The sequence below is a fragment of the Lichenostomus cassidix genome, chromosome Z (genome assembly GCF_008360975.1).
Source record: "Lichenostomus cassidix isolate B80296 chromosome Z, HeHo_3.0, whole genome shotgun sequence".
In the NCBI taxonomy this organism is placed as follows: domain Eukaryota; kingdom Metazoa; phylum Chordata; class Aves; order Passeriformes; family Meliphagidae; genus Lichenostomus; species Lichenostomus cassidix.
In genome coordinates this window covers 1449297-1580253 of record NC_139511.1, presented here as the reverse complement: position 1 = coordinate 1580253, position 130957 = coordinate 1449297, and the positions used below count along the sequence as shown (strand labels likewise).

At 41.0% G+C, this 130957-nt stretch overlaps 2 protein-coding genes and 1 long non-coding RNA gene across 8 annotated transcripts in view; 2 read left to right on the top strand and 1 right to left on the bottom strand.

Moving 5' to 3' along the window:
- Positions 1–17664: 17664 nt before the first annotated feature.
- XRCC4 (X-ray repair cross complementing 4) lies at positions 17665–81650 on the bottom strand. 5 transcript variants are annotated; one of them, XM_085042818.1, is made up of 8 exons: positions 79762–80316; positions 79614–79677; positions 66351–66500; positions 63652–63839; positions 24413–24579; positions 19883–20035; positions 19377–19480; positions 17665–18569 (listed from the first exon to the last, which is right to left on the bottom strand). In XM_085042818.1, the coding sequence occupies exons 3-8, from the start codon at positions 66487–66489 to the stop codon at positions 18535–18537; spliced, it is 786 nt and encodes a 261-aa protein (XP_084898944.1). In that variant the 5' UTR covers positions 66490–66500; positions 79614–79677; positions 79762–80316; the 3' UTR covers positions 17665–18534. The 5 variants fall into 5 exon arrangements, with proteins under 5 accessions (XP_084898944.1, XP_084898946.1, XP_084898945.1 ...); XM_085042820.1 differs by lacking the exons at positions 79614–79677; positions 79762–80316 and adding an exon at positions 81469–81650; XM_085042819.1 differs by lacking the exon at positions 79614–79677.
- On the top strand, positions 81252–100687 carry TMEM167A (transmembrane protein 167A). Its single transcript, XM_085042822.1, has 4 exons — positions 81252–81371; positions 91309–91418; positions 96225–96259; positions 99478–100687. The coding sequence occupies exons 1-4, from the start codon at positions 81276–81278 to the stop codon at positions 99546–99548; spliced, it is 312 nt and encodes a 103-aa protein (XP_084898948.1). The 5' UTR covers positions 81252–81275; the 3' UTR covers positions 99549–100687.
- Positions 100688–126369: 25682 nt separating this feature from the next.
- LOC146424213 (uncharacterized) overlaps positions 126370–130957 on the top strand; it is a 156429-nt gene continuing 151841 nt past the window's right edge. For both annotated transcript variants that reach the window (XR_014847107.1, XR_014847108.1), the window contains exon 1: positions 126370–126424. This is a non-coding gene — a long non-coding RNA (uncharacterized LOC146424213). The remainder of the gene's footprint in view (positions 126425–130957) is intronic.

Sequence of the window (130957 nt, the reverse complement as noted above, 5' to 3'; positions counted from 1 at the left end):
CCAGGGAAGGGAACAGAGCTGGGAAGGGTCTGGAGCACCTGGAGCAGCTGAGGGAGCTGGAAAGGAGCTGAGCCTGGAGCAAAGGAGGCTCAGGGGGACCTTGTGGCTCTGCACAGCTGCTGCCAGGAGGGGACAGCCGGGGGGTCAGGCTGTGCTCCAGGGAACAGGGACAGGAGGAGAGGGAACAGCCTCAGGCTGGGCCAGGGGAGGCTCAGCTTGGCCAGCAGCAGGAATTTCTCCATGGAAAGGGTGCTCAGGCCTTGGCAGGAGCTGCCCAGGGAGGTTTGCAGTCCCCATCCCTGCAGGTGTCCCAGAAATTGCTGGCTGTGGCACTCAGTGCTCTGGGCTGGGGACAAGGTGGGCACTGGGCACAGCTTGGCCTCGACGACCTTGGGGGTCATTTCCAACTGAAATAAATGATTCTGTGATTCTGTTACTTGTTAAATTTATTTTCTTATTTCTTCGGCTAAAGCCATGGCTGGCCCTGGTGCTGGAGCAGCCTTTGCCTTAGCTGATCTGTGTCCCCTGCAGAGGCACACAAAAGCTGGTTTGGGGGATCACATCCTGACACACAGCCCATTCCCTGAGAATCCCATGGGAACCACGAGGCCAGGGAGATTTCCCCCTGTGTGCCAAAGGCAGCCTTAAAAAACAAGTGTGAGCTGCACTCAGGATATCCCCCCAGTGCCCTGCAGCTCACACTCCTCTGCCACAAGATTGATTTCTTTCCCCATTAAACAACCTTGCAGGAAATCAATACAACTCAAGGGAGGCTATAACTCTGGAAAATGTATGTTTTCATAAAGATGGCATTTTATGGTAGATAAATTAGTAACCCCTATCAATAACTATATAATGCTGTAATTATAAACCTAAGATTTCTTTCTCAATTGCATTACACATTCCAATTTTTATATTATAGATATTTCTACTTTAGGCTGAGACAACATTTCAGGTGGGAAAATCTGAAATATAAACCTATTTAAACAGCAGCTTTGAATGCCTGCATTTCACTGTACACATGTAAGGAAGCACAAAAACTTTTAAACATGTACTACATTCAGATCAGGAGGTATTTTGCTTCTTATTTATACAGCAGCATAAATATGTGGTGCTATTTTAGAGATATAAAGTGTGGATTATAAAGTGTGTCCATAATCCCTCAATGCTGATGGAAAACAGCTGAGAGTGAAAAGCCTAATTAATGCCATCAAACAGTGCTACTGATGGGACCAAAGGCCACCTCAACATTATGAACTAATTAAGAAAACAAATGCAGACATTAAATATGTTTTGGGCTTTTAAAATTTTTTTATTTAAAGTGTTTTAAAGATTAAGGCAGTGCCCAAAGTATTCAATGTCTTGAATAATGAAATTAAAAACTGCGAAGTTAGACATGATAACTTCAGGAAAGCCAAGCTCTTCTCCAGCATCCTCCAGGCTTCAGTGATCATCAAAAATTTGGGGTGAAGCCTGTGAGATTTTGTACTGCTTCTTTTGCACCCATTCTCCTCTCCTTTCCCTGCCTTTGGCAAACTTTGAGACAAACTGAGGAGACTGTGGTGAAAGCAGATCATTGCCCAGAAAGTGACTGTAGAAGGTCCTTGACAGAATTATAGCAAACCCCTTCCTTCTCAAGCACTGTTCCATGGGAAGCTCACACCCTTTCCATATGGGTTTTTGGGAATATTTATATTGTGCTTTTCATATGTATAGACCTTATTTTTTTCCCCGAATTTAACAAGCTTTAGATCTTTGATTTCTATTGTATATTTTTAAATTTTCTATAACCAGCTGATACAGCTCCAAACACTGTCATGCATTTTCCTGTATTTGCTGTGAAAAGAGCAAGCTGAACTGAAGCCTCACATGTCATTCACTAGGAACAAAGTTCTATTTACACTATTAGCTTTCTGGACCCATTTATTTCTCTTGAAATCAATATAAAACCTCCACTAAATAAAAGACATACCATGAGTATTATCTGCAAATTGCTGTCAGCTATCTGCTTTTTTTTTTTTTTCTTCATACAGTATTCCTAAAAGGCTTTTCATGCTGTGAATTTAAAGACAGCATTTAAGATGTCATTATGGCATGTCTTTATATACAGCTGCCATTAAGGGCTTTGTAATGGATTCAGAAATGATGAACATGGAAGGAGCCTCAGTCAGACATGACATTAATGTTTTCATGGCAGATGCACTGGCACAATCTCAATCAACATCACGGGATAATTCTGCTTTGGAGAAGGCTACAGGTAATTCTGGTTGCTCTAAGAGGCTCTGAGGGTGTATTTAAAGAACTTTAAAGATCTCAGTAAGTACTTTGAGAGCAGCAACACATTAATATTAATTACAACACTTAACAATGAACGTGAAACCTGGTCATGTGCAAGACGTTGATACATGATGAACAAAAAATTATCAATCAGCAGGTCTCAATCAGAATCAAGAAGTTGGTTTAATCTGCAACAACTTCTATTTAGATGCTCCTAAACCCTCACAGAGACACACACACCATGAAAACATCTGTGGTGTACCCAGATGTGGACAGCTGGGAGACACTCAGGGATTTTTTGGAGGGCAGTGGTGAGGATGAATGGCAGGAGAGCATGGCAAACAGGACTCCACCAGCCAGCAGAGATGCAGAGCCAGGCTGCAGGGTGAAGTAATGGCGTGGTGTGAGACTTGTTGCACAGGACTGGCCCTGATCCCCTGGGATCCACTAACTCTGGGATAGTCTTTCCATATGGCAAAAGCTGCAGCCCTCTGTGAGAAAAAACAGGATCACGCCCTGAGCTGTGCTCATGTTGCACAGATCCTCCCCAGCCAACATCCCTGTGAGCCACCAGGAAAATTCTGTATTGAAATGGGAATGACAGGGGTTTGACCATCCAAACCCCCAAACACGCTTGGAAACACAAACCCCAAATGCTCAATATGGTATTTTCTTCTGACAAAGAGCCTCTCACTACTAAGTTTTGCTGATATTCAGAGTATCAGCTGGCTGAGGAATTACTGAAGGGTGAAACACAGCCTGGGCTGGCAGAGCTTGATGCAATTCCTCTACCCCTCCATCAGTGTGCGGTGATTCTAAAAAAACAAAAAGGATGTCTATATATAGGGATAATTTATGGTTGCTTAATATTTCATGAAAGCTCAAAATATCTATATGCAAGAGGAAAATGCTTTTCTATATTTAATGTATTTTTGTAATTTCATTACACTGGGCAATTCTCATGCCCCTTTACCACCAAAAATTCATTTAAATTATTAAGGCCCTGTGGAAATTTTAAACACTTCCTGACATTTCTCCAAAACAACAGTTACTGTAATGGTAAGGTTTGATTACAAGAAAGTAATACAGTCTCCCTCTAACTAAATAAAGCTTAGAGAAAATGGGATTTAAATACAAAGGGTGTGTAAACACACACTCCTTTTCCCACCACAACACAGCAGACTGGTTTAGACTGAAAAGAGTTTTTCCTCTGGCACCTTGCTTCGGGAAAAATATCAAGGGATGATCACTGTGATATAAACCACATACTAAACTCTAGTGATGAAATACTATAAAAACACGATGTCGTCAAAGAAAGAATGTCAGTGGGTTATTTCCAGAGAAATTTGCTGAAGATGTCGGAAAGTATGAATGGTTTTATGACTTTTTTTAGAGAACCAAGAGAAAAAAAGTGTTTCAGGCTACAAAGACCTGAAGAATTAAGAACCACTAACAGTAGAAGCAGAATAAAGTCACTAGGTTAAGCAGGTGATGTGTGGGATGACAGAAGGACATAACAAGGTCCTATTAGCAGAAAATATTGTATAATTTGATATTTTTACTCTTTCCAGGAAAAAAAAGAAATGTAAAACAGAGAATCTTGGTATCACATTTTCTCAAATTAAAGGTTTAGAAGTATTCCAGCTATCCTAAGCAGTGCTACAGTTGACAGCTTGATCCCTATTAAAAACCAGTGTTGATATTACTTAAAGCTAGCATTTTTGCCTTTAACTAACACTGCATCTAACCATCATAATACTTGTCTAAAAAGACGTTTGAGAACCTGCAATTTTCTTTTATTGGAGTGGATTAATCATTATTATACCTGTATACAAAAATTTAAAAAAAAAAAAAAAAATCACAGAATCAGACATTTAACAAAATATTTTCCTTCCTTGTGAGCTCCAGTTGGAGCAGGGGAGGCTCCACAGTGCAAAACGTCAGAACAGAGGTCAAAAGCAGAGAAAGATACGTCTAATCTTTGCCCATGCACTCCCTGCAGGGCACAACACCCTCTTTGTTGGCCAACAAAACACACATTAAAACCCCCAGGACTGGGCACAAAGTGCTGATGTGAATAACGGCTGCTCAGATGAGTAACACTTTTATTACATATTCAGGGCTGAGCGCTTCGGCCAGCGACTTGGCCAGAATGAACCAGAGCAGCCTCTCTGGAAGTTAATGGGACCATAATGAATTACACCAATTGAGAATTCAGAGGATTATTCTGGGAGGGAGCTTGCTGGTGAAATGCACAAAACAAAGCAAAAGGCTAATTGCATGCTGGGCATGAACGCAGTCACTTTAAATTGTATTTCCTGAAAAGGCAGCTGAGTAATACCATTACCTGAGAAACACCTAGAATCCCTCTTGACCATTCCCTCTCTTGTAAAACATGCACATAGCAGCTTTGTATCTTTTGGTTAAATTATGTAAGAGAGCTTAAAGTCCATTGCTGTTTTCTTTCCCCTGAACAAGCAGGAAAAAAAGCATTACTGTGACAAAAACATCCATTTTTAAACTGCTAATACACCAAACCAATCCTGGGATATGAAATTCTATTTGAGACAATAAATCTTCCCCAGCCTTGGGAAAGCTGAAGGGAGCTGTGTGACCAGGGCTGTTTTGGCAGGACATTCCCAGATGGCACAACAGGCTCCCAGGACTGTCAGTAGGTAGCCTGCATGGTCACACATCAGAGCCTCTGGTTTTGGTGCTATGAAAAATGAAAATACTATGTGCCTTCCCCATTCACCCTCGGGAACCCTCACCACAAAAATACCTGTTATTTCCCCTAACACTGTTTTCACTAATAACAACTACCCCAGCTGATAACAAGAACTGTGTTGATCTAGTTATCCAGCGATATCTAAGGAAAATAAAGCCACCTCCTGTCTCCCAGACAGGGACTTTAAAGCTCCTCAGGCCCACGAGCAACAGGGGAGGATTTGTTCTGAGAAGGAGCCAAGAATTAAAAATGTTGTCCTGAATGGGACAGCAGCAGCCTGGGCAAGAGGGAGAAGCTCAGCTCTGAGATTCCAGGCTGCTGAAAAGGAAGGGTTTGGGGTTTGTTTTCCATTCTGTTTCTGTTTCCCTTCTAGTTTCCTACCCCAGACAAAGGACAGGAATACACAGCTCAGAGCAGGGTTAATATGCTGCTGCTGGGATAAGGGACATGACTGACTGAGCCACTGGCTGCTGTTAATAAATGGAATGTCACTTCCCTCCTGGAGTAATTTTAACAAGCCACAGTAAGGAGAATGAAGTGGGAAATAGCTTAGTATCTTCTTCCTGTCTGATCCTGTTTGCATGTTACTCCCATTTTGGCTGTTTGTCCATTTTGCAAAACAAAACAAAACAACAAAAGAAAAAGAAAAAGAAAGAAAAAAAAAGAAAAAGCAAAAGAAAAAAATGAAAATGAAAATGAAAAAGAAAAAGAAAATGAAAACAAAAATGAAAAGAAAGAAAAAGAAAAAGGAAAAGGGAAAGGAAAAGGAAAAGGAAAAGGAAAAGGAAAAGGAAAAGGAAAAGGAAAAGGAAAAGGAAAAGGAAAAGGAAAAGGAAAAGGAAAAGGAAAAAAGGAAAAGGAAAAGGCATTTGATCTGTCCTTTATTGCTAATACTCATTCCTCCAGAAGGATGGAGCAGCACAGAGTGAAACAGACAGGGTTCTCACCTTCAGGTTCAAGAAAGAGCAGCAAAATCCCCAATCTGTACCACTAGTTTAACATCTTGTCTCCCACCAGAAGACAGGAACTATGGATTATCCCACTGCCCCACTAAGGCTCATCTCCTGTGCCAATTTCTTTCCCTTCAGCTGGGCAGAGCTGACTGACAAACATTCTCCTGCCCAGGGGAATTCACCACTGACCTCCTTTAAGAGAACTGTGCATTGTTCACCCAGTGAAAATTCTCCTCAGAAGGCTATAGACACATCCTTACTGGGGCTGGGGCTTTAGGAAACTATTAAATGTCTTTCAGCCATGAAATACAAACATCTCCTGACAGTGCTGGCTTGTCTGGATGCTCAGTGCAGCTCTGCAGTGTCCACCACACTTCAGTGGCACAGCTGGCCTTTCTCTGCACATAAGATACCTCCAGGGTACAGACAAGTGCCTACAATGGGATGGCTGTATTTCTTCCAACCTTTGTTATCCTGTCTTGGGGGACAGGCAGGGAAACAACAAACCATCTCCTCTCCATGACTCTCCAAAACTGAGTGACCATCTCCCCCAGGTCCAGCATGGGGGCTGATCCCTTCTGCCACCTCACAAGAGACAGGACAAGAGGAAATGGCCTCAGGTTTGGGTATTAGGAATAATTTCTTCACACAGAGGGCTGCCAAGCCCTGGAAGGGCTGCCCAGGGCAGGGGTGGAATCACTGTCCTGAAAATTGTTCCAAAAAAGTGTTGATGTGGTGTTTAGGGTCATGGCAGTATTCAATGATCTTTGAGGTTTTTTCCAATCTTAGTGATTCTGTGAATCTGTAATTCCATGTTTCAATGAGGTGGACAAGACCCTCCTTCTCTCAGGATGCAGAGGGATGGATGCCTGTTTCCAGGGAAACATGATTTTCCACCTATTATTTTCTCAGATTATCAGAATTTAACTATGCTGCAAAGCTAACCAGGAGGTTCTCAGACACTGAAGCAGCTTTTTGATGTTCATATGCCTGGAAAGAAAGTAGATTTTTTCATTTAGCAGCTCCTGAACCAAGCCTTGCAACTGAGTAAAGAACAAAACATCAGGAAGCAGCTCAGCAGCCTATAAGGGACATAATTCACTCACTCAGGCACACAAACCAAGGGCAAATCACAGTTTTGACCTTGCTGATGCTCTGTGCAAATGACTGACATAAATTTCATGATTCAAAAATCTTAAGGAGAGCTTTAAAGCACTCATAGCCCTCAAAAATCCTCCGGTGGCAATCTTCTAGTCCCTGCCCTGCTTCCCAGGTGTGGCTCCTGAAATGTCAGGAGTCATAGCAGGGATCTGATTTCACCCTTGGTGTGATGTGGCCAATGTCACCAGCCTGCAATAATTGAGGTCAGCTGCTCAGTGTGATGGCTACCTCTGCAACAACTTTCATCTCTCTCTCTCTCTCTCTCTCTCTCTCTCTCTCTCTCTCTCTCACATAAAATTTTTAAAAAACAGTTTAGATAGGGGGAGGTGGGAAATCAAAATCCCACTTCCATCATTTACAACCCACCTCCATTTCTGATCACAGGGAAAAGGCAGATGCATTCATGTCACAAGTGCCAAAAATCTTTATCAAGTCCTTGGTGGGCAGAAGCACTTTTTACATTTCCCTAAAAGCTATAAGACTCAATCATTTCTTGGAAGTTTAAACTAGAAGTTCCAGGAAGAAAATAGTTATCTGTTCTCCACTTTGATGAAAAGTTAAGCTAAGAGCACAATAGGAGCTTATCCCTCCTGGGCACACAAAGAGGAGATGTATTTAAATTTCCTCTGTACTTGATGGTATTTTGTGCTTGGTTAGTGATTTGCTAATGTCCTCAGAAGTTACAGAAACTTGGCAGAACATGTTCCTAAATTTCACTGGTTAATGAAATAGTTTTAAATATGGGAGGGACAGAAAAAACAGCAGGGGAGATCATATGAAAAATGAATGACAGTATATTGAAATGACTGAAAATCCATTTAATCTAAAAGTCCATCTGCATTTCACATCAATCCAAAATTTTTCTTTTCCTTTAAAAATCAAGGCAGGTGATGATATTTGAATCGACCTTTTTGCTCAACAGAACTGAAATCAAATCAGGTGCAATTTACAAGCAGCTTCCACTGAGGCATCAACATGTTTTTAACGTGGTGCATAAAGGCTCCTTTTGCAGGCAGCAGAAACACAAACAGGCAGCAGTGTTCTGTGAGGAGGTTCATCCAGCACACCTTCAACGTGGCTTGAAAGAAGCCAGGGCTGGGAATTGTGACTCAGATTTGTTGGTGACAAGTGGGGAATCAGGGAACTCTGTCTTCAGGCAGCCTGCAAGCTGTCCTGAGAAAGGGACAGCCTTTGTGAAGGACAGGTAATGAACCAGGTAATTAACTGGTCTGAGTACTAATTAGACTGAGAAGCAGCACTGGGATGGTGAGAGGCTGAGGATTCATCTCTGGACACAGATGGAAGCTGAAGGCAAGCAGTCAGAGTCAGCGATGGCTCACAGCAAATGGAGAGGAGGTGATTCTGCTCAGAGGAAAGCCCTTGGTCATCAGCTGTGTTTAGCACAAGGACTGCACAAAAAATTAACTGTTTATTATGTGCTGTGAAGCAACTACACACCAATTACAGCCAGTGGAAAACTAGGGGAACTGTGAGGGTGGGCAGGCCCTGGCACAGGGTGACAGAGAAGCTGTGGCTGCCCCTGGATCCCTGCAAGTGTTCCAGGCCAGGCTGGACACTGGGGCTTGGAGCAGCCTGGGACAGTGGGAGGTGTCTCTGCCCACCCCCTGGGTGATCTTCAAGGTCCATTCCAAGGTGATCTACACACACCCTGGTCTCATGGATTTTGTGGGACTTTTACAAGCTGGCCAAGAGAATTATTTACTACCAAATATCCTTGTCATATTGCACATCCTAGATTTCTTTTCCTTCCCACACCAAGGTGGTGTTCCTGCAAATCCCAACAGAAAACACTGCAAGTCTCTCAGGTATGGAAAACAGGAGTCACTGGAAGCCAAGAACAAACTGTTCTGGCTAATAAGGGAAATTCAGGGACTCACAACACACAACTGCTTTGGAAAAACAGCATTTCCACCAGATTTTCCCAGGGTTGCCTGTGGAGCTCTTACTGCACCCCATGTAGCTGTTAGGGGCTCTGTCAGGTAAAGATGTCTCCAACACAAAGACACACATTTTGATTTTATTCTCATTCCCCTCACTCACACACTGATCAATGATGCAAGAAGGCACTGTCTCACTTCTCACAGATGTGTCCCAAATCTTGTCACATATTCCTTCCCTGTCCCCTGAGCCACAGGGCAATTTCATGGAAGTGACTGTTCTTTGCTTTCTTCTCCTCACCTCTTGAACAAAGCAAACAAAACCAAACCCAAAACCTACAAAACAAGAACATTTCACCTTCATCAAAATGCTCAAAGTCTTGCTAGAATTCAAAGATTGCACCCAAAACATTGTGATGCTCCTGCAGGAGCAATGAGCTACCAGTGAGCCATTTAGTTAATGATACTGTTCCTAAAGCAGACCAGATTTCATGCCTAACCAGGGAAGTTAATATTTGTTGAGGTGTTAATGAAGTAAACAATCAAGCAGGGGGTACACAACAGGTCCATTTTGTATTTAAATTTTTTGTTAGTTTTTTCTTTTTTAAAATTTTGTTGTAGTTTTTTTAATTTTTTTTTTTCAGCAGGTGAGCTGGAGATTCCCATCCCGTGGAGATGGTGGGATGAAATTCAAATGCCAGAATGCCAACATCAGCCCCTGAAAGAACCCCTGGGGATTACAGACAGGTTAACCAGGGAAGGTCTTGAGGAAATTGCTGGCAATCAGATACTCCTGACCTGACCCTCCTCTCCCAGGAGCCCAGGTAATGAGTATCCTTGTGAGAATCCAACACCTGGCTATAGATTAAAGAGCTGTTTTTTTCCCGACTGGGACAACAGCTCACAGTATGGCTAATCCCAAACAAGCCCTGCTTTTCCTGTGTGGAATTGGAGACAGTTGCAGGATCAGCAGAGGGAAATCCAGGGGCTGTGTAAGCAGGAACAATATTGCAGCCAGGTAAGCACACCTGCAAGATCCAAATATCAGGTGCTGGAGCAGAGCTGAGCCACAGCTCTGCTCAAAGGTGTTCTACAATTGCATTTATTTCTCCAATTGAAACAAATAGGTTCATTACGGAGACAAAAATAAAGACTTTTGGTCTTGCTTGAACTCATTACATCCAATAATCTTCCAAGCTATTGATGGATTAGTCATTTAAATCATGGAATTGCTTTGGTCACTATTGAAAGCTGAGATTTTTAGCTATCAGCACAGTTACCAAAGAGGTAAGCAGCTCAGCTTATTCCCTTTTGTGCCAAGGAAGTTTAATGTCTTTATAAATAAAAAACAAACTCTCAAACTAAACAAAGGAATGGCCTGGCAGTGAAATGAGAGTCATTTGAAACAAGCATAGTAAACTGATCTTTTGCCATGGACATCAACACTGAAGACTAATTTATATTGATTGTGGATTTCAAATGATTGAGACAGTTACTTGGCAAAGAGAGGCTAAGAAAAAGTATTATGGAATAAATGCCAATTTTGTTTTTTTATTATATTTTTAATCTATTCCAAAATACTGATACATACAAATGAATGTTAATGTATTTTTTTAATTTTAATTATGCTGAGATTGGACATAATTGGTATCTACACAACAAAGTCTATATTTTACTCCACATTCCTTAAAAAAAAGACAATTAAAAATAGTCACCCATTTTAAATTATATTTAGATATCCAAATTTCTAGAACAGTAAGTTCTGAGTAGTTCACAGAGCATCCAAATTTCTGTTTTCATGGAGAGTGATATTGTGTCTTTTTACACACTGACAGAATTGGTAATGAGCTATAAATGAGATATTAATGACATTTTCATAAGCTATAAGGAAAGAAAAGGTTTGCAGCTTGACTACAGGGACACCTTCTCAGGAAAAGTGAATTACTGGGTTTAAATTTGGGGAGAATATAAAAGAGGCCCCAGTGATTCCAGTGTGATTGGTCCCAGGTGATCACAATCACACCTATTAACTCACAGGAACAGGAGCAAAGCTGTCACTATGCAAAGACTTGTGAAATGGAGATGAAAACTGCAGGAAGATTAATCCATCTGTGAGCATATTTTTATTTCAATCTACCTTTTTTAAACAAAAGCTAGATCTTCCATTTCTAAGAGAGGAGGGTCCTACTCAGGATGCCCACAGTGGATTTTGCACTTGTTTTCCTAAATATGAATGTAAAGCTTTGAACCTCATGAATTTTGGTTTCTCCAGAGGGTTAATGAGGTCTCATGTTGTGTGTGTCCTAACACAATAAAATTAATCAGGTATCAAAAGATGTAAATAAATGAAGTATTTGCATGTATGAGGAAATACACACTCTCTGTTTCAGGTATGTTGAGTTTTGGTCTCCACCCAAGTAAAAAAAGCAGAAGTCAGAGTTTATGACACTTTTGATTTGGCATTTTATCTTTAGTTACTTTTGATTTATACAGTAAGTAATAAACAAACTAATAAAATGCTGCTGACAGCTCCAGTTTTGAAAACATCTCCCCTCTATCAGATCACACAGGGGAAAGCTGTCCTTCAGAGTGTGTAACTTCATGATTGATCTGCCTGAGCAGAGGGTGTGTAACTGAGAGCTCCTTTATGAGATCACCTGGCCTGCTGCACATAAATCAGCAAGCTCAGCTTAACCTTCACCACCAAGCAGAACACAGCAAAATGCACGACAAAATCTGGAGTAAGAACTACAGATGTCATTTGCCTACTGTCTCTGGATTATTTTAAAGCCATTTCTTCCCTTCTAAGTTTCACTGATTTCTAATACTGTGCATGAAACTCATGTCTCTGACGTATGCAGCCTTATGGATATTGAGGAAAAGAGTTCTTGAGAAGAGCCTTTCATCCTAAAGATGAAAAAGAACTTCTCAGCTTTCCAGTACAACGACTGACAAAAAAACCTCCTGCTTTCCAGGAAGTCTGGCAATGTACCAAGTTATTTATGTGGAATTTGTGTATCACTTAGTGCTATCATTTAGGGGAGCAAGTTTTCCTAGTACAGTTTTATCACCTCACCCTCAAGTGTCTTTTAGATTGATCTATGAGCCACTTAGAGAATAAATGCTAAAGGAAACATTGGAAGGTGACTTTATGACTGTACCTTTTACTTGGGATGGACATAAATAACAAAAAGAAAGAGGGAAGAGGGAAGAGAAGGAAAAGAAAAAAAAAGTTTGTTGGGAGTATTACATTCATGACTTTTAGATGGAGCAAAGAGATTTCCTTCTTAATCAAAGGTGTTTTAAAGGATTAAAAAGAAACCGTTTTTCTCTTCTTACTTTAGATAGAGTGATGATTTTGACATTTCCTGAGGTATAAAAATCTGTTTGCCATCAAGAATTCACTGGGCTTGAAGACACAAAAAAAGGGCCACAGGAAGCAAAGCCAAACAGAAAAACCAACTCTGAAATCCAGCAAAGACCACCAGACCCACAGGGCGAGGCTTGTCTGAGAAAACTCAGTCAAAAACAAGGATGCATGCTTTAACCTGGAAAAGTAATAAATCAAGGGAACAACCACAGGGCTCAGTGTAATCTTAGCAACCCAGCTTTAAATCAAGATAGGCTGTTTGCTGGGATGAGACACTGTAATACAGCTGGGAAGTAATTAAGATAATTACCGCAGCCAGTGTTGCACAGGTGGCCACAGCAAATGCCCTTGCAGGGAGAGCCACTCTAAAATAAATAATAAACTGGAGTGTGGAGCAGCACTGGGAATTGCCTGACAGCCCATCAGCCTGCACAAAACATGCAGGAAATGTGGAGTTTAGCAAGGCAGCCTACAAAATACTCCACTCAGCATCACAAGAGCTGTTATAAAACGTGGAACTGCCACAGGTTTCGGCAAACTTTGCTTGATTGTGCTGCTCCCTGGTCTGCCAGAAGCTCAGGATTGTGGCTTTGAGGGTTGGCACTGATAGGCAGCCCTTTCCTCAGCTGAAAATAAGGGCTTTTACCCCTCTGTTCAGGATCACTACCCTTCTAGGAACCTTTCTTCCCCCAGAACCAATACTTCTCTTTAATGAAAGGCTCCTTCTCCAAAAGCCAACAGTGCCAAACCAAATGTCAACTCTTCTGAAGTACAGACATATTTTCAAGAGGGAAGGGAATGCAAATACACTGTGTTATTTGCATGTGGATGATCTTGTTTTCAGTATACCATGAAATATACCTAAACATCTTTTATGTTATTTCTTCCCCTCTGAAGTACAACTGCCAGAGAGCAGGAATATATGGAATATTGGGAGGGAATTGTTCCCTGTGAGGGTGGGCAGGCCCTGGCACAGGGTGACAGAGAAGCTGTGGCTGCCCCTGGATCCCTGCAAGTGTTCCAGGCCAGGTTGGACACTGGGGCTTGGAGCAGCCTGGGACAGTGGGAGGATAAAGTCCAAAATGAAATGGTGTGACAATTGTGAGACTTGCATTTCATTGTGCTTCGAATTCAGTCATTCCTACGGTCCATAACACAAGTACTGAAGAATTGATGTAAGAAAAATAATCCCTGCCAGGTCTCTTAATTGCAACAGATCCCAAAAGGATGATTATCCTGGGTGCTAAACAAACACTGGAATGTGGATTAAATGCCCAAGGACAAACACAAGCTCTGGAATGGGAATTGCCCCTGGCAGGAGTTTCCTGCTCACCTGATAAGCAGTGACTTTTCAGCCTGGATGGGAGGAGAACGCAGAGCAGGGCTGCTGAGGCACAGCTCCAGCACCACTGATGTTGCACTTTCACAACTGGGGAGTTAAATTCCCTCAAATAGGGTCAAAATAGGGTTGGGAAACCTGTTTATTCATGGAGGGAGATAATATTTATGAAGGTATTGCTTTATTAATGGATTTAATCTTAATTTATTTATTTAAGAACTGGAAATTGATGTTATTTTTTCTCGTTCCCATGAATAGATTAAGAAGCCTCCACCCTCCAAAAATGAAAGAATTGCACCTCTGTTCAGAATGCACATTGCTGAACTGTTTAAATTACCTCTGCTTCTCAGTGGAGGAACAAAACCCAGCACAGCATTCATGGGTGTGCATCAAGCTTGCAATTACCAGCTTGGTCTGAAAATGATTCTAAAGGAAGGGTCTTATGATTTACCTTAAATATGATCAAGATAGTTAATCTGGTGATTTATGTAGAAATTAAATTACACTTGAAAAGATTTACAACTCACCAGAAAATATAGTTTTTTCATGTGTAACATTTAGTAGTATGTGGACAATATAACAACAAACATTTTTAAATTTTATATTACTTAATGTTGTTGCACCTAACCCTGCAGTGTGATCATGAGCTACTCTAATTTTTTGATCAATCATCGAATTTTCAACAGTCTTAGCAAAGCATAAATCTGACTCTCACTTATATAATTTCACTGAATAATGACTCATTTAGAGGTAACCACATGCAACTGCATCACTTTATATGCTGAAGTACAAACAATAAGAAGGTGTATGCAGAGGTATAAGCAGTTTTGATGATTTTTGTAGTAAAAAGTCAAAGTAATACCTTTTAAATCCCTCTTTGTGCAATGCTCACAACAGGATTTTTAAAGGGGCATGGAACATATTGATACTTTACTTTTACATACTGTAAATGTATTTTCACCATGGCACCTGGTATTACACAGAGGGAAACCAGTTTGGCAACCACAAGTATTTTAGAGGCATAAAACTATCAGGTTGTGGGGAGAAAAAAATCAGTATCAAGTTTCAGGAGGAAGAAAAGAACTGTATTTACAGCTTTAAGGGAAAGGGAGATGAGATTATTCCTTGGGATGAACCATTTTCAATTACAGATTGACCAAAAAAAAAAAATTAAGCCTGAGGTGAATTAAAACGGTTAAGTACTAAAACTCCTTAAAAACAGACTTTTAAAGAGAAGCCTTCACAGATGGAACTTTAACTGCGCAGCAGAGCCGGGTGCTGTTACAACAGGCTTTTTTTATTATTATTAACTTTGATCAAAGCTTATTAACCAGCAGCATCAAGCCATTGGTGGATTGGACTACACAGGAGAGCTAATTAAATTTAAAGGGCCACAGGCTCCTGAGGGCACAACATGCAATCCCCAAGGCAGGAGCTGGAATGGAGGGGGTGAGAACATTTGCATCCTGAGGCAGTGGGAGATGGCAAAGTGCTTGCTCTTATTTACTGTGGGCTCTGCAGAGAGTTTATTACAACCAGTTCTGAACCTGTCCTCGTCATCAAACATGCAGAAAAGTGTGAGCACTGAATGTCTTGGGAAATATGGAATATTTCCACACACCTCGGCAAGAAACGCAGATGATAAAATTTTATTTGATCCAGCAGGGCAGATCACAACATCCTTCCTCACCCTAAGGAGAGGCAACTTCTACCAATTATAATGTGAAATACAACTAAAGAATTTAGGGATGATAGAAAATAAAATAGAGAGGATGCAAGCTGACTGTAAATTGGTGCACAGCAGCCTTGTTTTGTCCAGAGGCAGACACATGTAATAGCATTTATAACTGAAAATAACAATAATAAATCATGCAGTAATTTCTTCCATTGCTTACATCCCACCTGCTATGTTATCCTTCACATCTACTACAGATTGCAGTAATTAAATCCTTCCCTGCAGCTTTGTCATATACCTGGGAGGAGGAATAACATTCCCTTTCCTGGTCACTTTCCAAGCACTGTGAAAAGCAGACTATTACTCTCCATCTACCTTTGCAGCTCCTGGGAAGGCAGCAGAGACAGGGAACATTTATCCCATCCTCACTCGTGGTTTAAAAGCCTCCTGACATGTGGACCACTAAAGCACTTTTCAGTTAACAGAAGGTCTGATTTGCAGGACAAAGACATGATTGCCAACCATGATGTTTTATTGGTCTGATATTGTCAGGATCCCTGATATTCAGGATCCCTAGGAGGAAGGGCTCAGTCTGGAGTAAACAAAACCAGCAAAATTCAGCACAGAGGAATCAGTAACAGCTGGGCTGTCCTTAACCAAAGTGTTTCTGCATCCTAAAATGACAGAAACACCTTGAATCCACGTGGTGGCATCATGCTGAGTCACCCAGTGGCTCTGGTGGGCTAAGAGAAACTGAGTCTGGCAGTTTCTGGGGTTTGTGGTTTGTTTTTTTCCCTTTAAAGAAAAACTGGGTCCAGTTGGCAGCAGCACATGAAGAGCCCTATCACACTCCACACCTCTCTGTGACATTTCCATGTCTGCTCCAGATGGTGAAACTCTGTTGAAGCACCAGGAGAGAAAACAACAACTACACCTGGCTTTGGTGACTCAGACAGAATCTCACCACGCTGGAGCAAAACCTCAAGACAAACCAAAACCAACCTCGTCCTGCTCCCAGGAAACATTCCTGACACCCATCCATGAAGAGCTGCTTAACAGGAGGAGGATTTCCTTCATCTCCTCCTTCCTCTCTCAAGGAGGAGCTCACAGGCATTTCAAGGACCTGACACGTCATCTGCAGCAGCTGCTTCAGAATTTATTAATCTGCAGTGAAAGCTTGAGCTCTCAAACTCACACTCACAGTCCTAAACAACATTTCAAATAAATTTTCCCCATGCTCATGGCATGATGGGCAAACCTCTTGTATACACATACAGTATTATTTATCATTTTATTGTTATTTCTAAATGTTGCACTATTTCTAAAAGGTGGAGTTCTCGTCAGCTGTTTTTCTGGCTGCTTTAAAATATTAACTAATTCAATTTTAATTTGTTCTTTTACAATATGAAGCATTAACTAGAGCAGTGTGTAGGCAAGACAAAAACTACCCCATTTCAGTTGATCTTGGATTTAAACTGTGATGCAGAAACTGCTGTCAAAAAGCAAACCATAAATCATACCTACAAATAGTACTGGAAATGCAAAAAAAAAAAAAAAAAAGAAAGAAATTCCAGGTAAACTTTTAGGTTCCAGTTTCTGCCCCTTTAAAAAGATTGCACTCAATCATTCTTACTCATTTTATTAATATTTTTCTTCTTTGGGTCTTGTTACAATATTTGCATGGCATCAACACCAAACTGATAACCAAATGTGTCTCTCAATTTTCTTTTAATAAACATCAGCAGGTTTTTATTCCAAATCCACTGGAATACCCTCAGTGCCCCAAAAATTCAGGGAGAGGAACAATTATTGGTGGCTAAAAAAACCTTTGGACAAACTTTTAACTTCTGAAGTTCACAAATCCTGATTTTTTTGCTAACTTTGCAATGTCTGGATCTCCCAGCTTTCCTGTCATATCCCCATGAGTTTCTATAACACAATTATGTTGTGATGGAATCACCCCAAATTTCCCCCTCCCAACACAAACCAAATCACCTGCTGAGCACTGCTGCTCTTTCAATTAATAGTGAATTATTTGGACATGCACATGTGCAAATATGTTTTGTGTGCATACACACACCTGCCTTCACTTTCCTTCAAAGAAGCTTTTCAATTATGATCTTTTCTCTTGAGTGTGGGTTTCACCAGTATCTACTAAAATGACCTCAATGATCTAATTCTCACTGACTCCTGCAATGACATTTCAAGTCCGAAAGGAAAAGTAATATAATGATGGACTAAGAGACAGAAAAACTAAGACAGATAGAAAAAAACCCAAAACATTATCTGTATTATCTTTTATGTCTTACAGTCCTTGAGCTTCATTATCCACTCATTCCATTCATCCCTGAATCACTATTTTCTCCACAAAGACGTGGTCAGCCTCTTCTCGAGAGTGAAAATTCCAGGCTTCAGATATTCAGCACCTACCTGTGCTTTCCTATTGTTCATTGAAAGAGAAATCTGTGCACACAGGAAGAGAACCAACTGACCTAAGGCATACTTATTGCAAGGGCTCAGCAGTGCCACTGCCTTGAAATTAATAAAAAAATGAAAAAAATTCTGAAAACTCAAAGGATTGAGTTAACAGTGTTCATTTATCTGCAAATTTTGCAGCTGAACTCTTCAGTCACAACCAAAACCCTGAGGACTGCGTCCCTCAAAGGCAAAAGAAAGTGTACTTTTTTTGTTTGCAACTCAAATAAAAACAGAGTGGCTGTATTTTCCTGTAGCACTGATCAGTCCAGTCATGATCCTCATGATTGCCTGAGCAGGGCAGTGGGTGTTATTTGCATTATTAAATACACTGATCTAGTTAAGCCCCACTGAATTTAAAAGAAGACTCCACACCTTCCACTGTTCCTTGCCTTTTCACAAAATGAAGTATTTCTCATTGTGTTATCTGAACTGACCAGTTGCCACCTGAAAGCAAAGATTTCTGGAGAGCACAGGGCAACATTAAATTATTTCTTTCCATGACCACAATTTCCTCCACTCATCTGAAGCTCTGCCTACTTCATATAAGGCCAGAAATTTCTCAGCAAATAGGTCCACATGAGTGACAAAGCTCTTTGCCACTTGCAACAGAGTCCTGAACACTTCTGGTTCCCAGTTTGCACAGAAAATTGCTGTTTTACAGGAGCACAGTGTTGTCTGGATTACTTTTACCTATGGTGGAAATAAAAAGCTACAGTGAGAGAGGCCACAGCAAACTCTGCAGACCTGAAGGAATGTTTATACATATGTATATATATTTATTTTCATATATACATATCCACATATGTAACCATATAATAATTATCAATGCAGTTTTGAAACTTCGATAGCATTTGCCCTGTGTATTCCCACCAGTTTATCACAAATATGCCAAAATTCTGAATCACAGTTAAGTATCTTGTACCGTATCATGGCACATCACTGCATCCCACACACTTTACAAGGCTCTAGTCCTGGAAAAATTTGTCAGATTAAGTTTCAGGAACATCTTCACAAGGCCAAAAACTCTCTGACAAATTAAAGTGGATTCTGCTATAAATACATTTTCATTCCATTTATGCACACAGCTCTTTTTATAGCTGTTAAACCTCCTCTCTTTCCCCTTTTTAAACACCATTGAAACTGTCAGGAGCTACCTTTTACACTTTATCAATCAAGGCACACACATCATGATTCCTAGAATTTAAAATGGAATTGTTGACGGTTCAGATACTGTTAGACTGTCATTAGTTCTGCAAAGTGTGCAATTTGTCACTTTGCCAGAAATGACAGTGCCTTCACTCGTGCAACGTGCTTTTAAACCTCCCCTCTCTAATTTGAAAATGCCAGTATTGTACTCTGCTTCAGGAGAGGTATTTTTGAGGCCTGCTGGTTGGCTTGTCACAGAGCAATCTGTCAGGTAGTATTTTGCCTTCCTTAAGGTTTATTCACATAAAGCCTGTCTGTGATATCACACAAAGACAATGCTTTCTGTCTTACCTGATGGCAACGAGGCCCGTGTTAGATTTTCACTTTCCTCATCAGTGCTGGCATCATAGTCGTTTTCTCTCTTTATAACCATCTGAGTAGTAGCTATACTATCCCTGGAAAAACATTAAAAAAGGGGGAAAGTTAGGTATTTTTGTTTCCCAAAGGAATTAGATAATTCAGGGAGAATGTGCATGAAATTACCACCTATGGAAAGGGCAGGGACATTCTCTGACTGGAAAATCAACTGCAGCCCAGCAGAAAACAGGACAAACACAGAAAGCAGATCTATCAAACACTCATTTCTTGGCTGCAGCAGCCACAGCAATATGCTGCTGCTTGCAGGGATGGCAGAAAGAATCCTCCTCTTCCATGATTTTCAGGACTGGTTTGGATTACCCAGTGCTCAGCCAGAGCTGTCACTCACTGTCAGGGCCAAGGGAATGGAAACTGAGCTAAACTAAACTCCAACGTGCAGCAGGTACCACACCAAGAAACCCAGGGAAACTGAGAAATACCTTGCAGGTTTGGCATCCACTGCAGATTCTTTAGCTTCACTCAACAACTTCTGCAAGTTTCTTATCTTTGCCTTCTTTTCATTCAGCACCAAAACAAACCGGCTGTAAAGGTCTGCCTCCAGCTCCTCTTTAGCTTCCACACATTTTTCCAGCCTGCAGTACAAAATTAACTGTTACACCAATTCTTCTGTTTCCTGGAAGAAAATCCTGTCATGAGTCCAACCTTCCTCTTACAGGAATCCCCATTCCAAACCATGCAAAACTGGTCCAGCACCTTGTGTCTGAAACAGGCCAGAAAAACCTTTTTTTTCATTTTTTTCCACAGAAAAGTGCAATGAACTTTGCTACCAAAAGGAAGAAGTTCCAAATGTGAACCTTTCTCTTCAGGCCTTTTTGGTTTTTGGGGTTTTTTTTTTGGTAGGTTCTTACACAGCTCCATCTGAGACAACTAAAATTTAAATAGGTGAGTATTCTTTATTTCCAATACTGAATCACCACAGTGAGCATACCTTAGCAGGATACACATAATGAGATTATAAACAGATATGATTCAGCTTGACAGGTCTCAAATCTGGACCACACACTGATGTGAAGTATATTTGAAGAAGAAGAAAAAAATTCCAAAATATAAAAATGTTTAAAAGCTCTTAATATCCTCAGTAAAATATTATTTTTGTTTACAAAAAAATTAATATGCACCTGTGGGTATGGGCATGTCAATAACAGGAAGCACAATGGAAGTATTAAATTAAGAATATGGGTGTATAAAGTCTCATAAGCAAAACTGGAATACAAGCAAACATGAGCACAACAAATTTGTGGCAAATGTAATTCTCTATTTACTTCTTATATTTCATAATCTTTCAGTCCTTGAGTTGAGCCACAAACATTTTATTACTTGTGTACACAAGAAGCAAATAAACATCTTGATAATCTTACTGATCATGGTAAACATAGTGAATAGTCATAATTCATAAACATTATTTCCACGAGTCTGTGCAAAGCTGTAAAAAAGTTTAGAAGGCTTATTATGCTATTAAATCCAGATATGTAACAGATTTTAAAAATATTAATTTAAAAGGTAAGAGATTTCAACAGACTTCCTACATAAATACTAATTATTTTGTTCAGAGATCAAAACCATATATGATGTAAGAAGCAAGACAATAGCAAAAAAAAAAATCTCATGAAGTATTAAGTCTACTGTGCTTTAGGGATATGCTTGATAGTTGATAAATAATTCATCTAATTTAAATGCAAATAGCAGAACATCATTACCATATAGATCAGTTCAATAATTCCTAAATGAAAGATCATAGGTACTAATCAACTACCAGGAGACTTTCCACCTACAAAACAGAAGTTAACTGTTTAGTGGGGAACAAATAGACAATTCACAAAGAAACATAAACCCTAATGCAGGGCCCAGAAGAGCCTGGACATGCTTGATACTAATTATGTCTGTATACATAAAAATGGGGGGAAAAAAGGATTTTGTCTAAAATATGCTAATCTTGCCTGTATCAAATCCTGCAGAATAATCCCTTCTCCCACACATAAACCAGGAAAAGTGGTTACTCTCTGCCTTTCCTTTGCCAAGGCTCTGGTTTGTGTTGGAGCAGTTGAGGCTGGCTCAGATATTGAGAAATGTGGCTGACTTGGCCAAAAAAGTGCCATTTAAGATAACTTCAGTGAGGCCCTTGAGTGCTGCAAAGACATCCCCTGATGAAAACCCACGTAAATGGAAACTTCCAGTGAAGTAAAGCTGATGCTGCATGGACTGTGAGTAGTACAGCAGAGAAACCTACTGCAAGACTGGCCAATTTCTTCAGTCTCTGGAGAAAAAAATTAGCATCTTGAAGAACAGAATTAGAATATTAGCTCTTCCCTCTGGGCAAAACCAATTAGTAGCATGCCATCAGTTAATCTCATATGATTGTTTTCATTTACGTGAACACCTTTTTTTGACTCTTTTTTCCCCCAGTCATTCAAAGTTGTCTATATCCAAATATATTCTCCAGACATCGAAATGGCATTAATTTGGCAAAACACTCAATGTAAAAGCATTGACCATCACAAAAGTATCACAATAATGCTGCATTTGCAAGTTAAGAGCCTTCAAAAAAACCTGAGAAATTAATAATAAAAACCAAGACTTCAAGAGCTGCCTCAACACAGAGCAATCCCAAGTGCTCCACAGAGGTGAACATGAGCTGTGAAACATAATGGCATTTATTTAATTATTAGTGGCATCCTTCACACTCCAGCACCATGAAAGAAAGAATTCAGCATCTCTGGTATTCATCCCTGTTCCGTGTGCTCCAAAATAATTCCTGGATCTTATGGCACTGCTCCCCTGCATTTCAGATTCACCCTTCCCCCAGCACTGGCAGTGGTATGGAATGTTGATGAGCTAATGCTGAAGACTCAGTTTCAAGCCCAAAGTACCTAGCTTGCATTTTTATAATCTGCTTGTGGTTTAAATATACTGTGACTGCAGTTGACCACCGCATAAATTAGCAGCTATTTTGAATTTGGCTTGTCTACACAAATTTCAGACACCCGATAACAAAATACACGTCCATGCCCAAACCAAAAATTTGATTTCTTTTGTTCAAGGGATTATTTTGCTAAAGGTTATTATTACCTAAAATTTACTGCCTCCATTATCATGGAATCACAGATTGGAATTTGGAACTGGAATTTGGATTGGAAGCCCAAAGCCCATCCAGTGCCACCCCAGCCATGGCAGGGACACCTTCCACTGTCCCAGGCTGCTCCAAGCCCTGTCCAACCTGGTCCTGAAGTAATTGGCCTTAAATTTTCTGTGTGAAATGAAGAGAGCAGCAGTTATTCTGATATTTTAACTCATCTGTCCCTAAGGTGTGCACACACACACTCTCTCACACTAACTCACCCCCAGGCACCCTCTTGCTCACCAAAACCCGTGTGATGGTCAAGGAAATGAGAACAGGGAGATGGCACTGGGATGATGGAATTATTCCACCCTGTGCCCCATGATTAATGGCACAAAAGCAGCTCTCAGAAGCCTGCTGGCTCTGTATTAATTGTCATGAAGTCCTGAGGAGAGAGGCTGTGAGCAGAGGGAGCTGCTGTGTCCTGGCTGTGGGTGAGGAGGGAGCGAAATTCTCCACACCACGTGCTCCAAATTTGGTGTTTCACCACTCGGCACCGTGAGTGATGCAGGATGTAAATCCTGAAATCCTGCCTCCTGAACAAAGACAGGCACAGCTTTGTTCAGCTGGGGGCAACTCGCAGTGTTTGGAGCCAAAACAGCAAAGGGAGGCAGCAGGGCAGACTGGGCTGTGGCAAAGAGAATTAAAAAAAACACCTATCCAAACCAAATTTTGAAAAAACAAGCAAAAACCCTCCCCCAAAATCCCCAAAAAGCCAAACCAAAAAGCTTAATGCTTCTTGAATGAATTTTTTTTTAGATTTTTTTCAGTCTGCACTTAACAGACATGGCCAAAGACTGGTGACCATAAAACCTTCAGTGTTTATTTTGAAAAACCATGTTTCATCTACTCAAACTATAAACACAGCTTAAGAAACCCGCCAGCCTGCACTGCTCTTGAGAGCAAAGTCTGTCAAGCAACTGTGATTTGGTTTTTCTTCTTTTTTTTTTTTTTTTGTTTTTCCTCCTTTTCTTTGGGGTTACTCTGCAAAAGTGCCACCCCACCATGGAAATTGATACAAGCACTAATGCCTCTTACACATCAGCGTGTAATGCAGTACAGAGCAGGGGTTATACAATAAACTATTGTTCAATTACACTGTTAAGCAGTAAAACACTACTTAGGGAGGCCCTTGGCTTGTCAGGGAGACTGTCAGGAGAAACTGTTACTCATTTTAATGAGAGGGAAACAAAACTAATCCCTCCCAAAAGTTGGCTCTCTTTTTCAAGGTAAATTAACACAAATTAGCTGGATTCTTTCATCAATCTCCCTAGATTGTGTGTTTTTTCAGGTAAAGCTACAGAAAAGCGAGATAAATCTCTGGCTATTCTATGCTAAGAGTTTTATGCTCACTGACACAAACACAGATTATTTCACTACAGAATGACAGAAAATTCAGATCATAAATGCAAAAGCAAGCACAAAAATCTCTTCCAAAATAATGGTACTTTTTCCTATAATATTGGACTCATTTTTCAATTCTGGCTGCTTCAACAAGGGAAACAGATGAAAGGAACAGCAACTTATTCCCCACTCAGAAATGCAAATAATTTACACTGCCAGTCTTAAGAATTATAGCAAATAATAAAAAAGCTTCCTAAAGAAAGTGAATTCTACAGCTAAGAGGTGTTTGGGGTTTTTTTTCCTAAGTCATAAGCTATAATCAGCTTTAACTGCAAATTATTAGTATCTGTTGCACCTTTGCCAAGGGAGGAGATCCACAATGATGTGGGCTGTGGTTAACAGAGCTCAAAACACCTCTAGTGCATAAAAATTTCTGTCCACAGCTGCTGAGTTTCTCAGGTGTCACCAGTGAATCCACCTGGGAACTCACCTCTTCTCCACGTCGCTCCAGTTGCTGAAAAGCCTTTCATTTTCTCTCTGCAGATGCTCAGTTTTGGCCTGCAGCTTTCCCAGGCTGTCCAGGCAGTAACCAATGAGCTCCTTGACCACCTCTGCTGGGCTTGGGACTTCCTGCAGCTTCAGAGATCCAAGTCTGAACTGGGACACAAGGAGAGAATACTCGAGTCATTTAACTGCACAAGAAACTTCACTAAGGCCTTGCTCCAGTAAACTTGAATATGAATTTAATTAGCATAAGAAATACCTTACAGTGCAAAGGGAGATAATAAATTTGTCACACAGAGAATCGAGGAATATGTGGAATAATCTACATGCTAATTATTTCCAGAGGGCCACAACGCTGAGGAGGAGTCTGGAGCATGTGTGTGCTGAGCACAGAGCTGGGCTGGGCAGGCTGGAGAAGGGAAGGCTGAGGGGATCCATCCATCCATACCAACATCTCCAAGGGTGCAGAGCATGGGGCAGACTGTTCAGAGGTGCCAGGGACAGCATGAGCAGCCATGGCCAGAAAATAAAGCACAGCAATTCCAGCCCAGCAGCAGGAAGAGCTTTCCATGGAGGGGCAGAGCCCTGGAACAGCTGCCCAGGGAGGGCTGGAGTGTCCCTGTCTGGAGACATGCCAACCCAGCTGGACACCTTGCTGGGTCACTGCTCCAGGGACCCTTGGGCTGGGGGAGCTCCAGAGGTCCCTCCAATCCCAAATATCCTGGGATTCTGGGATTCTGTGATTTATGCAGCTAATATGTGAAATCTAGCCAGCAAGCTGTCACCCCCAGGGTTCAGACAGCAAGTTCCTTAATCATAAAAGGAGACCTTCAATTAAACAGGCAGCCTCCTCCATTCAGTGAGATTAAAGCATCTCTAATGAGCTGCTGTATTTTCTGCAGCAATGGAGATGTTGTACAGGATATGCAAGAGGTCTGAGCAGATTTGTTTTGCCTGGCCTGGGAGAAACAACATAAAACTGTTGTTTTTATAATGATAAAGGAAGAATAGCTCAGCCATACATACCAACCAGTGCCAGCTGAGCTCTAACCACACAAAGCTGGGTGGAGACACATAAATATCCAACACCACGGTTTGAGGCAGTGGAAGAAGGATTTTGAGGCTGCTGGACGAGGGTCATGTGTTATCTTGAAAAAGGCAAATCAGGAATGAAGGGCCTGGAGTGGGCAGAGGATGGGGAATCTGAGTCTCCTCAAGGTACACTCCTGCAGCACAGAGAACCTACAGTAACCCAGGGGGTTTTCTGAGCCGCTCCAATCCAGAGGCAACACCACTTGCCTGATTAGACAGAAAAAGACTTGAGGGAACAGGTTTTGAGAAAAGCACAGTGGGTTGGAAGACACAATTGTGACTTTGGACAGCTTAAGCTGCAGCAGAAGCAGATCTTTCAGGAGAAAGGAGTTACTGAAATTAGTCCTATTTGGTTGAAAATTGCTGCAGAAACATCGAGTTGGTGCATTGAAGGAGAAGGGGTCCTCTCTTGCATCTTGCAATTATCAAAAAGACTGACATAAATTTTGAGGCATTTCCCTATGAACAGAAGTATTACCTATCTTTTCAACTTGAATACATAGCTATAACATCTTAAAAATACATAAATGTAAGTGGTACATATGCTAGGGAAGAGTTTACTCTGTGTTGTGGCACCTCACCTATTAAAATCAGAAATGCAGTTTGATTCATTTTCCCCCCATTTTACTTGGGAGGGCATGGAAAACTACATAAAAGACATAAATGAAAAAAAAAAAAAATCTGTTGTTTGTTGACACCTCTTTAAAAGCAAGTTTCACAAATACCATGCATAAAGTTTGGCTAAAAAAGGCCTGGTAAAAACTGCTCACAAAGCTTTCAAAGGCATTGTTTGAAACAAGCAACAGTCCTTTGAGTTGGACCTTTTATCTGTCTCTGCCACAACACATGATACCATCCTGACCTTCTCTTCAGCAAGGTCAGTCTATCAGAAAATGTGGAAAACCCAAAGGTTTAATTTCCAATTAGCCACCAGATTCACATGTGCTGCCCCTAATGTGTTGCTGTCTTTAGCTGACGTACATCTGATGGCTACAGATGCAAAGATACTTCTAATTTATTTTTGGAAATTAGATTACACTATCAGTAGCCCACAGATTGGCGCACACCCCCTGAATATCACACTTGTCTGACAGCATTAACAAGGATGGACTTTTGTGTAAAGGAAACTGTTTTTCATCACTTGCAAGCCACCACCACACTATTTGGATAAAGAATTCACAGAGATAGAGAGGCACAGTAGCACAGATAAATAGGATCACAATCTTTTACCGTGAAGGAAATAGCAAGGAGAGCACATCACATCATTTTTGTCTTATGCCTTAATATATTCAACTGAGATAAGGTACAGGCAAGTATGTTTAATCAGGACAAACAAATTAGTTTTCACTGCACAAAAAAAAAAGAAAAAAATATGCGTAATCCTAAAACAGGTTGAAGTGAGTAGCAATAGATTTATTCTGCAAGCCTGGTACCACTGCACAACCAAAATCATGCCACACAGCAGACACTCCAAAGGCAGTTACAATTACAAAAAAAACCAAAAAACAACACTGCTACAGACAATGTTCCCATCCTTGCAGGTGTTGAAGACTATCACTGACAGTTAATCTTTAGTGTAGTCTTTAATTCAGTCTTTATGTAAAGCAATTGACTGTTATTTACTTTCTTACTCTAAACTTCCTTGTCCTGCTTTCTCTGTCTTGGACACAAACCTGTGGAGCATTTCTAGGAGGGGAGCAAAGGAAGCCCAACACCAGGAGGCTTACATTTATTAGCAGCTGCTGACAATTCAACTAAAAAAGAACTAAAAACAGTAAGGTTTCTGCAAAACAAGTTTTCTTCTCTATCTTCCATCCTCCCCTGGTCACCTAATCTTAATGTAGGGTAGTTGTGGGGAGCACATTGTCCAGCTACCTCCAGGAAAACTCAGAATGTTTGGTTACAGCCCTAATTAAAACAAGAGTGATGTGACAATCAGGAACAGTGGGAGGTCTCCCACCCCCTGGAAGGGAGGGGAACGAGATGGGTTTAAGGTCCCTTCCACCCCAAGCCCTCCTGTGGCTCCATGGCACTGGATGTGGGGTTTTGCCCTGCTTCCTTCACATAGCACATTGCACACCACAAACCCTTCTCCCAGGCTGTTCCTCCAGCGTGGAATTGTTTTTCTGCACCTATTTAACACACAGAGACATCAGCACTAACAATAGCAGCGCCGCTATCTTGGCAAATTACATCTGAGTGGCGTTTGCCCCACCAAGAGCCTGGTGCTGAGAGGCTGATAAGCCAAAAAGGCAGCCAGGTTCACTGAATTCCCAAAGCAGGAGCAGAACAACACAAAGGGAAAAGAAACCTCAGGGTAGTTTTGCTCCCTGGCATCCCAAACTGGAAAGCAAACTGGTAGAGGAGATGGCAAAACAACACAATTTTACATCCCAGGACTCTGAATTTGGGACAGATGTGTAAATTGCAGGCAGAATTCTATAAAAATAAATGTTGTGGGGGGGAAAATATATGGTTAAAAAGGAGGCATTAGTTTTCCCCACACACTGCTAAGCTTTTCCTTGCAACTAAACCGAGGAACAGTGCAGTAATTCGTCCTTCATCGCCAAAACCACAGTAGTGACACTGGGAAAACTGGAAACAAGGAGATTCAGTGGAAGTGGTTAAAGATCAGGGTATCATAACAAACAGTTAACTGGGTGGGATATCAAGATAAACAGCTCTTGCTTACTGCAGGAGTGAAAGAAAACATCATTAACACCTCACTGAGCTAATTTGACAAGCAACATGTCTGGTTTGGATCACGTTTCCAAGGTGACTTTGTAAATTTGTAACGGTGAATTTTAATTTTTTTGTCAGCTTTGTAAATTCCTGCACATTGCTGCTCCCCAGATGAATTTAAATTTCTCACCGTTCTTACAGCTGCTGTAGCTCTCTGGCTCTGCATCATCTGCAGATGTAACTAATGTGCTTTCTACTTCCCTTTTCAGATCATTCAAGAAAACATTATGTAAAACACTGAAGCACTAAACACTTCATTTATACAGAGAAGGAGCAGATCTGGTAGAGGTCCCAGGGGACAACAGACTGACTGTGACTGATATACTGCTGCCCTTCAATATCCGTTTTAATGTTTGTTGGGATTTTTTTTCAAATTGTTATTTTTTTAAAGGCACAGGAAGATCATCACAGAACCATTTAGAAAGTTGTGCTCCCTTAATCAGAAATCACAGTCGCCATGTATCAACCAGGCCTGTATTTTGAGCTTAAGAAATAAAAATAAGAACTAGAAGCTTATGACAAAAATGTCATTTTTCCCCTGACCTCTCACCCTGCCCAATGTTTGTCTTCTCCAGATGAAGAAAGAAGGGATCTCAACCATAAGACACAAAATATTTCAGAAATAACTGAAAAGTTTCTCATATAATTATTCTTCTAGATGCTTATACTTACAGGAAGATGTACTTTACATAAGAGAATAGCAGTTATTAAAAAATGAGACAACACATTTTTCACAGAAGATTCAAAAAATGAAAGTTATTGTGTAGAGACAGTGAATTTTATTTTTGCATTAAATAATACATTCCTCCTATATAATCTTTGCATTACTACACTCCACAGAAAATGAGAGTTATTATATCTAAGGCAATAATTATCAGAGGTTGTGCACTGAAAGGAGAAGCCATTCACACAATGCCTCTCTTCTGAGACAGGATCTGAGGCTAAACACTAAAAGTGAGCTAATTTCCAATAACAACAATTTGTCATTATGTCTGTAAGAAAAAAAAAATTCATGCCATAAACTCTCCTTACATCTACTTTGCTGGTCATGATTTCTGTCTTTATTAGTAAAATATTCTAACAATCTTTTCTATCTGTATTTTTTACCCACACTATATTTAAGGAATTCTATACTTCCACAAGGTGGCAAAAAAAAATTAGATAGATTCTGTCCTTTGTTGTCCTGGCACTGTATAGCATATATAGATATAGATGATATAGATGATACAGATATAGATATAGATATAGATATATAGATAGATATAGATATAGATGATATAGATATAGATGATATAGATATAGATATAGAGAGGTACACATGGAGAGATATATACATAGATATATATATATAGGTATATATTTATATCAATATATATTTATAGATACAGATTTTAATATATTTCTGGATATATATGGGAGGGTGTTTGTGAGTCTCTCTCTCTCCTACTAAATCTTAACCCACTGTGTTTCACTTTTTCCTGCTCTGTTTTGAAAACTAATTAACAATTTTTAGAGAGAGCACACTTACAGATACTTAAGTCTGATTTTGAAATGAAAATATTCCCAGCATGTGAACTAAATGATAGAGCTTTAATTGAACAAGTCAACCTTGTACAACCTGTTACAGGCTATAACTCTCCCCACTCAGCTTCCACTCTTCCTGTCCCTGAGTGAGACACAGAGACCACTGTGCTCTGCTCCCAAAACAGCATTCCAGACTGTGCTAGCCCTCTTAGGAACACCTACATCCTCGCAGACACATGCTGCCTCCTGCAAGGTATTGCCTAAGCAACATCCTTTCACCAGGGAAATATTAAAGAAGAACTCGAGGAGGAAAAATAAATTCCAGAGCAGCCCACCAGCACGGAGCAGCTGTGCAGTGCCTGTCTGGCTTTTTGGAGACCTGCAGTGTGTGGAAGCAGCTGTGACCCCTGGGCTGGAGCAGGAAAGCTCTGCAGATCCACACAACAAATCCTTTTGTCACTGCCCTGTTTGAGCACAGAATCGCAGAATGTTAAGGGTTGGAAGGGACCTTAAAGGTGACACAGTGCCACCCCTGCCCTGGCAGGGACACCTCCCACTGTCCCAGGCTGCTCCAAGCCCCAGTGTCCAACCTGGCCTGGAACACTTGCAGGGATCCAGGGGCAGCCACAGCTTCTCTGTCACCCTGTGCCAGGGCCTGCCCACACTCACAGCAACAATATCTCACTGAAATTTCCCGTGGTTCAGTTCCTACCCATTCCCCTTGTCCTGTCACTCCAGTTTCCAACACAAAGTCCCTTCCCTGCAGCCCCTTCATCTCCTGGAAGGTGCTCTGAGGTCTCCACACAACCTGCTGCTTTTCAGGGTGAACACCCCAATTTTCTCAGGCTGTTCTCATAGGAGGGATGCTCCAATCCTCTTTTCCAGCTCTGAGGCCACCTAGAAAAATCCTGCTTGGAGAAGGTGTTAAAAGCTGGACAGGTGGACTGAAGTCACCCACCAAGGCCATTCTCTTCTGCTGGTACTGAAAGTAAATTCTTTACTGCAGAGTCAGAGATAAGCCATAGCATTTAGGACAGAACTGCTCAATGTCTTAATTAAAACTAATTAAACTTGAATTAATTTCATTCCAAAGGAATTAGCACAAAAGGAAGATGTGCCTTACAATACAGCAACTTTCTTTTCTGAGTTGAGAGCTGGAGCTCTTGCAAGACAGACAGGCAGTGGTCCCCTGTTAAATATCAGCCACCTCTCCTACTCCACATGCACACGGGCTCTGAAATAAGGCAGAATCAACAGTTGGATAAAAATAAGCTTTCACTATGAAAATACCTAAGAATTTAAAAGAGAAAAATGTTAATGAAAATTCATGTACAGGGTTAAAGAATATGACCTACAAATGAATGATGCTGACACTTACACAAAGAAAGTATTGTTACAAGCTTGGATCTGGAAAGCATTATACCATTTTTATTTCTTAAGTCAATCAGTGAGTGGTCTTGATTTTTTAAAGCTGTGCCACTATTATCTCCAGGGAAATCATTCAGCAGTAACTATGACATCCCTGGGTGTGGTAATAAAACGAGTACACTAGACTTGCACAATACAGTGATGACAACATGAAAGCAGAAGTTGCTTTTGTAACAGCAAACTCTAGGAAGCTAGAAAAAATTACACAGCACCATGGAAGCCAAGAAATCTGGCAGGTTACATCAGATGGTGTAAAAATATGATCACCAACTCCAAAAAACAAGTTTAACACAGAAATCCTGCCTGCAACAAACTTCCCCCCTGACGAAGGCATTACATCTATTCTAGAGCAAAGCAGCTGATGTAAGGGATTGATACTTCTCTCAGGTTTTCACCACACGCTGCAGAAACCTTCAAAATTGCCATCCGATTAGCTCCACATCCACTGGAAATTAAATTCCTTCTGGCTTCACTATTTTGTATGAGAGCAGTTCCCAAATGTTTTTGGAGAGTGCTCCACTGTTTCTCACACCCCTAACCCCACACATTCTGTGGGGATTGTGCTGCAAGGAGGCTACATCTCTAGAGGACACCAAGGGGAAACTGGGATCATCATCACCTACCAGAACACATTAATACCCATCCCCATCCCTCACCAAGCACACCAGAACACCACAGGAGCTGGAATATCCTAGGGACCACTTCCAAGAGTCCCTGTGAAAGCAGCCACTCTCTTACAGAGGCTAGAGAGAGCTCAAGGGCATGGAGATGGAGTGTTCCCCATCTGCTGGCCGCTGTGCCTGGGGACATCCCCAGAAAATTTTAATTTATTTACTTTGATTTAATTCAGGTGTGAAGGCAACCACAGCATGCAGTATTCCATACCCCTGGAATACTGCTCCATCAGGTCTGCAGCAGAAGCTACTGTATTTTCTTAGATTAAGAAGGGACTGCAGAAGGTCTCAGGTTTCCCTTTTGCTGGAATACCTGGATGATGGGAAAACAGGTAGAAATGAGGACAGAGAAGGCTCTGCATTTGCAAGTTACTCCTTCCACCCCTCACCAACTTTTGGAAAAGAGGCAGAACTGGAAGCAGACTTTGATCCTGAATGTTCTTCATGGAGTCAGGGACTGGGAAGGAGCTCTGGAGGTCTCCAGCCCAACCCCTTTTCCATTCCTGGTCAGGCCAGGCTGCTCAGGGCTTTTTCCCCTTGGGAACTGGAATGCTCCAAGCACTGAGAGAGCATACAGCCTCTCCAGACAACCTGACCCAACACTTGCCTGGCCTCTACATCCCACTGGAAACTGTGGGTTTATGTCTCCTGTCCCTGTTTCTCCTGCCATGCACCACTGCCTGCCTCTGGGAAAGAGGGGAATGATGATTTCTTCGAGGGATTTGGTATTTTATCCAAATCTGATCATTTCCCTGGGCCCTGCACCTTGGTGCAATCACAGGAAACACTGTCACACAAACCCTCTGACAGAGGAATTTAACTTTCCAAAAGAGTTTCTTCATCAGTTAGTCTAGTTGGGTTATTTTTTATTTGTCTGCTAAACACACACACACACACACACACACCCCAACTTGTATCCATTTGTTCTAGGTCATATTCTATTCCCTAGCTTACAAGTGTTTTTCTCCTTGATCATGTTCAGACTCTGTAGTTCATAGATAAATCTCTCAGACACTATTTTTTCTGTTTGACTAAAGTTCCTTGTAGCTTTGTCTACATAAATATTAGTTTCTATGCTCCTCATATCACACAACCTTCCTCCCAGTTTCAACTTGAATTTCTTGACTGCGAATGACCAGGACTGTGCATTTAATTTCAAATACATACCATGTGAAAGTAGACAGTGAAAATGCACAGAAAACAGACAGAGACTTTAATATTGATAATCTTCAAGTGCCACATATATCTATTTGCATGTTTCATTTCTTTCCTTTAACCCTGTGTAACAATCACCAGGATATAGGGATTACCTACATTTCAGGAGACCTGGTTCTTCAGATAGCTTTAGAATAAAAAATGGTAAATGAAAATAGTAAGAACATCAGATAATTCTTAAATATCCCCCCCACCCCAAAAGTAAAGCCAAGTAAATAGGTTAGAGTACCAAAGACCTACTGAGCCAGAAAAAATGGATTTCTTTCATGAATGGCATTATATCTACATGTCTTTCCTTAAAGCCTTTGGAAAACTTCCTTGTTTAATCTCTACACCCCTCAGAAACATCGTATTTCACATATCTATACAATCAGCTACTTCTGTGAAGCTTAATCCCACCCATGCTGAAAGGGTCTTTAGCTACTGAATTTTGACAGCTGTGGCATGGTCTGGTCAGGATCTACCCAGGCTGTGATTCCACTGCCTCAGAGTGCTCTGGAACCATTTTCCCAGGCTGACTCTAAAAAATGCTGCTCATGAGAGCACTTCCTCCTCTAACCTTAAACATATATATACATATATATATATATATATATGGAACATCCAAACCATATCTTTGTAAAAAGTGAGATATAATTCCAAAAAAAGGCATGAACTGAGTAAAGTTTCAGAGCACTTGCACTACAGAAATGCTCATCTCTCAAGGTGCTAAGCCACAGAAAGCTGCCACTAATTTCCTCCCCACACCATTTTTTTTTTGGCCACTGTGCAAATGAATCCCTTAAAATTAGAAATATACTTAGTATTTTAGAATACTGGAATGAGCCGCAGCAGTAATACTCAGTACCTGTATGGTCTAGCCTTTCTTCCACTTTTTTTTTTTCTCCCAATGGCAATCAGATAAATTGTTTCACTTCAACCACCCCAAAAAAATCAAAACAATTGGAGTAAAAAAGCCAAAGGCAAAAAATATATAAAAATCAGGTACACTAGTTACTTTTTAGAACAGAAATATGGAACAGGCAACCTTATAGTTTCACAAATAGTGATGAGTATGTGAAAAACAAACCATTCAAGCATTTTGTTGAATTTGGGATGAAATGACTATTTCACCACACAAAACCTGTCAGGTTTGCATTTTATGCATGCACCCCAATGCTTTCTCCTGTTCCCTGTGCTTCTCCCTCTTTTATCATTCCCTTCTACACTTCAGGCAACACTGCCCATTCAGCTCCCTGCTACCCCTCTGCCTCTGAAGTGAGCTCACAAAGAGGAGTGAAGCAGGACACCCTGAAAGGACCTTTATTTTTTTCATCTTTTCCCTCATTAATTCCGTGGCTCCAGGCAGGATCAGATGCGTTCCCAGCTCGCTGAGCAGGCAGCAGGTCTGTGAGCAATGGAACTACTGAAGGCTGGTTTCCTATGGCTATGACTCTTGTGCTGGATCCCCTAATGTCTAAAAAGGTGAGAAATCCAGTCAAAGCCTTTCCCTTATTTAATGCATTCATAACTCCTCTCTCCCGTGAGGATTTGCTAGTGTCTAATAATACAGTTGATCTCATTCCACAGCTTTTTCCAAAGCAGGCACATGAATAGGGTCTCTTTTTCTCCATCCAGGCACCTATTTCCATGAAACTAGTAGGAACCTGATATCTTTGAGACCTTTACTCCTGTCAAATCTGTTTGAAATTGTCCAGGAGTTTCAGAAGTTATTGGGGGGAAAGGGGAGGAGGTAAGAGGCTGGCAGTCAGCAGAGGCACACAGCATGACCACGTACGCTTTGTTTCCTTAGGAAGCAGGGTAAAACACTTGCACTTTTTATTATTTCTAAAACCTGCCCTAAATGAATTAGGAAATGAGCTTTACTTGGAGATCTAAACTTGTTTTCTTCCTTGTTTTTCATGTAATTTATAGTGTGGCAGTAATACAATAGGCTCTAGACATAACATCTGGATTCAGGTCTCAGGGCTTAAATGCATGAACAGTTCACAACTGTGTTAATTTAGATTTCAGAGGGAAAGCCTTATGAGATAGCTTAAATCATAACTTATTTCTTAGAGGCTAAGAACAGAACATGGGCCATTACCATAAAACAACTGGCACACAAACTATCACACAGCAACCTCCTTGAGTCTGAGGCTTGAGTCTCCCAAAAGTATGAAAGGATACCTGCCAAGGATTTAATTTAATCTGCCTGGGTTTTTTTTTTTTTTTTTCTTCAAATAGTCTTCATTTATGTTCAGGTTTCCAACTCAAAAATTATTCTAGAAAAATCTTACTTAAGTAAAAATGTTTGAAGAAGCAGACTCTTCTTCTGAACAGACACAACGTATATGCAACATGAACATGAAACACTTAAAAAAGCCCCATGCAAGCCTTTAGAAACCTCCAGAGAAGTTTCTACAAACATTATGAAAGGTGGACCCATATAAATGTGCTTTCAGCCAAAAATCTCCAAAATAAAAGCAAGACTTGCAGGAGTGCTGGTGATATTACTGTCAATGAAGGTTCCAAGGTAACAAAATATAAATTATGAATACTTCCAAGATTAAAAAAAGCCCACCACATTATGTGCTGCATAATGGGACTATTTTAATACTACCTGTCACCTGATCCTATTGCTACATGTGAAGCCCAGACTGCAGCTTTCCTTTAAAAACTGCAATAAAGCACAACTGAAATGTCTGGAGTAATAACTGTCAGATATGAAGACAACTCGTCTTGGGAGCTACTTCCCTTCAAACACTGACCTTTAGGCTTGGGAAGTAATGGAAACTATAAAGTGCTTGATGAATACACCCTTGGAGCTGACATGCCAACGTTTTGCAGTAATCTGGGTCTGATTCCCCCTGAATATTCTGGCAGTAAACAGCTCCAGGATTGCACACTTCTCTTTTTTTCTTTTTTTTCTCTCTTTGGAAAGTAAATGTATAACCACGTGAATAAGCATGAGATAATGCCTAGACCGAGGCAAAATATAAAAGTGTTCCCAGCTAAGCACTACAAACAATTTTCCAGTGTGAGTAATAACACTGCACTCATTTAGAACAACCATTGACTGTTTTCAGGATGGTATTTTACCCTTTGTTTGAAAAACAATCCCTTCAGGATGTTGACAGCCATGTGCTGAAGGCTTCAAGATCCAAACACCCAGCTGCTTAATAAAAACTTGATTGAATGGAGTTATTCTATCCCATTAAAAAAAGGAACAGTTTGAAGATTGTGCACCTAATCTGAGCAATCTGAACATCTGTGCTTGCTGTGCCCCACCCACAAACATGGAAATACTCAATGCATCACGAGATGTATGTACTGAACATGACAAAATTCCAGTGAAGCCAAAATTCCAAGCAGTGGTGAGTTCATAGAAGGACATAAACACTTCTATAAATTATCAAGACATGAATAGCACGTTTTTTCCATCCAGGAGTCTAAAGAAACACACTAAAAAAAGCCAAATTCTTATTTTCACATAGAAAGAAATCAGCACCAGTTCAGATTCAGGAATGAGATGCAGGTGAAAAATTTACTGATTTCTCTCTGCCTAGTTATGTCCCTATTCTTATTGTTCAAATTCTTCAGCAGGCAAAGACTTCCCCCATCCCTTAAGATACTATTCATTTTAAGTAAGCTTTAAGAAAAATAAGAATGAAAGGAGTATTTTAAAAAATCAAGGAGAACTTGCCTGAATTTCCTGGTAGAACTCTGTCAGAGAGGTAGAAATTTGACAACCAACACTTGTTCTAGAGTACATACTTCAGTAATAGGAGGAGAGAAATTTTTACAGCTAAGAGAGATTCTCACTTGGTTGGAGGTGGGTTGAGGGGTGCATTCCCCCCTTCTTTTGTCACAAGAATAATCCCTTCACCAACAGTGGTCCCAAAGGACCCACGAGGCAAACCCAACTCTCACAGGAAGGATGGACAGGAAGGCAGCTCAAGCTTGAACCAATTCCAGGTTCAGCAGGAGCAGCAGCACATCTTGAACCACAGACTGATGTTCATTCTCCCCAAAAACCCTTGTGTGACTCCATTCAGAACTTAGATGTTCTATCATGTAAGGGTATTAAAAATATGACGTTTTTATTCCATGGGTAAAGATCATTTCAGAGCATTGACTGATCACGGGTCATTCCTGAGTGATCAAATATCACTTTATCCTGACTGATGCGAGGTGATTATCAAGTTCTATGTCAGATCCATTCATGGGCACTACAAATTCAACTCCAGCAAATAATTTTTATATGGGTTATTATAATGATGAAAGGCAGCAAAAGCTTTGCATTCAAGAAACCTGCATTAAGTTCTAATAATAGCTGAAATAAAAACAGGTTTTCTGGAAATTCAAATCACCTGAATCTGTCAAAAGACAAAAAAAAAAAAAAAATCCCTTATCTGAAATCCCTTAACTAATGCTTAAAATGAATGCAATTATAATACATCTTTTCACAATGGAAGTTTTTACTCAGATCAAAAGCTGGAATGGATTCAATTAGAAAACATTTTTCCCTGAAATCTTATAAATTCTCATCTGCAAAAGAAATATAGTTCACAGATAAAAAAGTTAGACTAAACTGGTTGCTAGCAACACAAACAAAACATTTACTTTTTTTTCCGCATCATACCATTTTCAAAAGTTTTCCCCACGAAGTATTTAGAGAATTAATGTTTTCTTAAGCCAAGCCAACCCTGGATGAAGGAAAGCATTTCTTTCTCACAATCAGGATCCTATAGAGCACAACGGGAGACTTGATGGGATGATGTTTTACAACATGAGGTGCTCAGACGAGGCATCGAAAAGCCACCTCGGGGCATTTTATTTGCAAATAAAAGGCCAAGAGGCAAAAATTTCCAGGGAATCCAGTCAGAAGAGTAGAATGTCCTTTATTTTGCAGTCTCCCAACCCTGAGACAGGGACAGGCTCCCTCTGGATGGCTCCAGCTGTTTGTCAGAGGCCAACAGCAGAACACTTCACTTATCACAGAAATGGGGGAAAGAACCTCAGAATTTAATTTCATTTTTGCAGTAATTTCAATGGAGGAAAAACATCATCGCTCAGGTCTGTTGTATTTTATTTTCTTCATTTTTTCCTGCCAGCAAGGCAGAGCAAAAGGGACAATCTCTAGTAGTAGAACAACAGTTTTCTTATGAAACAGAAAATGCTGAGATTTTGTGGGTTTGCTTGGCTTTGGTTTCTGCTTTGTGCTTGTTTGATTTCTAAGCACCCATTTTGTTTTATTAGGATACTAAGGTAATACCTTATTAGGACAGTAACAACACTATATGATAATAATATTGTTATCTTATTTACTACAGAATAATAAAATACTAGCAGTGGGTACCTTGAAGAACATCTGGTTGAGCTAGTGCTGTTTAATGTGATCAATAAAAAAACACAACCAACTAAAAAACCCCAAGAACAACAACAAAAACAAACAAAAACCAATCCAAACAAAAACCAAAAAAACCCTACAAAACAAAACAAACCCAACGAAAGAAAACAAACGAACAACATAACAACAAAAAACAATCCCCAACCACCAGAAAATAATACATACACTGAGGTGATAAAACAGGCAAAACTCAGTAGACACGTATTTCCATCAGCAACAAGTTGGAAAAGAAGATACGCAGCAGAAAACACAAGCAATAGCTGAAGATGGAAAGGTAATTTTTACTTTAAAGCACAAAATGTCTCAGTGTCACATATCAACCACCACTTACCAGCATTAAAAAAAAATCACTATTCTAAAACACAGACAAAGTGAGATCCAAAGGGATGTATCTGTGAAGAAGAACCACTGAGAATTGAACCATTTTCAAAGGTGGCTCCTGGTTTTGGTGATGTGGGGAAGCCCTGCCCAGGAAGCTGTGATGGAATACCTGACTGAAAGACTACTCTACAAAGAGCCCTGAGCACAGAGAGAGTAGTAAAGATCCTAATTTTAGGATTTTTCTTTCGTTTATATCGATATTTCACTGTCAAAGACACATTGGTCAGTGAGACAATGGCATGTCCTGAGTTAAACAGGCCTGACATGTCCATGTAGGTTCTTTTTTTGACTGGGATAGATCAAGTACTTACATGGTCTGAGCTCTCCTCAGGCAAGCAGTTATCTCCACACTGCTAAATATAACCTCACTGAGGTTCTCTGTGGCCTCCTGCACTGCATGCTCAGCCACAGACCTGCACAAACCTGGCCACAAATAACACCTAAAACCATCCCTGGCTGGGGAAGTGGAAAAGACCCAAACTGTTTCTGAAACTACAAAACTGATCACTCAACTTGCTTCCCACCAGAGCTACATGGGGATTTTTTGGGGATGTGCAAGTAAAGTGCTCCCGTGAGCAAATCCCACCTTGTGCTCACAAAACATGTGGATATATATGAGGAGACTTTTGAAAAGAAGCCATTCCACACTCTGGGACAGCTGTTTTAAACACAGGAGATGTGATTATTTATCCTGGGATGTAAGCTGGAGGAAGTGGTGCTTTCAAGCCCCACGGAGCTGAACTGGAATGACACTGGTAGCATAAAACAGCCCAGGCTGGGAGGCAAAATCGTGTGAGTGACTCCACCAGCCCACACAAACACAACCAGAGATGAACCAGAGCAGCAGCACAGCTCACTGCAATAGCTCTTTGCTGCCAAAACCCCAAAGTACAAGAATTCTTCTTCTTTTTTTTTTCTTTCTAAAAAGGAGGGGAGATATCCTTACCCTGCGCTTGACTTGCAAACTGAAGAATATTATTTCATGTTTTGCAAGACTAGCACCCTGTAGCTGGTAGCCAACAGCACTCCTACCAAGCTCAGAGCTCGCTGGATTTTTTTGGCTGGCTAACATTTAAGCAATCACTAAAATAAATAACAGTTAAGTGAGGATGCTCAACACTGCTAAATAATTTCATTCCCCTTATTCTGAGCCATTGGAAAGTGATGATGGTAATTACAGCAAATGTTGCTTGAAAATAGTACCAAGGAACAAAAAAAATAGGTAACTGCTGTCCAAATTTCTGTTAACATTAATTATCTCAGAGCACATTAAACTTGCAAAAGCAGCATGTTTATTGTCTTTATATTTTGCTTTCATCCACTGGAGTGTAACAATTCAAATATGCTGGAAATGAAAACAAAAGTGATGCCATGCTCACTGATTGTGGAGATGAAATTCCCAAGAAGCAAAAGAGATCTGATAAAAATTTCATCACCTTTGTGTGTTGAAATCTACCTGAAACACAGCCTTCCATAGCAAATGAAGGAGCTGCAAAGCTTTTAAAAATATATTGCAAATACTTAGGTCTTCACAATCCAGAAGTATAACTTTGAAAATAAATGTAATTTGTGCACCATCTGCCCATCCCAACTTCCAGCAAGCTCAGGCTCCTCAGAGACAGTGAGTGAACTAACCCAAAATACCAAATGCCAGCATGAAGAACTACAAATGAGCTACTTCCAAAACACATGGAACAGAGAAAGGATGTTACAAAAGTTACCAGAAACTGCACAGAAGTGCAAAGTGGACAGTGCCTCTCCAAGTTTTCACTCTTACCACAGATACAAGGTTGTGTCTCACAGATCTGAGCACTTTATTTGGAAGACCAAGGGGCCAAGAGAAACAACAGCAAATGAAACTATTTCAGCTTTCTCTAAATAAATCTGAGCAGAATCTTATAAGTGATACCTTACCAGATATCTCAAGAACCACATTCCTGTATATAGAATCATCTACTGTGTACAGAAATAAGCAGCTACAGCTCACAGCAATCACAATTTCACTTTCTTAAACCTGAAGGTAGAGGTAATTGCCCCAAAGATGACAGTCATGAGCTCCTGTGTCACATCTGAACCAAATTCACTGAGCCCCTTCCAGGAAAGAAGACACAGCACCAACTGAATAAACCCTCTGTGGCTTTAGAGGTTACAGAGTATAACAAATATCTCCAGGAAATCAGGCTTCTGCTGTCACCTAAATAAAGTCTGAGGAATTAACTGGTATCTTACCTTCATATCAGTTTCATGGATTAATAATTTAGGGCAGTATTCTACAAAAACAATTAACTGATACCTTACCATCACACAAATATCACAGATTAATAATTTAGGGCAGCATTTGATAAAAATAACAGGACCGCACCTAAAGCTGTGCAATTGCAAAACAGTTTTTAGGGACATTATTCTCTTTTCTCCCCCCACATAGGGAGGCAGCTCTCGTCAATGGAGAACAAAACACTTTTGTCATACTCCTCCCCAGAGGAAAGATAGCTCTCTGCAGAGCTGCAAGATAATTCACGTCAAAACGAGGAGCAATCCTAACTACTATGAAAACAAATACTGTATTTCAAAACCCACTGGGAGGAGCCCGTTGTGCAAGAGGTCAGGATAGTTAGTGCTCCTCTACTTCAGTTCATTAATTGTAGCTAAGGATGGCTTTATTTATAAGAATGAGATAAGTTCTCTATCATACCATGATTATTGCCTCTCTTTTCTAAACCAGTAACATAAGTCTTATACACAAGCTTCCTTTTCCTTTCCACTGGTTCTCAAGTTAAAAAATAGCAACTGAAAGGTGAAATCCAAACAGGATGACTCCTCTCACTTTTCTCCTTGAAAAATTGGGAGCTACATTTAAATATAACATTATATTTAAATAAGCCCTAAGTAAAACAAACAATAACACAAATCAACTGTGATGGCTGACTTGTCCAGAAAGCAGCCACTTTCTGGCACAGACATGGGAAGCTGCAGTGTTGGAGAAGTACATGAAACAATCCCTCCTAGCATGAGAGATTTGGCTCTACATTTGCAATTTCACTGAAAGAGAAAACACTTCTCAGTTCAAAGGAAGACTTTCTATCTCTGTAATTCTAAATTGCATTTGTTCTATTTCAGATTTTCTAAATGACGCTTGGACATGGTGATGGCTGGAGAGATTCCATAACTTTAAAGTGAGTCAATCAATAGTGAAAAGCAATTTCATCCCCTAGAGTTTTGAAACAAGATATTTTGGCACTGCTCAACTTATAAGAATGTAAGGGTATTACTGTTTTCTAGCATTAATTGTTTCAGTCATGGCAACACCGTGATTTCAGGAAAGTTAGCTTGTAAGTTCTGTGGAATTATTACATTATTATAGCAATGTCCACTGCCACTCTCCCATCTTGTAGAATAGAAGACAACAACACCTCCCATCCCAAAACAAACAAACAAACAAAAAACAAAACAAAAACAAAAAAAAACCCCAACCCCCACCAAAAAACTCCCACAACACCCCCAAAAAGGCAAAAAAAAAAAAATTAAAAACTAAAAAAAACAAAAAACTCAAAAAACTCTAAAACAACAACAACAAACAACAAAAAAACCCACAGTACAAACAAAAAAAGAGGAAGAAATCCCCCACAACACAAAACAAACAAACAAAAAAAAAAACTACCAAGCAAACAAAACAAAACCACAAAAAAACCCCAAACAAAAAAAAAACGCAACCGAACACACAAATGCAAGTTTGTTTAGAATTAATCATATTCCAGAGCATAATGGGTTTAGAGTTCCATTTTCCACTGTATCGGTTTGTAGTTTTGATAGAATCAGCCCTCTTTCAGAACAAACCCATGTTTACAAAGACTTACAATAATATGCCAGTCATGGAAGAGTTTTTGATGTCAAGGACTCCATTATGTGTTTGGGTGCAAGTTCAACAACAGCTGCTCCAGATTTAATGAAGGTAGTACTCAAGGGACCAACATTTCCTGGATTTATTTATGGGAGCTTACAGAAAATGTTCAATATGTACCAAAATATACATTGTTCAGAGACGTTCATGCCTGAGAGTGAAACTCTCAATGTTTGATTCATAATGGCTATTTCACAAGGGCTTACAGGAAATAAAACTGTTTATTTTAATTGCATACAGCAAAAATGTTAGAAAAGAAAGATTTATGTTCTCTAGTGACAGTGAATGTTTGGGGCTAATTTGTCATGGTTACCATGGACAGAAAATAAAGGAATACTATTCAAGCACTACTCCAATGCACAGACAACTTAAACTATCATCAAATACTCACAGTTCTGCAGGCTCTCTTTTTAATCTTTCATGTAACCTCACAGCACCTTTTAAATACAGCATAAACTACCCCTGCAAACTCAGCATCTTTCCTTTGTTTTTCTTTTCCATTAACAAAGCTATTTGTTAATATTTTCTATTACTGGCAGAATTTTAGGGAATTCTAACAGCAATAATACTGTACTTAAAAGACTAGATAGTGGTGATCTCTAATTGTGTCATGGTGGTTTTCCATTCCAGCTTGGGATTTCTATTCTTGTTTGGCCATAACATGACAGTTTCTTTTAAAACAAACAATCAGTTTTCCCTTTTTTACTTACGTATTGTCCAACAAAAGAGTTAGACTGTGAACAGATGGAAAACAATGTATCTGCCTATATTTGTTAAAAGATCAGGGAAATTAGTAGTATGAGGAGAATTTTGAGAAAGACAGACACTGGAAATTCGATTACAGTGTGTCCTGTGAAATACAAAATTAAAATGCAAATTTAATAAATACTGTACATTTTACCTTTTGCTGTCCTTGAATATTCCAATGTTGGCATTGGCCAATGCTTTGAAAAGCAGAGCCACTGCCTACAGATTCACACCTAGCCTGTGGAAATTGTAGCTTTTCACTGTTTGCCTTTCCTTTCCTGAATTTGTGATCACAGTGGTGTCTGGTCACACACTGCCAGTTGTTACTGTGTTTTCTTACACGTTGTTTCAGCTATCATGTATATCATCATATTATGATTTAACTGGTAAGATGACTGTGAAGAAATAAATGTCAGAGCATTACGAATGCATTTTGTCTGGCTGCTGAAATACTTCATTTTCAGCATCATAGCACCTATTCCAAAACTTTTTCCTCTTGTATTCTGAGCTGCCAACTCTGTCTTCAGCAAAAAGAAAACAGAAGACAGCAAAGGACAAATTTCAGCATAATTCCAGTGTGTTTAATTATCTTGTGACAGATAAAACTCTGAGGAACTTACCATCTTTCAGCCATTTCTCAGGCCTCACAAAGCATTAGAAAACTTAAATATCCTTCTGCAAGTGTGAGCTTCATTGTGCCTTTTTTGGTACAAATCACCTTCCCTGTGAACTACGAGACACAAAAATGAGACGTTTGTCTTCCGTTTTTCTTTCCACTATTCCACTGATTTCCTCCTTTCCTTCAAAACTTAACTGCTTTTGCCACAGACTATTTCCCACTTTTTCACACACTTTTATCAGTACAGATGAGGGCTTTCAGAGTTGAAAGAAGTTCTTTTAACTCAGATTACTCGTTTGAAGCATTGTTCAAATTGAATTGTTGCCACTTCACTGTTTTCAAAAAAAATGAGCAGAGAAACGGAATTTAAGCAAAAACCAAGTGTTGTTTTCAACTTCTGTTTGTTCTTTTCTAACATTTGCATTAAAAAAGTGACAATACACAAGAGCAATTCCTTTTCAACCTGAACAGTTTTTGCAGTTTACAGTTAACTTACAAATCCCTGATTTGTGCCATTTCCTTTCCAGAGGTACAGAAATCATGATTATTTAGCTTAAAAGTTAGCTGAACAAATACCTCCTGAGAGCAGATGGCCCAGGATCCACACGCCTTCAAATTTCCCTCCAAAACCACAAAATTGGATTAGACAATCTCAGCCTTTGCTGGAAAAGGATATTAACAAAGCACAGCATCCACTTTTTCTTGCCTCTGGCAGTGCTAATGAGCACTTCTCCAGCTTTTACTCACATTCTCCACAGTTTGGACTCTGAAGTCCTCTTTTCTTAGGGATTTGTCCCTTCTCATTTGAACATTTCACATCGTTGTCATTCATAGAGAAATGTGAAGGAAGGGGTCAATAATGGCACTGGAAGAACAAATACTTGTTTACTTTTTCACATTAAACTCCAACACTAATGACCCATTAAAAAAAAAAAATCAAACAAACGATTTTTCATTATCCCAAAATCATAGTATCAGGTTAAAACTAAAACTTTTTGAAAATAAGCGTTAACTTTAATTAACTCCTATCTTTTTCCTACATTTTTTCAGTATTTTTGAGTTTTTAAAAAAGTGTGTTTTTAAGCTTTTTTCCCTAACGGTCATAATGGGAACTAGCAAAGCCTATGTAAAAGCAAAAATTCTTACTCAGCTAGGCAGCTGTGGTAGGTAGGCTTCAAATAAACAAATAATAATAATTAAAATAAGAAGAAAAATCAGTAAAAATATATCCACTTCCCCTTCAAATCTTGTCTATTATTGTTTAGTTAGGTTGTTTCCCATACCAATACTTCTTTTTCTTTAAGACATGACCTAAAGGGGTCTAGATGCCACAGTTAGACACAGAAACTCAACATAAAAAACGTGAACCATAATAAAAAATTATACTTTGGTCAACAAATACAGGAAGTAGACTACAACCTCAAGGAAACTAAACCCTACAATTGGCATTGGTTTTTACAGTTTTCTTCTTCTCTGTAGCATTTAATTCCATAATGATTTTCTACAACAAAAATCCTATGCTAGCCCAGCAAAGGTAAAATCATCCCCCAAGTCCTTAGAATAGCCTGAAACCTATTTTTCATCTATAATAATCCAGTTACCAAAATCAGAAAGCTTGTCCTAAATCCATTAATTGCCTTTCCATCACAACATGGTGGCACTCCGCAGCTTTAATCCAATTTGTAAATAACATCGGTAAAAAGAATTTTAATTAATTTTTCCTTATTATTACTGCTCAGCTTGCATTATTCTCTGCATTTAGTAAGGCCGACTGAAAAGTGAGAGCTATTAACAGCTTTCTTTTTAGCAGCAATTAGCTAATTAATGGGCTTTCATGGTGACTCAGGGCACCAGGCAGCAACACTGAATCACTGGATTTGTAAAAGCAGAACTTTTATGATGCAGCTGAGACTTTCCCCTCAGCTTTTTCTGCCCCTCCCAGTGGGTCAGCTCCTCCCTGACCAGGCAGAATCACTCTTCTGAGAAATTATCTCCTGCCCAGTAGGGCTGTGGAAGAAGCCTCAGCCTATTTGAGTCCAGACTCATAATTTTTCATAGGCTATCTGTTATTTTTCTCTGCAGAGCTCATCTTTCCATTTCCCTACAGCTGCTGAGATTGTTGTCCTTGCAGAGCTGAGCTGTAAAACAATTGCTGACCTAAAATTCCAGGTACCTGTAGACAAAACATCGGATTTTCAATCTTAACCAGCACACTTGAGATTAGTTAAGAGGATGTGCATTTCTGCTATCAAGCCATATACAACCATTATTTTGATGACTCTCCTCACAAAAACGGTGCTCTGTATATGTTTTTTTTCCTTGTTGTTGATTTAAAATTGATGTCAATACACAATACTTCCATTATTCACTGAGAACTAGCAATTGGTTCATATTGGATCTTTTATTCACAGCAGTCAGGTTTCAGCAGTCACACCCCATTTCAGCCCCACTGAGGCTCAGAGCACAGTCTTCTCTCTGTTGTTCTTCAGTCGAGCCAAGGAAATAAAATGTAAGTTTATATGAGCCTTAGTACCAGAGTTGAAAGAAACTTCTTTCAAGGGATGACTGGAACTTTTACTCAATCAGACTGCTAACCTGCAACTGAAATTAGCTGGAGGAGAAGGCCTTAAAGCAATTCAAATCTGGATCACCTCTGTAGAGATATTTAATATTTAAAACCTCCTTCCCAAAGGTCAAAAGATTGTGCACTTGTCATACAAGTCAGGAGAGAGAAAACCATCTGGGTATGGAGTTGAGACTACTTTTTAACTAATTCAGCAGCCAAATACTCCTAAATTAACTGCATATTTGCAGCGAGGGGCTCAAGAGGACTACCACATCTAGCACTTCATTAGGATCATGGAATATCCTGAGTTTGATGATCCTGATGGGTCCCTTCAAGTCCAGGACAGCCCCAAAAATCCCACCCTGTGCATGAGGGTGCTGAGGAAACACCACATCTGACACCTACAGCACAGGGCTGTCACAGGTGTCGCTGGGTTTTTATTTCTAAATAAATAAATGTGCTGCAGCTATGACCCAAGAAGCACTCAACGTTTTCCTCTTCATTACCCAGGTCAGCAGGAACAGACCTATGCAGGTTAATGAAAATATCCTGGATATAGCAAATTTGTAACCAGTTTTGAAAAGTTATATTGAACCTCTTACTCAATGTTTATGGCTTTTTTGAAGGAACAAAAAGAGAAGTGAATACATGTTCACTTCTCCTTTTGAGTAGTGAACGTAATTTTTACTTTATAAAACAAGGTGCCAACAAAATTATAATGGAATTATATTGATCTAATAGTCTTGATTCCATTATAAAATTCAACAAATTACAAACTGAACTGTGCTCATCTATGTAATATCTTCCTTAGTAACTAATGGATTGTCTTCATGGCACACAAATATTTTTGCTTCTCAGATTCAGAAGAGGAGATGGATCAGTCTCAGCTGTCCAAAGATTTGCTAGAAGACTGATAAATACCAAGGAAATTATTTTAAAGATTGGCGCAGAGTATTTCCAAAGCAGTCTGCATTAGACCACTACAGTAACTCCAAGGCAAGTTTGAAAGGCGCTTCCAAAAACAAGTGAGATGCAGTATAAAAGTGATGGCCTGCAACCAGAGCTGAACAGAAGCCCTTCATAACTCAGGGACTTGGTGAAAAGAGCAGTGCTGCAAGCTTTTCCAGCATATTGTCCAGTGGGTGAGTAACCAGCAGGAACCACCCTGTCCTGGACCGGCGCTGCCTCCCCGCCTGCCAGCTCGGGCTTCACACCAGCTCCAAAATCCACTGCTAAGGTACATAGGCAGAGCTTAAACACTGAGCTTAACTCCTTTTGTTTGCTTGTCTGTGAACCTGGAGTGGCGTCTGCAGGGAAAAAATTAACAAAAATGAAACAAGACACCATTCTCTGCTTGGTTTCTAAGACCATCGGAGCCAATCTCGTGCTCTGTTTTTCTTTAATTATGCAATGAGCCTAAATATTCACACAGTATTTCTTAGCTTTATTGAAATATAAACTTGTATGGATAAAAAGCAGGCTGAGAAACATCAGACATGTACAAATACTCTGTTGCTACAATGCAGTGATCACACACTACAGAAGATAATCTTGTAAAATGAACTAACGGCTCGCACACTGTGAATTTAAGGGAGATTGTATTTTTTTTTTCCCACTTGTTTATTGTCTGGTTGCCACAGCAATACACTGCCTGTTTGTTTTGAACATGACATGGAGAGCACATTTGTTCAAGGCACTATTTTCTCAGCTTTATACTGTACATGCACTAATGGTCTGGGGCCAAAGGAGACGCAGGACTAAGAACGCACAAACCCGAAAGGATCCAAAATGAACTTTGGCCAATCCCAGTTTCAGAACATCAAAATGTCAAGCTGCAGCTGTTCTGCCTTCATTAAGGCATGTGCTGCCCAGCTTAACCCAGTCCTTCTCCTCATATTCCCTGGAGGGAGGCTGATGTCCCCACATCACTGATCTCACCAAATGTATCTCACTCAGAAGTTTCCTGCTTTGTGTCCTCCTCTTCTCACTTCCATCTCTGACTTCCATGCAGGCACAAACCACTTCAGAAAAAACAATGTTTCACACAACTTGACAACCACACAACTACTCTTGTTCATTCTCAGTACTGCCACCACCAACACTTTACTGGGAGAAAACAATTTTGCTTTTCTGAGTCTCAAAAAGCATCCACTAAATTTAAGTATCCAGACACAAAACATAACCATTTTGCTTCCAATGCCTGAAGTTCTGACCTTTGCTCAAATCTCTCCAAGGTGGAAAATTGCTGGCAAAACCTAGAAGCCCAAACTACCCTCACAGGCTTTCAACAGGGATCCTCTAAAGAAACTTTAAAATATTTCTCCAATTTTAGACAACTCCTTCTGCTAATTTCTAAGGTTCTAAGATTGCTCACATGTTTTCTGGTTTGAAGCGATCACATCTTTCAACTCTCTTTTATTATAAAAATCAAGAAACTGCCTGGTTTGCTCACAATAACCATTTCCACCACTGGGAAAATGCACTCACATACTTTTTTTGCTCTCCATCTCAAAGTGATACCACATTTCTTCACTATGCAGATGATAAGCCTAAAAACAGATCTATGAGTCAAGAGCCACGCCACTGCCTGGCCCTTTTTGAAAACCTTGGGTTTCTGATACAGCTTTCACTCCTGGATTTCATTCTGCATTACCAATTCACCAAAAAGGAGGGATGAAACTAAACTCTCATGGCAGATTCCTGTAAGTCTCAAAGCAATGTGGGATAAAGACAAAGAGTAATACAAGATATAAAGAAATACTGCGGGAATTGACTGACATTTTGTTCTCTGAACTCATGAAAACACAGCAGTGATACCTCACGGACACAGCCTGCAGGGATGTCCTCAGATTTCATGGGCAATTGTACCTGGAGACTTTCTATCTACAGCAGACATGAAATATGTACCACATTTATTGCAGGCTTGAACAACAGTGCAAATGTAAGAACCACAGCCATTACTTATTTCACTGAGTCTCAAATCCTCAGACGTTTCATGGGAAATAATTAAATCCAGCTTTCATGTAGAATATGGAAACCTCTGAAACGCTACCTCAAAAACATCTACTGTGATATTCTTCATCCATAGATTTCCTTAACAATCTTTTTTTTTGTTTTTTTTAAATTTTAAGTGATCTTGACATTCTCTTCTTCAGACATTAACAACTATAGGGATGTAAACCTTGATCCTGTCCTGCAGAGGGATTTTTTTGTAAAGGAAATTTACCAGCCAGAATTACATTTTCATTCTGTAATCCCTTTAGTATTTTAGCAGACTTGCCTATTAGTTTAATTCCAGACTGACTACAGCACAGGCAGCTTCAGATTTCAACACCAACAAGTGGGACAGGATACCCACTGCATGCTGACAGAACAGTAGCACATTTTCAAGTCTTCCATAACTTCCCATGGATTTAGCATTAAAACCAGACTTGAGCAAGCCAGAAATCAGTTCAGCCAATTCTTTTTGCTCTCTTGGACACCATTTATTTGAGGAGAATGGTAATTTAAATGTGTTCATCTATGTAATATCTTCCCTAGTAACTAATGGATTGTCTTTGTGACACACAAATATTTTTGCTTCTCAGATTCAGAGGAGAAATACTAATGGAACATCTTGGTCTGAAGTGATGGCAACCTTTTTCAGCATTATTCAGAAACACAACAAGCCTAACAAGAATATAAGCCTAGCACAAATCACATTTTTTTTTTAAAAAAAGCATTTCTGCTCATAATTCTATCAGTTGCAGGGTTTTTTTATTATATTAATCTTATCCTGATTATCTTTTGTAAACTCAATTTTTCTATCTAGTCTTTTGTACTTTTACACTCCCACTTAAGGAGGAAAAGCCTTATTTAAATGTGCTTTCTTAAGTAAGAAACAGTGAGACTTTTGATCCTGTAAATGTTTTAAATCTTGCCGATACAGATCTGTGTAGTTGATTTAACCATCTGTATGGTCTTTATTACCTTTTCTAAAGGCAAGGCAGCGTAAATCAAATTAATCAAACAAGAATCAATCATTCTTTATATCTGTGTATAGGAAATCCACCATAATCTGCACACACAGAACACACAGCTAAAGAAAAGAAATCAAAGATACTTGCTTTGTTATATAAAAAAAAAACAAAAACAAACCAAACCTACATTCCCAATATTAACTCGCAAAATTACTAATTCAACCTCTTGCTTCTGTAATATTTTAATAGCTCACTTCAGGGGCAGCCATGAAAAATTTTCATAACTTCCAGAGTGATGGGAAGACAGACATGAGGTTAGCTCTGAACTCCAAAAACTCCCATGCAGCAGCCCAGGCTGCTGCCAAAACACCACAGATGGATGCCATATGAGCAGCTGAGTCTGAGATGCTGAAGGGGAGCCATGGAAATTCTCTGCTTGCAATGTACTCGTGCAGTTCCAAGGTGAAACACACATCAAACTCGGTGTTTTAGCAGTTTTAATCTTCAGCTTGATGGTTGTAATGCTGTGCTGAGCAGTAAGCTTCAAGGAGGGACTTGAAAAAGCAAGGTGACAGAAAATTAAAGTGAAAACAATGCAAAAGAAATGAATGCTATAAACAGATCATGAGAGACAGAATCAGTTTTGAGATTTATTTTTAGCTGATTTTTTGTGCTAACAGAAGTTAGTGTAAAAATGTAATTACGTGTTGTTTTACAAATCCAGACACTAATTTTATCACAGTGACTTTAAAAAAAAAAACGAAAGAAACAGACTTTTTATTCTGTTCAGAATGAAGTCTCCAAGTTAAAAGCTATCTGTGAATTAAGTCCTTTTGTTTTCTGATAATCAAAACTATCTGCAGAGAGAGCCCAGAAACAGCTCCTCTAAAACTGCTAAATTGCATATGACTAATCCAGGGGAGTGGGGTGGAAAAGGGGGATGGAAATCTGCCTGGGCTGAGTCACTGTGAAGGCACAGTAAAGAATGACTGCTGTGCAAGTCCAAAGCTATTGAGACATAAATTGGCTGACCTAGTAGCCAGTTTTTAAGGCTTAGCACACATATGAGAACCGAGCCCTCCCTTGACATCTTACACTTCCCCTTTCAACAAATGAAACCTCTGAGTTGCACTGAGACATAATTTTCAACTTACAAGGACGCCACATAGCTGAAATGATCAAAATTTAGAAGCTTCAAACTGAAAAGCTGCTGCTTCAGCTGCATTTGATTGTTTGCTCCAGCAGGATCCAGCTAATGGACTGAACAATAAATAGTATTTCTGAAACCCAAACTCACTTGTAATTGTGTTTGACAAACAAGTTAAAAGTTCCAGGTTCTTTTTCTTGGCGATCTGTTCTACTGCTGGCTTAAGTACTGCACACCACTCTCTCACCAGTGTGAACTTGCTCATGTAACACTTGGAACAGGTAAAACATAAAAGACAGGCTGAAATTTTTCACAGAATGTGTACACAAAACCTCCCGGAGAAGGCCAACAGGCAGATGGATCAGTTTTTAAAGTCACCATGCAGAAAGGACTATAAAAACTGATTTCAGGAAAAAACCCAGCATTCTCAGAGTGTTATTCCCAGGGGAACTTTCAGCAAAAAGATATTTTATTTGGACAGAAGTGTCCAAATTGAAACACCTACAACAGCACTACTACAGAACTATCTATTGCCCATGCCATTGCCTGCAACTGCTGCCACCTCTACCAGTTACAATATGGCACAAACTAAAATAAAAGAATTCTGTGACCTAAAATGCCTTGAAACAACCATTTGAAGGGTTTATCTACACAATGTTCTAAAATTAGCTTCCATGACCATGGGAAAGACCTGGTGGAAACTCAAGATCTTGCCTATCTTCCACAGGTGTCAAGTTGATAATGAATGGAAAATTTAGGACCTGCGAAACAGCTGGGCATCTACTGCAACCAGAAGATAATCCTGGAAAACAAACACTGAAGGAAACCAGATCCTATCTCTCACACAACCCTCCTTAGCCCATGGCTATGAGTACTCACTTTTCTTCACTGAGGAGAGCAGCTGTGACCTGTAACAGGATGATCTCCCAACTTAAATGCCCAACTCCAGGACAAACCAAAAAAAACCCCAAAAAAAAACCCACTGAAAAAAACCATGCTATGGGCTCGAACGTGTTTTAGCTGCAACTTCATCTTTTATTGGCAATTTTTTTCTAAAGTATAAATACGTGTTCACTTCTCAAAATGTATGTTCCTTCAAAAAAGCCAGCCAATGTGAATCAATTAACAGGTTAAATGTATCTTTTTGAAACTTGTGTAAGTTTCCAGTGGAGTTTCTGCAGAAATACCAGAACATTTCAACTAACAAGGTCATTGCACAATCCAAGCTGTGCTAATGTAAGAGGCAGGGTTAGTTCCTAAACTACCACAAGTCTATAGCTTGGGTTTTAGCAGCAGCCCATCTATGCTGTTTGTCAGCAATAATCTGGTTTTGAGCACTACCCAAAAGCTTTAAGAACAAATACAATCCCCAGCTTCTCGCACAATGCTCTGAAAACAATAATTACACAACAACCATGATGGATTCAAGCATCCATCACAGACTGACACCACATAATGTTACCTCTGCACTATAAATTTACTTCTCTGAATTCTAAGAAACAGAAAAAAAAATAAGCTTTCCCACAGTTTCTCCTGCACTTCCCACAAGGTATCTCAATCTTCAAAAAACAATTTCAGAATAATTTTTCCTTAGCTGCTTCTTTAGACTTAGAGCAAAATACACATTTCCCTCTCAAAATCAATGCATGTTGCAACCATCCTGATCTAAGGATCTAAGTCTACACAAAGCTCAATATAGCCTGGTAAACCTGGGGTTTCCATCAGGTACTAACAAGTTGTACCATTTTATCTCTTTTTAAAAAGAGTGGCTATGATAAAGACCACTTTCTCTTGATGGCCATTTTCTCTTCAAAGGTACTAAAACAATAAGGCATGGAGGGTTTATGTCACCCACCAGACTACTGAAGCATTAACAGCTTTATGGAGAAACCCACATGAATTTTTCGACAAATATGACTACATTCCTTTTGCCATATGGAGACGTACTTCTTTCCAATGTCATGGTCTGGATTAGGTTTAAAGCTGCAGCTGAAAGGAAAACACTCCTGTGTCATGGAATCGATGTTATTTTCCTAAAGCATGTGACCTGACATCTAGGGACTTTATTTAATTTCTTTTTTAATTAAAGTAGCTGCCATTTGTTGAATGACATCATTTTCCATGCTCAGGTACATAAAATACCCAGATTTGTAACTGTCACTGAGCACAACCTACAGAGTCACTCACACACCATGAAATCCCAGTTTCTTCAGGTAAAAGTAACAGACAACTAAAAACTAATTTACTAAAATCTGAGACTGGCAGATAACTGATAAACATTTGATTGCAGTTTGGATCAATCTAAACCAAGTATGTCAGACATGGTGAATTTAAAAGAAAGCAATAACAGAATTAGCTGTGCAAACACAGAGAGAACCTCCTCCACAAAATGATCGTGTCATGAAATTTTAACCTATGAAAGACAGACAGACACATCACTGAGTCACTTTCAAGCTTCTCTTTTTTAGGAAACCCTAACACCCCTGGAGGAGCACTCCAAAGCCTTAAAATTGCAATCAAAAAAAGCAATTTAAAGATTAAGTTTTTTATATATATATAACATATATACATATAATTTAAAATATAAAATAATTGTCTAAGAAAAAATTGTTTTGAAAAGAGAGAAATGTCCAGGATGGTTGTTTCAGCCAGCTATAGGGATACTGGGATTAACCATCTCAGCTTTATGAGCACTACAGCACTACCAGAAAAGAGACATTCCCTCCTGCCCTACTACTGACTTTCACAAGAAAAAGAAATCACAAGCAAACCCACCAAAAATAAAAAAAAAGGTCAAGTTTTCAAGAGAAGACAAGTTATTGTTAAAACAAAACGCCTTTAATAACTGCCACAAAAAATTTACAAGAAATTAACAGAAAATGTCTTTAAGGTCCCTACTGGTCCTAATCACTCTATTATTCCATGAGAAATGGAAAAAGTAACACTGAGAGTATATTTATGAATATATATAATAACACACATCTATATCATAACACAATATATAAGCAAATCATTCCAATACCATGACCACCGTCTCTGAACACACACATCCTCAGAACACTGACTGGCACACTTCACCTCCTGGCTCTTACCAAGGGAATTAACACCATCTCAAACACATTTGCATTCTCTCAGTGCTCCTTTAGTACCCAGCAAAAAGCACCAGGAGAAAGTTAGGGGAGCTTTAACACAACGAAGAAATTGTTCAGAAAATAATACGTGGAACAAAAAGCTAACACTTTTGTAATACAAGGAAAGGAGTACAACAGATGTGAAACGGCTTAGTGGATGTTTCTGTTTAGACAGACCTGGAAAAATGGAGACTCCTAACAAATAAAAGACAGCAGGCAATTCCTACAGGCTCAACAATCCTCCACGACGACTCTTGATTTGTTATTATTACCACGGAGCTCTCTAAACAGGCTGGACTCCAAATAATATACACAGAAGTAGGAGAGATTATGGATAAAGGTACTAATTCCTGAGATGTGGCACCCTCTGGAAGCTCCTAACCCCGAGAGCGACACAGTGGGGTCAGGAAAAATGCACGTGTAACTCTAATTTTGGCGTCCTGATGATTATGTACACTGCTCCTGCTAGCATCTCCACAATAGTGGTCTTGATTAAAGAGCATTGTTGAGGAAGGGGAGCACATGCATCTGCAGATGGCATAAACATGCTGCAGGGACTGAACAGCATTTGAGGAGCACATGCAGCCCTGGCAGAGCCCCAGGGAGGAACTGCTGCACTCGTGTTCTGCAAGCCCTGCCTGAAAATGTGAGATAAAACACACAGCTCGGCCAGGAGGGAAAAAGCAACAGCTCCTGACTCCAAGGCTTGGAAACACCTGGTAATAAAGGTGCATAAATACATGTCACACTCAGTTTTAGGTATTAGCCTGTCCCACAGACCTGAAACCCAAAATGACTTAAGTACGTGACACCTTCCCTCTTGTGTTTGTGTTTTTGCTCACTTTTTGCTAGAACCTGATAAAAAAAAAATACTTATTTCCTCGACGTTTTATCTGCCCCAATTATTTTCCACAAATCAAAATCCTTAGTGATAGTGGATAAGCTCAGTCTTTACCTGTGGCAAATACTGTGTAACTTTACATCTTGGCGTTTAACAAAGACAACACTTGCTTTAGAAAAGCTGATTAAAAGAACGCTTGAGGACCACATTCAAAAAGAAAAGGACTGGCACCTGAACATTATCTTCCAGAGAAAGAATGCCCTTTTTGCAGTCAGGCTGGTTTTATCCCCAGATTACACCACTGAAATAAGAACTTTTAAATTACAGTTATGTCAGGGATAACACTGCCCCTTCCACTGGTTACCACAGCACTCCTCTTACCACGTGTCCCTATTAAAATATCCCTTTCACAAGTATCTTCAGCAATTCACCCATGGCCTGCAAGGATTTTTGGAAGCAAAACATCTTAGTTATGCAGTTTACAGAATTTTCAAACTAGCACACACACATCAGAGCAGGCCGATTGTTTCTCTGATCTCCTGAACAAGGGACAACTCATATTTAGTTATTTACAGTCAAGCAAAACATGTTTTTTTGCCCTCCATCACAGCTAACAAAACCTTCAGGTGGTCTCAGAAACACAACTGTTTTCTTGCATACAAATCAGTGAATATAAAACCAAAATACTATATATCTTCTTAATGCAATTCTTATTTGAATTCCTCAGTTATGACCTATGTCCTAGACAATGTCTCAGTTCTCAATGAGATGAAAACTACATTGCTCAAGGTATTTCAGTACACAAAGTTAGTAACATTGGCAAAACCAAAACTGCAGTGCTGAATGGCTGATTTAGAAAATCACTTCAAAGCAAGTCACAAGACTACACAGTTTTAAATCCTTTGTGAGCCCAGTGAAGTAAAAGATGACAGTAAATTCTTGTATTTTTAATTATTAGGAAAAACCAAACCAAACCAAAAGGAAAAAAACCCCAAAATTCAAAAAACCAATTATCAGCTGTCTCTGCGTTATTTAAAAGACACACTCTCATGACAGTTATGGCTGTTCAACAGCACTTTTGTTTAGCTGAAACAGTATTTTAATTTGCAAATAAAACAGTGCTTGTGAAGGCCAGGCAAGCTCACAATTTTCCTTGAACTATACATGTTCACCATATCACCTCACGCTTAGACCTCTCACCTAGACCAGAACTTTTACTTGCTAATCAATAGCTCAGGTTAGACTCTAAAAGCAGTATAAAATTAATCATTTTCTTTTTATTTTTCCTAAGGGTGATTCAGCTCAGAGGAAATAAATATGGATTCAGGATAGACTGAAAGAGTAGAGTCAGGTTTATTCCAAATAAGTAGCAAAATTCATCCCTATAATTTTCCTAGGATGGATTAGCTATCTAGAACAAGGAGTTCTCATTCCAGCTGAAACTGAACAGGTACAAAAACCAAAATTTGTTGTATGGCAACAAATTCAGTGTGAATTAATGGAAATAAATCTCCCATTGTTTTGCAAGATGTACAGCCATCAATTAAATGAGCAGTGAACTAGTATTAAAAAAACCTGAGTGTTTTGAAATTCCACTTCTTGATACCTCTGCAGCCCCTCAGAGTATTGGCAATGTTCTGTTAGGAATTTTTGTTAGGCTGATAACCTACAGGTATTATTCACACACTGAAAAGACAACGTACTTGTATGAATAGAACAAAAACCTCAAACTCAGAAAAACCCAAAACCTAAGACTTGTCAGAGAAAAACACATGCAGAATGACAAGGACTTGGGTTCCAAAAATGAGAAAAAGAACAGCTACACTTTGTACCCAACAGAGCAATTGAGATCTAATTTGAAATGAAATGTCAGGCATTATTTGCAGAGGTACCTGAGAGGAACAAGAAGAAAAGATAATGAAACAAATAATCTTCTATGGAAGAGCTTTTTCCTGGAATGGTACTACTCAGAAACTTACTCTTGAAATTGTGTACTGTACCTACCTTTCTGAGAAACACATTTTTGCAAGAGAACCACATTCAAGAGTTGGATGAAGAAAACCTACTGCCAAAGAATCTTCTAGCAATACTAATACATCTTAGAACAATTCAAAATTAGTATTTTACTCACCAATTCCAAATATATGGGTGATTTGGCTTCAGATTTTAAATATCAGATCAAAGACCCTTAGACTTTGTCGTTGTGATGAAAAACACCCATTCCACATACTAACAGGTAACAGACAGTAATGAGAATTCTGTCAAATCCTATGGACAGACACAACAGTTCACAGGGTTTCAGGGAACCAGCAAACTTAAAGTAGTGCTGTTCCACCAGGAAAAGGGTTGACCTTGCTCTGCTCATTGGACACAGAAATTAGGGACTTGTCTTCACTGTTCAGAGAAAAGTTCATTTTTATATGTGGACTGCTAATACAGAGTTGAGTTACAACCAAAGATACATGCATTTCAAATCACTGCAACTTAAGGAAATAAATCAACAGAGGTGTTAACACCTTCCTCACTGCACACTCTGCAACTGTCTTATTTCTGCACCACATCACCCAGCAATATTTCCATATTTGTCACTTTTTAAAAAATACAGGACGTTTCAAATTTGCCCTTTTCTTACATTTGAAGACAGTTTCAGTAACTGTAGCAGAAGTAATAGTGGTGTTAAAGTTGCTTTAAGAGTTTAAACGTATTCATTCAATATTTTACACTGGAACAGGTCCCATTTTAGTGAACCTAAGAGTTAACAAAACATCATTATCCTAAGCTTGAGAGCTCTCCTGTGCCTTTGCAGGTAGAAAGATGGATGCTTCCTCTGGAGCTGTCAGAGAGTTTCTGAGGAGAAACCACCGGTGAGATTCTTGTTGGTTTTCAGGCTCTGGCTGCTGTTCATCCTCACAGAAAATACAGGACTAGGGTCTTGCAGGGAAGGTTTAAAGCCCACACACAGTAATCTCTTTTCCAAAGCTTTTACTGTCCGCTGTAATTTGTGTTTGGGAAGCCAAGGCTTGTCAATATGCCATGATTTAAAGATTTTTTCCTCCTAAAAGGAAAGCATTTGTACTCCATTGTGCAGATGAAAGCAAGCCTTGATGTCTACACAGGGATTTGAAATGCACAGCAGGTATTCCAAAAAAGAGGAAAGGAGGGGAGACAACACAATAACACCAGGAGGGAGAAAGGATAACTGACAAATTTTTCTGCACAAATCAAAATCTGTCATTTTATGAACACTTTACATGTACTTTAAATATATTTAGACTCTCACTCCACTCAGGAAATAAGAAATGGTCTTCATAGCATAATTTACAGTAGGCCTTAAAGCAAATAAAATACCATTTTTGTTCAACCTGATAGGTCCAGTGAAATACACTGATCTAACAGGTTGAAAGAAACTGAAGAGAATTTATTCCTCTCAGTGTTTGAGTCTTCCTTTTTTGATAATACCACAGTTTTAACAGTATAAATTACCAGTATTTAATTTTTTTTTCCAGAGCAATGCTTATCAGAAGCAGCAATCAGATATATAATCTAATAGCGAAGCAAGGAAAATGGTAGCTTTTAAATGGCAGCTTTAAAATAAAAGCTTAATTATTTAATTCACCCGGACTTCTGTCAAATGTTGTGCACCTACTAATATACAATAATTCTTTCAGAAATGGGTTTTTTTACTTCAAGGCTACAGAAGTGATCCACTGCATTTCCAGAGTACCTGAAAGACCTGAAGGTACACTCGAGGTAAGATGGGGGAAAATCATGTAGCACTCAGAAATCTGAGATTACTCACAAGATAACACTTAATGTTTTTATTAAATAAGGCACATTAGAAGCCAGCTATTTCTAAAATGGGTTTCCAAGAAACCCATTCAAGTGTCCACTCTCAAGTGCTGAAGTACATAGACATTAAGTGATATAAGTGATACAAGAGTCATTACTTTCACACTGACCTAAGGATTAATCATTTCATCTTCCTCTCAGCTGGTGGAATTGCCTGGGAAACAACCTGAACTCTCAGTGACCTTTGCTAACCAAACAACACATCCTCAGTGGTTTGGAGGAAAGTAACTATTCAGACCTTGAACCAAGACAGTTAGGACAGGACAAAGAGCTCTACCAATTCCATGTCTCTCATTCAGTCGGCTGTGAAAAGTTTGGGTTAGGCTCTCCAGCTTTTTTTCAACTTTTAGTAAACTTATAATGAACTCACAGGGCCGACCAGGGAAAAGCAGCCCCAGGAAATGGGGGAGACAAATAACAGCATCTCTTCCATCATCCTAATTAGCAACAGTACTGCATCTAAGGTGCAATTTGTTAAGCTCTCTCCCTCCCCGTTAACAAACTTAAGCAAAAGGCAAGAAAAGAAAATCCCAGAGCCTGTCAAGTCACTGTAAAAAAAGAGACTGCTAGCACTCAAATAATTGTTTATCAAAGGCTATTTAGTCTATTTAATTGCCAGCCCCCCCAGAAAAAGAGCTTGCCGGATTTCCATTATTTATTGCATGTGGAGTGACTCGCCGAAGCACTTGGAAAGATTTACTTCCCAGTGGTCACCTACTTAGATCAAGCGCTAAATCAGTGCCTCTGTGGCTGGTGTTTGTTTAGGTGGCAGCAGTTGAGCCGGACCAGCCTCCCCGGCCCCTCTCTGGGGTCTCCGTGTGTGTGGCCCGGCCGGGGCTGCAGCTGGAGCCGCACACAATTCCCACTGTACTCCTCAGACATTGTTATTCCAGGTCCCTGCGAGCAGCCCCGGCTCCCCAAGGCAGAGCCACCTGTCCTGGGGGAGATAAATCACAGCCGTGCTGGGATTGTCACCCAAGGCGTCGGGGTTCTCACCAAACACTCCGGGATTTTCGCCCGGCGCGGTGGGATTTACGCCAAGCCCATCGGGATTTTTAAAGGCAAGAATTCTCAGGCTCAGCAGCACCAGCCTGAACCAGTGTTTCTGCATCATCTTATCTCTCCTGACCAACATTTCAAAAAGATAAACACAAAGTACTAAAACCCTTACGGACGCCCCTTAAGTTAGATTATTTTTCTTATGCTGATAGCCATAAACATTATAGGCAATCTGGACACTACAAAATAAACACGTTACACTGTACTTCCTCTAAAGCAGACAGGAATCCTTCGTGACTTGGGGAAGTTTTCCATCCACCCAAAAAAACAAACCCCAAAAACCAACCCACCATCATCACTCATTCACTACATAAACCTCACACACACACACCACTATTATTATAACATACTACTCATTATAAACACTTCCTAAATTATTTGAAGGTTCAGGTTCGGTTTCATGCCACTGAAACAGTGCAGGAGTAGGTGTAAGCATGTACCTTAGAGCACATAGACATCAGTTCATGGAAGGAGCCTATCTGCTCATTAAATAAACAACAGGTGAATCAAACACCTCATTAAGTCATCAAATGTATCCACTGCAGGACAATTACAATTCATTTCCCATTCCTCTATCCAGTCCCTTTTAAAGTGAGGGGCACGAAGGGGCTGCCACCACTCCCTCCAGAAAACACCTGGGCAGTAAAACAGATTTCCATATCAGAAAATATTTCCCAATAATATGCCTATGTTTTCCTTTGCTTAACATCACCCCGCTATTTTTATTTGCAAGCCTGCAGACCACCCAACAGAGTTTTGGGACATAATTATATTTTATAGAAGCAGAGCTTTAGCAAGATGGTGCAAAGAAGGTAAAAATTATCTCAAATATCACCGTTTGGTACAGCCACAGAAACAACAAATCTGTATCTAGCTCATTTTATCATCATCAAGGGACTCTTACCAGTCCCTAGTCCCACATGGGATGGAGAACTATGACAGACCTCAGCCCTGGAAATTACTGCTTGGGATGGGCATAGGTGACTGCTGGTGATCAGCATCATGTTCTAGGCAGGTTCCATCAAAAATAATTAAAATAACCAACTTTGTGTACATAACCATGCATATATTTCTAAAGAAAAAGCCAAGGCATATTGATTTTCTAAGACTACAAAATTTACTCTTAGGCACCCATGTACTAATTTAGTGAAAAGATTTTCCAATAATAGTTACCTATGTGAATTGATAAGCATTTTACAGCTCAAAGTGTAACAATGCATTTCAAAAGCTTTTGCATTTTTTTACTAAAAACTGTTAATTATTAAACACTGAGCTGAACATTCAGCATGCAAACACAGCCAAGTACATCCTCATGCATGCTTTCCTCTAATCTTTCCTATCAAGTGACAAAATCATTAGTTTAAGAACTGTAATCTCCTATTCATTCCTGGTAGTTTCAAAGAATTTGCCCACTCTGGCCCTGCAACCTCTTACCAAGACTGGGAAGTTATTATTTCTTTATCTAAACACTTGCTGAAATATGAAAGGAGAAAGAGAAAATTATCATAACTACTAAATAAAAGATGTACAGACAAACACCCATTAAGAAATACAGGCACTGATAAGAGGTAAACACTGAATTTAAGTTGTGTTTAAGCTGCAGAGTAGTTTCTCTAGGCTTCCTCTGTGGTAAATTTACATTTAGCTGAATATGAGCCCTTTGGATGTACTGAGCCCGCGAAGATTAATTTCCTAATGTGATGCTGAAGGAGATAGATCACGAATACTTCCAAAGAGAGTTTGCACAATGCTTGGAATGTATTCTATTACACACCTGAAAGCTATTTCTAATACCTAATTTTATTATTTAATTCCACATAATTGCTTTGGCAATTTCATTTGTAGGCATTACTTTAGTACAGAAGGAAAAAAAAGATGTATTTTCACCCAAGAAATCCCATCTTTTCTAAAAACATTCTTTTGACACCCGAAGTTAAAAGGTTACATAACAAGCAAGGTTCTTTATATTTTCAGTTTCTTTGGCCAGATAATTTTTTTCCCAAATTGACATAAAGCTGTTTTCATACAAATTAAATTTCTCTTAAGCTTTAATTGATGGAAACATGTATTAGATGAGCCAACATAAATGAGGATATTTTCACCTAATAAAAATACAGCATGTATTTAATCTGTCTCGTATTTAGAACACGTGTGACACAGAGCAGAAAAAAAAAGGATTCTTAACCTTACTGCTCTCAATTTCTGAGTACAATCTGGTCCTAACCTTGCAATATGGTACTTTCAACCTCTTTGTGAGCAACCAAACAGCTCACAAGTGTCAAAAAGGGGTTTATAATCAATATGGCCTTGGGTAAATGCACAGAAATACTGCAAATGCAGACTGGTAGACTTACATGACCTAACTTTTGGCTCCTCAAGAGCCAAACTGGACTGAAATTTCCTACAATGCACAAGCAAAAAGGCATGTAGAAAATTAAAAAGTACAAACTAGGAAATTTACTCACGAAAGTTTTAACACCAACCACAACCTGAAATAACCAGAAGTCTCTACAGATACAGATCATACTGGTTTCTTTCTTAAGATGGTCCTTTCCTTTGCAGCCAAGCAAGCAGCATGGAAGCACTTTTCCACTTGCAATTTAAATTTAACCTTAGCTTCGGAAGTATCTAAACTAATAAAAAAGCTAATTTTAACACTATGTTTTAGCATTTGAAAATAATCTTGCCTAAATTTTTTTTTCTAATTTAGGTGAGTATTAGAGAGAGAGAATGAAGAAACAATGAAAACAGAAATGCACAGGAGGCTACAATTTCAAAAGGGCAGCCTATTTCCCAAACCACTCACTTTCTTTCTAGCCTTGTCCGTGGCAGAGCTCACAATATCCATTCAATCTGGAATAACAATCACAAGTCTCTCTGATTTTGAAGACCGTAATAAAACATAAAAACGTATTTCACTCTCATTATTTAACAGTCAAACCTACACATTTGTCTACTTACAGAGCCATCTTTCAGGTTCCTTTCATAGGAGAAGTGACAGGCCTTATTCTGTTCATCTCTTGAAATCACGAAGTTGTATCTTCCAGCTGACTCTTCTCCAGCTACCAGTGCTTTCCTCAGCTCTTCCACATATTTTTCTCTGTCCATTTCTATGTCAGCAGCCTCCCTAGAAATCTCTGCTTCAGACACTGTCAGAGAGAAACACGTGAGAAATAAATAATCCAATGCGTTTGAACAAGTGTATGTATTATAAATTATATATAAAACATATATTAAGATACATTAATATATTTTATATCTGTAGATATACATGCATATATTTATATATTCTGTGTACATACACACACACACTGGCTAGAGGATATTTAAGGTCCCTTTCAACCCAAGACATTCTCTAATTCTATAGAATATTAGCAGACTATTCTTCCCTTGACATATCAGTGTCCCATTTCCACTAGTGGAAATGTAACAGGAATACTGTATTTTTCAGAAGTATTAAGTTCTGACCCATTTTTTTTCCTGTCTGAAAATGGGTTATTTCTTTATTGCTACTCATCCACAATTCTAGCTGCCTAAAGTCCCCCAAAGCAGTTCATAGAGAAATGTGGAATCCCTTGCAGAATGAGGCAAAGAGGAGTAGAAAAAGGTAAGTTTGAAAAACTTACGAAAGAAGTGTTTGTCTAGAACAGTGATTTCAATACTGAGAAAAAGTTTTATCAACTTCTAATGAAAATAAGAAAGTTAGGAAAAGAAAGACACTAAAATACTGCAATGAAGCACTGTGTGGGATTTTTCTTGCATATGCTGCATGTTTCTTTACATTATAAAACCAGCAGAACTCATCAATCATTAGGGAAATATGAAATGCTTATAGATGTAGTTCTTTAATCCAATACCAAGCTAATACACTAGATTACATTGCACATTCTTCTCCTCCCCGCCAACATTTTCCTTCTCTCCTTAAACAGGACTCCTAACATGTTTCATCATCACATTAAACATACAAAACCCATAAAAGACAGCTCCATCAGCAACTCTCACTCTCCTCCTGGCAGGTCTTGCCGAGCAAAATAATCCACAGCATGAGAAACCCAAAAGGGATTTCCCACAGCGAGAATATTCTGACCATTGCTTTCCCTCCTTCTGGGTTTTGAATTTAAAATCTAAGCACTCTCAAACATGATGTAATAACTTTAGGAGGTGACCAAAACCAATGATTTGTTGTACAAAAACACAGATCAGTGCAGTAGGAAAGCCTCATGCACAAGAACACCAGCTCCCAATGAAATTATTCACTGGACTAGAAATTCAGTAAGAACTTCTTAGAAAAGGATCAGATTCTTACAGAAGAAACAGAAAAAACTCTCCTTCAGATGAGCACCCAGTGCTCCTGCTGAACTGTTGTGGGTTTCTTTCTTTCCTTTTTAACAGAGGGAGGTCATCCTGCTTTCACTGCCCCTGTGCTCTGGGAAATCATTATCAACCATTCTGCCAGGTGCAGGAAGCCAACAAAATGAGAACTGTGTCTAACTCTTTTTCTCTATACACTCCCTGCTATAGTGACATAGCCTTCACTCAGAAAAATAAGAGTCATCTTTTTGTGAATTCCAAACTGGGGATTTTGAAGTCACCTAAGATGATCCCTCAAACAGAAAAAAACAGTATTTATCAGTGTTAACACCCATTTGTTTTTGTTTTCAAAATTGGTGACTTTACTATTGTTAAGCCAAGAAAGAGAAACCTTTCACCATAGGGAATCTATGCATTTGCTTTGCGCAGGAACTCTTAATCAATGCAATGCTTGAAATGTCAAAAGGAACATGGAAGAGCAGATTTAATTTATATGTTGACATACATTTATTTAATCTCAGCCCTATATGAAAGCTTGTCTAATGTAGGAACTGGGGAGAAACAACATCCACTGGGCAGGGAGAAGGAAGGAAGAAAGGAACTACATGGATACTTCTTATATTCCAGATAGAGTCCAGAAAATGGTTTGGCCTACAATTTGCTGTAAAAAACACCATAATCTCCTCCCTTATGAAATAATTTTGCTACTGAGAGAAGGGCTTTAGATCAAGTATTTGACACACTTCTCAAGGAACACACAAATCTAACCTTTTTTCACTGGGCATGAATGAGAGAAGCACACAAATATGCCAAAGACCCATTCTCTTACTGAGGTTTCAGGGTGGGGAAAAAATCCCACAGGCTGAGCCTTTCCTACTGATAATTTATTGTCCCTTCTCCTTTCCAAAAATTCACCTCACTACGAAATACAGCTACCTTTAGCTATTAAAATGTTACGAAAATATTTAAAAACATCTGCAATTAAATGCTTCATGGATTCCAATCTGCAGATGGAACTTAGATACACATTTGCTCAAGAATCTGGAGAAGACACAGAAGAGTTACTTCAGCATCACTCCAAGAAATTATGTATTCTTGAGAAAGAACAAAACATTGCATATCCATGTGCTAAATGAATTCATTGTAGCTTTGACACACAATTTCTGGATTTTAAAGTTCTCTGGCCATGTCCCAAAAGATCATGAACCCCATCTCCTCCATCACTGGGGACATAATGCCCATGAAATGGTTTTCATACAAGCTGTGGGTCACAGTTTAGAAAGTGTTTTAAAAGGAGCAATAAAGAGCAGTAATAATTTAAATTAATGTATTTTTCTTTCCATTATTACCTGTCCCAGTCCATGCACACTGACAATCAGTAAGAAGTATACCAAAGCCAGTGCCTAAATCCTTTTCCCAGGAAACCTGTAGAAAATAGGTTGCTTCTGGATCAGAAACTGGATGAATTCTGTTCAAAGTCTTCTCCATCTTCCCAACACCTGTTTAAAAAAATAAGATAATCTTTGTTATAACCACTGGGGTGCTTAGCAGGTTTACATAACTATCTTGGGGGTTGTGTGTGAGGGGAATATACAAATACAAGCACGCTCTATTTATTATACTATTCTACTTTCCTCCCAAAATTCAGTTTGTCAGAAAACTGGAGGCACTTGCAAACATAAAACTGGATTATAATAAGTAAGGTTTAAAAGAACAGTGCCAACAATTAAATGTATTTGAATAGCCTCAAATCAAGAAGCTGTCAGGAAGCTGGGGGACAGGAAATTACTACACAAGCTCTTCCCCATGGCTCTGTTTTTAACTCACTGTCTGCTATCACCCGAAGTACAGAACATTTAACATAATTCAGAAGAATCAATATTCATCTGGAAGACTGCCACGTGAAAGCTGCTACTGAGATTCACAGCAAAGCAGAGGGTGTAGCAAATGCCAGAAACCCAAGCGAAATATTTTAAGTATTGGATGCTACAGAGAACAAAATATATGATGTTACAGTGAACATTTTTGCTTTATAGAAAAGCAACATGGCAACCTGTGCTTGACCTAAGACCTTCTCAAGAATCCCATGTATTTAAACACAGCCTAAGCAAAGTGACTGAAAAAAGGTCACTCTCAGACTAAAAATAGCATGTGAAAGCCCAGATGAGATATTTAAACTACATGTACTGAGTACAGTGATGGTTGGGCAGAGATCAAATGCTCTATCAAGGTCTCCATCCAAAGTGCAGCACTAAATAATCATGATTAGCATCAGTTCAGGCCCTGAGGGGACTCTGTGCTCCAAGCAGGACTAGAGGGAAGCTCTTTCTTTGCTTGTGGACATTGAGAACCAAAATTAGACACAGATTCAACTACCATTTGGCTTCCCCAAAATTTGGCATGTTCAGGTTAGGAGGAGCAATTCTAATTGCAATTGACTGAACTGTGCCTCACCCTTGCTCAACTCTGCACCCAACAATTTAAAATACTTCTCCCTTGCCCAGACAAGTGCACAGCATTCAAAAGAATCAAAATATATGAATTTAAGAGTTGGTTTTCAAGCATAAAGCTTTGGTATTTACATCCCTAAACCACCACTGAGTTTACTATTACAGATGTCATACTCCACCTTTCTATTCCCTGAAAATGCACCCAGAAACCAAAACGTCACCCAAAATGTATTGAAAAATTAATCTGAGTGTAAAAAACCAAAGTTTTCTATTTCCTTCACAAACCAACTGGCCATTTCAGAAAACCTACAGTGTGTGTGTGCACTTGTAAGCAAGAAAAAAAATTAAATATCTGGGGGTAGACAGCTGGAACAATGCCTTGGCAATTAGTGACTCCAGAAATAAAGGCATTTTAAAGATTTGTAGAGCACCAACTGCCTGGACACGGGTCAATAAAGAGCACAGGGCAGGAAACACAAGTAATGGGTGCTCAAGCACACAGACATGCACTCTCCTTTGCTTGCCAGACTTCCCTTTTGCTTTTTGTTAATTACGGAAAAATACAGTCTCTTATGAAATATTTTCATAGAAGTCCCCCTCTGAAAGACAATGTTTTTTAAAAAATTTCACTTAAAGACTGTAAGACAATACAAACAATACACAGGATATTGATGCATAAACATGCAGTTCAGTAGGAAGGTTTTGCTTGTTTTATGTGATTTTTATCACAAAGTAGAGCAGCATTCAGTGAAAAACACCTGCACTGGAGGCTTTCTTATTCACACAGACTGTTTATAACAAAAAACAAAGCAAGAATATTACATTTTCTGTTTATATTATGATAAAGGGAATGAAGCATCAGTCACTCCTCAGTCAGAAAAAGTGAGGTCAAGAGTTACACAGGAAAGAAACCTATTTATTTATTTAAAGATGCACTAACAAGGTCTCTACGGCCTGAGACTAATTTAATCTGATACAGTGATACTGGTTTCCCATGCACACATTAGTATTCCACTCCAGTGATGCAGCATAGCTAAAAATGAAGGTTCTGTTTAGACAACACTGTTTGTACACCTGTGGTAAAACACAACCTCCACAGAATGAGACACAACCCAGAATAATGTCCAAACAAATGCAAAATACAGTTTTCCTGCTTTTCCAATTTTTATTGTGCATGTCTGAAAGAAAGCATTTTCCAAGAGAGCATAAAATGAAGACACTTTTTCTCCCAGCTTTCATCTCCTCCACGGTGCTCATTGACCTTTTGAAAGGAGTATATTACTTTTCACTCCATGTTCAGAAGCTGCCTCAGTAAGCAGAGCTCAGCCAGACTCCATTTCCAAGCACTCGACTGTTCCAACCCATCAGCAAAAGCTCAAGGACTCCTGGCTGTATACAATGCCCATTATATACTTCTCTCCAAGAGGTGGAAAAAACCTCCTTCATAAAATCAGTCTGACCTACACAGCACATAAAAACATCACTGCAAACAGTAATATTGTATCTTACTGCTTTTCCTTTCGCAAACAAAACTATTACAAAAAAAAAAAAAATTTCCAAATGCCTTTTCCCCTTATCCTTTTTATATCCTAAGAACACAACTCTGTAACAGAGTTTAGTGTTGAGTCAATGGATAAACTACACACAGTTCAAGCATGAATACAGCAAAAAATAGGAAAGGAGTTACCCACCTACTTGGCAACAAGCAGTTGCCACTAAAGAAATGAAAAATACAGACAATAAATCAGGGCATATTCCCTAATAATTTACTATAGGGTGACTACATGCATTTCGTTCACTCTAAAGGTAAATCTTAATAACAGATGTACAGCATTGTATTTCTAAAATAAGATGTATTGCTCTGTACTTTAACAGGTAAAATAAAACACTCTTCTCATAACCAACCCACCCCAACACAGCCACCTGCTCACCAAAGTCATCACCCCACGAGCTTTAAATGTGTCAAGCCTATGTGACCCTTCACAGATCAAATACTTCCACCAAGTCGAAACTTCATTATGAAACAAAGCCACAAATACGAAGGAGAGGAAAAACCTCAAGAGTTATTTTCACGTTCACATCTTTGGGGTGGAAAGGTAGGAACTGTGTTAATGCACAGAAAGGTTAAAACAGCCCCCTTTTTGGAGTTTCACTATTTTTGGAGTGTCACTGTTCAACAGTCCAGCTGCCGGTGAAGCTTGTTAACAGAAAATAAATAAAACCATTGCGGAAAAGCAGACTATATTTTTATTGCTACCCAAATTACTGGGATCACACTGTCATTATGGCAACCTAAAAAGCCCCTCTGAGTCCACCAGACCAGAGGAGCACCCTCAAGTGCTATTCAACAGCTGTGGGCTCTTTCCATTCACCACCTCCATAAAACGAGAGCAGTCTGTTCTTTCCCCCTTGCCCCGATTGTGACAAAGCAAAGCTGCAGAGCAGCTTTGGGATTGGGGCTGCAGAAGGGCAGTGTTTTATCCCTGGGGGGGCACAGGGGGTCACACACCCCAGCACCTCTCCACACCAGGGCCCTGGGGCCAGCCTGCAGGTGGGGACAGCGCAGTCCCACCCCACATGTGTAAATCAGAGGCTTTATTGAGCGCTTGGAACAGTCGGGGATTGAGCTGTTTATCTTCAGCACTTTGTCCCCTGGTCTTTGGCTCCTCTGATGGCCATTAGGCAATGTTTCCCTCTGAGGAGGAATCAGCTGTTGGCTGGTGCCTCTGCCCTCGGAACAAACAGCGCACACAGCGCCTTCTGAATGAACAAGACACTCTTAAAATGCCTCCACAAAGCATTTTATATGTTGTTTTGGATAGCACCAGCCATAGACCAAAAGCCAAGTCTTTCAGGCTGCTCCAACACAGCAGCATTGATAATATTTTGAACTTCAGCACTACATTTTTTCCTCCATGCAGACTAATGGCTTTTTTTTTCCCCCCTCAAATTGGTTGGGCTGCAGGTGTTCCAAACCTCAGCAGCTATGCATGGAAGGCTACATACAGACCAGAAAGAGCTACTATGTCTTTGAAATGGAGCAATTAACTTAAGTGCTTTCTTGTTAAGGAAAAATGGCAGCTATCTACCAGGCAGTTCAGAATACAAGACCACACACTGCTACTAAAGTCCATAGTTTGGTTCCTTCTGACACTGGCCAAACTACAGATCATAACCTAATAATCAGAAGAAAGTTAATAGTTAACTTATAGTGAGAGAATAGGTACTATTCAGGAGATGCTACATGTGCTCATAAGTGGATAATTGGAGATTTAAGACAGTCAAGAAAAGCTCAAGATTGCTTTTAAAGATTAAAACTAGCTATTACCACATTTTCTAACAGAAGGAAATAAGATAATGCCTATATTTATGCATATTTCCAATGATATATTTCACACAAATTGATATTCTCTGGTGTTAATTTAAAATTCCATTAACTCCAATACTTCAGGAGTAAGAACATTAAAATATCTGACAAAAACTTCAACTCCAACTCCATTAATCTTAGAACTACTACTGATCCAACAGGGACTTCCACTTTTTTGCCTTCTTTTCGGAAGAACATGACTGGGCCAACGAACATGAAGAAAAACAATACAGCATCTTTCCTGTCCTATCTCACAATAACCTCCCACTGCCTGTGGCTACAATACTTGTTTGACATTGAAGAAATGAACCAATAATAACCTTCTGCAACTTACAGTTACATCTGAAAGCCAAAGAAGAGAAAACATTAGGAAGAGCTTTGTTTCCTATTACAATTTAAAGGGCTAAGGCTCTTTTGTATTACATGCATCCTAAATTATATTAGTTGCACTTTTGTTTAACGTTGCCCTATATTAAAAGCACAAGGGTTACAATTTTGCCAATAGTGCAAATTTGTCTTGCAGAAAAAAAAAAAAGAACCAAAAATTGGCGTTGGATATGAAGAAAGAGACTGAATGATTTTCAAGCTTTGTGCAGAGGGGTAAATGGGCCATTTTAAAAATTCAGGGCTCCATGGAGATGGTGGTTCCCAACTGCAGAGTCAAGGTTCACATGGCTCACATTTGCACTGCTGCCTTCCCACTGCTTCGTGGCAGCCACAGAACGATTGGAAACATGCACAGACTTTTTGTGCAACTGTCCCCCCTCCTCAAAAAAAAAAAAAAACAAACCCTAAACCAAACCAAAAAAACAAAAGCAAATTAGTCCTGAGCTTGTCAGGCTCCACGGGACAATAGGATATGGGAGATTTGCCACAAAAGATCTGGAATCCACGATAAGGAGCAACCCTTGTCAGGCTTATTTACTACAGTCACCAGCTGAAAAATGAGGAGAAACAGAAGGAAGCAGACAGTCAACAACCTTTATAGTAGGAATCTTACTAACAAGCCTTGATCTTAATTGCAGCCTGGAGGCAAAGCCCACCCTGGTGTCTTTCATCCCCTTGAAGTCTCAGGCCTAACCCACTACCCACTGCAGGCATCCAGCCTTGCCAAGCTCACTTACAGCCATCTACATTAAGCTATAATAAGGTTAAAAAAAAGGCCTTCAGTGTATTAAAATAAACACTAAAGTGGGCAATTATACTAGTATATACTAGCAAGTAAGTGAGTATGCAAGTAAGGAGATATTTATAAAAGAGGCAAACCCTTCTTTCTCACCCTTTTTGTACCAATTCTTCCCAAAACTAACAGCCAAGCTGTCAAATCCTCACTTTCCAGAATTCACAGATAAGCCAGGATACACTAACTGAACATCATAAAGCTGCAAAAAAACAGAAATAAAATTAAGTCATGCAATCGATCTATTTCCTGACTAAAAAGTTTAATTTTAGTAGTGAAGTTACTGAAGAGTGTGTATAGAAGGGAGCAACAATCAAAGGCAACAACCAGCCCACTCCAGAGGACAGATCTGGGATGAAAAGTCAGAAGGCGTGTCTTGGAGACCCAAACTCCCTTTCTTTGCTGCTTCTGGAAGATGGGAGTCCCAACAAATACTTTGTAACTCTAATTTGGCAGCAGGATGCCCTGGCTTTCCAAGGTCCAACCAAATCAAGTGGTGCCTTTCCTTGAAAACCACAGGCTATTTATTAAGAAAAATAATTTGCTTCCTCCTTAAATTTTTTTTTTTTAAATAATGGACATTCTAAATATATATCATTTTCCACATAATTTCTCTGAAAAGACTAAATTGCTGTATGTTTTGCATGTTTAGTGCTGTATGCACTAAAATTGCTGTATGTTTTGCAGATAAAAAACAGAAAAAGGAAGTTGTGCCAGACACAGCCTTTGAGCCCAGAGTATACAATCAGTAAGAACAAGGATCCAGGAATTCCAAGTTCTTAGTCATATTTTTAAGACCATCACTGCAGTTTTCAGTACCTTAGTATCATCCATTTGAGGATGGTGAAGTTGAGGAAATTTTTGGGGGGAGGGAAAAAAAAAAAACCAGCACGTTTTAATCACCCTTCATCCATCCAAAAATACCCCAATACATATGTCTTTTTGATGTATATTTGGATAACATAGTAGTCTGGCTGAGGTATCATCTGTTTTCCAAAACACTGCCTTCTTTAGGATTAAATATTATCAGGATATCCAACACAAATCTGCTGCACAGATTTCCTTTGTTTTCTGCCTTTTAGTCCTCACACAGACCTACTGCAATCCCACTCAGTCTGATGTGTTTCTCTAAAAGTCTGACTTAACATCACTGAGCAATGGATTTTACTGAAGTCTGCCCCCTTTTTTTTTAAAGTTCAATAAATTCAGTGCTGTTGAATCCACAACTGATACGTAGGCAGGAGCAATAAGTCTAAAACAAAGATAAATGAAACAAAGAAATCCCTGTCAGATAGACATGGATGGATGTAATTCTGTGCGTAGGATTTTCTGAAGAGTTTTGAAAAATTGAGCCCAGGAACCTGGAAAAACTAGTTTCACCAAATGTTGCCACTTCAGTGGGACAAGGGCAGGTATAAATATGAAGGCTTACATACCCTTCTCTCCTCCCACCTCTAGACCCAAGACTTTTCAAAGAGATGGATTATTTTAATTTCCCGTCGCTGTCAAATTAATAATAAAAAATAGGCCTAGGCTCCAAATTGCTTTATCTTACTAAACAGTTTCCTCAGGCATTTTCTTTGAAGAAAATTCCTGTGTTACCCAGTCTTCACTTAACCAAAGTTTTATTATGTTTTTTCTTTCCATCTGCTATTTATCTATTAGAAAATGCAACACTAAACTCCCCAAAAACAAAAAGCTCACACAATTTAAACTTATTAATTTAAAAACTGTAATTCATTTTGCTTTGCCTGACCCCCACAGAAAAGTAATTCACAAGACCTTCCCAAGGAACTGAGATATTCACTTTCAATGCACTTATATTTCAATTTTGCAGCTCTTTATCCAGTTATAGTTATTACTTGGCAGTGAACATCAATTACTCTCCCGATGAATTAGGCTGAGTTAGAAGATAAGGCAAAGAGACACACACTGAACACCACTTTTAGTTGTTTCCACACATGGGCAGAGGTTCAGCACCAGTTTAGCTCAGGCTTTGTGATAATCCACATTTGACAAACCAAAGCAGCACTGAAGCACCAGTCCTTATCTTGACAAGTGCCAGTATTTTAGCACGGAGGGGGCCCAGGACACAAGTCCCACAGCCTCACCAAGCTCTTAGCAAACAAGCAGATCTGTTCTGAAAAACAAAGTAAAAAAAATAAATAAAATAAATAAGGACAGTTCCACCAAAAATTCGGTGGCCACTGGTCTACATCCTCAGCCAGCAGTTGCAAATCTACTGGTTTGTGCTCAATCAGCACCATGTCTGCAAACCACATTTAGAAAGGAAAAAGGACACAAAGAGCTTCTCAGAAGTCACTTGTACTTTTAACATCACAAGTTCTGTACGTTAAAAAAAATATATAAAGCCTCTGAAAATTCATCAGCTCACTGCTTTTCTAAGCAACTTTAATGACTCTTTCACTTGATTTTTTTTTCCCTTTTTTTTTGGTTCTTACTATGGACTAGGCAAAAACAAGCCAAAACAACAAAACCCTACTCAAAAATTTAACCCTTACCCAAGACACTTGATGCCAAGCAGGGGGTCTACTCCAGGAAAACAGCTTTTCAATATTAGTGTTCCTTTACAGCTCCTAAAGAATGCTTGCACTGGAGTGAAAAGAAATCTGCAGGCTGAGATGAGGACACAGCAGGGGCACACCAGTGGAAAAATGCCACTGGGACTTGAGCTGAGAGGGCAATTAAGTACTCATTAGTAAAATACAGCACAAAAGTGCTTTGACACTGCACCGGTTAGACGCAAGTTTGAGATCTTAAAACTGAAATCTCTAGAAAGCAGAGAAGTGAAGCGCCAGAGAGGTCTTGGGGTGCCACATTAAGGATGGAAGTAGTTGCTTTTCCAGATAATGGTGACATAAAAAATGGGGAGTGGGGCACAGAAACAGCACAGAAGGGATAAATATTTTAAAAACAAGTCTCAGTTGTTGCTGGGCTTTCTGGTTCCCAACACATCACTACCTGAAACGCAACAGTGAGGAAACACAACAGCCCTGAAATAATGCAGGTAACACGAGCATGAAAACTCCAGCCTTTGTGCACAGGAGTCACTGCTCCACAGCTCCAACAACCTGTTCCTGTGCAGTTTTAGATAAAGAACCTGCCACTGCATTTTCCTCTCTTTCAGTGTTACAAACACCCTTATTTGTTTTGCACTGTCAAAAGTACCAAACTCAAAACACAAGCCCCAAATTAACAGTATATAGCAAAAACTCCCTCCTCTACCTCTTTATTTAAAGAAAAAAACATGTGATTTTAGGGTAGTCAAGGTTAATAAAATAAATCCCTGAAACAGACAAGAGTAACAAAATTATAAAATATAAGGCACATTTCTCATCTATAGACTTCCCTGACCAAGGCACAGGGGGAAAAAACCCCCAGCTCTCTGATATTGCCTTCAGGAGATTACAAATCATTAGTCAAGTAGGTGTATTACCAAGACACACAAGAATGCTTTAGCTAGGTCCTTGCCTCTTGTTTCCTGAAACAATTATCCTCCATGTCAGCTTTCACTGAAATTAACGTTTCTGCCCCATCTCCCAGTCTGTGGCTGCTGTGTGCTGGACTCGGAAAGCTAAGGTTCATTTTCTCAGCTGGAGTAATTTAATATAAGCCTCCACAACAGAGTCTGATGCTTCCCTCTTTGGCTCAGCCAGCACAAATCTCTCCCCAGGTTTTTGTGAGGCTTCACCCCAAGCCTGACACAGCTGACGGCATTTGGAAAGCCCCAAGCTCTCTCCTTCCTGTCCAGCTTCTGTGCTGAAAAGGGTGGACTCTAAGACCCCTTTGTAGACCTGTAAACAAACAATCCCTTTCATAATAATTTGAATAATTAAAAAAAAAAAAACACAAACAAACAAATGAAGTCTGTGATAGGATATATAGCCTCACTCTTCCTCTGGCTGCATTAATTTTTCTGTCCCAAGATAGCAAGCAATTTGGCTGATGTCTAGATCGAGGGCACAAAAGTTCTCAGTCTCTGTACTCTTAAAAATCACATCAGATCAGTCTCCCTTTTTTACTATTTATTTTACAATCTGTGCTCTAGCTGTCTGCTCTGCTGGAAGACACTCCTTCCCAGAAAAGTCACTTAATAGTCTGCAGAGCAGATGCAGAAACATTCCAGTGTTTTGCCAAGCTTTGTAAATTTGGACAATTTAGTAAAAAAATATTTTGGGAAATCACCAGTACACCTTAGAAAGCAATAACACCAGAGGCACTTGCACAGGGCACACACATAATGAATTTTTTTTTTATTTTTTTCAACTTGGAACTTTTCCTATAAGACCTGTTCAAATCTGTGTCGATCAGATTTGACTATGTTAGATTAGCAAACAACTGTAATTTGTTTAGTAATTATCTCCTACATTTCACCTTAGCTTGTGTCAACATGGCACCATACATAATTCAGTGACTTTTTTGTACCTTGACATACCTTGGACAGCAGTCCTTACCATTACATTATCTGATACTATGCTATATGAATAATCTTCAAATGCACAGGAGTTTTTTGCCACCTTTACCATTTTTCCATCCCATATACAGAGACAAAGGAGGTCAGGAGGACTAAAATCCACAAAGACATCTTGATTACAAAGAGCAGGAGATAAAGGCCTCTGTTTCCTAACCCAGGAAGGGGACAACGCTCAAGTCAGGGATGCAATGAGAGAAAATACTCACTTTGGTGGAAAAAAAGTAATTTCAAGAACCATTTAATGCTATTTCATGACAGCTGTCTAAATTGGATTCCTGGTTATTTAGTAATGTCGGTTCAGAAATTATGCACATGATTTTATGCATTCCCCACAACATCAGCAAGCACTTGATTACATTTCTGCCAAATATAACAGCAAAGAAATCACAGCTGCATCCTACTAACCTTGAAGAATCAGATAATGGTTCTGAGTCCTTGAAAATCTCTCCCTCAGCCCTGGGTGGTTCCACTCACTCAAGGACATGTGCTGCTTTTTGATCTGGGGCTCCTGAGCTCTAACACAACCCCTGAAAAACATTCTCCACCTCCTGCTAAGCCCTAGGTGACAAGAGTTAGGGATTAAAATGTCTCATCTTCAAGTGGCACTGCAAGATAACGAGGACATCAGAAACAGGCATTGAGACAAAACAGCAAGTGACCCTGCGAGGCCCATGGCACACCCATGAGCACATAGCACAAGCATTTGCCACAGTGCCTTAATGAACCCAACGTGCAGCAGAGAAAACCATCTTGAATTACCTCATCCATACCAAAATGGATGGGTTTTGGTCAAAACAGGGCACTGCAGGACATCCAGTGCTCCTGCACACTGGCAGCAGGGATTCTGTGTCAGGAGAAGCACTCAGGTCACCCACGTCAGGCACAGCATCATTATTTCTACAGCAAGACCATCACACCCTGGGTTTTTCCACACTCTCGAGTACCTTGCTCAGTGGTGCATCAGCCCATCAGCTGTACACACCCTGCCCACATGGAAATGCCACGGAAAGCAGGAATGTGAAGGTGCAGGGATTCCCCTGGCTGTAGGAACACTCCCCACTACACACTGCCTGGTGCAGTAAGTGTCTGTAATACGTACAGTTAAAATATCATCAGGCTGAGGTTCATTGCTGCTCTGAACAGCTGCAAAGTCCAACCCTTTCACAGCTATTGTGGTCCATCCTGCTACAGTGCATCAGGTGTGCACGTCTGGTAGGTGACAGCCAGAGGCAGGAAATGGAGAGAAAAAGGAGCCAAACCTAAATGTAGCCAGGGGTTTGGGGTTTTTTCCCCAAAACAGTGTTAGCAAACAAAATACCACATTCTAATTACCTCTGTCAGCACACAGAGCACCACCTATCCATGACAGGTTTGCCTGCAAAACGCACACCCCTCGTGTTCTGCAGCCTCCTTGTCCCACAGGGAGAGCAGAGCAAACGTGTAGCTGTAGCAAAATGCAAATAAGTTTTTAAGCATTCATGCCTGTGTTTGAAGATACTGGGAACAACAGATGTGGGCACTGCATAGAAGCCAAACAAGAGTGGTATCAGCTTTTTGTCAGTCACTCAAAACAGCATTTATCAAAAAAAATCCCCAACTGATTGCATTTATAGTTTATTTTTAAATAAATGGTTTTTCCACCTCATATACACACATGGGTGTGTTAAGCACAGAAACTTACTTATACAGATGCACCTGTCACATCAGTCACCCACCTGTGACATTTTTAAAACCATTTCCTCCAATCCTCCTCCTCGTGAAAGGTAAAACACACATGAGAAGCTAAATGCCAAGCTTTCCAATGCAATTGCCATTGTTTTGTGGTAATTCTTTCTGCATCTGGAAACAGCCTAGAAGTTAAACCTTTTTTACCTTTCATTACAGACACAAATTCCCTGGTGTTCTCTGCTACTCAACTGAACAGCATGTAATCCTTTCACCACTACAATGTTTCTTAACACCAGGAAACATAGCCAAGACCGTGAGCCCTCCTCTTAGGAAACTGAACAGCAACAAAAACAGAGCATTCATCATATGTTTTTATTTAAATAACTGAATATTGCTCTATAGATCACCACAGTTGATTAAACTTGTGATTTATTTTCTGATTTTCACCAGACAAGAGTGCCTGCCTAGCCCATTCCTGCAGATAACATCAACCAAACTGTCCCAGCTCTTTGGAGCTCATTTTCCATAAGGAGATATTAATTAGGAGGAAAAAAAAGTACAAGGGAAACTGGAACAACACCATCTGAAAGCTGGTATTTCAGTCAATAATGCATGTCTATCACAGCAGTATCCCAGAAGACAGTTCCAGGCTAGGTGCACTAACCTTTTAAATTATGCCACCAAGGCTCCCACAAAGTCTTTAAATGGCATTTTTTTTCCCCACAACATCAAACTATTCAGCTGAAATCATTTTAACACTGCACATGATCAACGAAAATTCCCTTTTGAATAGCTGAGACTGTTGGAAACTTCACTTGAAATTTACATCTCTAGGGTAAACACAGAGCATTTTTTGCAAAAATCTGCAATGGGTTTCAGGTGGGAGCTTACCAGAAACCATCAAAGTAGAAAAAAATATAATAAACACATCATAAAGGGCATGTTTGCAAACAAAGCTACACTAGAGGAAGCTATCTGACCACCTGGAAGCAGGCTAAGCTGTGGTGTGAAAAAGGACTGACAGCTGGAGTCTCCTCAGACATACAGAAAATTTTAATTTAAGCTACTGATTCACACTGAGCATTCAAAAGCAAGTCCAGAAAGGTAACACCCAGTTATTTCTTTCCATCTCAGATACACATGAAGTATTACTGCCTTTAAAGTCCAGGGTCATGCTGACCATCAGAGGCTGTACTGCTCAGTGATTATACTGACAATTTATTTCTCTTTCCAAAGCACTTTAGTGTGACATCATTCAAACACTTTGACATGAAGTTATCCTAGGTAATAAGGCCATTTTTAGAACTGTCTTTATGCATTTAATAGGGTTTTTTAAATCCAAACCCTTGACATGTGATGGAAAGAAACCAATCCAGTGAACTGATTGAGTAATAGGAATAAGAAGTAAGAATGTGTTATGAGTGAATGAGCACACAGCAAGATGCTCATTACCTGCAAGGCAGATGGATAAATCTGTACATGAATGAACCTTCACAGTTATTAGAATTAGAGCAATCTAGAGAAAATTCAAAACAAATCCAATCAACACAATGCTTGAAATCCACAGGGCAGAAAAAACAAGTTACACGAGAGAACCCACCTCAAATTCTACATCTGCTTATGCTGGTAACATCCCAGCCACATTTTGGTGATTATGAATCTCAAACCACAGTTTTACAGAGAACTGTAAATTGCAGTGACCAAATCTACTGCTGCAAATTAAGCTGGTCTGTAGAAGACAGAAGCAGCATTGTGTAAGTGGATTGTGTAGGTCTCACTCATCCTAAAGTCCTCTGCTTCAGTAATGCACTGCCTCAGCTCCATGGGATAAACGTATTTTATACAGCTAAGCGGGTGAAATGTTACCCCAAAACGTCACTTTAGAGGGAAAAAATTTGTTTCTCCTCACCAAAGGAAAAGGCAAAAGCTGTGTGACACTCAGCAGACAAGAATTAATTTGGTGTTGTAATACAGAGAATGACAGAAACCCCAAAACAAAGCCACTCTGGGAAGGGATGATGCTTTTAAAACATTTATAAGGAGGAACAAGTCCTTCAGGTGTTTGTCACTTCAGGTGACACTCGGGCACCTAAACACAACCTCATCACTGTGGAATTCTCCCACAGAACTCACAGAGCTCAGCTTACTGAGCTCTCACAGCTTTTAATTCCTTTAAAAAAACCAAACCAACCAAACAAACAAAAAACCCAGAGAACCTCCAGCCTCCTGGATGAAAAAAAAGTTGGAAATTCTTGGGCAGGTGCAACTACAGAAAAGGTTAGCAGCTCTACAAGGAGAAAACAAAACACGGGAGTGAAAACACAACAGATCAGAGGAAGGCAGTCTGGATTCTCCCCAGACAACAGCAGCAGGAACAATAACCAAGACCTAATTAAGAAATAGCTTCATTAAGGCGTTCTGTATGTAATTAATGCTTCAGCAGCCAGTGGCAGGGACGGCAGAGCGAGGTGACTGCCGAGTAACACCAACCAGTGGAAAAAACAGCAGAAAACACCCCGAAAGAACTGCTTTCTTTGCGTTTCACTCGTGGCCAGGCTGTGCCCGCGGGCCGGGGCAGGGTCAGTGCGGGGCTGGCACAGGCTATCCCGGTTACCCCAAGTTATCCGGTTATCCCAGGCTATCCCGGCTACCCTGGTTATCCCAGGCTATCCCAAGTTATCCGGTTGTCCCGGCTATCCCCAGTTATCCGGTTATCCCGGGTTATCCCGGCTATCCCAGGTTATCCCGGCTATCCCAGTTATCCCAGGCTATCCCACTTTATCCCAAGTTATCCGGTTATCCCGGCTATCCCAGGCTATCCCAGGTTATCCAGGCTATCCCGGCTATCCCAGCTATCCCCAGATTATCTCGGTTATCCCGGTTATCCCGGCTATCCCAGGTTATCCCGTTTATCCCGGTTATCCCGTCTATCCCGCCTCCCCCCCCCCGCTCCCCTCACGCCTCCCGCGCGCGCGGGGCGGGCCGCCCGACCTACCTCGCGCACGGCCACTTCCGCCTGCCCCGCCTCAGCCAATGAGCGCAGCGTCCGCCCGTCCGCCCCGCCCCCCGCCGCCCGCGCCGGCCAATCGCAGCGCGCCGCGGCGCCGCCAGCCAATGGCGGGCGCGCCCCGCCTTGTGGCTGAGGCCGCGCGGTGCGCGCTTCCGCCCGGCTTGGCGGCGGAAGGTGATGTGGCGGAGCGCGGCGCGATGGTAAGCGCGGGGCCTGTGCCGGGCCTGCCCGTCCCTGCGCCGGGCTGCCTCTCCCTCTCCCGGGCCTGCCGCCCGGCCAACGGCCCTTCCCCGCTACCCTCCCTCCGGGCGGCGCCCCCCGGTGCCGCTCCCGCCGCAGGCCGCGCCCCGCGGGAGCGCAGCCGCCCCGCGGTTCTGCTGGGAGCAGCGCGGAGCGGGTTTCGGTCACGGGCTTAGTGCCGCAAACAGACCCATTTCGTTTCTGTGCGGGGCTGTCCCGCGGCGCAGCAGCTCGTCCGGGGTCCGTCAGGGGGTGTGCCTGCTGTCGCGGCGTTCTGACGTCATTGCTGCGATTGGTGACGTCATGGTGATGTGACGTCATGACCGCGTTGCGTGACGTCATGGTGGCGTTGCGTGACGTCACGCTCCCAGACCAGTGCGACGAGCCCTGACATTGGCTGCTTTTGTCTGTTTTCAGGGTGGCCCAGCTCTATTGGCTAGTGAGAACTGTGTATAGGTTATATATGAAACTACGTTTTATATAAAACTACATTTTTGTATATATATTTTATATACAAGAATTTATGTATTTTTGTATATATATTTCATATACATGAACCATATCTTATATACATATATGTGATACTCAATATAATTGTTAAGTGCCTAGAAATGCATGTCCTACAGTTGAACGTGTAAGTACATATTTATAAATACATAAAAAGTTATATAAATACCCGAAACACATAAATAGATAAAAAATAGGTAAGTACATATGGAATGCGATATGTATAATTGCATATGGTTTTATTATATGCATAATTAATATATATGGGTGTAACAGCATTTATAGAGATACTTACAGGTGTATGCAAATGTATAATTGAATATTTCTTACCTTAGCATTATATATTATCAATATACATTTTTTTATCAACCGTGCATATAAAGACTGTGTGCATGTTTATATATAAAAATACACATATATATATTATATATATATAAAAATATATGTGTCTATACGTACACTCTTTATATAGAGAGTTGGTCTAGAGGCACATTGTTATTTGCTTTTATATTTTCTGCCCCTTTTTCCAGTCTCTGTGCAGGTAATATAAAATATAAAAATACAGTTCTGCTGCATTTGTGTTGTAGCTAAAGCTGAGCAGTGAAATGCTTTTTCTGAGTCAAGATTTATACATTAAATGTTTATGTATGAGCAGAGCAGATACCTGAATTTAAATTGAAAACCAAAGGAGTAACTGAGCTAGCATTAAGTTTTTCCTGTACAAAATCAAAGTTTGTCCATAACTTCAGCACAGAGTTGGTTTCACAATGGGAATTTTTGACATTTTGCTGATGATCCTGGCATGGTTTGTGCTGGAAGGGATTTAAAGATTACCTGTTTCACTCCTGCCATGGACCTTGGCAGGTTATCCATCACTGTGTGGATACACTGTGCAGCTTCCATGGAATATTGCTGCATTTCCTGTGTACTCACAGGAAAGATCAGTATCTCTTGAGCCTCCTTACAGCTCAGTTCAATAAAGGATTCCCAAGCTCCACATTTTGTCACCAGCAGGAAATTGCTGGGAGTTTCTCACCTGAGCATTCCCTGGCAGATCATTTAGATGAACCTGCTCTAGTCTGTGGCTCCAAGCAGTGAACAGAGGGGTTCTTTGGTTTGTTTTTTTTATTATGAGAGGCATAAATTATCTCAGGACCTCCAAAACACACGTGCAAAAAACAAGAAACTTCCAGTCAGTACCATGGAAAGGTAAATGTGGAGAATTACAGCAGCCCCTTGCTGTTCTTTATTGTGCCTAAAACTGTTTGAGGTGCTAGAAAAGGGAAGAGAACTTAGATGTTGCTCAGTGTTATGAAAAAGCACAAGTAAGTATTTGATATTATATTATTTATATTTTATAAGTTACGTATACGCAATACATAAGAATAACTTAAAAACAGTTATTCTTTATATATAAACAAATGTTTATATAAAAGAAGATTGTGGCAAGTGCTTGAGATTCTGTTAGGATTATCTTCTTCACTTTTCCATGTTCCTTGTTAGAGGTAACTCGGTGTGCTTCAAGGACTCTGAAGCAAGAGATTCTTCCAAGGATGGTTTGCTCATGATTTTATGTAGAAGGAGGTGAAAATGAGATCCTTGAGTGTTATAGTGATATTTGGATTTCCTCAAGAGAGATCCTTGAGTGTTATAGTGATATTTGGATTTCCTCAAGAGAGCAACAACCCTGTGACATAGCCAGGACTTCGGGTCCTCCATGATGCCACCTCTGGGATCATGGCTTTTTAGGGAGAAGAAAGGTAATCTTGAGCTCACACTTGACAGTGAGACAGGAAACAGCTGCTCTCTGTGTCTCGATAAATGGAAGAGATTAGGGCTACACCTCCAATTTGTTCTCTTTCTTCAAAGCACAGGAGCTGCAACTCTGGCAAACAAGCAGTTTTCTGAATAGCAGTTTTCTGAAGCATGATTTCCAAAGGACTTCATCCCTTGCAAACTTTTCATCCCATTGTTTCCTGGGCTTCCTTACCTTGTCCTTGCTAAGCAAATCAGAACTTGTGCTGGATGCATGACCAGCTGCTGCCAAACAGAAAAAAAACATATATATATATGTAAGCTGACTTTTTAATTTAACTTAAAGCAACCATGGAAGCCAGTAGAAGCTTCTCAATGGATTCAAAACTTACTGGAAATGGAAGGGAAGCACCGAGAATGCACAGCTCCCTCATTTGTTTAGGACCAGAATGTGTATTGTTTGCTGACTTCCACAGATCAGGTTGTCCTGCCAGCTTTAGGGATTTTACATCTGAAAGCTTCCCTGGTGGGTTGAAAAGTTTGCCACATGCATGGATTGAAAGAGGACAGGAGCCAAAGGTAACATTAAAGTCAAGGGTTAGCCTCTCACCTGCTGAAGGGTGGTCTTCACTTTCCTTTATAGCAAAAATGCAGAGTTACAGTCAGACAAAATGTGGTGATGGAGGAAGTTTAAAAGAGCTGCAGGAAACACCACAGAAATGGCTTCTGTCCCCTCACCCTCTGGTTGGGGCTGATCCTGGCTCCACGTTACTGCCCAAAAATTGATTTGGGAACTTTCCACAAGGACAAACATTTCTGTTACAGTCTTTGTTGCTCTCTTAGAGTGGTGTTTACAGAAGGAAGGGGAATTGCTCATAGAGCCAATTGTAAAAACATTCATTAGTAAATATTATTTCAAACCAAGCTCTCGGTTATAAACATACCAGAACTTAAGACAGTGCTCTGAAAAAAGAGGTTTCAGGAGTCTTCAAGTACAAGGTTTTGTGTTTGTCTTATTCAAAATTACAAAAAGGAATCATTCCTGATTCTGATTTGTTAACAGCTTTGTTTTTATCATGACCTAAAGGTACATAGGATTAAAAACATCTCCTAGGTTATCTTACAGTGTTAAAGTCTTTGTCTTGTGAATTCATTTCACTTGAAGTGCTCAGTGTAGATACTTCTGTCATCTTAAGAGATGTGAAAATATAGTGTCAATGTTTTTTTTCTGTGATTACAGTACTGAGGAGATTATTTATTGTGCCAATGTAAGATGCATCTCTTCGTCTCTTTTGGGAAGAGTAGGATGCAATTGAGTCTACTTTAACAGATTTACCCAGAGTGACACTGGTTGTGACAAACCATTTCTTTGCTGAGTGCTGTACAAAAGTGAATGTCACAATTTGATTTTTTGGTTGCCTGCAGCACTGGACACTACTGTGACAGCTACAGCACTGAATACCTTTTTCTGCTGATGCACAGAGCTGGGTGTTCAAACTCAGCAAAAGTTTTTACTTTCAGCCTTGTGACTGTGGAAGCAAGGTGGAACTTCTGGAATCTTGTGAAAAATATTACCTGTCTTCCAAATGCTAAATATTCAGTTCATTGGCACCTGAACTCTGCCAAAAGAGACTTTCAGAGGTGCTGTGGACCTGCCCAGGGCCATGGGACATGACAGCCTTAGCATACCTGTCATGATTTCTTGACTAAGTATATTTTTTCCTGATACAGAATTATTTGTTTTTCATGTTAGAAAGAGATGGTTCAATAATGAATGGGCAAAAAAATATTTGGTGAATAGTATACCTAAAATATTTACAGTTCTGTTTTGTAATTCTTAGGTAAATTAAAATACATCTGCCTTTTTGAGAACTTCAGCTTTTTCCCATGTCCATGTTCACATTCCTGTAGCACCTTCTGTTACAAACTCCTAATTTTTGCATGCTGCTTTTATTACAGTAAGGATATAATCTGATTCTAAGTGTGCTTTAGTGTGACTCTTACCTCTTCCATTCACACATGGAGATGTTACTGGTTGTTAAGTTTCAGTACTAAATTTGTGGTGAACTAAGCACTGTGGTATGCAACTTTAGGAGGGAGAGTTACTTAAAAAAGGGTTATTTAAAATATTCCTTTTATCTAATGGGGGATGACAGTGGAGGAAAAATATCCCTGTAAAATCTACAACTGTATTCTACAGAGACCTGGAGAAAAAGGTATTACAAGCTTTTAATGACATAGCTACCATAATTCTCTGTTTCTTGGGTAAATATGTGGACATGCACACCTTTGTGTCACAGCGACTCTGGTAAAAGACTTCAATAGTCACTTCATTTTTATTTTAAGGTACTTTGGTGAAATGCTGCATCTGCTAGCTGCTTACAGCAAAAGTTCAGTTTTCAAACTAGATATTGGGGCAAAGGAGAAGGAATTCAAGCAAGTGTGAAATTTCAGCATCGTCACCTTGAGGTGTCTTTTCACTGCTGGTCTGTGTATTTGGATTGCAGTAAAAAACCTAAATGTGTTGAAGTCAAGTGAGCCTTTATAGGAGAGGACAGCTGTGTCCATATGTTTAATTAATTGTTCAATTATTTGAGGCCATTGGTTATGTTGTAAATAGATTTATTAGTCTTCAGCTGACTGGAAAACATACATTTAAATAGACAATGCACTTCTCCAGGAAATTAAGAGGGAAGAGTTTCCCTATTTCTCCAGTCAAGACTTGCCCTAAATTTTATGAGTGCAAAACCACAAATTTCAGACAGAAATCTGAATGAACGTTAAATATTGCACCTAAATCCTTTGGAAACTATATACTGAGGAGAATATGCTGTAAACCCAAAGTAAAAATCCTATTCATGCTGAAACAACCAGTAACGGCAGCTGGCTGGTGTTTGGATACTTATTAACACCCCTTGCTTAGTTTTGTTGTGTAGTCTTGCCAATAATCGCCTCAAATTCAATTAATTTGCGCTTTCTATATTTTTTAATAGCGCTAATTAGCATGCCTCTTTTACAAATGCTTGTTTTCCATTTGTTTTGATCAGATTGAATTTGGCAGCAGTGGGAAAAATAATTATTTTTTTAATAGGTTGGAAAATAATACAATTAGATGCATGTTTTAATTAGTTTTTAGCAATTGCTTTGACTTGCAGGTTGTGAATAGTACTGCATGATTTATATCCTATTATTTTTTTCAATATTAAAAGTTTGATTTCTACTGAGGAAATAAGAATTGCAGGGCCTAATGGAAACCCTAGATAATAAGCATTTTCTCTTTCAGCTTTGTGAGGACCTCTTCATTAAAATTTCATAGCTTGATTTCACTTTTCTATGATAAAATTTTTATCAGCTCTTGCTTAGCTAAAGTTTGACTGCAATGTGTAAACTGTTGCTCATATTTCAATATGAGAAAGGCAGCTGGACAATTGGGTATTCATATTTGTTTCTTTGGCTCCATAAAACATAATCATCCATCAGTTTTATCATACTGAGGAGGAAAAAAAAGAGAACCATTCTAGAAAGACTGTATATTCTGCAGCGTATTACACAAATGAGGTTTTACTTCCTTTAAAATATTCCAGTAATTTATCTGTGTTTGCCCACATAAATTGGCTATTATAATAGCACCCACAGGGCAAAGTTTTGCAACTTGCTGGCACTATGATGGCCTCTCCTTTTATAGCACAGATGGATTAAATCATCGTGGTCATGCTGCAATCAGAGATAAAATAATCATTTTGTAAATACTTAAAGTCTAGGCAAGGTTAAGCATTGGTTTCAGTGCTAAGTCTGCTGAGATAAACCCGGAGAGCTTTTGTTTCAGGCTTTCTACCTACCCAGGAGGACAAGAGCACAGGGTTTATGTTCGCCTCCTGCATGTTTTATTTCCCCTGGAACCATGATACCAGGTGGTTTATTTTAAACAAAAGTATATGAGGCAAGGGGGAAATCAGCAGGTTCTTCATGACACAGAGTTGCATCAAAATTTAGGGTGTGATTTATTACTGTGCTACCCAAGGGTTGCATCAGCAAGTGGTTTGTAACTGAGGTGCTGTCTGCAAGGACATGGAACAAAACCACGTCTGAGGCAGAGAATGTTGGGGGAATGGAGTGAATGAAGGTGGATAAATTACAGTGTCTTGTCTACAGCTGTTACTGTCAGTGCAGAAAAGTGTTTAGCATTAGTGCATCCATTATGGCTATTGCTGCACATTGAATTAAATAAACTAAATGCTCATATGAAGTGCAAGAGCTGTTGATAACCAGAACTCTGAGCTGCTGCTGGTTTGTTTGTTTTTCCCTTCTGCCCAAGCATAGTAAATGTAATGCTGAGGGACAACATTTTCTATAATGAGGTTCACAGGAGCTGTGCAATTGCTGTGATGATTCCCTGTCACAGCTATATAGGAACTTCTCACTTTAAATCAACACTTACTAAAGTACATTAAACTTCAGTTCATATTCAGATGGGAGTACATTCAGGCATCCCTAGCTGTACCACTAGATTTCCAACTCCTGTATATTCCCATGAGTATTTCTTTTAATACGTGCCACTGCTGCTAATCCCGACACAATAAAACTTTCAGGAGTATTAATTCTTTATGGTTTATTATATGGAGTTTTTACTGAGATATGTTATGATCAGGAAATAATGTTGAGGCTTTTTTTTAAAGGCCTGGTTTTGGGAAGGATTTAAAACAGCCTTTGGGCATGTAGCTCTGAAAGCTGAAGTCCATGGTCTTAAATTTCCAAAGACGTTGGAAAAAACTTGCTCCTGCAAGTTCAGGTGAATACAATACCTTGTTAGTGTTGCAGGTGATGTGGTGGAGGCAGGAATAGGCACAACAAGGGGAGTGACACTGAATGGAACCACTGAGGTGTTCTCACTATGTCAGAAATACACCAAATGCGGATATAGAAAATTTCAGCCCATGAAGTTAAAGCTTGCACTGTCTAAAACCACAATAAAATGCCAGTGCTGATTCTTTCTGGCATTGCAGTGTGAGTCTTGGGAATTAACTGTCGTTTCACCCTCATGGGGACACAGTCTGAGAGACAGCACCAGCTTCTCCATGTGCAGATGTTTCTTTATAGCAGCAGTGAGGCTCACAGGACCTACCTGAAGCCAGTCAACACAATTGAAAAATTGCAGTTAACACTTTTGGATCAGAGGAGCCCAGCCTGACCAAATGAACAGCAGCACATCTGCATTGTCCAACTGTATGTGAATGCAGTCTTTTTTGAGAGGATTCTGAGCAATGTATAACTCCTGCAGCAGCTTTTAATTACGTCAGTTGGGGCAGCCAGATGTAAGTTGCTGCTTTCTGTGAATTCAGCTGGGCCGTGAGAATTACTTCAGATGTGAAGAGTGAGGCTGTCTAATTCAGGAATAAATTCTCATTTCCAGTTTGAAATAGTAAGCAAATTTTGGAATGCTCACATCTGTCCTTTCAAAGCGGCTGTGCAGATAAACGTGTCATTCAGAGCACGTTCCAGTGGAAGGGCAGATGCAATTACAGCGATGCATATCTGGGGAACCACGTGAAGACCCCAACAAAGAACAATTATATACGATTATATACTGCCCCGGGTGATTGACTGACGGCACATTTCATGAGTATACATTTACAGCCCCTGCTTAAGAGGAAGCAAGTGTGCCCTGCTGCCGTTTTCCAGCGTTGGAGCGCCCGGTGCCGCCTCAGGAAGCAGCTGCAGGAATTCTTGGGAACAGCTCTGTGTCAGGCGCGGGGCTGTGAGCTGTCAGAGCAGCTGTCTGTCCCGCAGGACTGATCGAATTAATCAGTTGATAGGCAGTATCTGGCTGTGCTGAGAGGCAGCCGCTCCTGGATCCGGCCCCGGCGCGTTCCTAGACCCGCAGGAGCCAGGGGGAATTGAGACTTCCCTGGTTGCTGGAGTTGGCAGGAACTTCTGCCGAGCACAAGGGCTCCAGGGGCTGCTGTAGGGATGGCAGTGTGGTGTCCTTTTTGAAGAGTCTGTCCATTATTTATGGTGTGATGGGACACGAGGGGTGGCTAGCTGGGGTAAAATGCTAAATTAAATGTGATTCAGCAAGAGAAGAGCAAGGAGTTTCATGTTTGGGACACAGGGGCTGGCTTTGGGAATGGGATCAGTGTTTGCTCGTCACAGAAAGGGTGGATTGCAGAAATCTCCCACGCAGGGTGCAGAGTTAGAGCATCTCTGTGATGATGCTTCTTAACAGAGTGGCCTGTTGGACCCCATGAAGTTAGATACTGAAGTTACTTTGGATAGCTAACCCTGCCTAAAGCGTGTATTCAGACTGGCAGCTCTGTGCATGTTCTGGAGTTGTTTCATATTATTATTGGAGACTTCTAAATAAGCTGCAGTTTTTTGTTTTGTGGTGCTTTTGTTGATTTTGGGGGGTTTCGGTTACAAGGTTGTTGATCTCAGTGTTGGAACACTTGTGTATGATCCAATGGCTTTGCTTCTACTAGAGCTTACTGGTTTTTCTCTCCTAATTTCCTGTTAGTGCCATACTGAACTAGAATATTGTGATTTTCCTTTATAATTATCCTTATTCTGTAGAGAAATTTGATTATTGGAGCTTCAAAATAGACTTCTGTGACATAGGAAGGAAGCATGTGTGCATCAACAGAGATGTGCCTCAGGCTGTGTGGAAATGAAGGCTCTGATGTGCCCTCAAATGTGCTTGGAGAAGGAAACTGCAATGTAATATCCTTTCCTAAGTGCTAAATATTTACCTTTAATTAAATACCACTGCTCAACCATCTGGGTTGAGCAGTGTGAACACAGGAGACAAAAGTTCATCAGAATTCCAGAACAAAGAGTGAATTTATTGCATTTGCTTTGGCATTATTTTTTTATCGAGTTCACTCTAAATCAGATTTGCAAGTGAGGGTAGCAGAGTGTAGGTAAAATAAAGCTTTCTGAAGTAACCAATTGCCTCTTATACTGCCTGGTGCTGTTAAGGTACCAAAATGTCAGTTGAGACGCTTAATAGAAACCTCAAAACCATAAAAAAATGGTTTTAAAAAAAAAGTTTATGGGGTGCAGTTGCTGCCTGTTAGTGATACTTCAGACTTTAGTAAATAGCCAGATATTTTCTCAAGAATTGTCTATTCTTACTGCCACTAGGCTGATTAGTGTTTGTTATCAAATGTAGAACTTCTCAATCCTAAGGCAATTCTTCCATTTGTTCAGGATTTCCCGGAGAATTAGTGCCTCTAAAAGTGTATCTACAATAAAGATGTTTTGAATGTAAAATCAGAATGTGATCTGAAAATAAAAATGATCAGTTAATGTAGTTCAAGATGGACTTAACTGTACGTGTTTCTACAGATCAGTTGATTTTGGCCTGTAGCCTTTAAATGGTGGTATACTGACTAACCTCCTACACATTTTGTGTTATTTTCTCTCTTGGCTACTACTGCCTTTCTTGCCAGTCAGTGCTCACTTCCACCCTCACTGCCACCACCATATTCCATTGATGCAAAGGTTTTCTGGCTCATGGCCATTGCACATTTCAGTTTTGGTGTTGATGGTTTTGTCTAAGGGATCACCCATTTTCTCCAGCTCGTGAGAGAAGTTCTGTGCTGCAGAGATGTGATTTTTCTTTTCCATTTTCTTCCACAGTCTGCCATCTTCAACTTCCAGAGTCTGCTGACTGTGATCCTGCTGCTCATATGTACCTGTGCCTACATCAGATCCTTGGCTCCCAGCTTGCTGGACAAAAATAAAACCGGGTATGTGGTCTGATCACTTTAAACGTAAGCAGGCTGTGTGGTTTCAACTGCAGCCTTTCAGCATCTCCTGATGAAGTGTGTGATACTGCTGATCCTGCTTTGAAATTTTGCTCTCTTTAAAGATAAAAATCTTCATTTTGTACCTCGCAGTAGAGTGCAACAAGGTGTTGGCAAGCACTTAGTTGCAATTTTATTGAGAGAATTTATTAGCTAACTAACCTTGCTAATACTGCATTATTAATCTTCTAGATTTGTAGCTTTGTTGTTAGATGCTCATTAGTGATACAGAAATGAGAGACAGAAATAAAACATACTCCTATGTGTGACTATTGTTGCAATGATTTATTTTTGATTCCTAGGGTGGGTAAAAAGCCAGCAATGGCTTTCTGTTTGTTTTCAAGATAGGTGTTTTGGAGATACAAGTTTGAAACACAGCTTAAGCAATAATCTGTAACTAAAAGAAAACTAAGAATAATTTTTAAAATAAGCAACACAGTCCTCTTGTGTGGTCTGTTTAAATCATGGTTTTGTATTCTCTAAGATCAAGGAGTTTCTAGAAGAGTTTTTGAAAGCTTCTACAAACCTAACCTTTTTTTTTAATCATATGGACTCTAACTGTGATCAATAGAACTTTGATTTAGATATGGTGGGTTTAGAGTAACCGTTGGGCAGTTTTCACACAGAAGCCTCTGGGGCTGTCTACAGAATTTCAGTAACACTGTCCCCTAAGGTTAGTACAAAGGAGATGATATTTGTACAAGCAGGAGGTAATTCTAGGTGGAAAAACAGACAGGCTTTTGGATGCTGGGTGTTTGACTTGTCCATTTTCCCCATTAGGTCATTTCCTGTTAAATAAAATGTTCTTCCCTAAGTGTCTTCTGTCACTTCTGCATTTAAGTTCAGAAGTGTCCAGTTTTAAGTAGACTCTTGTGACCAAAACCCTGCGTGTTTGTCTTCTGAAAACCTTCATTGTAATTAACCTTTGGAGTTGCTGTTTTACTATCCAGTTTGGGGTTTTTTTTTTTAATTTTAGTCAGTGTAAGACACACAAAGTACGCCAGCTTTCTTTTTTTAATTTGGAGTTAGAACATGAAAACACTTGTGTCCTTTTATACAAGGCCATGAAATTGCCACTGACGTGAGAAGTTTCTTTTGATGGAAGTAAAGATGGAAAGAAAGGATGGCATCATGAAGACAGGGAGTGGGGGGATGAGGGGAGTTTTGGGTGTCTGCTGGTGGAAGATAACACAATAGTCAATGAGGTATACACAGTAAGAAGTAAGAATGTTTATTTGACTGATTAAAATTTTAGTGCTGTTCTTGGCAAGGAGTGTTTCCTTTAATCTGGAGCTACTCTGTTTATTCTTGAGGCAAATCTGTCTGGAGTACAATAGAACCCTCTTCATAAAACGTTTTCAAAGGGTGCTGACACTGTGGAGGAGTTGGGCGTTTGATGTGTAGGTTTGTATTCATGTAGATGTAGGACATACCATTTTGTTTTATATATATATTTGTAGACTACTTTGTACTGGGGAATAAAACCTTGGCCTGGAAGCAATGAAATTTGTTTCCTGTATGGTAGATGTTTACATGGAGCTCATATGGTGTTAAACCCCTGTCCCTCTCTTCTAACAGACTCCACGCTCCAGTGGAAATGTCTGGACACACAGGATAAAACAAATTCTAGTGATATTTCAGTTTACCACAGAGATGCTCTTACCTCATCATTCCTGCTTCAAATTAAAGGCATAAAATAGTAGCAGTAAAATACTAAAGTGACAGAGAGGAGAAATGTTGATAGTTATTCACTGTATTTCTAAGTTAGTGGTAACTTTGGTGAGGATTTAGGTCTGTTGATAATAAGTGAAGAAACATTTCTGTTGGTTGAGAGCATTGCAAAGTGATGTCACCCATCCTCATAACCCTGTATTTCCTCCCCTTCAGCCAAAGTGTGTCTTTTCCCACCAAGCCAAACAGAGCTTTAAACCTTCGTTTTCCCTGAGTGTTTCCATGTGCTTTGTCCTGAGCAGCAATGTTAAAGGCTGGGAAAGCAAGAGAAGATTTACTGTTTCATGATAGCTAGAGGAGAATGTGCACCACAACATAACTCTCTCCTCCCTGCTAACCAGAGAGATGTGTTAGCTTATGTGCAGCAGAGATCCCCTTTGATTTTCCATCAGCATTGCAGTGGGGATGTCTCACACTCCCTCCTGCAGTGGCTCTGGGCTTGTCCTGCTGAACACGTGGCATTTTTCAGCTCACACAGCCTAACAGTCCTAAGTTTAAGGCTCCACCAACTCGTCCTCAGCTTAAAAGGTTTCATTTATTTGGGTTTTTTATTCTCCAGATAAGCACGACTACTTTTCATGATCACTGCTTTTAGCCTTTAACACTGAAAGCCAGAAATACACAGCAAGTCGTGTGTCTTTGGGCTGTGGCTGCCAGAAGGCAGCAGGAGTATCAGCCAGACCCATTCCCTCACCTGCATCCAGACAAGGATGGACTAGAACACGGAGGGCAGAGCAGGAATAGTGCAGTTACACAGAGGAGGGATTATTTTGGAGCAGAATCATTCAAGGCAGCGTCATTTCTGCAGTAAGCAAGCAGGTTTTGACTTGAGGAGGTGTGTGTTGTGGGGCTTGGAAGAGCACTTACGGAAAAATCCAGGGGAGCAGGAGGTCTGCACAGGCTGTACCTCCAGTGGGAGCTCTCCAGTTGTTCCAGGGGATGTATTACAGCTGCTCAGAAGGTCCAGAATTCAACGTGCTTCTGCTCAGCTGCGGATCAGGTGGACAAACAGAGGTACTGAGCTGTTCCAGTAGCACACAAGCTTCTTAAAATGTTCTGATGTCATTGTGGGAAGGCCTGTCAGTCCTCCAGTCAGTGATTTCAGGTTCATAAATTGTGAACTGCAGTAAGGGTGCCTGGTGAGACCCCTGCTCTGTTTTGTACCCACCACATCAGGTAGGAAAATTTCTGCTTTCACCAAGGGAATTTTGTAGGACAATATACACTGATGGCTTCACATTAGTCAAGAAATCCCTGAGAAGACAAAAAAATACCCTTGTTGAGATTGTGAAGCAAATTCAACAGACTTACAGTTTTCCTGACAGGGTTAATATTCTTTTTCCCATGCAAAATTCTTCAAAAGTACATGAACAAGATGGTAATGTTTTATTTCTTTACGCTCCTGGCCAAGCTTTTGAGAGATGGCATCGTGAGAAGCAGGGCTGTGGAAGTTTTCCTCTTGGTCTTTCAGCATGTAATCTGTAAATCCTAATTTTACAGAGAGTGAGCAACAGTTTTGAGAACCTGAGGTGCTATCAGTGCAGCACTGCAGGGCTGTGTATTTTGTTCTATGGGTTTACACATGAATGCCTTTCTACCTGCATGTGTCTTCAAAAAGTGCACAGATGTCTTCAGGTTACTTCACTGTATGACCTCTTAGCCTGGGAAAGTGGGGTGCTATATGCTGGGATTATTACTTCTGCTTATGGAGTTACATAAAAGCAGAAAAAAAAGAGCTTTGGCTGTACAGAAATCTAGTCAAACCAAAAATTGTATGTGTGTGTAAATGTATATATATATATTTTGCTTGAGGTAAAACTGAAATGCTAAAGTACAAATGAAAATGCCTGTTTTCTAAAAATGGAATTATTGGAGTGCTATTTATGATAAATTGGTCAGCAAGGGGTATAAAAGTCAAAAAGCATTTCACTTTGACTTTGAACACCTCAGTCATTTGCTGCCTCACTTGGTCCTCACCTGCCCAACACTGTCTTTGTCTCAGAAATAGAGAGGGGGCTGCTAAATGGAAAGAGAGATGCTGAAGTAAACCAAGACCATAAAAGAGGATGTAAAATAGGAAGCAGCACAGAAATACAAGTGCAGGATATGTTGACTGCTCAAGTATGCAGGAGCAAGTGGCCCAAACCTACCTGTCTGCATTTAAATGTGTTTGAAGTAAACAACTCTCAGAGCCCAAGAAAGGGAAAAGACAGATAATCAAACGTTTGTGGGTGTGAGTTCAGAACATTATTTATGGGTTTATGTCTACTGCCTGCTTGATGGCAGTTCTGCAAGTGCTTCCCCACAGTGTTCTGTGCCACACTATGAAGGAAGCCTTCCTGCAGACAAGCTTTGAACAGTTTTGACCAACATTTGGAATCTGTCTTGTACAGAATACATCAGTGGTGTTCCCCTTTTCTTCCTCAGATGCTACAGCAGTCCCTGCTGTTGCTCCTCTGGAGCAGTCACTGTGAGATTATTTTAGTTACACAGAGAAATTGTAGGTTTGTGACTTGTCTTTGGGTGTTCCCCGAGTTGAATCCTGCTTTTCTCCTTTGCTGTTTCACTTGTGAGAAGTGACATCCTGGGCAAGCAGCACAGGAGAGATGTGAGCAAGGTAGACCTTGGTAAAGAAGTAGGAAAGAAACAGAAGAATTGGGAGGATTATGTTCTTCCCGTGATTTTCTTTCTGGGGTAAAGAAAATTGTTTGTAGAACATGTAAAAGAAAACTTATTGTAGATAAATACAGGGTGCTGATGAAATCTTTAGATCTGGGACAAGAATGAGTTAAATGCATCTTTGCATGCAAAAAAATGATTGTTGACTTAGACTTTTGCCTCTTTGTGCAGTTTGTAGCCTGTACCCTTGTGGGCAGGTATCTGCTGTTTTCTGGTGTCCAGAAGAGAGTCAAGTTGGCAAATTACTGTCAATTCAGATTGTTTTAACATAAAAGAAAGAAAATCAGTTGACTTGAGTTATTAAACCAAGAACCTAATGAATTTATTTTATCTTTTCAGGCTGTTGGGGATATTCTGGAAATGCGCCAGGATTGGTAATTCTTTTTTTTTTTCTTTTAAAATCCTTAAGATCAGTCGTATTTCTAGCATAATTTATTAGGATAATGTTGCCATGAAGCAATGAAAACCATACACATCCTCTGTCTTCAAAAATGCAGGTTTTAACCTCCATGAATTAAGGGGGCAGGATATTGCTTTCTTAGATTAGCATCATGGAAAGCCTGCATCTTCTCATGTCAATTCATGTATGTGGTGTTATATTTTGAAAAGTCTGTTTCATTTCTTGCTATGTGAAATAACCAAGGTGTGTTTCTAACATGCAGAGAAATCAATGAGTCCTTATCAAACGCAGTCTGCTTGAAATTGTAATGGACTACTGAAAAAAAGCCAGATATCTATCTTACAGTAATAAATTCATAATGCATTAAGGTTCTGTTTAAGCACAAATGTGGGTTTTTTTCTCTCCTTTCTTTACTCAGCTTCTGTGCACTTTTGAATTACACAAAGCTGTTCGTGTCAAGTGACATCTGCACACAGGCTGATCAGCTCTATCGGAATCTTGACATTTTCCCATAACATTGGTTTTATATTTATTTTAATCCTTATCCTGAATTTATTTTGAGAAGGAAATTGGAATATGCAACAGAAGTTTAGTCTCACCATTAAGGTATATCCAATATTTAAAAAAAAAAATTACAAACCCATCATCAGTGTTCAAATTGCATTGTTAATGCAGAGCAGAAACTTTGAACTTGTAATTCTAGATGTTCATACTTGTCACTGAACCTAAAGAAAGCCTGTATGATTCCCTTCCTGCATTCTCAGGCAGAACATTTTACAGGATGTCAAAAAAGCATTGACACAAAAAATGGGGTTTTTTGTGAAGACCGGTTGTTAAAATGATTGCAGATATTGTCCTCTTTAGACAATAGACATAGCAGAACCAATTTTAGTGCAGTAATTGAAAGATACTGGGAAGGTGGCAGCTGTCAGAAATGAATTTTGAGCTGAACCAGTGAAAACAAGTGTGGAAATTCAGCTGTGTTAGGGTTTGCTCAAGGCTGAAGAGAACACCTCACCTTACCTTGCCCTAGCCATCTTCTCTGTAGTTAATTACATGCCAGGATATTTTTTTCTGTTAGCTATGTTTCTTTTGCAACTTGGCGTCTAGGGTGGACCATTTTGACTTTCTTTGAGACTAAGAGGTGAAAATGGGCTTTGGAAATGATTCCTATTTATGTGTGTTAATCACAAAGGCATGTAGAAAGTGTAGGATTTAAAAATGAAAATGTCTACTGGCTTCCTTTACATTTCACATCCCTGGTATGTTTAAACAACCTTTTCACATGTACATAAGATCTTAATCACGGGCAAGTGGTTACATATTTACAAAGTTGTGCAAAATAATGTTTAATCCTGCCACATGGTGATTTCTCTTTTAAGAAAATTAAGAGCAGAAAAGCATAACCCATATGAAAATTGTAATACCCTGAACCGTAGGAGTTGGACTTCCTCAAAATTTATTTTAAACAGATGTGAAACTGCAGACATTAATTCGTTCAGTTATTTGAAGTTTAATTAAATATATGCCAGATCATGACAGCATCTTGTAATGTCACTGGGCAGTCAATCCTACGTATGGGAGGTGGCACTGCAAGTATTTTATTTTTCTTTTACTGTGGAAAGTTTGCCCCCTTTGTGTTTGAAGGTCCTGCTGGTAAAAAAAGACTTTTTTCATGAAAATTGCACCAGGCTAGACTTGAGCCTTGATGGGGTTTTTTTCTTTAATGTTTCTCTGAAATCTGTGTCTCAGATAAGTTGGTTTGTAAAGACAAAAGAACTTGCTCAGCTAAGGGAAATTGAACTTCACTTAAAGCAAACAGCCCCAGCTCTGTCTTTAGGTTCCTGGATGTGAGAAAACAGGAATCTTCTCACTTTAAAGGCACATTTCAGTGCTGGCAGTGCTGTAGGCTGGAGGTAAAGTCCACTATTGGTCTCATCAGTGAGAGTTCAGTGGAACCACGAAGAGTAAAGTTTAAGTGTAAAAACATCTGGCTAATTAATGGAGAAAGTGCTCATGTAAGTAGGTACCAGTCTGATTAACATTACTGATGTTCCCCAGTCTCTTTTTCTCATGGTTTTCTTGGTGAACAAGACATCTCTGTAACATTTTGTCCTGGACCAAATGGGTGAGAATAGACCTCTCATGATTGCTTTTGCCACCAGATAAAAGTCTGTTAATGGAGAAAACTTAACTTTCATCCACAGTCTGCCCTGGGAAGCTGTGACACCAATTTGAAAGAGTCAGAAAATAGAGGTGTCTGTGCAGCTTGTGTGATCTGCTGACCATTTTTATCATGGAAATGTGTGGACCAGACCCTCTCCACATGCTAACAATGTTTTGTCTCCTTAGCAAAGGGAAAAAAGGCAGGCACGTGGCCCTGTCTGGGCAGCTGTGAGCTCACAGCTCTGGCTGCTGCATGACACCATGCAGAGGAGATACACGCTGCAGGGGACAGGGTTCACAGCCAGAGAGCACTGGTGGCGCCTCAGCTGGCACAGAACAGCTCCTGAGCAGCCACAGAGGAGCAGAGGAGCAAAAATGGGGTGTCCTGGCCAGCTTTCCACTGCCTGCCCCCTGACTCTGGCACTAGGAGGTAGCAGCAACATAAAACTGCACCTCAGAAAAGGTGGTTTGTAGTAAGATGGAAGTCCTTACATGGGCCTTTCACAGAGACCCAGAATCATCCAGTGCCACCCCTGCCATGGCAGGGACACCTTCCACTGTCCCAGGCTGCTCCAAAGCCCCATCCAGCCTGGCCTTGGACACTTCAAGGGATCCAGGGGCAGCCGCAGCTTCTCTGGGAATTCCATCTCAGCCCTCCTCAATTTCCCAGGGCATAATTCCTCCCCAGTATCCCATCTAGCCCTCCAATCCTTCACCTTGAGGCCATTCCCCCTTGTCCTCTCACTCCATGCCCTTGTTTAAAGTCCCTTTCTTAAAGCAAAGAGCTCCAACTCTGTTTTTATGTAGCAAAATAACCTGTCCTACACCTGAGCTTTCCCACTCCTGTGCACGTTCTTTGTGAAGACACAGCTGTACTTCTGTCAGCATTTCTCCATCTAGAAATGTTGAATATTAATTTGCACAGGCTGTGGCACAACCGCAGCATCAGACTAGGAGCAGGTGGGTCTGTTTAGATCTCCTGATCTGTGACTTTCTGTTTGTTTTGGGTTCTCTCCCCTCTGCCAGGTGAGAGGAAGAGTCCCTACGTGGCTGTGTGCTGTGTGGTGATGGCCTTCAGCATCCTGTTCATGCAGTAGCAGCTGCAGTGTCCCCGAGCAGCCAGCAGCAGAGCGTGGAACAACTTGTGTCAGGAAAGGATGGGAAAGCAGCACCAAGTCTCCTCTCACACCATGGACAACCTGTCTTCTGGTGGACACCCCTGCAGCTGGACCAGCAGTAGTGATCACAGCCCAGATGAGATGTGCTTGTTAATGCCAGGTCAGCACTGACACTCCTGCTCTAACTCCTGGAAGGGTGTCTGCTGCCTGCCTGAGTTTGAGGGGAGCTCTTTTTTTACACCATAGTTGAAAAGGCTTGCTGTTTTTAATTCTTTGAAATTTCCTGTCCAGTAGACCTGTTTAATGAAACCTTAAAATGGTGAATCAGCCACAGCAATAAGACCACCCTTTGAAGAATAAAAGAGCATTATGACTCTAGGGGATGTTTATCAAAGTATTTTTAGTTCTTGCTGCCTGAAGAGTTCCTCTTGTTTTGTGAGTGATGGCTCCACTCTCATTCTAAAAAATATGACCTCTGATCTAAGTTACACTCAACTATTTGTTTCTAAACTTATAATTTCTCAAATAATCTGTCAATATTTCTGTTGTTAAGATAAGATGTGAAATAAAGGCAGGGACCACAGTTGTGATGTCTGATTGGCTGCTGAGAAAGCACAGATGGGGGATTTGAGACACCTGGACTGCTCTCTGTAAAATACCACATGTATTCATTTTTAGAGGTTTAGGTCTCTCAGGTATGTCATTTCCCAGCTCCTTTCAAAATGCAGAGAAAAGGATTCAAAAGGCTCTGCTGCTGCTGTTGCATGTGTGAAAAGGTTTCTAAATGAGCAAAAGGAACAGTTAGCTGCAGATAAGGATGTTGCATGTCATTATAATATAAAGGAGCATAATATAAGAAGCAACTAAATTACCCTCACCAGTAGTAAAGATTAGATTTCTTTTAATGATACCCACCATTAGCATTTATTTCTTAATTTTGCACACTTCAGTAATCTAGTGACTTCTTTAATAATGCCTGACGGGTGTGTGTTCTATCAGACAACTGTGTGACTTCATGCTGACTGCATTTGGAGAGTTGTCTGTTAGCAGTATTTGTTGTTCTGGAAAGGTTTGTGATCAGAATGAGCAAAGCTGACAGTAAAACACACTGAAAGGTATGTTAACTGTTGTCATTCCTGTCTGACAGCCTTGTTCTTGTCAATCCCAATTACCCTTTTCCCCAATTACTAGTTACAATTTTTCTATTTTCTCACATGTTCCTGCAAATCTAAATCACCATCAGAAGTACCCATCCAAAACTTTTGTAATCTGGGCTCAGGAAAAATAGATTTCTCCAGTTTGGGCCAAATAAACACGCCTTGTGTGAACCAGAGGAGTGCAGAGCTGTAGGACTGTGACCACAGTGTGCACACAGAAGCCTTGCACTGGGCAGGAGACCTGGGCAGAGCAAAATCGGCTCCTGTAGCTTTAACTGTGGATGCTGCTCCAAGTAGGGCATCAAAGCAGCTCGGTTTGGATTTCAAAGGTACTGCTCCTAAACAGGGGGAAGGGAAATTCCCTAAGGAGTCTTGGGTTCTGACTGTCAGGTGTATACATGTTCGAAATATGCAGAGTATCATCTGGTAACTTTTTATGTTGAGTAGTTATATTCTAGTTATTACTTCTTTTAATAAATAATGGCATTTTTATGATATTCACACATTTCCAAGTCATCCAAAGCTGTTCTAATAACCAGATGAATTCTTAATAATCTCTTACGTTAAGCTGCAAGTAGGAATACCAGAGAAAGATCCCAATGAAATTTCTTGTTCTGAGTATCTGAAAACTGTTGACATGAAGGGACTGTGTCACAGAAACCTTCCCTATTAAGGTTTTATCATCTAAGAAGCTCAGACAGGCCTCTTCCTGTTTCCCATTTGCTGTTCAGACTTTATTTCGTACATGGCAGTTCATCCTTTTGTCCTGAATGCAGGTCATTGATGGATGCTTCCCAGTTGGGATTTTTTTTTTTATTTCCCCCTTTAAATGACATTTTCAGGTTATTCATTGTGTGCTAGCTGCATGGCTGCTCAACAAAACTATCTGGAAATAAGATCTTTAAACTGACAAACTGCAGTTGTTTTGAAATTGCTGCTTCAGGCAGGTGTTTGCCTCAGGATTAGTTGTTTGGTTTTCAGGATTTTGGCTTTGAAGAGATTAGTACCTCATCTCTTTATGGAGAAAATACTGTTTTCCCAGGTTAGAATCTTAAAACCATTTCTTGCCTTCCTTTTTCTCATGCAAAAGAGTTTTGCACCCACAGCAGGTCTGTATACCTTTCCCTATGCAAAAGGGAAAGTGATTAAATAGGAGTGAAGCTATAGTTGTGCCTGCAACTGTGGAAAAGTATTTCCACATTGGGACTTCATCCTTTTTTTCCTGGTCAACATCATGGATGTTGGTGATACCCAAACATCTGAAACACAATGTGTTGTTCTTTGAACACACAGAGTATTTTATGCCCTTGCATGTACTTGCTATGGATTAATATTATATTAACTTCCATCCACATCTGCACTTTAAATGACCTCAAATTTAAAGCGGGGATTTAGGAAGGCTGAATTGAACAGCAGTAATTGCCATGTTGGGAAATGAGTAAAGCATGAGTAAGAGATGGGATCACTGTGAAGGTCTGATGTTCTGGAGGAGCTGATAAGCAGCTGGGCAGACGTGGCTGGTGGAGGAGGAAAGACGAAGTGGAGTCCAAGGATGACAGGAAGATTTCCTGTTCTTGGAACAACGTCCCTGTTCTGTGAATGCCCTTTCTACCTCCGTAACCACAGCAGTGAGCAGTGGAAATACACTGTCACCAAGAGGTGAAGCTGCTCTGTGGTGGGGGGAATAAATGCTCTGTTAGTGCTCTGAGGCTTTTATTATTTCAGTTTGTCTCCAGTCCTGTCCTACTCACATCAGGGGCACAGCCCACTCTAGTGCCTAGGAAGGCTCACCATGACTGAGTGATTCCTTCCTCCTTCTCCCTTCCATGCCATAACTAGTGTCAAGAGAAAAGAAAACTAAAAGAAAACCAACATCTTCCTAATGATTTAAAACGCTGAGCTTGGTAAAACCCACCAGAAGCCAGGAAAGTGTGATCTAAACCTGCTTCTCATACTCGGGCAGCAACTTTACATTGTCTAGTCCAAACACTCTCCCAGCTATGGAAGGTTTTCCAGCCTGGATTCTTTTCCCTCCCTTTTCTCTTATTTTACTTGAGACAGCTGGGGAGTGCTTTCAGCATCTATCACAATTCCCATGTAGGTTCCATGTGTATTTGATGGCACTTGGCTGCCTAGAAAAGCCATTTTCCCTTAGCTCCTGTACTGCAGTGTAATCAGCATGCTGGGTATGGGAGATACACCTACATGGTGAAAAACAGGTTTTGAGCACGAGGCCTGAATTGTTTACCTGACTGCAGTTCTTGTATTTTACAAAGAGCACCTCTTTTTGTGATACCCCGAGGCCATAAGGCAGAAGGTGTAGAGGAACAGCAATTCTGCAGGATCTGATTGCAGGGGAAAAACCTCCTCAGGTCCAACGTGACCAGTGCCACACAGCTAGCCTGTACTCGGTGTTAAATTTTCTGACTCCCATTTCAAACCTGAAGGGGTTGTGTGCCCAAAGGCACATCTGGAATTTTCAGTCAGTCGGCATCTGACAGGATATAATCTGTATCTAATTTTGCCTGAATTCCATGAGCTGTTCCCTGTCTCACAGAGCACAGGTACTCACACACGACCTGCCACTCCACGGGGTTCCCTTCCCTTTGGCTGTGTGACAGATGGGTGAAACATCAGCCAAGCTCAGGCTTCAGAGACCTCAGAAATAAAACAGCCTTTGGCATTGCAGCTGCCTTACATCTTCCTGCTTCGCCAGTAGCTGCAGGAAGGTTGTCCAACACTTCCTTAATCAGAATGAAATAGACCTTGAGAAGAGCATGTTATTAACTCATGTAACTCGCACTGGTGTGGGAGGGAGATGCCAACATGTCCTCAAGGACCTGGGTATAAACATTTCCAGGGACACAAGTGCTGCTGCCAGCTCCTGGGACGTCAGTAGAGAAGATAATCACTTAATTAAGGAGTGAGGAGGTTGCTCACTGGTCTGTCACATACAGAACTCTGTAGACAGCTTCCCATCACATCATTTCCGCTGTTTGAAAGGGCTCTTTGGAAGCTGCACCATGGGAAAAGAGGTTTTCCTTCCAGTGAGTGGGAGCTGCCACATTATTTCAGTAAATGGCCATGTTTGTGCAGACTGGTTAGCTGTAGACCAGCTCTCCAGTTTGTGCAGACCCCATTAAACTCTTACCATCTGTTTTCCCAAATAATATTCAAAACACACACTGCACTGGGCTCCCTGACACCCTCTGCATCACCTGTTCACAGGAACAGTCAGAGGAGCCTATCACATCATTCATACCACATAACAGCACTTACCTTTGACAAACACACTGATTAAAATACTATGTTCTCCCCCAAAGGAAGACAAGGAGTTTTTAAAAGGGTAAAATTATATATTGCTTCATTTATTCTGGGAAAACAAAAAACCAAAAACTTGTTTTAAAACACAAAAGACTTGTTTTTAAGCAAAGAAGTCAAGTCAGGTCAAAATATAAAATACCCTTTTCAATTCTAAAATCTTCACAGCTGGCCATTCCCATATGCAAAAACTCAAATAACCTTTCAGAGCTGTAGTAGGGCTAACGAAAACTCCAACCAAATGATAGATGTATTTGGACATTTGGATGTATAAATGTCACACCCAGTGGAATTAAGAGGAAATAAATAGTAATTTGACAGCATTGGCAAGCTGTGTTTTTGACTGTGTAGCACCACCAGCATATTTTACATGTGTATCACAGTCATGAATAAGTCAGTCCAGACACATTCACAGACCAGTTTTGATTTCCTATTAAGCTAATGCTCATTTTCTTTCCCCCACCCTTTCCAGCTAATAAAGGGAGCCAAGGGAAGGCACTGATCCTTGTCTCTTTGGAACAAATTACCTCCAAATTCTCACAATTGATTCACAGACTGATAAAACTCCAGGACATGGCGGGAAAAAAAAAATCCCTTCCCGGCGATAAGCCATTCTTGACATTTGAATTGTTTGTCATTTACTGGGGACATAAAACCCTGATGCTAAAGATGGTACTTGAAGTTTTCATCATGACTGGAGACATGCCTGGGGCTGGGGCTCCTTGCTCCAGAGGGGTTTCTGAGCACTCAGAGAGCCAGTGAGCTCTCCCCCCAGCAGTGCCCTGCACTGAACGTGCTTCTGCCTGCCCAGGGACACGTTCTGACATCAGCCTGATCCCTTAATGATACCCCTCCTGCACAGACCGGAGGCATGCAAAAGATTTTCATCTCTGCATTCACCCTGGCTTCTGGAAGTAATAAAAATTGTTTCCTCCTCTTCTTCTCACAGGGAAGAGCAAATCCTTTGAAATACAGCTGCTTTGGGTCATAGCTTGATTGGTTGGTTTGACCACCTTCATATTCATATAATCACAGACTGGTTTGGGTTGGAAGGACCTTAAATTCCATCCAGTGCCACCCCTGCCCTGGCAGGGACACCTCCCACTGTCCCAGGCTGCTCCAAGCCCCAGTGTCCAACCTGGCCTTGGACACTGCCAGGGATCCAGGGGCAGCCACAGCTTCTCTGGGCAATTCCTACCCAGATTTTCACGTTTGCATGTACAACCATTTCAATTTTTTCCTTCCCTACTGAGACACAGAATATTGTTCCTCCTTAATTTGTCCAGGACCAAACCCAATAACACTAACTTTGGAAGAAAACTTCCTCTAAGCAACACTCCTCTCGTTTGCTGGTTTGTTTTTTTTTTTTTTTTTTGCAGGTACAATGTCTAACATGGGTCTAATTATCCTGCTCTTCATGTTAGATCCATCCATAATATTTTACATACATAGAAGCTTGTTTTCTGGGTTATGCAGGGTGGTGTTCAACATGGTGCAAGAATCTGTACAAAATTTAAGACACTGTTGTTCTGTGTACTCTGGCACCAGATGCTCCAGTCTTGTGTCAAAGCTTTCATCCCTTGTCGCCCTCAAAAAAAGAAAAAAAAAAAGGATAACAGATAAACCTCAAAACGTTGGGGGAACCCAAACACTGATTTACCCAGCCATGTCAGCCCGTCTCTGCCACGGACATACATGCAGAAATACAGAGCAGAAACACAGAATCTCCTTAAAAAGAGAGGAAGACCCAAGTGGTGAAGCTCTGTTCATTATTTATTCCCATTTATCGTCTGTTTTTCACTGCTGCCTTTGTGCAGCCCCTTTCTAGCACCACACACTGCAGCCACAGACATCAAGGCACTCCATGCTTTTCCCAGCTTTTCCCTTTTGTACATGTGAGGTGATGATCCTGCTGGCTTGCAGACTTGCAGGAATGATTCAGTAGGTGCTCACAAGAATCGTGGCAGTGTTGGCCATTTCCCTAAACCCCTTCAGACAGCTCATCTCACATTTGGAAAACATGTTTTAAAGGAAAAACAGGACTCAAACCACAGAGTGCGCCCCGTGACAAGTTTATTATGTTTATTTAGTGTGCACAGCTCGGTGAGGAGCTCTGAGCTGTGCACACTCTCACAGGCCTGGCTGCTCCTTGTCATAATAAAGCACAAAATAACACACAGACAAGAGCCCGGTGCCACGACCTGCGTGCAGGAGTGGGAGCTCCATCCTCTCCGCTTCCACTGCGTAATAATCCACTTCTCTTGGGGAGTTATTTATTTATCAGCTCCCTGCTGAGGCAGCAGATTGTGCCTAACAGACCCCCAACCACCACCTGCCCTTTGTCAGGCTCCACATGGAGGAGCAGGGAAACAAAAGAGCCTTTAAAGCCCCATTTTAGCACCATTTTAGGTGATACGTGACCATACAGTGCACAATGTCCACTGTGCCCTGCAAACACTGACCTGCTCTGGTTGTGTTCACACCTCTCTCACTAACATTTTCCTCCTCAAGCACCTTGAATCACTGGGGGTGGTTTTGAAATGAGTTCGTCAGTCCCTAATCCAGCTCAGACTCTCACAAAATACCCAGTGAGGAGCAACACGAGGAGAAGGTGTGAGAGCAAGCAGGAATAAAACAGGGATGTGGCCTGAATTTTTAGTGTTTCAGTCACGGCCAAAGGGCAGGAGAAGTCCCCAGGCAGGAGGAACTCAAGGCTGAGGAACATGAGGAGCTCTGTGTCCCCCAGGCTCACTGCCTTGTTTTCCAAACCCCTCCAGAGCCACCATGGGCTGGCAGGATGGGGATGCTGATGATCCTGGGGATGTTCTGCCCCAAACTCCAAACCCCAAACTGCAGGCCTTCTTGATTGCTTTCTTACCTTTACACTCGTGCCTTTCCCCTAAGCCCTGCCAGAGCCAGTGCTCACAAAGAGGTTTTATTATTTAGCAGTAGTGTGCCCTACTCTCTGTGACCTGGGAGAAGTATTTCAGAATTCTTTCAGCCCTGTGTAACATTTCATGTGTTTAAAGCACAAATCCCATGGTTTATAACTATGCCTGAAGTCAACCAACACTTCTGAGAGGAAAAAAATCAATGTTGGAAAGCAACTTTAGTGAGCATGGAAGGAAAAATGAGATTAGGTAACAACACCACCAAGAACAGAAAGAGAAAATTAAATTCCATGTTTTTCCTACATTTGCAATGAGCATCAAGTCATCCATGTTAGAATCAAAATCCCAGAATGGTTTGGGTTGGAAGGGACCTTAAATATCATCCAGTGCCCTGGCAGGGACACCTCCCACTGTCCCAGGCTGCTCCAAGCCCCAGTGTCCAGCCTGGCCTGGAACACCTGCAGGGATCCAGGGGCAGCCACAGCTTGTCTGTCACCCTGTGCCAGGGCCTGCCCACCCTCACAGGAAACAATTCCCTCCCAATATTCCATCTAGCCCTACAGTGGCAGTTTGCAGCCATTCCCTGTGTCCTGCCCCTCCATCCCCTGTCAATAGTCGCTCCATCTTAGCTTCTTCAGGCACTGGAGGTAACACATCCATTATTCACCTCCCAGCCCCCTCAGCAAAAGCAGCAAGGTGCCACCCCTGTTCCACCCCAATTCTCCCCTGGAACAGCTTCACCCCTCGCTCTGGGCAAGGTGCAGGACAGGTGAGTGAATTCCTGTGTCAGCACCGTGCCTGTGCCAGGCAGCAGCACAGGGATTCACCTGCCAGGCTGCAGAGGCTGCCTGAGGCCACAGGGTTGGGCCAGGCTGAGTGAAATCCCCTCAGACAATGCTGAACCAGCACAGACACACAGCAGAGAGCCCCACAGCTTAGCAGCAGTCGTACTTGGACTTTCCTTTTATCCATCTAAATCCAGCTCTAGAAGCTGCATTACAGCATCTGATCCTTGGACGTGTCTGAGCGATTGCTGCTGCAGCTCCTGCTGTATTTAAACAGACTACAGATTTTTATTTTCTTGTGAAACACTCAATCTCGAGCATTTTGAAGATAGAATAATTCAATCTCAAAACACTCCTGGTTAGAGCATACCGTACTGTTGATGGGGAAACTGGCAGAGAGACAATTAGAGACCTCATCAAAGCAAGTTGAGTTTTCAGCAGATGGGTTTGCTGTTTAAACCAATTCCACAGCCCCATTAGGAATCCTGAGGCATCTTTACTTGAAGCTTTTAGGAGTCAGAGAAAAAACTGCATCAAATTATGAGTGATCTTGCTTCATTTTAGGAGGCTGCCTGAGTTCTTTTGTAGCGCTGAATTCATGCAGTTAAACAAAAAACAGTGTCTGGTTCCGGGGGAACCTGCTGTGCTCCTAGCCACAGCATCCCCCTGCCCTGTTCTCTGGTGCCTGCAGGTATTTGGGCAATGCAGCTGCTCACTGATGGAGCTGTGGATGTTTTTTGGGGGAGGACACAGAGTTTTTCTCACCCCACATTGTCAGAAACTTTATGGGGAGCAGCACACAGCACTCAGCACGTGAAAATAGCTCGGGGCAGGAAAGGAACACTTTATCCAGTCCCTGTTCTAAAAGAACCAAGACTATTGATGAACTGTTAATTATCACTAGATAATGCATTCCCTAAATTGTATTTAGAGGCAGAAAGAGTGGGGGCTACTCAGACTTTAATCAGCCAAGTGATTTAAACTGTAGTCCAGGCCTTAGTCATTTAGACAACTATTACTCCAACACCTTTAAGAAGATGTTCTATCAATTTATCACAACTTGTAATTGAAATTTGTAGGCCTGTGCTATTCTGCTGTGCTGCTGCTACAGAATGGGGCCATTTTCACCTTCCAAACTTGTATTTCTCTATTGCATGCCCACCTAGAACAAGCTCACTTGGGATGACTAAATAAGGCTTTACTTCCAAAAAACAGACCGCTGTTTTATTCTCTTGAAAGCTTTATTCTAAGAAATAAGACCCTTATCAAAACTTTCTATCTCAGAAAAGACATTATTAGCCCCTATTTCAACATAAAGTGTCCTTGTTTTGGAGGGAAAAGAAAGCTTCTCGATGTAAATGTAGAGAATAATGCCTCACAATGTCTACAAAATTTACAATTCACTAATGTGTGTGGTGCTACCAGATGATACTCATAGAAAATGACAATAGAAGTGTGTCCAACTGGATATTATCCCTCTTCCAAAAGTGCTAACTAATCGTAGCTGTCCTTGTGATTTACAACAACACTAATGGAAGCAGTTCAGCAACATTTTCTGGCAAGCAGGAGCATGTGCACCAGGGACAGGGAGAAATATCCTGTGCTGGAGGGAGAGGATGTGTTTGCTGAAGGGGAGAAGGAGCCTGTCAGCGTAAAACACACAGAGAATTAAAACACTCCGGGTTTTCCTCTGTGTTTCTGTGTGTCCATTAGTGAGTTTATAAATCAGACTCACTGGTACTGAGAACTAATCTGAAAAATGTTGATAATGTCCAACCCAAATTTGGACCCAAACAGGACCAAAATGGTTTTAAGTCATATCTTGAGTCTTTTCAGCTGATCCAAAATTGTCCCAACATCATTCACATGAGGCAAAGATGCCTTCAGTACCCAATTTCTGCTATTTTTTAACAACAGTGCTCCATTTTGTGATAATAATTCTCCACTGTGTTTATGCTTAGAAGCCTCTCTGCCCTCGCAGTTTCTTTTTCACACACAATTCCTTTTCCTCAGACATTGGATTATCACCCATTTATTCCTGCAGGATAGCTCACAAGACACTATTTCTGCTAAGCCTAGCAGAAATAGTTTCTCACCTAAAATTGTCACACCTGCCAGGTGATTTGCCTAGAATTTCCCTCCTCCTGAGGAAAAAAAAAAAAAAACACAACAGGCAGCTATTGAAATGTACAAGGTAGATATTCAATATCTTAATTTCTCTGGCTTTATCACTGAAGAAAGAATCCTGGTTCTGTTTTCTAAGGAATCAGTTTTGCTTGACCATTGTTTCTTGCTCTTTTGGCTCTTTTTTTGCTTGGTGGCTCCTTTCCACCAGCAGCCTGGAAAGAGAGAGTCAAGGAAAGCTGTGGGGCCACCAGGGAAATCAAATGGCATCGTTACAAGTGACACAAACAGTAAATTAAAGTCTTTCCTTCCTCGGGCTGTTTACATTTGTAAAAGCTTGGGTGACTGAAATGCTAAGATTAATTAAATCTAGCACCAGTGAGTTCTGCAGAAGTTAAGTAGATCTGTTTCACAATGGTAAGAAAAGTGAAGAGACTACAAACCAGAGGATATTTCTCTTTTCTACCACATCTGGTTGAAAAAGAGTATGTTTTTCTAGGCAAGCATAAAAATGGAGATGAAAGGGTTCTCCACAAAAAAAAAAAAAAAAAAAAAACTGGTTGATTATGATTATGGAAGTGGTAGGGAATGAATCAAACCAGGGAAAGCTGCTGCCAACCTGCACAAATGTTATGGCTGATTGTCAAAATTCAATCACGTAGGAGAACAAACACCAGGCTGTTTGTGTCTAATCAGAGCCTGCGGATGACAGAGCTGCTCTCGTCTGGCTGGAGTGCTCCTCCTTCACTGTGGGTGGACCTCAGATCCACAGAACCACAGGATTGTGGGGGCTGGAAAAGACCTCCAAGGTCACCAAGCCCAAACACAACACCAAGTCCAATGCTGAACCATGTCCCCAGGTGCCACCTCTGTCACCTAGTGCCACCTATGCAAGTTTTCCTTGCCCATGTGCAGCACACAAAACACCCCTGGTGCTGCACAGCAGCAGGGATCAGTTAAGATATCAAAACTTAAGTGGCACAGCCATCTTCCCAGCAAAAAAACATTTATTTCTGCTGCTCTCTGCTTTCTAACAAAATCTGGAGAGAGGCTCCCCCTGGTTCTCCAGCCCCAGGCTCTTTGCAAAGAGCAAATTGTCTGCCACATTGTGCATAACCAGATATTAAATAACCAGATATTAAATAACCAGATAACCAGAATGAAATGTTAGATTTGCTCCCCGTACAAAAGTCAACTGGCCTTTGTTTGCCACATGTCCTTTTGTTACCAGAAGCTTCCATCACTGGCACCTGAAATAAAGGAGGACATGCAAACAATGGTGAAGCCTCACCAGTCTGTTCTCACAGACAGCTCAAAAGGCAAGTCCCCAGCTGTACCTCAGAGAAAGAATGAATTCTCCTTCTGTAGAGATGTCTCAATCCTCACATTTTTAAATTAAAGCATTCCTTGACATGCTCCAGGCCAGGTTGGACAAAGCAGCCTGGGATGGTGGAAGGTCCCTGCCCAGGGATGGGCTCCAAGGTCCTTCCAACCCAAACCATCCTGTGATTCTGTGATTCATATCACATTTACTTATAACAGGCATTTTTCTGGATATCTGGGCATTTGAACAAACAATTTCAGCAATAAGAGTTCATACATATTTCCAAAGTACACAGTTCTGAAGCCATCAGGTCTTTGCTGGTTACAATTATACCCAAAATTTGAATTAAGTGTCTTTGCCGTCTATGAACCACAAAAACCCAGCACCTTCACCAAACCCCCAGGGACCTCAGCTAAAGCAGGACTCTGCCCTTCTTCAGGGTTTCTCAGCAGTGCAAAACTGGCACAAACCCTCCAAAAGTTTTTTATCTAGGGAACATTTTAAAGCTGGTACATTTCCACCAAAATTGCTAGTGCTGGCTATCCACCTGATTGTTGTTTCTGACCCAGATTAGTCACACAGATGTTTCCCTAGGACACTTAAGGCCAGCTGCCCTTGACATTGGGAAAGACAGAGTTTTGAAGGCTGAACACTCTCCTTGAAGACTTCAAGGAAATTTTCCAGCTGTGGATTCTACAGAGAAACATTCCCATCTCTGGAAGTGCCCAAGGGCAGGTTGGATGGGGCTTGGAGCAACCCGGGATAGCTGAAATTTTAGAAAATTTTTAGAAAATGCTAATTAAACCAGCTAGAAAATACAGATCAATATATACTGCAAAGATATAGAGAAAGGCTTCAGCAGAAGAGGTTTCCATGGAAGGGAAGGAATCAATCCCACTGCCACTTAGTAAGACTGGGGCAAGACATGGATATTTGGATAAGAGAAAGCACAAAACGTGGCTGAAACCAAGGCAGGTGCTGATGAAACACTGTTTAAGGTTAAGGTGATAAGACATTCATTTCCTCCTCTTCCTTTTTCCATGGAAAAAGTTGCATTCTGAAATGTGTGTTTTGTTCTGATGTAGAACAGCAGCTTGGGGAAAAAAGAGAGCAATAATAAAGCTTTAAAAGACACCTTTTTATAACAGAATAATCTGAAAAGTTCTGAGCAGCTGAAGATTCAGACAAAGACAGAGACCTGGCAATCTTGGATAGGGAGTGGATAAGCATGGGGAAATCTCACAGAACCAATGTTTCGTGGGGGAAAGGGAATTTCAGTGGAAAAGTCACTTATGCTTTGGTGAGGTAGCAGTCAGGAAAAAAAATCCCACTGAAATTAAACCTTAGTTTCACTTTGATTAACCAAGACAGAGTGCCATGATGAGGAATGTGGTGAGGAACAAGATCCAAATCCTAAGCAGAAGCACAGCAGCAGCAGGAAGGCACATCTGTGCTTTATCTTGATGCACAATGAAGCCTAAAAAGACTTCCAGAAATATAAATTTATGAGGAACTCTCAGACAGCTTTTACACATTTGAGAGTAATTTTTCATAAATTCAGTTGCCCAAAGTCTGGGGGCTGCAGGAAAATCCAGGTCAGACTTTTTGCCCCAGCTGCTAAAAAAAAAATAAAAATACAGACCTGTGCTTGGCAAGGAAAACAACGGGAACGAAATCGACAGCTAAAATGCCAAGTTTTCTTGGGACAGCAAATCCATACTGGAGCACAAACAAAGCTGCTCTGATTTATGCTGCTGACTGTCTCCCACAAGGGCTGCTGACATAAAAGGTTCCCCACCTAAGAGTGCCTAACAGCCCCTTCCTCCCTGCAGCACAGAGCTGGCAGGAAATTCCAGATACCCATGGAGCTGAGCTCCTGGAATGAAAGCTGCCATTCAGAGCTGCCCTGGGGAAGGCAGCAGCACTGAAATTCAGCCTCTGAGCCATACCTGCGCCATAAAAGCTTTCAGTTTTGCCTTGGTGGGATCTTGGCACAGGAGAACCAAAGCTCACCCCTGGGTTTCTGACATGTTGAATCGAAACATACCAATATTGGTGTTGTGAAGCCACAGTTTTTATTCCAGTTGCAATTCTATTGTGTGTAGCAGAGGTATTTCTGATGCAGAGAAATAAGGTAGGACTGAGATCACACTGTACTTGAAGAAAATTCCAGCATGCTTCATGCCCTTTCATTTCCCCTTTCCTTTTTCCTTTCCCCTTTCCTTTTTCATTTCCCCTTTCCTTTTTCCTTTCCCCTTTCCTTTTTCATTTCCCCTTTCCTTTTTCCTTTCCCCTTTCCTTTTTCATTTCCCCTTTCCTTTTTCATTTCCCCTTTCCTTTTTCCTTTTTCATTTCCTTTTTCCTTTCCCCTTGCCTTTTTCCTTTCCTTTCCTTTCCTTTCCTTTCCTTTCCTTTCCTTTCCTTTCCTTTCCTTTCCTTTCCTTTCCTTTCCTTTCCTTTCCTTTCCTTTCCTTTCCTTTCCTTTCCTTTCCTCTTTCCTTTCCTTTTTCCTTTCATTTCCTTTCCCACTTCCTTTCCCATTTCCTTTACTTTCTTTTTCCTTTCCTTTTTCCTTCTTTTCCCTTTTCCCTTTCCTTTTTTTTTTTCCTTTTTTCTTTTTCCTTTTTTCTTTTTCCTTTTTTCTTTTTCATTTTTCCTTTTTCCTTTTTCCTTTTTCCTTTTTCCTTCCCTTCCTGTGGTGGTTTTGATTGGCCCAAAACATCAGTAAAGTATTTTTAACATCTAGGAGAAATTTGGACCCCTCAGAAGCTGTTGTGGGAGGCCTGAAGAAGTGTCTGAAGGGTTGGGAGAGGCACAAAGATAGCTCCTGTGTGTCCTGTGTGAAAGTTCTGGAAGTTTTCACCATGTCCAGCAGAGCCAATCTCTGATGGCTCTGAAGGTGATGGACATGCTGCTGCCCAAGCCTGGGCCAGTTGGAGATGTTAGTTACACCTCTGTCAAAACATATTTAAGAAGCAATCACAACAATGGGAGCACACACTTCTTTTTAGCCAGAGGAGGAGGAGGAGATGAGAATATGTGAGGGAAAACAGCATGGAGACACCCAGGTGAGTGGAGAAGGTGGGGAGGAGGTGCTGCAGGCGCCAGAGCTGCAAACCTTCTGCTGGCTGTGGTGAAGAGCATGGGGGAGCAGGTGGTGCCCCTGCAGCCCATGGAGTGCACAGGGGTGCAGAGATCACCCACAGCCCTGGGGAGCAGGGGGATGCCTGGGGGAAAGTGATCAGTGGGAGCCCCAGAGAGAGAGTTAAAGCTGAAAAGGCTTTGCCAGGGTGAGAAAGGCCTTGGAAGGCAGAGAAAGGCCTTGCCAGAGAGTTAAAAGCCTTGCAAGGGAGAGAAAGCCTTTTCCTTGCTCCTGGGATGGAAGCAGCCCAGCCTCAGCTCAGGAGAGTCTGCACCCTATGGACAAAAAGACTCACGTTGCAGCAGATTCGGGTGGCTGCTGCTCGTGAGGTTGGACCCACAGCAAAGAAGTTCCCAGAGGACTGTCTCCCGTGGGAGGAACCCATGGCTAAGTAGAGAACCCCTCTCCCTGATGGACTGACCAGAGAACAAACCCCTTACTCTGCCCCCTGCCTGTGTTGTTGGTTTAGAAAGAAGGAAAGAAGGGGTGAGCAGAGAGACTGCTTATTAAGAGGGAGGGGGTGAGAGCAGAGAAACTGTCTAGAGAGAGAGCGATCAGTAGAGATAAAGGGTATTTGTAGTAGAAGCATTGTGGTGATGAATAGATTTAGGAACCTGCTCAATGAACTAAGAAAATACCCCACACCCTGCCCCCCTACCCGAGCTGTTGGTTAGAAAGAGAGAAGGGGGTGAATAGAAAATGGGTTCATAAGAGGGAAGGGAGTGAGTGAACAAAATAGTGTATGGCAAGTTTATTTTTCCCTCTCATTTATCCTCTAACTCTGTTAGGTAATTAACCACTTTGCAACTTTAAGTCTGAAGCCTGCTTGCCCTTTTCTTCCATGCATCCTCCTACCAGTGTCCTAGCTCACTTAACTCATGAGATTGGCGTATGTTTAACAGTTTTTTTCTTTCCCCTCTCCTGCATGTTTGTGGCAGCAGAGAGCAGGGGTGCCTGGTATTTAGTCAGAGTCAAACCCTGACACTTATTTTTTTCTTTTTTTTCCTGTTTTTCTTTCTCTCTCTCTCCCACATTAAATCTTCAATAAAACCAACACCATTGACTATGGCATCTGCTCTCCTTTGCATGTTAATTTCGGCCAAGGGATTTCGGATAATTTGAATAAACGGGTCACAGCAAGGGACTGGAGAAGCCTTTCCTTTTGCCTTGACTTTTCTGTCCCGGGGCTGCTCCATGCCACACCACTTGCAGTGGCTGTGCTGTGGCAGGATGGCCGCAGGAGGCCCTTGGTGACACGGGCGCCTTGTGTCAGGGCCCTGGCTCTGTGAGGCGGGACATGACGGTGCCAAAGGCCCTTGTGACATCAGAGAGCCGTGCCCTGGCTGAGGGTATCCAAGGGGCACTGCAGGGCCCTGCCGTGGCCAGTCCCAGGAGAGCCACCGTGCTGTCAGCAAGCAGCTCCCGGGACTCTGTGCGGCAGCGTGTCTGGAATGGCAGAGCGCAAGGCAAGGACCGACTCACAGTCCCCCAGCCCCTCACCTGCCCTGCTGGGAGCCCAGGCCAGCAGTGAGCAGCGGCAGGAGTCAGAGAGGGGCTGGGAAGAAGCCAGCCAGGAAGAGCTGTGCCCCCAAGAAGCCAGCAGCTACCAAGAACACTCAGACTGGGAAGAGAGCGCTGGCCAAGATCCCTTTGAAGAGCAAGGCTCCATTGGCGAGGAGCTGTCCAAAGGCAGCAGAGGGAAGAGCTCCTCGATGCAGTCCAGCTGCCAGGACAGCAGTGACAGGGAGCTGGCGCAGGACAGCTCAGGAGATGGGAGTGAGTGGGACGATGTGAGCCTCCTGGAGCTGCTGGAGGAGGAGGAAGCACAAGCCACGCATCAAAGGCTGGCACTTGTGACAGTTGGTGGGCGCCCCGTGCTCCTCCCTCAGGAAGCATGGGTTGAGCACGTATCACTGGGGCTGCGCCCCCGAGTGCCGCTCTGGGCCACGGTGGCCCTTCAGGAAGCCCGAGGCACCGCGGCCTCTCCCAGCCTGGCCCAGCAGGTGCCCGAGGCATGGCCCGAGAGCCCGGGGCCTGCCCAGCCGGGAGCCCAGGCCCTCAGCCAGCAGCCGCTTCCCCGCAAGAAGCATCCCTCGCGCTTCAGGCGGGCGCTGCGGGCACTGCGGAGGGCCCTGGTTTGCTTCCCCTGCATGGGGACACTGCCCGAGGATTAGCTAGCCCATGGCCAGCCCCGCTCCAGGCCTGCAGCTGTCAGCCTGGCAGCAGTGCCATCAGCCCAAAACCATGGCCCCAAGGGTACACACCTGACTCCTGCCTGCTGCCAGACATGGTGACTCCAGCCCCTCCCTCCCTGCTGGACCTTCTTCCAAGGCCTGCCCGCTTTATCACGGAAGAACTGGTCCTTAGAATAAATCTGTACCTCCCCTGCTGGAATCCAAGGCCATTTCCTCTCATCTGGAAAGGATTCTTTGCTGATCCTTTGGGATTGTATCCGTGAGGATTCAGCACAGGAAGGTCGTGTTTCTCCCCGGACATGACTGGAAAAAAACAGACTGCCACACAATTCTTATGAAAAAAATGAAGTTCCCTCTAAGCAATAGTCATAGCAATTAAAAAACTCAAAAACCCAACCAAAAAAATGCAGAAAACCCCCACAAAACCACAAAAAAAAATAAGAATAGGAAAGATAAGAATAAGAAGAAGATAATGGAAGATGAAGAAGTTCTAAAAAGAGAGTAAGAGTAAGAATAGGAGCAAGAGTAAGAAAAAGACAAGATGAAGATTAAGATTAGAAATAATAAGACTAAGACTAAGAAGAATAAGCTAATAGAGAAGATGGAATTATAGTAATAGTAAACAATACTAGGAAGAATGAAGAGCTGAATAAGAAGAAGAAAACAAAGAAGAAGAAATAGTGTTAGTAAAGAAAAACAAGCAAAAAACCCACATCAAGAAAAACACAACCCCCCAAAAAAACAAAAAGAAAAATAACAGGAAAAATAATAAATGGATGAAGAAGAGGAAGAAGTAGTACTAAAAAAAAAGGAAGAAGAAGAAGAAAATATGCAAGAATAAGAGAATAAAAAAAAGAATAAAAGAAACAAGAAGAACAAGAACAGCAAGAACAGGAACAAGAACAAGAACGAGAACAAGAAGCACATGAAGAACAAGAAGTAGAAATAGAACAAGAAATAGAAGAAGAAGAAGCCCTGATGGAGAGCATGAGAGCTCCTTCTTTCTTTTTCTTTCTTTCTTTCTTTCTTTCTTTCTTTCTTTCTTTCTTTCTTTCTTTCTTTCTTTCTTTCTTTCTTTCTTTCTTTCTTTCTTTTCTTTCTTTCTTTTCTTTCTTTCTTTCTTTCTTTCTTTCTTTCTTTCTTTCTTTCTTTCTCTCTTTCTTTCTCTCTTTCTTTCTTTCTTTCTCTCTTTCTTTCTTTCTCTCTCCTCTCTCTCCCTCTCCTCTCCTCCTCCTTCCTCCTCTCCTCTCCTCTCCTCTCCTCTCCTCTCCTCTCCCTCCTCTCTCCTCCTCTCCTCTCCTCTCCTCTCCTCTCCCTCTCCTCTCCTCTCCCTCTCCTCTCCTTTCCTTTCCTCTCCTCTCCTCTCCTCTCCTCTCCTCTCCTCTCCTCTCCTCTCCTCTCTTTCTTTTCTTTTCTTTTTTCCTTTCTTTTCTTTTTCCTTCCTTTCCTTTCCTTTCCTTTCCTTTCCTTTCCTTTCCTTTCCTTTCCTTTCCTTTCCTTTCCTTTCCTTTCCTTTCCTTTCCTTTCCTTTCCTTTCCTTTCCTTTCCTTTCCTTTCCTTTCCTTTCCTTTCCTTTCCTTTCCTTTCCTTTCCTTTCCTTTCCTTTCCTTTCCTTTCCTTTCCTTTCCTTTCCTTTCCTTTCCTTTCCTTTCCTTTCCTTTCCTTTCCTTTCCTTTCCTTTCCTTTCCTTTCCTTTCCTTTCCTTTCCTTTCCTTTCCTCTCCTTTCCTTTCCTTTCCTTTCCTTTCCTTTCCTTTCCTTTCCTTTCCTTTCCTTTCCTTTCCTTTCCTTTCCTTTCCTTCCTCTCCTCTCCTCTCCTCTCCCCTCTCCTCCTCTCCCTCTCCTCTCTCCTCTTTCTTTTCTTTTCCTTTCTTTTCTTTTCCTTTCCTTTCCTTTCTTCCTTTCCTTCCTTTCCTTTCCTTTCCTTTCCTTTCCTTTCCCTTTCCTTTCCTTTCCTTTCCTCCTTTCCTTTCCTTTCCTTTCCTTTCCTTTCTTCCTTTCCTTTCCTTTCCTTTCCTTTCCTTTCCTTTCCTTTCCTTTCCTTTCCTTTCCTTTCCTTTCCTTTCCTTTCCTTTCCTTTCCTTTCCTTTCCTTTCCTTTCCTTTCCTTTCCTTTCCTTTCCTTTCCTTTCCTTTCTTCCTTTCCTTTCCTTTCCTTTCCTTTCCTTTCCTTTCCTTTCCTTTCCTTTCCTTTCCTTTCCTTTCCTTTCCTTTCCTTTCCTTTCCTTTCCTTTCCTTTCCTTTCCTTTCCTTTCCTTTCCTTTCCTTTCCTTTCCTTTCCTTTCCTTTCCTTTCCTTTCCTTTCCTTTCCCCTTTCCTTTCCTTTCCTTTCCCCTTTCCTTTCCTTTCCTTTCCTTTCCTTTCCTTTCCTTTCCTTTCCTTTCCTTTCCTTTCCTTTCCTTTCCTTTCCTTTCCTTTCCTTTCCTTTCCTCTCTCGCTGGCATTGTCTTTCACCTTCCCTTGCCTTGGCCTTGCACTTTTCCTTGCCTTGCCTGCCCTTGCCTTTTTCCTTGCTTTCCTTGCCTTTTTCCTTGCCTTTCTTTCTCCTTGCTTTTCCTTTGCCCTTGCCATTTGCCTTTTTGCCTTTTCTGTTGCATTTCCTTTTGCCTTGCCTTTTGCCTTGCCTTGCCATTTTCCTTGCCTTTTGCCACGCCTTGACTTGCCCTTGCCCTTGCCTTGCCTTGCTTTGCCTTTTGCCTTTCAGTTTTCCTTGCTTTTCATTTCACCTTGCCTTTAGCCTTGCTTTACCTTGTCTTTTGCCATGCTTTTTGCCTTTCCTTTTGCCATTTTTTCCTTGCTTTGCATTTTCCCTTGCCTTGCTTTGCCTTTTGCCTTTCCTATCCTCCTTGCCTTTTGCCTTGCCTTTTATTTTGCCTTGCCTTTTCCCTTGCATTTTGCTTGGACTTACTGTGCCATGCCTTCTGCCTTGCCTTGCCTCTTGCCTTGCCTCTTGCTTTGCCTCTTGCCTTGCCTCCTCTGCCTTTTCCTGCCCTCCCCTCCCCTCCCTACAGTTAGTCCTATTCCAAACAATAAACTGGGAAAAGCATTTTGGAGAGTAAATCACTGTAACAAGCTTCAGGATATGGAGCTTTAGAGTGAATCCACCAAGGAACTGCTGAATGGGGAGAACACTAAGGAGATGTTTTCATTCTCGTGTGAGTTAAAGTAAAAAATTGTGTGATGCCACACCATTAGGACATATTACCAGAGGTGTATGCGTCCAAAAATATTTCTTTTTTTTAAGCTTTCCCAAAAGAATGTAAGTTCATGCCAATAGTAATGTCAGATGACAAAGGTGTCAGAAAATCCATTTACAGTGTGAACTTTTATTCACATGGTCAACTTCACTATTTAGTTGTTCCTAGCTAGCAGGAAAACCACATGTACCCCCTACTCTTTTTTACTCCTGTCAAGTTCATCAGCCCCTTCAGCTTCGAAATCACAAAGGATGTCTTTTGTTCTTATTCCAGGCCCTGAAAAAAACTGCAGCCCACCTCTGCTTTCTTGCTGCCTCTCTCTGTCTCATTAAAGTGTTTGCCACACTGCCTCAAAAACAAAGTGGCAAAAATGTACAGAGCAATGAATCAAATGTAAACAAAGGTATCTACAGCCTGAAGCTGCCTTATGGTATTCTTGGTCTGTCTATTATGAAGTGTATTTCCTGGTGAAGAAAACAGATAACCTCTCTATCTAAAAGACAATTTGGAAGCAGAGACACGGAATTTAATCCTGATTTCTGCAGTCTCCTTTCAATGCAAGCTCTTAGTATGTGCACAGTGATCCTCTGAGTCAGTGAATAAACTGATTTTTAATACATTTTCAGATGCTGTGAGATGGAAAATGATATCTGGAGAATTGCATGTATAGCGTATTTAAATTTTCTGGCCTCAATTACTACAGTCTACTGTCAAATGTTAATGGCAAGAGTTAAGAGTTTGGGTCATGAGCTAATTCTTGACTTTCTTAGCAGAGACACAGCTTTCTCAATCATGTATCGAGCACTTATTGATTAATGTCAAGGAAACTATTAGCCCCAAACTCCTTACTGAGTGTTTTCCAAGCAATAGATACTATATCTTTAATGTCTCATCAGAAAAGAATGTCTCAGCAATGTGAATTTTTGCTGTGGCCATTGTGTCAGCTGGACTGCTCTCATGAGGGGGGTTTGAGAAGAGACCATATCAGGCCTAAGTCAAAGTCTAATCTAATCCCAGAGCTAACCTTTTTCTGGACAAGATCTAATATATACTCTTAAATCAAACTGTTGAGGGTAAAAATTTATATTGAATGATGATTACACTCTTAAGCCAGATGCCCATGATGTCACACTAGCACAGGTAATTGCATGGCTCTTCTTACTTAAAAAAACACAACTAAGCTTTATATTTTTCAAAAGTATCTGAAATTAAATAATACCATGCTGTGATTTACCTTATTGCTACAAGCAAATGTAAACAGGACTTAAAATACAATGTGCCAATATTCCAAACATAATAGCAAACAAAAAACTGCTGTCTTTAAAGGGGAAACTTATTTTCTCCTGTACAGGAAAAGCCGTAAAGGAGTTTTAGCTGGGATTTTTTTTTTGGACTGTCAGAAGCTCTTTCACAGGCTCTCTCATAAGAGGCTGCTGATAAGAAATACATCCACAAGACCAGCTTTTCCCTTACTCCTGAGCTCTTAAAAGCTACCAAACCCTGCAGGTGAACATTGGCGTGCGCATGGTAAAAGAAGTTAAATTTTGGTTGTCAGTTCATGGGACATTTGAGTTATCCCCAGCAGCTCTGCCTTGATTCTCACCCAGCAATAGAAGGTATTTATATCCTCCTTTTCTTAGTCTAAATAACTTACTCATTTGGGCCAGTTGTTTTCCCTGCTCTTGGCTCCAGCCCTCCCATTAGTGACTATTATAATGTTCAGGAAAAGAAATCCAGCTGGTGGAGTGAAGACTCTGCACAAATTAAATGGGAAACTTGCAGCACGCCTGTTTCTCATCTGAACTGCATGTGCATTGAAGTCTGGCTTACAAAAGCTCCCATGTCCACAAAATTTCATTCATAGGCACATCTTGCAAAAAGCACTGAAAAATTTTTAAGGTATCTACATCTATTTTACCTCAAAGTAGCCTAAGGAAATGTAAGCTTAAAACTGTCACCTTCTCTTCAAGATCAGCCGTACTTTACAGTAGAGGTCAAATCCTCCTGCATTTAGGAAGTTTCGTTCCCCAGAACAAGTCCCACAGTCCTCGTTGGGTCTTCAAAGAGTTGTCATGCAAGAGTCACATAATCACAGAATGGTTTGGGTTGGAAAAGACCTTAAATCCCACCCAGTGCCTGCCCCTGCCCTGGCAGGGACACCTTCCACTGTCCCAGGCTGCTCCAAGCCCCAGTGTCCAACCTGGCCTTGGACACTGCCAGGGATCCAGGGGCAGCCACAGCTTCTCTGGGAATTCCATCCTAGCCCCTCCCCATCCTCACAGGGAACAATTCCTTCCCAAAATCCCATCTAACCCTACTCTCTCTCATTTTAAATCTATTCTCCAATTTCCTAACCCAAAGAAAGATGACCATTTCCCCCATTTTAACCAACTTTGCTCAAAAAGGTTCCTTCAGGGGGGTGAAAACATGCAAGAAATATTTCATCTGAGAGGTTCTTAATATTTTGTACAATACATAACACCCAAGTGGTAATTTCTAAAAATTATTCCCTGAACAGAAACTTCATTTCACCCTTTATCAAGCTTTTAAATTACATATAAAAGCAGCTTCTTTGGGTTTTTTTCATTCCTTCTTTGTCTTCTTTTTCTTCCTTAGCATAATAATTCTTGACAAGCAATCTAGAGACAAAACTAAAATTACATCATATCTTCTTTATCTTCATTTTGTATTGTACTGGAATAGAGCAGAGCACTACAAAGTGTCTTCAAATTAGAAAGTTAAAAATAAAAGATCACGATGGAATTAGAACACTCCCACAGAAATTTTACAGGAAGTAGTGCCAGTCACATAGACATTGTGTGCTTGGAAAATCCCTGCCTCCTTATCAAAATGTACTGTACAATTTCTTGCCACTAAAATGCAGTAGAAAAATGAACAGGTGAACTATCAGGACAGCTGTTGCTGATGTGCAAGAGGGCAGATTTGATCCCAGTTGTTTCAGAAGATTCATTGCTTTCTGTAAAACCCCTTTGATTCTGGAGTGGCACTCATGGGTTGTGGAGATTCATTCCAGTGCCACAATCCAAAACCCAGATTCTGCTCTGTGCCAATCCCGGTGGATGATGCCCTTATTTGTAGATGATGAGTCAAGGTAAACAAATTAAATTTTTTTCCTATCCACAGTTACCCTCTAGAACACCCTTTTTCTTCCCCATTTTACATGGTCCTTGGAGCAGAAGCTCTTTTGAACATTCAAAAATTAAATCCCTTCTAAGCCAGCAGGAAACTCACACCACCACCTTATTCCTAAAGTGTAAAATCCTGGACTGAGAGAAGGAGAGGCATTTTCATGGAAAGAACCAGAGTTTCACCCAAAACGTGTGATATTTTTCAGAATGTTTGGAATTTTCTATGACATTTCCTCCTCCCTGCCAGCTGCCCACAGGGATTCCCATCAGCTCAGTGTCCTCGGTGGTAGATAGACCTGCTGTGAGTTAATTGTGATCAGCGAGTTCACACAAGAGGAATTTTGTTCTGAGTCAGCCAGCATGAAAACTCTTTGTGGCACAAGCTTTACTGCCAGTGAGATTGGGAATTTTATTTTCCATTAATTCTCTGTTGGTGAATCTTGGACTGGGCAACCCAGGAATAAATGGGACAGTAGCATGATTGCAGCAAAGCAACTAACATTGAGCACAGATGTGGAGCTTTGGTCTGACTCTTCTACTGTAAGGGCTGAGGTTTTTATATTGTGTATATTGTATAGTTTTATTCATATTTATGCATATAAATAGGCTCAGCCTGGCCACAGGGCACTCCACTGAACCTTCATGGCTTTACCTCCACAGGTATCAGCCACACCCTGATGTCTCCTCCAGGCTTCTAGACAAATCCCAGCTACTTTAATTCGGGAAAATTCTTAATTTCTTACAGGTCTGAATGGTCACTGAGAGGGGAGATGCCTCATTCCAGGTCTCAGTGCGACTCATGGGCTCCTCAGCACCAATGTATTTCCCAGTTCTGGGAATATCTAACCCATGTTTGTGGGACAAGAAGTCACCTTGGCAACTCTCTGTTGTTTCCCAGCACCATCCCTGCTGTAGCCCTGGGATTCTGGGAACTGCTGTGAGTGGGAAAGGCTTGCTGGGCAAGAAAGGAGGTGGAAGAAATGGGAAAGTTTGAGGTAAATGAGCTAATCACCAGGCAGAGGCAGAAAATATTCCAGGATAAATATCAGATCCTTTGTTCCAAAGAAAACTTCTTATTGAGAGTTAGACAGCCTTTCCCAACACCAGATAAGATCTTGGCAGGAGGAAGCTCCAAGCACCTAAAGGACATAGATCCTGAACAGTTTGGAAATTCAGTATTTGTGCAGAGCATGACTGATGTTGTCTGCAAAATAAAAAATTCTCCCCCCACAAAAGAAAATTACCCAACACTCAGAAGCCTCACTGACTTAAAAAAAAAGGGTAAAAATAAGGTCCCCATCTATTTAGCAAGAGCACTCCAGTATTACATAGATTTTTTATTTAGCCTATTTATTTGAGAAGTTGTAGCACAGAGAAGAATCAGTACTTTTTCTTCTTACAGGGAGCATTGAATACTCGTTATAGTAATTGTTCTCATTAGGGACTCAGTCATTAAGCAGAACAGAGAGAAGCAGTGTGTGTCATCTTTCCCATTCCCAGCTGTTGGTGTGTAAGGAGACCCAGCCCTGGAAGGAGGGACAACTGGAAATGTTAACTGCTACACTGACATTCATAGCCATGTAATTTCTGCAGGATATAGGAAATTATAATTTATTTTTACTCCGGGCTTATCACAGAAAATTGATTCTTTCCTCAATTTACCCAGAATGAGATACGGACAAAGGCGCGCATTCGCTAAGAAAATAAATAAATAAACCAACGTGCTTTTCATTTTGCTTTTGGAGGAACTTGAACAAGGATTTCCCTGTTGCAGGCAGTGGTGTCATGTGCAATAATCTGGTCATTGTAAAGCCATATCTGGTCCTAATTCCCACCGCAGCACCAGATGTTCCCAAGGCTGTTCCCTTGCAAGGCAGCCTCGCCGGAGAACAATAACGCGGGGATTTCAGCTCCCATGTTTTGGCACCTCATCACGGTTGTTAGGGGATGGTGAGAGGGATTTCAGCGCTGTCAGCCTGCCAGGGAGGCCGTGCTGGCCAAGGGGGGTGATTTACGGGAGGGTTGGGGTCGTGTCCCTCTCCCAGAGCTCCCCAGGAAGGGCCTGGCACCTCTCCAGCCAGTGTCCGGCAGCCTCCGGCCACTCTCACACGGATCGGGTTGTGGGAGCCTCGTGCCTACAGCCAAACTCTGCTCATTTGGGGGAGCTGGGCTGCCAGGGGGAGTCCAGAGGGTGTCCAGACCTTGCTTCTGGCACAGTCAGTGTGTCCAAGTCCCACCAGGGGTGTTCCTCTCCTCCCCAGCCACAGCTCCCCTCCTTTCTTCCATGCCCAGCCTTTCTGTTCACCCCTTCCTCCAGCCCCACTCTGCATCCAGGGCTGCACTGCCCCAAAATGCCTGTGACCTGCCCTCCCACAGAAATGAGAGTGAGGGGCTTTTTCCTGCCACAAAACCAGCATTCTTTGGACTTTGAGATGGCTATGTCAAGCCCCTGAACAGGGGCACAGCTGAGATCTCCCTTTGTTTTTTTCCCCACACACCTGTATTGTGCATTGTGAATTAGGATGGGCCCTTCTGAGCGCATTTTCCTCCATAAAGAAGAAATGGAGGAAAAAAAAATCCATTTTTTCCAGTGTGAAATCCACTGTGATGATTCCCACCAAAGTAGCTGTAGCTTTGTGACATCTTCCCCTGCAGCTTCTGGGGTCTGTGGTTTGGTTTGATGATCCTAAACGTCTTTTCCAGCCTTAATTCTATGAAACTAGAATGCTTCTCTTTAGTCTGTACATTATATTTAAGTTCCTATACTGCTTCAGCAAAAGATATGATTTTCAAAAATTATCTGAAGTTGTGATGTGAGTAAAGGAAGAATCAAGCATAAAATTTAATCACTTCTCATCACATTTTACACAGGAAGGAACCCAACTGTTGGTGAGTTATTTGCACTATGAAGCCTCCAGAATAAAAGCATAGCAAGTCTGAAATGCATATGGCTCCTTTTTTTGGAGATGGAAGCAATTTATAAATATCTCTGGAGGTCTGAATTCCAGGGCTGTAAATTAGATGAAGAAAGTTGCAAAAATGGACAATTACACTTGGTGTTGGCACATGCCATGAAGAAATGCATCTTGTGCACGAATATTTTCCGTTTTGAAAGATCTTGGTTGTGGCATAAAGTTTCAGAAATGAAAAGTGGAGGACTCAACTGAGATTCAGCAGTTCTACAAGAAATCAGGTTTGCTCTGCCTTGTCCCCAGAATGAAATGAGCTTGTTAGCTCAGCAGAATTTCTGGGTGAAATAGAGGAACTTGCACCACAGGCAACAAGGGGTTTTTATCGCAACAGGGTGGATATAGACAGCCTTGAGGCAGAGACATTTCTACAATATGATAGATTATAATATTTAATGACATTGCTGGTCAAAACCATGAGCACGGGGAGAGCATGGACAGTTTCCCTGGAATTTGTCAGCCTCTGACCAAAGTCTTTCTAGGTTCTAGAAAGAGAGTAAGGGCACTAATTGTCATCTGTCATTAAAGCTAAATGCTGAAACTTGTCTCTTTTTTTTTTTTTTTTTTTTTTTTTTTTTTTTTTTTTTTTTTTTGGTTTTTTTGGTAAAACCCCCTGAAGTCCTACCTGTACTCAGGCTGGATTTTACTAAGGACAGTAAAAGCAGTAGGACACATCCTACTGATATCAAGGACCAGGAAAATAACACCTGAAAGAGCTATTAATGAAAACCTAATGGAGTTGAGGAACTGTAGAACAAGTTGGGCTGGAAAGGACCCAAAAGTTCAAGTCATTGAAACCCCCTGCCCTGGCAGGGACACCTCCCACTGTCCCTGCTCCAAGCCCCAGTGTCCAACCTGGCCTGGAACATTTGCAGGGATCCAGGGGCAGCCACAGCTTGTCTGTCACCCTGTGCCAGGGCCTGCCCACCCTCACAGGGAACAATTCCCTCCATATATCTCTATGTCTAAATTTCTCTTCTTCCAGTTTAAACCCATTCCCCCTTGTCCTGTCACTCCAGTTCCTGATGCACAACTCCCAGCTTATTTTGAGGACTTTTTAATATTTTTAGCATAATTGTTTGCAAACCCCTCTGTCTGGCCCTAGATCTGCACCCTCATTAGGTTGACATTTGAGAGGTTTCCCTTAAGATCACTCAGAATTTCACCTCAAGTCCCAACCATGCTCACACAGATACAATAATGTGTCAGTGACTGTGTGATTTGAGCCACACAAACCTTCTGCAAAAGCTGGAAGTCACACCAAATGCTCTGACATACAAGATTTTTCATACAAATAATTTCTCATAAAACATAAAGTGTTAGTCCGTGTCACTGATATCTAATGGATTAAGTTCTTGTTTTTCCTTTAGGATCAGTTACTGGGGAGGAAGTAAGAAGGAAAAGAACCCTCAAGCAAAATGAGTCTGATTATCAAAAGAAATAAAGGGAAACACAGTGGGTCAACAAGAGACATGGTTGTGCCTGTAGGAATCACAGCCTCTAATCCAGGACCTAAACTGACTCTGGTACCTTCCCAGCACCCAAAAACTCTGCCATCCTTTGTCACTGGCTGGGCACACACAAACACAGGCCTTGGGGGACTTTTGATGCTACAGACTTCTCTGAGGACATGGCTCTGGTTTCCTTGTCTTCTGCTTCTCCATCCCTCTTCCTCCCACCCTCTTCCACTGCTTCCACCACTGATCAGTGGGGTTGGTTAAACACATTTGTTGTGCCTCACCAGTATGGAAACTCATAACAAACCAGCAGTTTAAGAACCCTGGATTTTTGCAACAAACTATCCATGAAGTCCACGTATGCCCTTAAAAAGCACCTCATTCCCCTGCCGTGGATGGTGTGCCTTGGATTGTCCTGTGGGGTGCAGGATGCCATCCTGGTGTGCCAAACACACCCAGGGATGCTCCATGGGCATGGGATGGAATTTGTGACACAAACCTGCTCGTGCAGCGGGTAGAATTACCAATAAGCTGTTTGACCAGCCTGGGCAGCTCCTTCAGCTTTTGTGTTTGCTGTCTGCTCTGTCCTGGTTGTTTTCTTCCCCCTAATCAACACCGCGGAGCGAACAACTCCAGTCCTGTGAGCTCCTGTGCTCTGTCACAGCACTCAGGCAGCTCCTTGTCAGCAGAGTGCCACAGAGCCTGCAGGAATTAACTTATTAATCCTCACACCCCACGCTGATATGGACAGCTATTATTATCCCCCTTTTCCATGGGGAGAGGGGAAACTCTGCGAGGTTAAACATCTCAGCCCAAGGTCACACGGGGAGCTCGGCCAGGCTGGTCCCTTGTGCCCAGGTCGTCCTTCAGGAGCTGCAATGCCTCCTCACAGCTGGGAAACACTTTGACAGTCAGGGCTCACACCCACACAGCAGGGAGCAGGAGCACTGCATTTATTTGAGGAAAATTTGGGGAAGTTGTCGAGGGCGTCCTGCAGTGCACAGGGCACTGAAACTCCTTTGGGTCAAAAACCAGAATCGTGAGGTCTCAGCAGAGTAGCCTTGGGCAGATGGTTTGTTTTGCGTCCTTGCAAAGCCAGACTGTGTCAGGATGGCCCAGATGAGTCCTTGGAATGTCCTTGGAGTGCAGGGAACAGGAGCAGCCAAGGATGTGCCTCACACCTCTCACCCTTCTCCTGCTCCACCCTTCTCCAGCACAGCCACTTGCTGCCCCAAATTCCTCCAACCAAAACCACACCAGGAGAAGCCACACCTGTAACATCACAGAGGAGAGCAGCATGGAGCAGAAATACGAGAAAGTGTAATTCTGAGGACAGCAGAATAATGGTCAAACCCTCTGCACTCGCAGAAATAGAATTGCTCTATTTCTTTCTACCTCTGTTTTTGCCATCTGTAAAATCATCACGAGGGTGGCACGAGTTTTTTTGCAGACCTGCTTTTCTACAACAGGATATTCAAGATTAGGATTTATTCCTCCTCAAAGTGAAAATGAAATATTGAAACCTCTTCTTTATGTTGTTGCCAAACGAAATCTGTGTTTTATAGCCGTGTCTAAAAATGGGTAACTTAAGTTTTCAGACTAATTGGAAACACAAAATTAAGGCACCTTTGAACAACTGTATTTGAAATAACAAGCAGAGATTTAATCTTTCATGAAAGGCTTCAGCAGAGACGTTTGCCCCCTCCACCCGGATAGTTTGATGCTGTCCAGATGTTTGCTGTGTGATGGGTGTGTACCTTCTGTCTCTGATGAAGAAACCAGCCCAGACATCCCTGGGTTCCTTTCTTTTTACAGCTTAAGAGGATTTAAACCTGTTTTGTCCTGGACTGTCTACTCACATTATCATTAGGGATGGGCAAATCACAATGGGAGGGAAAGGCTGGCTTAGGTCAGGACTGAAAGTTTTGTTGCCTAGGCAAACTCAGCCAAAACATTCATGAATTCAAAGGGTTTTAGCCCGCAAGGATATAGTAAATCCATAGCTTTTAATTTCTGGGTTTGCAAAAAGATATTCAGAGATCGACTTTTCTTATGTGATTAGTCTATTTTTATTCTGGGTAAGAAGGCTAGGGGTAATGTGACAGCAACGACAAAAAATTATTCTGTGGATTTATGACAATTCCATCATTATGTTAAATCCTCTGCATGGCTGCATAAATCAAGCATTTGTATCTGACTGAAGAGGAACAATATTTATGTCACCAAACCCACCCTGCATATTGAAAATGGTGGAATGATCAGAAAAAACACAAAAGTTTCCAGTTCAGCTACTAATTAGCATACGTAATTGCAGTTTCCCTTTCAGACTGATGGTGGCTTCTGGTTTTGATCAAAACAAAGGAAATAACAGAAATAAAAGCTCTGATTTTAAAATAGATTTTTCCTACATTCTAGGTTATTTACGCAGTATAAAGGTGGTGTCTGGTGTATACTGGCAAACCCAGGAGGATGAATAATGTTAAAGCTACCAAATCATTAGTAATAATTTTATTGTCACTGCTAATACCATCAGCTGTGGTGGTAAGAACCTGCAGAAATTAGTGCAAAACCAGACCAGCCTTCAAGTCGCATTTTTGTAATTAAGAAACCATTCATGTGGGACAGGAGGAAGAGCAAAATAATGAATAAATTACTTGCTTGGCATTTCATAGAGCCTACAGAATCCCAGAGTGACTGAATTATCACACATATAAGCAAGACAAGGAAATAAGCTAGAGCAGGGTAGACAAATTTATTCCTGGTGGCATTCAACACTCCTGAAATCCAGATTTTTATGAAGGATGAGTGCATGCTCTTTGACTGCATTGTGGATCAGAAAGAGCAACCCTTCCTCTGCATTAATTCCTGTGTTATCCTTTCCCTGGGGAAGGGGGAAGCTGGAGAAAGGATGAGTGATTGCACATTCCCAGGGGAATGCCCTTGTAAGACCACTCTGTGTCACATGAGAAAGCTCTTGGAAATTGGGAGAAACAACTCCTCACGAGTGGAGGATGCCAAATCTTGCACCCATCTCCAAAACATACCAGAAGGACCTTCTGGGAAGCTGCAAGATCGGAATCACTGAGGATGGAGAAGACTTCTGAGACCATGGAGCCCAAGCTGTGCCTGATCCCCACCTTGTCCCCAGCCCAGATGAGGGCAGGAAGCTGTCCCAGGGGTCACTTCCTTCCTGAAAAATGTGATTCTGTGAGTTTTCCAGCCAAAAATCTCCAGATGTTGGCTTCCCCACAGAACCACAGTGCGAGGTTCTGCAGCAGACAGGTTTTCTGTGCAGAGCCAGGTGTAGCAGAATCTCACCTTTAGTGTGTTTCAACACCTCAGTCAGTGAGGAACAGCTCAGAAGAGATTACTGAGAGGACCCCAGCTCGATGTTTTTAAAATTAACAGCCATTGCACAAAAAATGGAATGGCTGTACCAGTCTTCCATCACGGACTAATTTCTGTCTGAAGGGTTTTGAGCACAGGTGAAGTAGGAGTTGTCCTGGCTGAGCTCTATTACAAGTAAATAATTTGAAATAGGAAGATTATCCCCTTATATCTGTCATCATAATAATATTGGCCATTGAAGGGAACATGAAAAAATAGTAACAAAGGAAAAATGCTCAAATTCACTGTGCTAGTGAGTGGAACAGGTAATGGAAAAGAATTACAGAATTAT

Coding starts and splice junctions, on each gene's coding strand:
- XRCC4 (XM_085042817.1), bottom strand. CDS start 77,031: ATGTTTTTCAGGGGTTGTGTTAGAGCTCAGGAGCCCCAGATCAAAAAG. Junction 63,840..66,350: donor GTGTGCATGGACTGGGACAG/GTAATAATGGAA, acceptor TCTCTCTGACAG/TGTCTGAAGCAGAGATTTCT. Junction 24,580..63,651: donor GGAACCTGAAAGATGGCTCT/GTAAGTAGACAA, acceptor CTTGTGTCCCAG/TTCAGACTTGGATCTCTGAA.
- TMEM167A (XM_085042822.1), top strand. CDS start 81,276: ATGGCGGGCGCGCCCCGCCTTGTGGCTGAGGCCGCGCGGTGCGCGCTT. Junction 91,419..96,224: donor CTGGACAAAAATAAAACCGG/GTATGTGGTCTG, acceptor TTATCTTTTCAG/GCTGTTGGGGATATTCTGGA. Junction 96,260..99,477: donor CTGGAAATGCGCCAGGATTG/GTAATTCTTTTT, acceptor CCCCTCTGCCAG/GTGAGAGGAAGAGTCCCTAC.